At 43.6% G+C, this 109,589-nt stretch overlaps 2 protein-coding genes and 3 long non-coding RNA genes across 7 annotated transcripts; 2 read left to right on the top strand and 3 right to left on the bottom strand.

Moving 5' to 3' along the window:
- Window positions 1-16,709: 16,709 nt before the first annotated feature.
- Window positions 16,710-24,038, bottom strand: LOC147599451 (uncharacterized). The gene is made up of 3 exons (XR_015259529.1): window positions 23,913-24,038; window positions 17,836-23,017; window positions 16,710-16,841 (listed from the first exon to the last, which is right to left on the bottom strand). It is a non-coding gene; the product is annotated as an uncharacterized LOC147599451 (long non-coding RNA).
- Window positions 24,039-24,556: 518 nt separating this feature from the next.
- Window positions 24,557-31,338, bottom strand: LOC147599450 (uncharacterized). The gene is made up of 3 exons (XR_015259530.1): window positions 31,240-31,338; window positions 30,690-30,791; window positions 24,557-24,613 (listed from the first exon to the last, which is right to left on the bottom strand). It is a non-coding gene; the product is annotated as an uncharacterized LOC147599450 (long non-coding RNA).
- Window positions 31,339-41,273: 9,935 nt separating this feature from the next.
- PTPDC1 (protein tyrosine phosphatase domain containing 1) lies at window positions 41,274-65,199 on the bottom strand. Of its 2 annotated transcripts, XM_086755581.1 has the most exons (10): window positions 65,181-65,199; window positions 52,526-52,618; window positions 49,614-49,785; window positions 48,743-48,823; window positions 48,415-48,533; window positions 47,510-47,647; window positions 45,636-46,843; window positions 44,741-44,926; window positions 42,713-42,823; window positions 41,274-41,892 (listed from the first exon to the last, which is right to left on the bottom strand). In XM_086755581.1, the coding sequence occupies exons 2-10, from the start codon at window positions 52,608-52,610 to the stop codon at window positions 41,776-41,778; spliced, it is 2,217 nt and encodes a 738-aa protein (XP_086611707.1). In that variant the 5' UTR covers window positions 52,611-52,618; window positions 65,181-65,199; the 3' UTR covers window positions 41,274-41,775. The 2 variants fall into 2 exon arrangements, with proteins under 2 accessions (XP_086611707.1, XP_010129033.2); XM_010130731.2 differs by lacking the exons at window positions 52,526-52,618; window positions 65,181-65,199 and adding an exon at window positions 50,339-50,709.
- A 7,399-nt stretch (window positions 65,200-72,598) lies between these two features.
- LOC147599449 (uncharacterized) lies at window positions 72,599-80,324 on the top strand. 2 transcript variants are annotated; one of them, XR_015259574.1, is made up of 3 exons: window positions 72,599-72,755; window positions 78,499-78,792; window positions 79,813-80,324. It is a non-coding gene; the product is annotated as an uncharacterized LOC147599449 (long non-coding RNA). The 2 variants fall into 2 exon arrangements; XR_015259573.1 differs by having other exon boundaries at window positions 78,499-79,044.
- Window positions 80,325-83,142: 2,818 nt separating this feature from the next.
- On the top strand, window positions 83,143-85,542 carry BARX1 (BARX homeobox 1). Its single transcript, XM_086755767.1, has 4 exons — window positions 83,143-83,347; window positions 84,440-84,731; window positions 84,901-84,985; window positions 85,254-85,542. Exons 1-4 carry the CDS (start codon window positions 83,143-83,145, stop codon window positions 85,416-85,418), a joined length of 747 nt encoding a protein of 248 aa, XP_086611893.1. The 3' UTR covers window positions 85,419-85,542.
- The last annotated feature ends 24,047 nt before the right edge of the window (window positions 85,543-109,589 follow it).

Genomic DNA, 109,589 nt, shown 5'->3' with positions numbered 1-109,589 from the left:
CGGCGTTTCCCGGCGCTCTCCCATCACCCTTACACCCGGCAGCCGGAGGGTGGCCCCAGGCCCTGTGCGGAGACGGAGATGAAATTCGGGGAGGGGGCGGAGGACGGGGGGAGGGGAGCAGCCCCCGAGCCCCGCGCTGCCGCCGGCCCCCGCAAACTCATTGTCAGGGCGCCACCTGGCGGGCGCGGCGGGAGCAGCCCCGGGCCGTGCTGTCAGCCCCCTCGGGTACCGGGGGGCCGCTCTGGGGTCCCCCCGGAGCCTCCTCTTCTCCAGGCTGAACAGCCCCAGCTCTCCCAGCCTGGCCTCACAGCAGAGCTGCTCCAGCCCTCTCAGCATCTGCGTGGCCTCCTCTGGGCCCTCTCCAACTGGTCCATGTCCTTCTGGTGTTGGGGGCTCCAGAGCTGGACACAGCGCTGCAGGTGGGGTCTCAAAATCCGAGGCTTAGCACACGCCCTCTTTGAGTGGGAGAGAAAAGAAACCCCCACAGAAAAGTGAAGTTCCATTAAGAGACAGGTGGAAAGGTGCATTTGTCTGTCAGCTCCTTAGATCAGCAAGGAACGCGTTGCGTAGATGGTACCAGTGAGTGCGGCCGTGGATGCCATGCTGGGACAGGCACCCTGCACTGGCCCCGCTGGGGAAGCAATGGGAATAGTGTGGTGGAGAGCCGGTACCCGCGCACAACGTGCTTCTATGGCAGGTGCATCTCTATGCTCACCTAGCTCTTGCAAGGGCCAGCAGTTTAGGCAGGGCGGGGTGGTCCTGTGTGAAGCAGCGGTGTAGCACAAGTGTTACAAGTTCTGTAAGGAGCCATGGATGTGCTCAGAGCACTGTCCCCTTGGCACGTCAAGCAGAAGTTTCCTGGGTGTCAAAATTTGCCCTGTCATTGCAGCCAGGCACCAAAACATGGATTTTTGCCCATATGGATTTGTGAACAAAGGTTTTTTTATTTTTTTTTGCTCCCTGTATAGCTCAGTACAACGGCATCCTGATCCACCACTTGGGCTCCTAAGGGCCAGCACAACCCAAAACACCGCGGGCCAGCACCAAGGCTGCTGCTGAGGAGGACTCAGGGACGCACGCTGGAGGTGGGGTCGGTTGCTTTTTTTGTTGCTCTTAGTACAATCAGTCATGTCGGTTCAATAGTCCTTGAGCAGAAACGGGCACAAACAGTCTCAGGAGTCTCATCCTGAAACTGAAGCTGCTTTCCAAAGAGCAAATCTACGCCCGAAGTGAAACCTCTGAACGCTGAAACAACACAGAGGTCATTTTAACTTTGCTTCAGAGCTTCAGTCCATATTCCCCGCTATAGCGATCTGGCACATAAAATGTAGTCCGGGAGATCTTTGGGCTTCATTTTTCCTTCCTTTGTCTTGCTGATGCTGAAGCTAGAGATGATTTGTCTAATTCAGCCCCAGCAAGTCAGCTATTCAACACAGCCCAGGGGTATGGGATAGGTCAAGGCTGGGTACATTGTTGTCTTAGGGTTCAGAAAGAGCGGAAAATGGCAAAGCCTCCTCAGAAAATGAGGATAAATAATTTACTGGACTAATCAATGACTTGCTCTTACTCTGTCTGCTCCTTAAAAAAAGTTGTGACCTGGATATATGTGAGCCTGTGTGCGTGCACGTGTGAAGCATACATGAAATAACATTCCCGTGTGGATCGCAGAACGGTAGTTTGTCTCGTTTGGCAAAGTTCCTTAACCATTTTAATCGCCCTTCGAAACATTGTAGACCATCAGCGGTCCTTCCAACCACATGGTCTTCCCAGTGGACTATAGCGACCAGCCTACACCAACCACCTGCGTACATATCCAGCTGCCTTTCCTACACTATGTACTTCTTATTACTTTCTAATCTCTGCACAATAAAATCAGTATGAGGCATTATGATAAATTATTCTATTTCTTTTAACAGCAATAAGTTATAGACAGATTGGTAAATCAACACAAAACTTGGAAATTGGAAATTAGTGACAGAAAAGTAGGAATCGAGACATTGCCTGTGGCAATAGACATGAACTTGAAACCATGCTCTTAAAAGTGTCAAAAAAAAAAAAAATATTCCAGAGCTCCTGGGCCATAAGACGACATCTAAAAGTGAAAATCCAACTCTGTGGATTCTTCACTGGGAAGAAGGCTGCGGTCTCTTTGCAGGAACTCACTAGTTTGCTACTCCATGAAGCACAGTTGTCGGAAAGCGGCAGGCCCGTTCTGAACACCTTCGGTTGACTCTATGAGAGAGAGTCCCAGGCAGGGTCTCTGTGGCCCTGAAATTCCAGGTACAAGTCTTGAACGTGTATCCCGGGAGAGAAGGGCCACCCCACCGCGCTGCCCCGCCTGCGGGCAAGCAGACGCCGCCTTTCGCCCACGCTGGGAGAGGAGAAACCTTGGGAGGAGGGTTGGTGCGTGGCGGTTTCCGACTCGTAGCCCGCCCTGAGCCGTGGGGCTCACCCATCTCTCCCGAGATGCTCGCTGCTGGGAGGAAACGTACCCTGAAGCAGAGCGAATAGTTTTATTCCAGATACGATCTGTTCACTCTCACCTTTTACTACCCATTTCTTTATTTAGCAGCAGCAACTTTCTTCCGAACAAAGACTGGGCCCAAGCTACACCCTTGAGCCATCCATCACTTGTTGCCACAGTGGTGTTTCCATTGTTAATTGTTTGTCAGGGTTGCTTTTTGGGGTTAGGCAGTGCAGTGATTTAGTACGCGAGCTAATCAGCGCTGAAAATGTATCCTCAAAATAAATTAGATCAGAAAAAAAAAAAAAAAAGAAGTTTGAAAAGTCTGTTGGTCTCCATACAATCCTTCTGGACTTCTGGGCTCCCTCACAAAACCACAGCTGGATCCAGTATTTCCCTCTAAGTTAGAGATGCACGGCTGCGCCCGGTCTCCGCACGGACACGGGTTGGTGACGCGAGGTAAGGAAGTTTGTACAATGCCTGCCGCTCAGTGTGTGGCTCTGGTCAAGGTTAGCGATGGCTCATTTTTCATAAACAGAAAGAAATACAAGAAACATACCCACGGAAAATGAAAAAGAAAGGTTGTCTGTCTTTTCTTTTTTGATTTTTTTTTTGTGCTTTTTTTTTTCTTTTTAAAGATGGCCTCTGATAACATGAATTCGCAAGGGAGAAGGTGGTTAAAAGCCCGTTTTGTAACCAGATCCCAGGCACACAGCCCCTCGATACTCCAGCTCTGGCTCCCTTTTATCAGGCTAATCATAGCCGCGCCGCTTTGTTGTCAAAACATCCCCGCAAAAGTCAGACTGGAGAGTCCTCTCGGTAGCAAAAATGTGAGGTTGATACGCCAATGCTCCTTGTATTAAGAACCTCCTACCTCCTAAAAGGGTGTTTTTAAAAATATATGATAAATAAATAATTAACCTTCGCAAAATTTCCCGGGCTCTGCTTATTAGCCGACCCCCGCAAAGTATCATATCATCAGCGACCACAGTAACGCCTCAGTTTACAGATGCATTCGCAGGACTGCAAAAAGAGCAATAAATATAAAAATAAATAGCCTGCTGCAGAGTTTCCCTCTGCAAGGAGTAAATTATGTAAGGAGCCGCGGCAGGTCAGGGCTCAGGAAGGGCGAGAGCAGCCGTCCCTGCCTGGCCGGGCTGACCACGCCATCAGGCCGAGCCGGGCTTCCAGGATAAGTTTCAGCTGGTTTTGGTGATAAAAAGGTGACATGTGGCTTGCGATCGATCAGCTGGGTGATGCGGACACCATGCCATCGGTGTCTGGCTAGCTCAGGATAGGGTGAGGAAAGAGTTGCTCCGTTTGGGTGATTTCGGCAGCTTCACAGTGCTTGGAGCACGCGACTGTTTCATGCCAAGCCATGTCTGCATGCGAGGGCCCGGGCAGGCATGGCTCCGCCATAGTCCCCAACACCCCTCTTGGCTTCTGGAGCTGGACGCGGCCTGAGGAGCTCCCAAAAACAAGGTGGGTGAGCGCAGGGTTTCTCCGGGTTTGGGTTTGGTCAGGTGTTCTAACCCAAGTACGGGTGAAGGAACACTTTACGCTGAAGCTAAAGCAGCAGGTTGGTGAGGCTGCTCGAAGCCTGGGCCGGTGAGCTTCGGTCCAGCCCTGTTTCTGGAGCAAACAGGCGCTGGGGCTGTGCACCAAAATGTGACCGAGCTTTACCCTGCCAGTGGCTGTGGCCAGTGCCACCCCGCCAGCCTGGCGTCCGGGCCCTGCCCTGCCCGTACCTCCCGGGGAAGGAGCCAAGGACTAGCACACGTGAAGCGAGCTGCTCGCTCTCAATCGCCCTTGACATCCGTAGGATCAGAGAAACGGAGCCCTCTGCGTCCATCGCGCTGAGCCGAGTGCGGGGATCCCGCTGCGAATGCACCCCCTGTCCCGCAGGCCGAGGGTCAGCAGGTGCCTGTTGCCCATCACGTGGAGCCCTCCAGCTCTGCAGCGGCTCCTCTTGGTCTCTTTTTGGCTTTTGTCCCCTGACAGGTGTAAACACAGCTACGTGTGCACAGGGATGATGCTCAGCCAGGCTTTTTTTAAACTCTTTTTAACTTTTTAAAACTTTTTTTAAAGTTTTTTAACTTTTGTTAACTTTTTTAACCTTTTAAAACTTTTTGAACCTTTTAAAATTTTTTAAACTTTTAAAACTTTTTTAAAATTTTAAAAACTTCTTACTTTTTAAAACTGTTTAAACTTTTTAAAAAACTTTTAAACTTTTTTAAACTTTTGTAAAAACTTTTTTTAACCTTTTAAAAACTTTTTTATTTTAACTTTTTTATTTTAACTTTTTCATTTACTTTTTTTACCTTTTTTTTTTTTTTAATACTTTCTTTTCCTGCACAGTTCTTTTGGAGCCTTTTCTGGTTCCACCCCGTAACAAGTTCCTCATTACAATCACGCTGGGGGATATGTTGCATCTGCAAAAACCAGTATTCCTCAGTTATCACAACACTCGCTTAGGCAAATCCTATTTTTGCCTTTTTTTTTTTTTTAAAAAAAGAAGACCTGACATTTCCTTTACACATTTATTAACGGAGACAGAGGTGAAAAGATGAACTGTCAAAGCAGATTATTTGTTGCCAAGGAAAGGTCTGAAACGCCATGGGTCAGATCCAGCAAACACGACGCAGCCTCCCAGGCAGTGTCAGAACCGGCGACCCATGGGTGCCGTTTAACGAGGGTTTTTCCAAAGCTGTCGGATTCTCCCCAAGCCTGCGGAGCGATGGAGAAGCCGCAGCACGTGCGGAAGGGAGAGGGCTGGGTTGCACAACCGGGTATCCGAGGTGCATCTTGGTCAGCCCTGGTGTCTCTTCAGTGACGGAACCTGCCGGGTACCAGCGCTTTGCCCCGGGACGCTGGCAGCTGCTCCCGGCGCCGGGGCAGCGAGCGGGGAGAAGGGTGAAGCCAACGCCAGACCCCGCGCAAGCAATTTGTCGGCCGCGAGCGCGGTGATGTGCTGAGCAGATAGCGCGCATGGCTTGGGTGGAGAACAGCAGCGCTGACAACAAGGGTGGTGTCCGCTCCCCGCGTGTGTGCAGGGCGGAGTCACAAAATCGTGTGTGGGACGGGGTAACAAATAGCATGAGGAAATCATGTGGAGAGCAGGGGAAGCACGCTGGTGTCCGCGGCAGGAAGGAGAGAAAGGGTGGAGAGAGTGGAGGGATGGGGGGGAAGGCACAGAAAGATACAGGGCTGCTTTTTGTTCTGATGGAGATTGACCTTGGACTAACGCATAGTTACAACCCTGACAATCACCAGAAGACATTTTGACACCATTACTCCTATCGATGAGATTAATATCACTATAATTAGAGCTGTAGTTAAAACAATAGAACTCAAAACCTGTCTGTTCCCAAAACAAAGCTTCACTTTTTTTTCCTCTGTTCAAAGTTTTGAGATGCACTTTTGCAAGGCTGATGCCGAGCTGTCGCGAGGCCGTGGTGATATCATGGCGTGAGACAGAGTTATGAGCTAGGCACATCAACTTTATGAAATATTGTCTTTTTTTTTTTCCCTTCTGTTTTAGCCATTGCCTAAACTGTAACCATAAAACGGGTCTTAAAATAGCACTGCAGGTTAAAAAAAAATAATTGAAAAGAGGAAAAGTACTGAACTGCATGTTGTTTTCCAGCCAAGTTTGCTCAAACAGCCTTGCTAACAGGAGAGCTTTGGGGGAATTCTGTGAACCCTAGGAACGGGTATTGAGTTGCAGAAATCAGGGCTCTTATCAATAGTTCCCTATCTCCTTGCAAAGCCAGGAACTTTTCCCTATCTGCCTCAGCAGAGAGGTATTTTATGTCAAGATGTAAGGCAAAATAGGCTTGCATTCAATATTTGGTTTAAAATTATGTAAACAGTATTAACTGATCTGTCAGAAATGCCTTCGTGGAAAACGCTTGACTAAGCTGGTTTGTGGTTTTGGAAAGGTTGCTTCAAGCACATCTGCTTACCACAGGCCCGGTAACATCGTCAGTGCGAGCCACGCAGCCCTCCGGTAACACGTTTCCCAACAGTAATTGAGGAGTAAACACATTAAAGTTATCAGACTTATAATTGTGAGCTGTTGGGGGTCTAATGATGCAGAAGACAACACGATCGAGTCCTAGCATGTGCTTCGTACCATTGAGGAGATGTAAAATGGAGGGGATTCGGTGCCGGGCCATGAGGGCCAGGGGTTGTTGGGGGTCTGGGCCAGGTGTTTGGTGGTGGTGGGTTGTTCTGGCTCTCTGGCTGAAGCTGGAGGAACGGACTCGGCACCGGGAAGCTCCGAGTTCCTCGATGCTGTCTTCACAGCACTGCCCTGCCCTCCTGCCACAGCACCTGCGCGGCCACTCCGATGTCACCAAGACCGGAGCTAGAGGTGGGGTTGTCTCTGTGATGGCTGAGCAAGGACACTCAGCAGCTTAATTATTGGTTCATCTGCCAAATCTGCAGATTTTTCTAAAAAGTTTCACATGTTGGTCCAACATGGTCACAGAGGATGAACAAAATACTTGGTGTCTGTTCTCTGAGTGTGGACAGAGCCTTTAACTCATGGTTGGGGTTAAAATGGCTTTCCAGCTATGTTCTGGCCTCTCTGGTTCAAGTGAGCAGTATGGAGAAGACTCTGATAATTCCATCTGCCACAGGTCGCTGCGCTGTGCAAGCCGAGGCTCCTGAGAGTGACATAGCCCTTGCTGTTCAGCAAGGTGCCTTTCTGCAGTGTCATCTACTCATGGAGAAGAAAAAGGGTCCCATACCCCCACAAAAAAGCATTATTATGTAAGTAGAAGGTGAGGGTGGAAGAGACGAGAGCAAAAAGGAAACCACACTTGTCAGTGTGGCCGCTGAGGCTGTAGGTGTGAGTCCTGAAGGGCCCTGAAAGCAAAATCAAGTGACTTATGCTTGATGCTAAAGAGTAGAGGTCAGAAGAGGGATGGGAAAGGAGATGTGTCCGTCAAAATGCCAGTGACTAACTCTGTGGCAGAGCGTCAGATTGCTGCGAGCAAAGCAAAACTGGTGGTCAAATCAAGATGCCAGACGGCGAGAGTCTGGGAAAGGCTGTGAGTTCTTAGGACCCAGTGCAGCAAAACTTCAAGAGAATTAAACCTCATTTGGAGGAGGGGATTCGTAAACTGGACGTTAGGAAAGAGATTGGAGGCCATGATGGGTTGCGGGGTGACCAACACATGTCATCATGCTGTCATGCTTTAGCCAGGAAGAACCTGCATTAAAAATAGATCTAAATAAGAGATGACCTTACAGATGATCTTCGATTTTTATGACTGACTTTTTATTTGGATAGAAGGGACAGGTCTAGAGTTGAGCAGTAAAACAGGAGGTATCCCTGCAGAGGTGGTCACTGAGTTTGGGTTGGTTTGGTGGGTGTGTGCCTCCTGAAAATGAGCTGGTAGGAGAAAAAAGACCTTTCAAGGCGGGTGAAGAAGAGTACTTAACAAATGTGCTGAATGAGGGACGGGAGGCGGGGGATGAGGAGTGCTGAATCCAGAGGACAAGATCTCAAGAAGAGTGCGGTCAGCAGAGCTAAAGGTAAATGAAGACAGATAAAGAGCAAGCGTCTGACTGAAATCTTGGTAAGAAGAAGATACAAGGGACTGAAACTTCTCTGGTTGAGGTAGGATGTGAGGGGCAGAAACTGTTGGAGTTACCATAAACAAAGCAAAGAGCTACGGGATGGAACAGTGTCTGGAAGGACAAGAGGGAAATCAAGGACCTTTTGGGACGTCTTAAAGAAAGGGGATTCTAAAGGATGTTAGCGAAGGGGAAATTGCAGAATTCAAGGTGAAGTGAGGAGAGTTCAGGATAATTAGAATTAAAAAGAATGAAAGAATCTGAGATGGCACAGAGATGCTGTTGGAAGGGAGGACAGACCAGTGCCCTGCCACAGAGACGAGGAAAACCAGGCAGCTCCGATTCCCTGGGAGAACGGGAGGCAAGAGAAGAAACAGGTTGAAGAGTGAGAAGTTGCATCAGCCAGAGCTGCAGATTCAGCTGGATCTTACAGCTGCTTAGCTGGGAAGGTGACGCTACTGAGAGGCAGAGAGAATGAATTTGCTGCTGGGAGAAAAAAGAAAAAAAGAGTGAAATGAAATCAGTAGGCCAGAGTCTGGGAAGGCAGGGTAGTCTGGGCTGCAATGAAGCTTGAAAGCAAATGAGCAGTTTTCAAATTCAGAAAAGGACAGGGAGGAGAGGTCTGCAAACAGAGGAAGAGAGAAGCTAACTGAATTATCTGGATGAGCCGTGACCAGAGGGGGAATTTCACAGTGAAGTGAGGAAGAGCAGTGCCAGGTGAAAAACACAGCAGGTTAACCATGTCAGAGGGACGGAGAGAGCCAAAACAGAGCTGCAGAGCAACTGAAGGCCCAGGGATGCAGAGGTGCCAATGTAAGAGACTTGGCTTGGGTTGTCACATCAGAACCAGACACCACCATGAGTGGATGTGGGAATCTGGGAGGAGGAGAAAGAGCTTTGGATCAAGCGTGGAGGAGGAGGAGGATGGGGAGAGGCTGGGCAAGAGAAAGGGCTCGGAAGCAGCAGGAACAGGAGGGACCCCCAGCTGTTTGCGCTGTGTTTGATCCCAGTCTGGGAAGCTTGGAGAAAGGAAGATGCTCAGAAGAGGAAGAAAGCACAGGTGAGGTCCTGAGAGCTGGAGGAGGAGCTGTGGGTGCCTGGGGCGAGCACGCAGAGCCCAGAAATGGCCAGGAGGGGAGAGAAATCCAGCGGTGGGACGGAAAAGCAGGTGGAGGTGAGGGGTGGGTGTAGCTGGGCGGGGAGGGGGGCACACCAGAGGACAGGGACTCCATCCAGTTGCCAAGGGAAGGGATGAGGAGCATGGTGGGAAGAGGATAGGCTTGGCATGGAAAATGGGCAGGGGTAAGGAAGATAACAGGGCCAGACGCCGCTACGAACAAAGGGTGAGGTCAGAGCAGCGGCCGGGTGGCAGATGGCCACGTGTGCAAAAACAGAAAACAAGCGGCAGCTCCTGCCGGTGGTTTCGAGGTACGGCGTTTGGCTGCCTGCACTCAGAAGTGATCGATGACAGAATTAAGCTTGTGCTATTTTGGCCCTGTGACTTCAGATGCTGTAATCTCAGCCCCGCTGCATCCTTATCCTTGCGGCGAGGATAACTCCTCGGGCGCAAGGATGCTTTTTGGGGAGACACGTCAGAAAGCTTTTCCCCAAACTGTGCCTGTAAGCCTGCCACTCCTCTCATCAATCATCCGGCTAATATAAAACTGGCAGCGTGCTTCCTGTTAGAGTGTGGTGGATTTTCAAAGGCAAAGTGCACTATTGTTTAATAGCCAATTATTCACTGGCATTGATAAACAGGCTCTGCTTGTGATTACTGCAGCAATTACTCACTCTCCTAATTTAGACACGAGGAAAAATTAATTCAAGCTTCCAGTTGATCATTTGTATCTTTGGCTTTTGTAACGCACATCACGGCGCGCTGAAAACAGCTCCACCATAAAGGAAACTGATCTGTTCGAATTGATAACGCCGTTTACTCCCGGCCTGTCGCTGAGAGGGGCGCGACTGAGCCCAAGCCGAAGGGCTGTGGCTGAACGTGGGGGTTTTTTTTTATATTTTTGGGAACATAAAAAATATGAAAATCATTTTGTTAAACCTTAAATTAAAAACAGAGGGGAGGGATGTTCCTGTGGTCGGAAGGGAACTCCGTGCATAGCTAAACAAGCAAATAAAATAGGGTGTTTAAGTAATTTGACCTCACCTTACCCCCCAGACCACCCTTCACGTGCTGAGGGACCCATCCCCAAACAGCAGACACCCAAGGTGTTCGGAGGCGGCTTGCGGGGCGAAACGGGAGGACGCTGGCTGGCTGGTTCAGAAGGAAGCGGCGGCAGAGGAATATAAAATCCTTAACAGTTTAGTAAGGGGAAGTTTCAGCCATCATATTTACTCTTTCTCATAATTCGGGAGCAGTGAGATGGAAAGGCATCCACATAACATCGGAACAGGGAAATGCTTTTATTTATTTTGTTATTATTATTAAAGTTACTCCACAAATTGCAAAGGGCACGAGAATTTTGCAGTCACTGTACGCTTGGGGCCTCAACATCTTAGTGAAAGCGCAAGGCCCGAGAAGCCCCCTCTCCAGGTTCTGTCTCCCCCTTGGCGCTGCGGTTTCGCTTGCCGTGGCGTGCGCTGCGTTGGCTGCTGGCAGCCGCTCAGCCGGGCTCAGAGAGGAGCAGGAAGAACTTTTCCTTGGCGTGCGCCGGTGTGAGCCTGACGGTGCGTTCCTCGTAAGCGTGGGCTGCGCGGGAGGCAGAGCCGCTTCCATGTCCAGTGAGGAACGCATGCGGGCAGGCGAGGCCTTGCACTCCGCGTGCGGTTCCCTTTGCCTCCGAGGCAGAGCACGAATTACTGTGGTTTTTATCTTCCAAATTCTGGTCTATTTACCCCAAACGGCGCCACTGTGGCAAGCCTTCCCCTTCAGGTGCGGTACAGAGCTTGAGTGACCCCCTTCACTCCAGCTCTCGCCCCGAGAAACTCCCGCCAGGCATCAGCGCCAGGCAGCGTTGGCCGACGTAAGGCCATCGCTGTCGCCAGCCCGGGAGGCGGATGGGGCGAAGCATGGGCTGCAGCAGCTCTGGTATTGAGGGCTGCAGCATGGGCTGCAACAGGCTTGAGGTAGATGACTGCTTCAAAAGCAGAAAGGAAGCAAAATACTGTGTTGTCTCGGGGATCAGCTCTGAGTGATGACACGGCGGCTAGGAGCATTCGGCTAAAGCTGAACAGAAGGTTGGCCCGTCAACAAAAGCTTGAATATTGTTTCAATTGGGAGGCAGTGTTCTGCTTTTTCCTTTGCTTTTTCCTCCCGAAGTCTGATGAGCAGCAGATCATCGTTGCTCGTGGTTTGCCTGGGCAGAGGCCTCTGCCTCCCCCTGCTCCCCGTGCTCTGGCTCTGCAGCGGCCGGAGTTGCTGCCACTGGAGATTTCGGGAGGACGTGTCCCACCTCCCTCACTGCCCATTTTTGGGATGGTTGAACCTCCTCCGAGCCATCTCCAGGGACGAGGAAGAGGTGAAGCACCAGGAGCCGCTGGCCATGAAGCCTGCGCGTCGCGGCAGTGTTTGGTACGGCCATGGGAAGTGCATACCAGAGACGCAGGCGGAGGCCAACGCGCCCTGGGATTTCAGGTGAGAAGCAATCGCAAAGCTCTGACCGTTAGTTTATAACTGGGCTGATCGGAGGAAAGAGAAGAAAACTACCACTTGGAGCTCATCTTATCTGAGGCTATCGTGCAAGCTCAGGAGCTGTGTAATCCAGCTGCCCTGCTTAGCCAAAAGCTAAATAGCTTCCAAAGTTTATTTCCTGTCTTTATAGCAACTGTCTGTCCCTTTATCTATTTTCACCGAAAGCTACTGGTGTGCTAAAAATAATTTTTGGAGCAATTCTTGGGGCAGATTGTATAACAATCGCAGGCTGAAGCCAGAACTGTGGGAAGTGAAGGATGCCTCCTTGGCCAATCTCTTCTTACAAACTCCCATAATTTTTATTTTTGTGTTCTGCGCTAAAGCATTTTCAGTTCCTCGCAGCTGAGAAGAGCTGACGGCTCGCATTGTTGTTACCTTGAAAGGGCAGTTATCACAGTTAATCCACCCTCCAAGGTTTTTCCTCAGGATAATTATTGTTTCGGTGATTCATCTTGCAGACCCTGCCCTTCCTTATTCGCGCAAAATATCCTACCGCCTGCAATATTCCTGGGTCAGGCTCGTGCCACACACGTGATTTCCTCTTGGGCACGCAGACAAGACAAGTTGGATTTAAAGGTCAGGCATTGCCGGGCCGGCCAACCCCGTCCGCCGCTGGCGGGACGTTATCGGACGGGCGAAGGTGCGTGGGGCTGCGGGGGAGTGGGGTTCACTCGCCCCCGCGTGGGGCGGGGGGAACAGCGCCTCGGTTGTTGTGCTGGAAAATTTCACTGCTCCTGTCTTCAGTGGAAAACATTATCACCAGAACATCCTGGCGTGTAATTCTGCCTCATTTATTATCGTCCAGCAGCGGCTGAGTGCTTATGGTGCATTTCTGAGGTACTTAAAGAGGGTTGTGGTTTTTCAAGGAAACATAACTCACGGGGGGGGCAGGGAGGGAGAATCCTGAAAGTTTTTGGCACAAATCAAGTCAAATTTTACTGAACATGAAAAACACAACCTGTGCAGGCTTTAACATGAGTTCTGCGTGGCCCCAGGGTGGCGGGGAAGGGAATATGCCCAACAGGCAGGATTTTCGCTCGAGAGCCCTGGGCTTTGTGTTCCCAGCCGAGCAGGTTGGCAGGGTCTGTTCGTACATCCCACGCTTCCCAGTTTGGGTGCAAACCACCACATTTTGTAGCAGGCAGATGTTACCCAACCACTTGTGGCTGTCTGATCTCAGGTTCCTTCTCAGGATACAGAAGTCGGATGGAACCCAGAGATGCCATCAAAAAGGCAAGTCGGAAGCCCCACGATACTGCTGAGATCCCAGTAAAGTGCATCTCGGAGGTGAGCACCCTAACTGGGGTGAGATCGGTAAGGCAGCCTCAAGTCCAGAACCTCCAGGTAGGGTGTGAAACGCGTTTTAGGAGGCAAACTTTACGCAATGCTGCTTTTGGAGAAGGCCAGCAGAACCTGGTGGCGTTTTGGTGGCAAGCTGCTACAAACAAGTTCTCTCGATTTTTACTTTAGGTGCTCTGGAGAAAATCAAAGTCTTCAGTAAAACCCTTCTAGGGACAGAGGAAATAAGGGAGAAAAAAAATAAGCTTTGAACTTCATTTCTTTGTATAAAAGCCTGGCCCTTTTGCTCCCAGAGAGCTCTTATGGGCTCTGAGGCATCACCCAGGGCTGGGATGGCTGCACTGGTGCTTGTCTCCTTCAGCACGTGCCTGTCTCCTTCAGCCAAATTCACCCAGTGAATTGGGCTGTATTCTATCAAATTCACCCAGTGGATTGGCGGTGTACTTTGCCATCACCGTATCAGTATACTCACGCAGCAGGAGACTTTTCTGGTGAACCTTCTGCATACAGGTAGAGCACGACGCCCATCTCCAAACATGGGTGTACAGCATTGGCTATCAAGAAATGACAAGCAGCACGCCCAGTATTGGCACACACAAAGTGAAAACCGGCACAAGGGCCAGCCCAAAAAAATGGGTAATGCGTTCCTCGGGGAGTCCTGTGGCCACGACCCGCCAGTAAGTGGTGGGAGGTATGGAAAACCCCAAACTGCTGTGTGAGGTGCTGTACCTGGCGACCAGCGGTCGGTTCATGGGATCTTTATGGGACAGAAGTGGTTCCTTGTGACTGATGTTACTATTTTTCAATACCAAATTGATTTTCTGCATGATGGTAGCCTTACTACCCTTCATTGCATGATACATAGTTATGACCCCTTTCATTTAGTGGGTTTTTTTAATTCTCACATTTCCTTGATAAAGTTAACATAAACAGTGACCACAATGACTTGGCTTGAAAATTCTCCAAAAGCCTATGCTTACATTTACAGTTTCTCTGAATGTGTCACACCAATGGTTCCACGAACTGGGGCTTTAGTGGCAGAACAGAGATTCAATCTGTTACTACCTCCTCAACAGCAAAAGACATTAAATACTTTGACTTGGCTTCAGCATGACTAAAATATATATATATATATATATATTTATATATATAAAATAGATATTTATTTATTTATTTATTCATTTATTTATTTTTGGCACAACAGTTCTGAAGTAACACTGCAAAGAGCAGTTCCCTGCGCAAATAAGGCTTTTTTCAATGCCCAAAGTATCAAAATCAGCTTCTTTTGGTTGTACAGTGTTAAAATGAAACCACTCATGCTGCACAGCTACATCTTGTATGGATTTGCTTAGATTTTTTTACTACTGCACAATAAAATACCCAAGTAGTGTCCCTGACAGTAGGCTGGTGCCTGGACAAACACACAAACTACCCAAGCGATAACAAATCCAGTAACTGTTGTGTCCAATAAAGAATCTAAAAATCTGAGGGAAAGGAACTGGAGTGGTATATTCACCCCGGTTTAGGTGTAGGCAGTAGAGAAAACAGAGTTTGGTTTGGTTATTTCTCTCACGGTAGATAACGGTTTTCAAAATGCTTCATTGGGATAAATTAAGTTTTGATTAAGCTCTCAAAGATGCCTACTAAAAGAAACCATATATTAATTTTATCATGTGTTGCATGTTGGATACAACACTTGGAAATATTTGTATGCAACGATCACATGAATTTAGGATGCAAATCCCCATTGGGGTTTCTCTTTAAAGCTTTGACCGTAAGCAGAAATGTGGAAACTCAACGAATCACCTCTGGAAAAATGGCATTTGTGTGTTATATTCTCAGAAGACTAAAAATAGAGCTCTATCTGTTTGTTTTTCTTTACGAAGTGGCTCACTGTAACACTCCCTTACCAACCCTAAAAAAGAATTTACATAAAAGATGGTGACGCAAAACCTTATCTCATTAGCCTATCTCATTAGGTCATCTATGGTGGTAAAGAAAGGGCATCATTTCTGAAGTCTTTTCCCCATCTTCCCTGACCATGAACCAATTTGAGAAAATATTTAGGTGCGTATCTTCACACCAACCTGTTACCTACCTATGAATATTGCAAATCTGTTTCTTGAACCCGTAGTAAAATCTCAATTGTTAATCATCCGTAATGTAACTAAGAGGGAAACTCCACGTGCAGTCATTTAATAACATGTAGTCATTGGCTGGCTAAAGGGCATGGTATTTTTCCGCCTGTACTGAGCTCCACATCTTTAAACACTTTGCTGAACAGAGTTTGCGGAGAATCAGACCTTTCAGTTCTATTTAATGATGTTTTGTTTTCTAACTCTTATTTTATTGTAGGAAAAACAGTTGTCATGGCTTATCTGTCAGACAATGAACACATTTGGTGCTGGAAAGTTGACGTCTGTTACTTGTGCCACATCTACTGATGGCAGAGTGACAGCCTGGAATGGGCGAGAGGTGAGAAAATAGATGAGTTCATGTATTTTTCCCTTCCCTTAAAAATTAAATGTAAGCCTCAAATCTATCTTGCAATATTTACACCCTCTTGTTTTTACAGAATCCTACTCCACTTAGGAAACAACTACTGCAATCTGAGAACGTCAGCTTTCAGCAGAAAGTATTTCACACGCTAAACTCTTTCCCGTTCAGACATAGTGAGCCCTGATGGAAACACCAATGGCATGGGACAGTTGTGTAAAAGCACATAAAGGTACCAGTCACTCAGGTTTTTTCCCTCATGTCTTCATACAATCACAAATCCTGCCTTACAAAGAAATCTCTAGATATTTACTGATCTTTTTTTTTTTTCAGAGCCTGACTTAAACAGGTGCAGAAAAAAAAAAATTGCATCAAGGATGAGCAAATATTTTGCTTCTTGATCTGTCTGAAAGTAAAGACAAAAAGCAACAAAGAAATGTGGCAGCTTGTATTACAATTCACATTTTTCTTCTGTTGTTGAAGGCTCTTGGCAAAGGACAGGTCTAGCAGTCACCTAGTCAAAGAATCTGTACAGAAACCAAGAGCAGCGTTTGGTTATTTTCCATTGCTGATTTTGATGGCGGAAACGCTGTTTGGATTGGAGAGGGATCGGTGATCAACCTGGTACTGCTATCCTCTGAGAATCAACTCTGCACTTTGGACTTCAGTTTCCAAAAATAAGAGTTAAATCAGTTCCTGAACACTGACACTCACACCAGTCACCCTAAAACTAGTAAAGACTATCCAAGAGTAGCTTAGATGTACTACTGTCACAGTTGCGTATAAACACAGTCTTAAAATGCCTGGGATGTCCGTCCGTGAGTCAACAGTGACATTAACTGGCAGACAAGGCAGAAAGCTTCGTGTACAGCTGTGCTAAACAGGGATCCAGGGATGGACCCTGAATTTCACAGGACCATGATGCTGCTCTAAAACCAAAGGAAAATCAGCAGGTGGAGATTAGGGAGGGAATTTTAGTTTCTGTATTTTAAGAGGGGTTAACAGGAAAACTCTTGTGTTGCCTCTACTTGAAATACAACAATCTGCGGTCACTGACTGAGAGTTGAAGGGTAAGCAATACAGCGGTTATTTTTTTCTTTAACAAGGTAATCTTTGGAAGGGACATTTTGGCCACATTTCAGAATTTCTGAAAAACAATGGAGCGCGCTGAGTCACGGTAATCCAGCGGGGACACAGGTCCAACCAGAGTAGAAAAGCGAAACAGAAAACAGGTATTTTATTAAGACTAAAAACTTCATCACACACCTGAGGGAGACCAGCTTGCTGCATTTTCCACATCACCACCTTCATGCAGCTTGGCTGCCCACTCAGAAGACAAGCTTTTCCTAGCTGTGAGTAGATTTTAAATAAAAATATTACTAATAACTACCTAAATCCGTTATTTCCATAGTAATGAATTAGCTGTTCACCTTATTTCAGTCGCTTGTGTAAAAAACGCACTTGGGCTCAAAGTGAAATCCTGCCCTGAGATCAAGGGAAGGATTTCCGTTGACTTCAGCTGAAGCAGGGTTTAAACACGTCTGTTCCTGCCAAAGGACAGCTTTCCAGAGCTGCTTGTTGGCAATTCACCTGTTTGAAGTATCTCCACAACAGAGTTTTACATACTTCATTAAAAATTTTTGTGAGTGAGCTGAAACTTTTTACCAGCATCCTAACAAAAATCGTATTTCCTGCATTTACAACCTTCAGATACTCATATATCCTAGTTACTCCACAGTAATTATTTATTAATTAGTTATTAGTGGAGTACTGCGTCCAGTTCTGGAGCCCCCAAGATCAGAAGGACGTGGACCTGTTGGAACGAGTCCAGAGCAGGCCACAAAGATGCTCAGAGGGCTGGAGCAGCTCTGCTGTGAGGCCAGGCTGAGAGAGCTGGGGCTGTTCAGCCTGGAGAAGAGGAGGCTCCGGGGAGACCTGAGAGCAGCTCCCAGTGCCCAAAGGGGGCTGCAGGAAAGATGGGGAGAAGCTCTTCAGCAGGGCCTGCTGTGACAGGACAAGGGGTCATGGTTTCAAAACAGAGGGAGGTAGATTTAGATTAGATATTAGTAAGAAATTTTTTCCACTGAGGGTGGTGGAGCACTGGCCCAGGTTGCCCAGAGAGGTGGTGGATGCCCCATCCCTGGAACCATTCCAGGCCAGGTTGGCCGGGGCTCTGAGCAACCTGATCTGGTTGGAGATGTCCCTGCTCCTTGCAGGGGGGGTTGGGCTGGGTGGGCTTAAGATCCCTTCCAACCCAAAACCATTCTATTTTCCTGCCTAATGCCCCAACTATTTTAATTACCTTTAGTTTTTTTCTCCATTTCTTTGATTAGGATTGACCTACCTCTTTCCCTCGTTAAAGCACCAGAAGCACCATACGTGAACCAGTGCTAGGCTGTTGTACCAGAACAGCATCTCAAGTTCGGAAGCAGGATGGCATGGAGCAGGGAACAGTAGGAACGCAGTTCCGCCAACCACTGCAACCACCAGAACAGAGAGAGGTTCCTCAGATGTGTTGACTTTCCTTATTTGCGCTGCTGGCTCCCCGGTATTCTCCACAGGAGCTGCGTTTAACTTGAAAGGGTAAGAGAAAAAGGAAATATACTGCAGTTGTTCAGAACACGCATAACTTTCATTACAGCATGTACTAGAAGGCAGTTGGGGCAGAGCATGCCAGCTGATGAAGAAACGATCAGGATGGTATTACATCAGTCGCTAAAAACAGCTTCAGTCTTGCTTTTTTTTTTTGTGAAATAAGTAGCAAGGAAAAGACTTTGACTGTGCTTGTTTTGGCATAAGATATGCTTTAGTTTTATGCAGCAGGTCCTAATAGCATTAGTCATGGCTTAATCGGGCAGCATGTTAGTCATGAATATTATTCTTGACATTGTACAAATTTCTCTTTGTAGGAGTTGCGAAGGTCAACACCTCTTCTTTTTTTTTTCTTTCCCTTATCCTTCCTCATTTCAGGGGGCTACTGCAGGAGGAGCCACTTATACGCTAAAGATTCCAGACGTGAATCAGGTTTCATATGCGACAGCATTTCGGGATACCGGGATTGATTTACTACTCCTTACTACTTCCACCTAGCAATTTACAGGTAGCTGTTGGGAGCACTAAGACCACAGGTATCACCAAAGGTAACGTGTTACAGGGTGTGTAATATATAATGTAATGTATACAGTGAGTATTAAACCGCTTTGCAGAACTGGGACTTGCAAGATTTGATGGCTTTTTGCTGTACTAAGTTTAACTAATCAGCTCAACATTGTCTATATGTAAGAGTTTTAATGTCCAAGGAAATATGTTTTTTCAGTAACATTCTCCCATTTCAGAAAGGACCTTTTCAGTCACCGAAAATACAGTCCTTAGTAGCATTATATGACTTGTAATAGCTTTATTTTGAGGATTGCTTTAATACAACAGGCTGAAATAGAACAGCTTCTTATTTTCTAATGCACATAAGCCCTCTTCACTGTAGTGGTTTTAAGTGTCTGAAAAAAAAAAACTAGCATACAAATCAAATTCCAGTGAGACCTTATATGCAATAAGAACAAATCTGATGTCATGCGTTGCACCAAAATACGGTCATCTGGCGCTTCCAGTAGCTCCTCTCATGACTCATCTTTACAGAACGATGTCATTAAATGTACAACTGAACTGATTAGGTGACATCTGCTTTCTTGACTAATCCAGCCACCTCCCCTGGACTCCCTAAAGCTTAGCAGAGGTCTGAAGGCCACGTCGTGCACAGATGCCTCTAGAATTGAGGGACTTCAGTTATCTTTCAGAGTCTCCATTGAAACCACTAATACCCAGCTGAACTCGTCTGTTTTGACCAGCATATCTGAGATTTTTCCTTCATCTTTTTTTTTTTTTTTCCCCCTCCCTCCCTTTTGAGGTAGGGTAAAACATGTATGTACCCATGGTGGCAGCTGCTCTCTAGGAGCTCTATTGTCTTCTGCATAGTACAAAGTATAGAAAATAACAACAGCAATTCTTCTCTGCGACAACCCTAGCCCTCAACACGAGGCAGCACACGGGAGACAATTTGTAACGCATGAAGTTCATACACTGCAAACATGGCACAAGTGCCCAGAGTCCACTTTGGAAGCGTAAGAATGTTCAGCAGTAGTGTTTTCTCTTACAGAAAAAAAGCTGAGGGGGTCTCAGGTTTCACACTACCAGGAAGATTTCAGAGCACACCTTCCTGCACGGAGGAGCGCAGAAGTAATCCTCCCGGGACGTGGATCTGCACTGAAGCACTGTTCTATTTTTGGAACTCTCCTGGAATGTCTCCAAGACCACCATGACACAATCACTTCAATATGGGTGGTAAACATGTCTCTACTGTTACTCCAAACTTTTCTGCGCTGTTTGCTGCGCATTCTTTAACCAGTTTCTTTATTGGAAGGATTCTTGCCATGTTGTCACCTCATCCATGGATCCCTCTCTGCATACACACGGAAAAAAGCAACCCTGGGCTTTCCTGCGCAGATACCATTTACTGGGTGGAGCCCACAGATAAGTCAAGGTATGAAATAATCTGATGAGCCAAGACTGCTAAACCACAGCCTAATTCCTTTCTGGTTTGAGCCTTATCGCTTAATCGAGCTGCTTCCAATTACAAGGAAATAAATGCCTGTACCTGTTACAGGTAAGACAGAATCAGCAGTGGAAAGATGGGGGTCAAGGGTTAGCATCCTCAGATAAAAAGAGAACTAATTAACAATTTTTAAATTAACTGAGTAGTACTGCCATCTTGTCTGAAGACAAGATCAAGGCCACTCACAGTAACACGAGAGGGACTAGATTTGGCATGGCAGAACCAATGCTGCAGGAGCTCTCTGCAGTATCTGCTTAGCACAATACACCGAAAGCACAGAGACATTAATCCCCAAATTCAGGTACTTTTGCCTAAGCAACACTTAGGACTCAGTGTTTAACACTGTGTTCTGGTTTTAACACTTGAAAAAAAAAAACTTCAGAGACTAAATGAAGAGCTTCATCTACTTCTTGTCTTCTGAAGCATGCTGCTGAAGAAACCCAGCAGCACTGAGAGCCGGTATCGTGTTATACTAACAGAAGGGCAGAAACAGGCACATCCACACTAAAACCTGCATATTATTCCAAACCTAACATAAAACAGCTACTCATTTTCATCTAGGACCCAAGTTCTATTTATTTATCTCACAAAAGGGCTTTACAAATGTGGCAGGTACAATGGGAGTATCATAGCTGGGGTGGCTAGCAGAGCTTATTTCAGTTTTTTATAAGCATACTCCTTGCACTTATAAAATTTTAAGTATATTAAAGCTTTTAATGAGTTCTGTAGTGCTATAATAAAATTTATTGGTATCTGTTTATTTTCCTGAATCTTATCTGTTGATACCCGACCGGCTGCATTTATGCAAAAAACAAGGTGTAGTTAGGACTAGCAGAGCCCACCCTCTTCAAGTCTAGCTTTATACATGTAACAATTTGAAGTCGTGCGCAGAAACCAGCTCTGGAGTAAGCAGAGTTCCTGCTCATTCAACAGCAATGCTGTAAGCAAGGATTCCACACCCCTCCTCATCCCCCTGCCCCATGAAGTCTTGTACCAAAGCTCTTTAACAAAAGTCATAGTTAATGCTAGAATCATTTTTAGCCAACACTGGACTAACTAGTTAACACTAATTCCAGTTAAGACTGTAATTTTTGTAACGCGGTCTTGACTTGTATTTCAATGTGAACACTACTTTCCTGCAAAATTCCTTACTTTGGAGAAAGTAAATTCCATTCACTGTAAGAGTTGCACAAAATGTATTTTATTACCTAAATCAAATGTGTACAATTCAATTCATACAGGATGTTCCATATAAGCATTCTTAAGATGTTTATAGTAACTACGATTCTTTCTCATTGTCAGAAATTTCAGCAGTGGCTGGTGTGGGCCTAACACGTTAATGCTACAGGACGCTCAGCAGTTAAAATAAAGTTTATGTATCCCATAGTATAGGATGTCCAGCTGAAGCCCTACCAGAACTATTGTGTGGCACAGTGTAATTACATTAAAAATTATGGACTGCCTTTTTTAACACACAATTCCATGACAGACAAACCATGCAATCATTCATTTTAACTGACTGAAAACTTCCCTCCTGCAGGACTGCAAATAATCCATGACTGAGAGTTTGTTTTATTAGGAGTGCCTATACCTGCTGAGAAACCACCAGCTTTCAGGTGAGCCGTAAGCTGATCCTTCTGGGGAAGGAAAACTTTAGGGTTTTTTTCCCTTGGAATCCACAAAGCCAAAGGAAGATGTATTACAGCTACCTGTTTAAGTACACAGCATTAGGACTCCAACTGAACATTATGAAGTGCACACCACCTCCATCCTAATTGCAGGAAACTCAGTCTCACCCTTCAAGGAGCTCCCTTCCAAACACAGCCTCTTACTTACGACAACCCAGCGTCACCAAAATGGCAAGTGCACCCTCAAATGCAGCGTTTCACCGTAGGGAATTCCAGCTAGCAGTACTACGCTTGAGTTCAGTACCAAGTTTGCTGATATACCTGTTACCTCAATAAGCTTAGAAACAGCTTGTCACTTCTCTTCACGTACCAAAGCTGCAGAGGTTAGGCTGGAGCCAAAATGGTCCTGGTGTTATAATAAAGCCCTAAGAAAGGCAGCAGGTTGTATAGTTACCTCCTTGTGAGCAAAATCCCTGCCCTAAAACTATGCAACCTACTACCTCTTCCTAGGAGCCCAATGCTTCCTTTCTGCAGTTCTTCTTACTTAGCAGCGGCTCTCTGAAGTCAATTTAGCTTACCAGCTGCTTTGGGTCTTCTGCCCTTTAGGCCTGGGCACACCCTGCAAGTGTACACTGTCACCACCGCTTGGTAAGTGGTTAATCAGTTTTAACGCTCCGGGCTTAAATACTCATGAATGGCTCCATTTTCAATCTTACCTACTATGCTACACTTCAAGTTCCAAAAAGCATTTTTATGCTTTTCTTTGTTACTATAGCAAGACGCTAGCTGGTCACGACAGCGCAGAAGCAGTTAGACTGGGTACACCTAGAACATCAGGGGGAAAAAGAATGCAGCAGGCGTAAAATGTCTTTTTATAAAAACAGTAACCACTTCAGATAAAAATTACCGTTCTGCATCTTGAATGCTCAAACTTCATAGCTTTACACTCCTCCAAAAAAGGCGAGGGGTCAATTTTGGCCAGTCAACACTCTAATTTTATATTACATTGTTTAAGTCTCATGTGCTAGAAGAGCTGGGAGAAAAATAAGCAGATTTTATAATTGTCAGTTTTCCCTCTAAGTTTTACTAAGCAGTTGGAGTTACGGAATTTTAATGCATCACAGAAATTGCGGTCTTAAAACAGTTCAAGTAAAAACGTATAAGTTTGAGCACCCTGTATTTTTACATTCAAAACCAAATCATTTTAGAATAGTTTTTACTCTATGGTGTATTCCACTCTCCATCTAGGAACATACCCATTTTCAATATCCAGCCAGCACTGTGCCACTCACCTTGGAAGAAAAGTCATGTTAGTCAAATACATCATGTGGAGGTCGCACCGTTCACACTGACTGTTAATCCTGCAAATTCTGTCACCGATTAATCTGACACTTTACAATCCTAGATTTATCTGACAGATCTGTTTTTACTCAGTCAGGACATGAATGACTGCAAAGGACCGCAGTTTGTTTTACTCCTCAGGGAAGGCAATAGATTGTATAGTTATCTCCTGAACAGGGTAAAATAACTACCCTACAACTATACAATCTACTACCTCACTCTGACAGAGAAGCATATACTTCAGCAAAGAGCTTAAGCAGCTAACCATAGTTTCATTCTCAAGTCTATTCGATACTTCAGTTAGCAATGTTAAACACTACAAGAACTGGAACATCAATAATTTGTATCTGATTGCCCCACCATACAGATACAGGAGCCAATCTATTCTAAATTTAATTTTTAGAGAAAAATTAATGTAGAATGATAACCTACCTTTTCCAAGAATCAGAAAAATCTAAACACAATTACCCACAGGTGTTACAGAAAGATTTCCTCCTACAATAAGCATTGCAAGTACAGAAGTTCAAGAGAATCTGACTTTGAACTTAAAATTGAAAAGTTTCCGTTGTCGATTTTCTGCTGCTTTAGGAAAGACAGTAGATTGTATAGTTATCTCCCAGTTGCGGGTATGACCCTAAAACTATACAACCTACTACCTCATCCCACAGTGCAGGCATCTTCAGAGTTGATGTAGAAAGAGCGTCGCTTTAGTAAAGACAAGTTAGGCTAGCTGCAGACAGTGTTTGCAGTGTAAAATATCGATCACAGAAAAAGCATTCCCCTTACTCCCACCAGGCATGCAACGCAGTTATTTTAACAATAAGATTCCCTAATTCAAGATTTTACCAATTGCTTGGGTCTTAATATATTTCATCTTCAGACAGGTAGCAAGCTGTAGTAGTCATAGCAATTACAGTCATTAAACTTCTGTTAAGTACTATCAGGATTTCACAGCTGTAACCTCTCATCTGAAATTAGAAGAAAAGTCTATCAGAAACACCATACGCAGACGTAAAACTCTTCCTCTTTAGAACTTAAGAATAATAAAATCTAGGACCATAGCTATGCAGCTGATTTACACGGATCAGTATGAGGCCCAAATATTTGTAATTTGGATGAAATAAATACTATCACATAGAGTGACTTTTTTCAGCTATCCTAACACATAAAAGCTCAAAGAAAATAAAGTACCATCAAAAGCAGTATTTTCTGCTTCTTATCTTAGTCTTAAATTACATCAAGTCACATGCACAAGGATTCTTTTATTATTAAAAAAAAAAAATCATTAAGATTATGGCCTGTACCCTGACATTTAATTGTTAAATTGCCTTAGCAAAAGGCCACTTAAATTAGATATTGTTTTCAGATCAGAAACAAGTGGGTTACTCTAACTGCTCCTGATACAACCATAAAACAAATTTCTACATTAACACAGCTCGACATGATCTTGAAGTAAAAAAGTCTTAAGAGTACTGAAATCAAAATACTTGCCAGGCAGATGTGTGACTTACAGTCCCCTTCTTAGCAAGGACATCTTGAGAACAGAGCTGTAGAGGAAAACTATTTTGTCAACATAACGTATAAGATATTTGAAAATATATAGAGAAATGCAGTTTTTAAAACGTTAAATACATGTTTTACTAGTACTTCATCCCAATTCTAAACTGAGGTTTTCAGACCACTCTTCAGACAAAGCCTTGATACACCAACAGTGCCCTAATGCATGTTAATGTCCTTGCCAAAAAACACAACGCGTGATCCAGTGCATTAATATACAAAGGGATGACGTTATTGCTTGAACAGAGAAAAAAATAAAAATACTTTGCAACCCCCTCCATGCTTTACTCTAGAATCCTTTATATAAATATTGATGACAAATTTTGGTGAATCACTCCTAAAACCTTGCTTGTAATTGGTATAAATCCCATTATTTGCTTTTGCTAACTTACACGCCTACCAGAACATATACTTCAGCGTGCACAGATGGACACAAGCAATTGGTCCTAATGCCCAAACCAGAAATAAATTAGAACAGTAGCACTGGGACAAAGTCAAACCATTATGGAGCACTGGCACACATCCTTTTGAGTTAGCTCAGGCAGAGGACCTGCTGTCAAGCAGATATTTGGTAGGGAAGCTGACAGTCCTTTCAGTTCCCTGTTCCTGCACCTAAACCACTAACAGCTGAGCAAAATCCAGGTAAAGCACCCATTTCTCAATGAGAGAGGCAGCCTGCAGGGGCCTGTCCAGCGAGTCCAGCTGCAGAGAGCACCAACCTGTTATCTTCAGTGTGTTACTTAGTGATTCCATGAAGTTAATGAAGTCCCAGATGTTTCGTTTCAGAAGGAACTTTTAAGGTGGTGATTCTGTGATGTACCGAAAGTGTTTTAAGCGCTTTAAAAAACAGAATAGGTGTTACCACACAAAAAAAAGCTTGTCAAAAACATAAAATGTATAAAATATCTAGGGCAATACTTCTGAAATTTTTTTTTTTTTAAATTAAGCCTGAAGGACACAAGGATTGTAATAAACCTCATAACTGATCTGTTGCATTTCACCACCTTTAGGCAAAAGTTAGTTATAAACCTAAACAACTCGCAATGTAGCAACAGCTTTCATTATTATTTCCATTGACAGTAGGCCTTTTCAATAAAGTTCTGTTATTGGAAATCATAAAGCATTTTCTACTGCCACCACTAGATTTTCCTGTTCAGTACACACAGCTCCTCAGTCCATATTAACCTGACTCCTTTCACCTTTGTGAAACAAGAGCCTTTCATCCACTACCGATCTGGATGAGCTGTTACTTAAGATAAAACATGGTCTTAAAAAAACTGTTATTACTTCCAATTGTTACCCTGTGGTTAGAGATAGTAGTCTGGCTTGAGATCTTAAAGTGCACAGAGGACACTAGAAAAATCTCATTCTGTAACAAATACACTTTATAGAAAATCATCAGGTACCCTGTCTTCTAACTATTGCAGAAAAGCAATTTTATTGATGTTACATCACTCAGGTATTTTTAAAATTCAGTTTAATAATAGAAGGGTATGGAATTAAAAGAATTACAATTCTAGTCAAAAACCTTTTGGAAGAAGTTCAGTTATCTTCCGCCTTTTTTGTCTGTTTTACTGTGTATTCATGCAAAGTCTAGCTAATTAGTCTTCTGCTTTATACTAATCCTGTAGGCTTGCGAGTTTTTAACTTGAGGGCTATTTCTAGTAGTTTTTAAAAACTGTATAAGCTAAGCTGCAATGTCCTTTTACAGCATGAGATCTGCCAGGTCTCCTTGGAGGCCTGCTCTGTGCTGCTTCTCTGATATCACGCATTCAGATTTTCTGGCACAGACAGAAGCAGAGAAGCTTGATGTGCAGCATGCTTGAGAAATGACGCTCCTGGCACAGCCTTTACTGATTTGGTATGTTCTCATCTTCAACTGAATCCACTCCTGCAGAGATCCCTACTACTGAGGTCACCGTGCTGATGGTATCAGGCCTCAGCGCAGCACAGGCGTTTCAGTGTTATCTACCTGCATATTCTCTCCTTCAGCAATAAACAGACTTTAAGCTTTTACGAAATACACAGTAAATTTGCTTTCCTTGTTAAAAGCCCAGTTCAAAGTGCTATTTTTCCAGTCACTGTGTGTTTGTATTTCAAAATCCCCAAAGCAGTGAAAGGGAAGAAAATGACACTGTAATAGTGGAACTGTGTAACTTTCACAAAGCGCCGGCACAGATGAACGCATTCACTGCCAAACTTGACTCCGCAGAGGCTCCAGCCTGCACACAGCTTTCACCACACGATGGAGCTCCAGGTTTACAATACCAGCGCTAACACCAATTCCTCACAGGTTTACCTCATGATTTCAGTAGCACTCCCTGCACTGGAGACACACTTCCCGACTCCCACGGACTCTTTTCAGTAAGTGAATTCCTGCCACAACTGGAGCACCTGCACATCAAGCATCCCAAATGACTACATGCAGACTCACAAACTCAATTTTGTTTTTTTCATGGGTTCTTTTTTAACTGGTGGGGGTTGGAGGGAGGTGAAGGGAGCAGCATGATTGATGCAAACTTAATTACCTTTCATAATGCTTCCTCTCACTTCACTCTACCCCTGCCCTGTCTGTCATCACATGCTACATGTGTACAGCATCACTTCTTTCCAAAAGAGGCTCAGTAAAATTTTTCCTCCTCTGTATTCGGTTTTGGAGTATACCTTGCTTTGTATTAATAAAGTGCTTATCTTGCTAGAGCCTTGCTCCTAATTTGTGTCCAAGAGAAGTGACAGTAGCAGAATCTAAATGGGCTCCAGCACTCTGAAGTATGGCTTTCTTGAGCTACCTGTAAGTTTAAAACCTCTGAAATGATCCTAAACTGCATAGAAAAAAAGTCTCAAAAATCTCCATGTTCTTGTTTAGTAGCACATAGAACATAAGCACGCTTAAGCTATTCTCCAGCCTGTGAAAGAGAAAAAAATATCTCAAATGATAGTTACCATTTTTATTCATTACTCTGCTGAAGGAATAAAATGTACATTTGTGGAAATAACAGAAGTCCTGTTTTCTCTCAGTGTGATCCTAAAAGACAAATGCTTTACTATCCCAGTTATTTTGTCCACTTTGCAGCACAAAATAAACCACCTAAATGTGAAAGTGAGTTGGCAGAAGGAATAGTTCCTACATGAACTGTGCTTTACTGACACCTACTATATGCAGTGTGGAGGTAAACAGATACATTAACTTGAGGTATGTAATGCTGTAGGACATCCTTCTGTGAAAAGAACATTTGGAAGTTGTAAATTTGTAAACAGCTTGTTATCTGAAAAGACTATTTAACTCTAGTGCTTAAATTGAGCTTTACAAATTCAGGGAATAAAATTAAGTGTAACAGAGTGAAGCTGTAAGTTAAATAAAACCTGTGTGAAGATTAAGCCCAAAGAGATTAGAGGGTTTGGGTTTTTTGGTTGATTGGTTTTTTTTGTTTTGTTTTGAATTTGTGCCAAGCAAATTCACCTGTATTGAGAAGAGGCACTGACCAAGAAAGCAAAAACTCTTCCATCAGACTGTAAAGCTTGCCAGCTGATGCCCAGGGATCTTTTTAAAGAGTTCCCTGCTTACAGCCAAACACTTAAAATTTAATACCATTATTTGGACATGCTAGTCCATTTAGCAGCAATACACCGAAACACTGTGAATCACACCAGAATACTTGTTTGAACTGGCAAATTTTACAAAGAGGAGAAAGGCAGTATGAGCAGTTTCAGCGCACAATGCTATCTATACAAATTTATAGATGAGCTTTAACTCTAAGCACAAGCCGTACCAAAGTCCATGCACCTAGACAGGGATACACATCCACTATGGTATTTCTTGGGATTTTTCATACAACAGTGGAAGATTAACACCTTCGACTGTCATCAATAATGTATTTATGTCATGTCTCAATCGGAAATGACAATTTTTTTACAAAATCTGTATCCCATTTACATTTAATCGTTTTAACACAAAGCATTCTGGTTTTAAGTAATTATAACATGAACTATTACTGGTTTGGCACATTTTCAGTCAGTATATTTGATTTCGACTTATTTTTCTAACCATCTAGTTACAGATGGAATATAAATATCCAGAAACCACAGCTTGAAAGACACTAGAAGTCACTACTGCCCACTCCTGCACTGAATGAAGCACATCTCCTGTGGAAAAGTAAGGATGTGAGCACAATTAATAATTTCTAATATGACCAAAGAATCAACGTAATGCAAATCCTAGCATCTTCCTGTACACATGCTGTATTTTACAACGTTAGTATTAAACCGTCTGCACGTGAGAGCTGCATGCGCTACAGTCCTGTACAACGACGGCAAAACCCTCGGTGAAATTAGATAAAGACGTTCTAGTAAGAAAAATGACTACACCAATATGTTACCAGATTCTTACAAATCCTTTTTGAATACACATCTGTATGTGTACTTACAAATATACAAATGTGTATTTATCCACTAGCTTTGTGTCTCCTAGGACATGCTACTAGTAAGCAGACTAACTTTTTCTGCATAAAGTTTGCATGTTAATATAACAATTACACAAATGCAGTAAATAATTAAGTTAGTGCATGAGAACAACATTTTCAAGAATGCTGTGTGACGTTATTAATTGGCAACATAATTAAACATCTATTGCCATTTATAAGTCCTGGGAGCCTTTCACTGTTTTGCAAATGAAGTGGTGTTTCCACTACTGAGAGCAGAGAAAAACACAGAAGGCATTTATCAAAAGGAACGTGAAATAAGGATACAGTTTGTTAGTAGTAGCAGAAAAACAAAGCAAGTCATTTGATGTTTTATTTAAGCTTCCTTTTGCCAAGCTTCTAGACTTATTACGCAAAATAACTTCCTAGCATGACTTACATGAATTGAGGCTACATTTGAGAACAACTTGGTGAAAAGCTTGGTGAAAAAAATTACTATCAACAATTTTGTATTAAAAAAAAAAAAAAAATCACAATACAGGTATTTAATAAGCCCCTCTTCATGAAACTAGCTATTCTGGGGAATAAAAAAATACTATTAAATCTATTATTCCATGTCAACTACACTAGAAAGACTGCAGCAAGTTTGAACAACCACTGCAAATAACCCACTGGGTAAGTTCAGGCTGTTTAACACCTGAGCGTCGCTGTGAACAGAACACATCAAATTTGACAACAGGAGCCACACTAGCAAACACCTGTTTTGGTGCAGCCCCCCGGCAGCTGGGGGTTCTTACTCGCTTGAAGAATTAAGACGACAATGCCCTGTTTCTTAGGTATTGTTCAATTAAGTTAAAAAAAACACTATTGCTTTTGAAGGGACAGGCGTATTTTCTCAAAAATTCTGTCATGGGATAAGTTAGACCCATTGTTACGATTAAGCATTATTCCGTAGGATTTTTATGTACATTTTTAACTGAAGCAATTTTTCCATGCCAGTTAAGACTGGCACTACTGTCAGACAATTGTCTATGCAAAGCAGTACAATTAAAGAGGAGCATAAACAATGAAGAAAAGGCAAATCTATACATAAGGGCTATCATAACCTTGAACATCAGACTGAGTTTCCACTTCTACAAGAAGTCATAAAAATATACTTTGACTGAGCAACATCATTCTCTAAAACTGACTGCGCTGTGCCAGAAGAACATCACCATACGCATGTTATTGCGTATCAAGGACGGATTTCACACCGTACTGACAAGGGTACCAAAATGTAACGCAGGTGTCTCCCACCCCTTACCCTGCGGTTCATTTACAGCACGGTTAGCTGCCAAAGAATGGGTATTTCACACGGTGTTTCCTTCAACTCCTGCTCCCTCGCTTTGAATTTAACTCTTCTCAGGCCGGACTGCCTTCTGCCTGCCCATCCCGTCTCCAGCGCCCTGCTCGCCGCGGCCTGCAGCCCTGCCCGCCCCCCGGCCCGCCCCGCCGCAGCGCGGTGCCCTGCGGTGCCCGGGGTGGGGCAGTGACTCCGAGCGCAGCCCCCCGAGACCCCGGTACCGGGAAGGGGGGAGGTGGCGGGGGGGCCTCCCCCCTGCGGCCAAGGTCTCCCCTTCCCACACACTTGATAGCGGAAGTGACGTACCCAGGCGCTGACGGCATCCGCGGCCTATCCCCGGCGGGCGGCGGAGGCCAACCCACCACTCAGGAGAGCCCGGGGGCGGCACTTCCGGGCCTTCAAGTTAGTCTGGAGGAGAGGGGGGAGAAAAGGGGGGGGGGAAAAAGCCTCAATGAGAAAAATAACGACAATAAACGGAGCCCTCAGCGGCGCCGGGGGCGGCGGGGAAGTCCCACTCGGCAGCGGCGGCCGCGCCCCCGCCTCTCGCCGGGGCAGGCGGCCGCAGCCACCGCCTCCACCCGCGGCCTAGGCCGCTCCCCCCGCCGGGGACAGCTCTTACCCCGCGGGGCGGCAACGCCGAGCGGAGGGGCCGGGCCGCGGTTCTCGCGCGCGCCCGCGGCGGGGCGAGGGCTGGGCCCACCCGTCCCGCCCTCCGCGCCGCCCCGCCCGCGCCCCGACCCCTGCGCCCGGGCCTCGCCGGCCGTTTCCCGCGGGCTGCCCGCAGCTCACCGCCCGCCACGCGGGCGATGGCGGCGCCCCACGGAGACCGGGACCGCGCCCGCCGCCGCCCCGTTACCTGCCGCAGGGTGACCCGGAGCCGCGCCGGGACCCGGATGGAGTCGCGGCCGCTCCTGCCGCCGCTCACCGCGCGGCACCACGGGAAGGCGCGACGCGCCCCGCGCCGCCCTCCCCATTGGCCGACGGGCGCCAAGCCCCGCCTACGGGCGCCGCCGGGCGGAGGGGGCCACCTGTCCATCATCTACCTCTTCTCGCGCCCATTGGTTTCAGAACCGTGCGGCACCGCCCCCACCTGGGACTCTCTCCCCTCAATGGATGGCGCTGAAAAGGGCTCCGCCCCTCTCCGCCATTTATTTCAGGCGTCTTGGGGGGCAGCCCCGAAATGGCGCCCGCGGCGCGGCCGAGAGGGGTGCGGTCCCTCCTGCCCCGGGGCTGCTCTTCCTCCTCCTCCCCCGCCACTCCGCGGCCGTGCCGCTGCCCAGGGACCCGTGGCCTGGTGTCCTCTCCTCAGGAAAGGGTTGCGCGGCCCGGCTCGGGCGGCCCCAGGCCCGTGCGTGTCCGTCCCCCAGCCCGCGGTTGCTCGGGTGTTGGTCCGTAGCCCTCGGGCCGGCGGAGGCTCCGCTTCCCAGGCTGGCAGAGCCCAGCTGCTACACCCCCCGTTCCCATTCGGGCAGTTAACGGATGCCGGGGGCTTTGGATGCCCTTTGGCCCATCGCCATTGCCCTTCCAGATGCTTCCACGCTGTTTCTCATAAGCTGGTTAACCTAGAAATTGGTCAAAAGAATGATAATTAAGGTTAGAAACTAGTGATAGCGCATAAATCTACACAAACCCTGGCCATCCGAACTGTGGCGTGGTGTCAAGTGGTAAATCACAACTGCCAGCCTCAGCAAGAACAAGTCACCCAGCATTACTTGACCAAAATACCTTGTTCTGGTTATATTCCTGATTGATTTTTTTTTTTTTTAACATTTTGGGGATGCACAGGGTCTGTAAGGCACATCAAAGTCTTTCAGAGACGGAAAAGTGATCCTTCAGCTTCCTGGTGCGTATGCAATATTAGAGTCATCAGGACTAGTACAAGCTCAGAGAAGGAAATGCTGTCTTTAAAAACAGATTTGAAACATAGATCTGTTTTCTGTGTCTCAATTTTCACAAGATCAAGAGATACCTTAAAAATGCGTGAATGCACAGCATCTTCCTGTTAGTCTCTCTTCGTAAGCTTTTCTGTTTTCTTCTCACAAACTTTAGAACAAAACTTCAGTGAGTTCGTAAGTGTGTGGTGTCCTGCCATACTTCACAAATAATTATTTTAATCACAAACGCAGGAAGGGAACTTGGAGCCTTGTTTTCAGTGATGAGCAGATTAAGCAGACTGACCCAACAGCTGTCGAGACAAGGCAGACATTTTGCATGTCAAACAGCCTAAATCGACACCTCGGCAGCTAAAAGGTGAACCCAAATGCAGTTTTCATCCCTGTGCAGGTAAAACTCTGTCACATAAATCTGGCCGGCTGCCTAATGGCTTTTACATCCTTACTTTCAGATGTAAGTTGACTTATTTTCTGAGAATAGAGAAGCTAGAGCCCGCGTTAGGGTAAGAACTTTTGTCAGGTGTGGGATACAAGCGAGAAGCGCTTGGGTAGCTCCTGCACTTCCACTGCCGGTCACAAGATGGGGTACGAATACTCAGAAAGACGACTGTCCAATTTAACGCATTCAGCAGTAAAATACTGACCACTGTGTTTTACTTAAGCACTGTAATAATTCTTGCTAGCACACAGACAAAATTTACTAGAAGTAGTAAATAAACGCTATTTTACAGGAGTCCTGTTCAGAAGGGTTGTAACAGGTACATGCAAATTCAAGTACACATTTTTAGGAACTTACAGGTTGTACTGTCTGTAGTGAGGATTACTGGAGGAGCAGAGTGCTGTAATAAGGAAATCGATTCCAGCTCTCAGATAAATGAGGGGGCATAGAAAAGCATTTTTAAAAAATGAAGCATTCTATAGATAACTGTCACAGTTTAGTCTCACTCAGTAGCTAAAATACCACACAGTAGCTCGCTCCCCCTTCACCACCCCCACAGTGGGACAGGGAGGAGACTCAGTAAAGAAAGCGAAACTTGTGGGTTGAGATAAAACAGTTTACGAGAACAACAGAGGAAAAAAAAACAGAGATGGAAAACAAACCACCCCCCCCCCCTGAAAAATAGTTATTCATGTAATTTACAGTACAACACCTCACAGAGGATCCTGATGCCCAGCTCCCTCCAGAGCAGCAGCAACCTGCTCCTCAACACCATCCCCACTTTATCCACCGAGCATGGTGTCCCAGGGGATGGAATTTGGGTAACCTGTCCCAGCTGGTGACCTATCCCAGCTGTGTCCCCAGCCAGGGGTGCCACCAGCTCCAGCCCCTCTAGTGAAAACTCTGTCCTAGCCAGAACCAGGACAATGACACATTTATTTTCAAAGCCAGAAATACATATTGAGTGATGGTGTTCTTTTGGGCCTGCGCTTTGCCAGGGGCACTCTGGTTCGTCGGTGGCTGATGCTCATTATACCCGTAACTGGGTTTTGGCTTACAGGAGAGAACAATTCCACAGTATGTCCAGTCAGGCACCAGACAGTTGTTGATGTGACAACTTTTACTTCGGAAGGTGAATTATTTTACCACCTTTCTGACTAGCTTACGTCTTGTATTTTAATAAGAAATGCCAGCCCATCTGTTTTACTGGAATGCACATAGCTGTGGATTAGCAGGCCATTTTCAGTAGCACTGATTATTTTAAAAGCAGATCAAGGGACACTGAAACTATGTGTCTTGAAACGTAATATCATAGGAAGAGTCTTTGGTTTTGCAAAATAGTGACAAATAGTTCTGCTCACGTTACTCTCTATTTCTTTAGGTCAGATAGGAATTGTAGAGTTTTAATTCTTTTCCTCATCTAAGAGTGAATCACAATGTAGAACATGTTGAAAATGAACACTGTGGACAAATGCAGTTGGTATGAATACAGAAGAAAAGAATTCGGATGTATAAACAACTTGTTACAATAAACCTGTCAAGTACAGTTCTTTGAAAAAGGGATGATGTAGAAAGCCCAGCTTCTGACCCTAACTGGTAGATGCAGGACGCAGGTGGTACGTTGCCACTGGCTGCTGCGGATTTCCTTGGTTTGGTTTCCTGAGCTTCGGTTGCACCAAGTGTAAAAGATCAGAAACGACAGCGATGCTATCCTGAGCATTTGACTTGCTAAGCATTGCTTGACTGCAGCAGCAAGAGATTACAAGCTGTAACTTTAGCCATGTGAAGCTCAGGTTACCTTCTGAACACAACATTAATTACAATTAAACAGCACCTGAACAGCGTCTTGCAGCAGCCCCTTGGCAGGCTGGAAGTGAGAAGCAAGAGATAAGTGCGATAAAATTTGTGATTGATCCCAGTTCTATTCATTCTGCATAACGGTGTAAATGTCAGGACATGGACCAGTTGGAGAGGGCCCAGAGGAGGCCACGCAGATGCTCAGAGGGCTGGAGCAGCTCTGCCGTGAGCACAGGCTGAGAGAGCTGGGGCTGTTCAGCCTGGAGAAGAGGAGGCTCCGGGGAGACCTGAGAGCGGCTCCCAGTGCCCAAAGGGGGCTGCAGGAAAGGTGGGGAGAGACTGTTCAGCAGGGCCTGGTGTGACAGGACAAGGGGTCATGGTTTCAAAATAAAGGGAGGTAGATATTAGATATTAGATATTTGTGTTTCTCCACCATTCCCATGTTAACCCTGGAAGGTAAAAAAAAAAGTTTGAACTTGTGTTGCACTTTCCTTTCACAGAGACTGCTAATAGGAAACCATCATGAAGCCTGTGGGAACTTACTCTTTTTTGCATTTATTTCAATTAAACTGGCTTGAAAGTGGTCAGTTTAGGAACGAGGGGAAGATTGATATAGAGTTGCTGGTGCATGTCCTCTCAAAATCGTCTTGCGAGTAGTTCAGACAGCAAGTTTGGGATCGGTTTTGTGCAAAACAAGTCAAAGATGCAATATCTGCTCTTTTTAGAACGATTTTGCATTTCACCAGTATGCCTGTCATCCCGCGTTCACATGCAGTACCAAGGAGCTGCGGGGAAATAACAGCTTTTGGCCCCAGTCTCATCTGTTACCCTTGTTAGCAACGTCTGCATTTGCACGAGGAGGCTCGGTCCTGAGTGTGGGCACGTGGGGCTGATCCTATAAGGTGTCAGCATCAGGGCTTTGATCATTACCACCCCCAGGCCTGATCTGAAATGATATTTTAAAAGGAAGGCCTTCTAGATGTAGAATAATCCTCCAGAATCCTATGGACCTTTTGTCAGATAGTACCAGGAGTACTATTTGACACGTCCTGTGTTTGTTAGCCTTCCAAAAAGAGATTCTGGTACTACCAAAAGAGCCAAAGGAAAACCAAGCTGATAACTTTTTAATTTTTCCAAAGTTAAAATGTGCAGAGATATAGCAGACATTACCCTAAAAAGCAGAAATGTTTTTGCATGAATTAATGAAATAATGTATGGAAAAAAGTGCTAGGTAAGCTCTGTAGCTGTCAAAAACTTAACAGACACACTCATATGAATATATTGTTGACTGTTCTGGAAAAATGATCAGGCAGATTACCAAACACAGGAAGTGTTGTAGCCTAGCCTTTATAATTTTAAAATACCCAATTAATGTCTCAGGTGTATCCTTCAGAATGGCAGGTTCATTTTTTTGATGCGTTCCTATTTTAATCTCTCTTGTTTTGACTGAGAGAATTACCCTTTACAGGCACTCATGGAAGTGTATGAAGCTTGAAGCAGGGATCTTAGCTTGCTTTCTAAAATTCTGCATTTGCTTAGAATGGAATATTAATCAGACTGAAAACAAACATCTCAAGACTGGTCTTATAGAGACATCAGATCTCCAGTCCCCTCTCTGGGGAGCAACTTGTCATTGGGCAAACATGGGAAACACCACTTGCTAGCTTATTCAGTTGCAAATGTCCTGCCAAATTTTTAGTAACCTGCTACCCCACCATATGCCAAAACTCCAAAATAAATTGACTGCACAATCGGAGATGTTCCAAGAACGTGTAGACGTGGCACTTCAGACATGGTTTAGTAGGCATGGTGGTGTTAGGTTGATGGTTGGACTTAATGATCTTGGAGGTCTTTTCCAACCTTAAAGATTGTTTGATTCTATGATTATGATTTGATCATCATCTGTGGAAAACAGATAGGCAGAGTAGAGCAGAGAGTACCACTGCACCTCGTGCACCCTGTCACTGAAACGAAAGGCGTTCCTAGTTTTAACTTCTACCCTTATTTCTTTAGCAAGACTGTGCCATGCTTCGTGAGAGCTGCTGTCTCTCATTGTCTACTGCCTCCCTTCTGCTCTGTGTAGCACTGCAGGAGAGGAAGAAGTCAGAACAGCAATAAATCTTCATTTGTTCTTTCTAGGTGGGCTTTTACTGATTGACCAGTGGCCCTTGAGCACAAGAACAAAGCAAATATTGCACCATAAAGTCATTGGCCATCAGAGAATTAAGATCCTGTTCTCTTCTCAGAATGCTTTGTGAGGTAACTAGATGTGTGTCAAGTAGTTACTCATCGAAATATGGAGAATAAGAGAGGAGAATTCTTTACAAGCAGAATCAGCTATGCACAGATGACATGGTGACAGACCCGGGCCTAGAATAAATAGGTTTTGATCCAAGGGGCACAGGAAAATCTCAGCGCGTTGTTCCTGCACTATTCTGTGTGGGTGTAGAGAGAAAAATTCAAGCATTTGCCTCAAAGTAGCACTCTGTTCTCAAGAGACAAGTGGAACCAAATAAAAGAAGTGGCAAGATGAATTTATCTGTTAGTTGAAGATTTTTTTTTTTTCACTCAGGAGTCAAAATGAAGGAAAGATCCCTCTGTGTTTTGCACAGCAGCAGATTACTGTTTAGACCCAGATTTAGTGCAAACGTTTCTAAATCAGAATACTTCTGGAAATTTACATCTTGGACAAAGGAAAGGACTGCTGCCTCTGCATGGAAAATTCACGGGTAAAAATAAAAGTTTTTATTGTGTGTCCGTCTTGCTTTAGCACGTCACACTTCACACCAACCTGCAGCGAAACGGCTGCTAGCGTCTGGGCGAGCCCGCCTCTGGCAGACGCCCCCGCAATGCCCGAGGGTTCCCGCCCTTTGCAAAAGGCGGGAAAGTTCCCGCCCAGCCCACGCGACGGCTGCCGGGGTCTCCAGCCAATGATCACGGCCCGGCGACCGCCTTGGCCAATGGGGGCCGGCTTGGCCGTACTTGACCACGCGGCCAGCTCCGCCATGAGAGTAGAAATGGTGCCCGGTGGGGGAGGTCTCGGTGCTGGTCTGCCTGGGAGTGACGGGAGTGTGGGTGGCGTTGGGAGATGGCAGAGAGCCTCCTTGGGGCTGAGTGTCCTTGCCTGGTCGGTGAGTGGTTGTGTGTGTGAGTCATCCTTCATAGGTTTAGATTTGGTATACTGCCTGTGGTATAGGAACATATATAAATTGTGTCTTTAGATGCTGTTAAAAACTGGCTTTTTGGGAGGCATTCCTGCTCGTCTTACCCTTTTGTGATGTGAATTGGTGCAGCTAGCAGGATGTCAGGGGAGGAAGCATGCTGGTGGCATGACTGTGCCCCTTCTCTGCCTGGAGCTTGCCTGGGTGAAGAAGTGGTGTGACCCACCATGGCAGTGGAAAGGGTGAGTGGGACAATGCTGCAGCCACACTTGGGGTGGTGAGGGAAAAGGAACTGTGTGTGCCATTCTTGGCACCTGCCTGGCCCAGGCATGAGATGGTCACAAAGATTCTGAAATACTAGAAGGGAAGCTAAAAAAAAAACAGCTAGAGAAAGGTTGTTTAAGAAGTGAATTCAGGAGAGAAAAGGAATGTAAGCCTTTTGTAGAACACAAAACCAAACTTCTGCTAGCACAATGGGATAAACCCCCCAGGGGCTGGCCAGATCCATGATGGGTGTGGATACTGAGGTATGGGATGGGGGCATTTGGGGATGGCCAAGAAAGATGCTTGTGAGGAGGGAGAGGAACTGGAAGAAAGAGATGTATGGTCCCTTATTGAGGCAGAGGGACATGGGGTCCCCTTGGCAGCAACCTCAGCCCATCCATTCATGTGGGTCCTAAACTGAGCAAACTCCATGCCAGGGTTTTGCGTGCAGCAGGCCCTGTGCAGATGGAAACTGTGTGACCTCCTTAGTAGGTGAGAGTTGGACACTGTTAAGCATCCACGAGAGGAGTGGATTTAGGGGCTGGGGGAATTCTTAAGGAGGGATTGGCAGGTGACCCATGGCTGACTACCTGGATGGCACACTGGGCAGGGAGTTCAGCCCCCAAAGAGAGGCAGCTAGCACACTGTTTTTCAGGTTAACTTCCGTTTTCCCTCTGCAGGGCTGAAGAAGGGGGGGGGGGGGGGGCAGGAACAAAACCTCCTCAGCAGGCCAGGACTTGACTAAAGCCCATGGAGAAGCTAATACCAACAGTCAGCCAGCCTGCTGTCAGGACAGCACAATGAGATAGCTATAACCAGGCAAGTCCTTCATTGTGATTTAATGTGTGGTTGTGGAGGGAGCAGGCACTCTCAGGTGCTAAAGATATTGTAATTTCAGCTCCACTCCACCTTAAAACACTCAGATTAATTACTTCTTTCTCTGCCTTCTTCTTTCAGGGGCAGAAGCCATTTGACTTATGCTAACACAGATGTCGTGTTTAGATGACTTGCTCCTTGTATTCAGTGCTCCCAGCACCCTAAATCATAGATGGGAAGGGACCTTTAAAGCCCATCCAGTCCAACCGCCCTGCCAGGAGCAGGGACATCTCCAACCAGATCAGGTTGCTCAGAGCCCCGGCCAACCTGGCCTGGAATGTTTCCAGGGATGGGGCATCCACCGCCTCTCTGGGCACCCTGGGCCAGTGCTCCACCACCCTCAGTGTAAAAAATGTCTTCCTTCTAGTCTGAATCTACCTTCTTTTAGTTTAGAACCATTACCCCTTTTCCTATTGCAACGGGCCCTACTAAAGATTGTCCTCATCTTTCTTGTAAGCCCCCTTTAAGTACTGGAAGGCTGCAAGAAAGTCTCCCTGGAGACTTCTCCAGGCTGAACAGCCCCAACTCTCAGCCTTTCCTCACAGGAGAAGTGCCCCAGCCCTCTGATAATTTTTATGGCTCTCCTTTGAACCTGTTCTAGCAGGTTCATGTCTCTCCTGTGCTGAGGACTCCAGAGCTGGATGCAGTGCTCTAGGTCTGGTCTCAGCAGAGTAGAGGGCCTGAATCACTTCCCATGGCCTGCTGTGAGACACAAATCTCTGTCTCTCCAGTTTAGAATAATAGAATCTTTAAGGTTGTAAAAGATGTCTTAAGATCAAGTCCAACTATCAGCCTAACACCACCATGTCCACTAAACCATGTCCTGAAGTACTATGTCTACATGGTTTTTGAACACTTCCAGAGATGATGATGCTACCACTTCTCTGGGCAGCCTGTTCCAGTGCTCTTTCAGTAAAGAAATTTTTCCTAGTATCCAATCTAAACCTGCCCTGATGCAACTTGAGGCCATTTCCTCTTGTCCTATCACAAGTTATTTGGGAGAAGACCAACACCCTTTCAGGTAGTTGTAGAGAGCAATGAGGTCTCCCCTGAGCCTCATCTTCTCCAGACTGAACAATCCCAGATCTCTCAGCTGCTCCTCATAAGACGTTTTCTCCAGACCCTTCACCAGCTTCACTGCCCTTCCCTGGATGCTCTCCAGCAACTCAACGTCCTCATTGTACTGAGGGGCCCAAAACTGCATGCAGTATTTGAGGTGCAGCCTCACCAGTGCTGAGTACAGGGGCACAATCACTTTCCTGCTCCTACTGGCCACCCTGTTCCTGATACAAGCCAGGATGCTGTTGGCCACCTAGGCGCACTGGTGGCTTATGTTCAGCCAGCTGTCTACCAGCACCCCCAGGTCCCTTTCTGTTGGGCAGCTTTCAGTCACTCTTCCCCAAGCCTGCAGCACTGCATAGGATTGTTGAGAATGGAGCGCAGGACCCAGCCTTGTTAAACCTCAGAGTTTGCCTTGGCCCATCAGTCCAGCCTCTCCAGATCCCTCTGCAGAGCCTTCCTACCATCGAGCAGATTGCCACTCCCGCTCAGTTTGGTGTCATCTGCAGATTTACTGAGGGAGCACTCAATCCCCTCATCCAGATCATTGACAGAAATATTAAAAAAAGACTGGCCCCAAAATTTAGCCCTGGAGAACACCGCTTGTGACTGGCTGCCAATTGGATTTAACTCCACTCACCACAACTGTCTGAGCTTAGCCATCCAGCCAGTTTTTAACCTACTGCAGAGTACACCTGTCCAAGCCATGAGCTGACAGCTTCTCTAGGAGAATGCTGATTCTTGAATCTGCAACTCAAGAGAGAGGGATATTGTTGGGGACAGTGTCAAAGGCCGTGACAGAAGTCATAGAATCATAGAATGGTTAGGGTTGGAAGGGACCTTCAAAGTCCAGATAGTGATGTCTGTAGCTCTTCCCTTGTCCACGGATGTAGTCACTCCATCAGAGAAAGCTGTTCATTAGTACAGATGAGGCAGTTTGGGGAGGGGTACAACAGTAAGCACGTGGCTTTTTAGACTAAAGGGAGGCTGAGCCTGTTGTTAGTTCTGAGGCCTTGGCTTAGATCGCAGTTATTATTGCTGACACAGTGTCAAAGTGTTGGGGGAGAGGGTTTTAACGGTTCTGCCCAAGATGCGTGGACGATGGTTTTTCCCTCCAGTGCTTTAGCGAGGGCTTCCTCTGTGTGTGTGAGCTCTCCCAGTAAGAAAGCCCTGAGGGGCCGTATGTTGGTCCATCTGCTCCTCAAGGGCTGGTTGCCAGTCCAGGAAGGAGTGTTTGGAGAGCTGCCGGGAGCCAGCCAAGAGGTCCCCAGGCGCCTCTGCTGCTCGCAGAATTGGTGCTGTAGATCGCAGGGGCACATCTTTTTAGAAACATATTAGTGGCAATTATTTAAGAGACCTAAGGGAAAAAGTTATCTGCTGTCAGTAGTAGACCTCAAGATCCATTCATTATTGCTCTTAGTCTTTATTTTAAAATTTCTAAAAGGAAAAGAAGTTTACCAAGTTCAGTCAATATTTATTTTCTGCAAAGTGAAATCAATTAACATTTATGTAAACATACTTAAATATTAACCCACTCCATTAAACCTTTGTGTACCATGGCACTGAACTTATGGCAGTCATATAACTTGAAAATAGTGTTGCTTGCTAATGACAGAGGATTCTAAATCAATAAATACATTTGAAAACAAGAGAACAGTTCACAATATAAAAGCATGGTACCTGAAACCAAATGCTAGAGTACAGTCACACAGGAGCTGTTCTTTAGAACTGTGGAGATAAAACAACTGTCACTAAAACTCCCTCTAAAAAAATAAAATGCTTTGTTAATAACTACTGTTACCTAAAGTTAGGTAAATCATGCCAGATAGCACAAAATACAGTAGCTGGAAAATGCAAAATAATTTGCTAGGCCCATCTAATTCTTCAGCATAGCTGTGCAGAAATCAAGAGGGATTCTCTGTTCCTTCCTTAATCCTTTTTCTTTTCTCTTCCAGTGTTTGTTTAAATACTTTTTTCAGGGTATTGTAAACATATGGTCCATTTTCAGAATCGAAGCTTGTCTAATAAAAGGGAGAAATTTAAGTTCAGTTGTTAAATAGATGTCATACAGCAAAATGCAAAGTAGATGACCAACATTTAAAAAAAATAGTTTTAAGATTTATCAAAGAAAGTACATGTTTCATGATGGAGTACTTAATGCTACCCATTTTCAATTTTATGCTGATCAGGTATTAAAATGAACGAGGAGAAGGAGAAATGTCCTGATTGTTTATCAAATGATGTATCTGTAGATCTACAAGAGATCAGGAAGCAGTATGATGAACATTCCATTCAAATAACGTCACCTGCTGAATCTGAGAAGAAAGTAGCTCTGAGCTGAGCAATAGTAAGCTTAACCTGTCACTTTTATTAAATGATTCCAAAAGCAGAAGTTATTTATACATATCCTATATTAAGAGCCCAAAACATAACTGAATTGCAATGTAATTTCAAAAAGTGATTTAATCTGATGGAAAGACTCCAAGTAGTACAGAATCTTCCAAAGCCTCTGGTAAGCTACTCTTAGTGACTAATTATTCTCACCACTTAAAAAATATCTTTTCCTTAATTTGAAGAAGTCCATGAACTGGCAGTGATCCAGAAACAGAAAAATAAGACTAAAAGATTAAAGCTGTAGTGACAGAATTTACTTATGTTGAGAATATTTCCTATGCTTTATGTAGGCTGATTATTATAAAATGGAAACACTGAAATAGTTGAGCACAAGTACATGAAGTGCTAAGGAATTACTGTAACTTTTCCCACAGAGGCCTGCTCTGTTGATTCACCCTTCATGACTTAAACAAATAAATATGATGTCATGCACAAATGGTTACTTGCCTTAGTGAAAGCTTTAATAGCACGAGCAAGTAAGGCCTCCTCCACATCAGCTGGTAGCATTTGCAAGTTCACCACACAATGTAAAATACAAAGGATAGTCTGACACTGTTCCTGATGGGTAAAAGGAACAGCAGCTCGTTAGAAGAAATATTTTCAAGAAAAACATGTAGCTTTCAGGTTTTGTTAATTGCTGTTTAAATATCAGATTGTGCCTTCCTGTATTGAAACCTTTAGGTGTAGGAGTTGGGGAGGCAATTTTGACAAGCCTGAAGAGCCTCTACATAATTATTTCACTCATGATGGGAGAAACTCTTCTTGTATTGTGCCACAAATGGCTCTGGAAATTTCTAGGAGGTCAGAGATGCATCTGGAGACTTACTTTTTCCAAAGTTCCCTACACGAACAGTAGCATTCATGTGAACTGGCATAGAAAAAGTGAGATTTGATCTTTTCAGCCCCAAATGTCATGCATGTTTAGGGCTCCTTCCCCAGCTAACATAGGATGATCTACATCTCTCTCCTACCAAGTCTTCTTTACCATTAAAAGAAGCTTGCAGGAAGACACCTGAGCAGTGCTGGCAAAGATGCGTACAGGGAGCAACGGTATCTTTGTAGCTTCTGGTTCCCATCTCTTTTCCAAGGGAGACAATCTCCACACTGGCAAGTCACTTAACAGTGAAAATTATATTAAAACTTGAGGGATTTCTGGGAAGAACAGCTAAATATGCTCCAGTACATATAGCAGACTGACTGGCTGGAGAGCAGGAAAGAACCTGGATGTCCCAGTGTATACAAAGTTGAACATGAGCTGGCAAAGGCAGCCTAAGAACATCCTGGGCTGCATTAGGTAAAGTTGCCAGCAGGTTAATGGAGGTGACATCTGGAATGCTGGGTCCAGCTCTGCACTCCTTGGTACAAGAAGGTCACTGACATACTAAAATTAGTCCAGCAAGGGGCCACTGAGGTGATTAAGGGAATGGAGCATCTGTCATACAGGCAACCTGCTCTACTTAACTGTTTTGAGCAGGGCGGTTGGACTAGGAAGATATCCAGAGGTCCCTGCCAACTCAACTGCTCTGTGATTCTGAAATAATATAGGGTAATATAAGGTAAGATAATCTTTTTAAATTTAAACCCCTGTAATTATTATTCCTTTCCCATTCATTTATAACAGGTGTCAAGCAGTTATTGTTTTATGTAATACAGATAGAAAATTAAAACTCTGATAGAATGGAAGAATACTTCGGGAAGAAAGGTGACAGTTTTAGATGAACTCAGGAATTCTGAATGTCATGTCATGAAGATGGTGACTGCACAGAAAGTTCTGACCACCTAGTGATTAGAAGCTGTATTCTTGGATATTGGGAGGCTGTTAAAAGGGGCCCTATTTTCCTCATAAATACTTCAGAAACAAAGAATTCTCAAAGAATTAGGAAATTAATTTCCTTTTTAGGAAAGCACAAGTAAACAGGTTGGATCAGAAGTACCTGTCTTTCACTGGCATTTCACAATACAGATGGCCACAGTTCTGACTTAAGTAAAGGAATTTGGTCTGGCTTGTGATTCCTTGAATTGGCAAATGCTTCCTACTCCTTGCCCCAGCTCTTCCAAAGTGGATGGATTTGCACAGCAAATGATGTTTGCATAGCAAATGTGACAACCATTAAGCACAGCTGCCAGATGTGACATTAACAAAAGCCATACATCGCGTCACAGAGAAAAAGCTGCTCATCTTTGCCTCTGGATCTCAAATGCAGAATTTGCAGGGAAATGGGCTGAAGTTGAGCTTCTACTGAATAGTGTTCAAAGATAGTGTTTGGTATTTTTCTTGTCATATTCATCATCATAGTACTGATTACAACTCATACTATAGTCCTCACTTTGATTTTTTTTTTTTTTTTAAAGAGTTTGAGGTTGCCTTTTATAAGGACAATTCCCTTGCCTAAAGGCGATAAATGAATAGTTTAACACATCTTAACAAAATATACTTGGCAGTTAAAGAATGAATTGACGTATATGATTATCTACCTTTCTCAGTAAGTAAAGTACGTCCTGTGAGTCTGTGCAATTTTTTGCCAGCATGTCAATGTCATCTTTGGATAAAACAGGTTCTTTCAGCTGCTCTATCCAGGACCACATCAAGCTACAGAGGATAAAAGGATCTCTTTCGGTACAGATTTTATCCCAAGCTCCATCTCGAGAATTCAGTTCTTTCTTAAAAACAAAACAAAGCAAAACAAAAATGAAATTGCATCATCTATTAATTTTGCTAACATTCTCTTTGATTGTAGCAGTACTTGGCTACTTACTTTCTGACAAAAAAAAATTACTTGAGTTACAAAAAAATTTCTAATTTTTTCTGAAGCATCAATGTTAATCAGCAGTAATATAACTGATTCTTTAAAACATAAACAGTGCAGATGAGAACCTCCCAGTTATCTACTAGAATAGATAAAACAGCTTTGGATTCAAACTTCAAAGCAAGTGTTGGCTAGGAGGATTTAGTTTTGAGGAAAAGCAGTGAAGTTTCTACTAAATTTTTACACACAGAATCCTGTGATTAGTTCTGGGAAAGCACTGATTAAAAACACAGCTGTACCTTAAAATCTGTAGTACTTCCATGCTACCAGCAGCCAAGTTACAACCACAGATAATTGCATCAATTTTCATTAGTTAGTAAAATGAATGAACACAACCAGAAAGTGTTCTAACTTCCCGCTAAAGACCAAAATTTTTAGGTGCATTTTGCTTCCTTTTGGAAAAACTGGCCCTTAACTAACAAATACAATCATTTACTGAACCAGAGTATAAACCTGTGTCCCAGTGTGCCACTTCAAAGCACACGGTGGCATATTTGCCATTCTAGGCATTAACCTAGGTGAAACATGCAAACCTCCTCACACTGAATCAAGTTAAAAATTACCTGCCACATTTCTACTTTCTGCTTCACTTCATCCTCTCCCAGAAATTCATTTATGTCTGCAAGTGCTTTTGCTGCCAAAACTCTTCGGGCTTCCAGACTTAATTCTGACTGCAGAACGATGTGTGGAATTGCTTCTGACACATCTTTGCTACCTTCGCTGTCGTATCCAATGGAAAAGTTCACTTTAGAAGAAGACGAAGAATCGGAGTCCTCAGAGACGTAGACTCTTCTGCTGCACATATTAGTCTTGCGGTCTTTTCTAGGACCAATCTCATTGGTAAAATTATGCCTTGGCATTCCAGGTTCCCTGGTATTGTGGATAGATGCTAGACCTGAAGAAAAGGTTCTGCTGCGTTGTACTTCTTTGGTAGAGTTCCTTCTGTGATAAAGTGAGGATCCATCTTTTCGTCCATCCAAATAAAATTTACCTTGACTCCAGAACATGCATGTATTCCGCACTAATGCTTCTTTGTTTAAATCCCACTGTGGCTTTTGTTCGCCTGTGGCAGAACATTCGTCACCACTGGTCTGCTTAAGTTTGTTGCACAGTAATATCTGAGGAGGTACTGTCCATACAGTTTCTCCTTGTTCTAAGAGAAACTCAGTTCTCCTTAAATCTGACTCACTATAGCTTAGACGCCTTTTTAGATGAGTGAGGGGCTGAAGGCATTCGACATTCCTTCTTTTCCAGAGAGGATCACATTCATGTCCCAGGGAGAAAAGAGAACCCTGGGTCTCTAAAGTGGACGAGTGTGTGTGGGAGGAGTCCGATGCGTCACTGTCTTGCCTTGCGAGTTCTCTATCTAGCTGTGTGGACATGAACTGAGAAACAGTCTTTTCAATTTCAGCGGAGAGATCTGGTATGTCTAACAGTTCTGCCTCTATCACTTGTCTGTTTTCAGCCAAGTCTAGTAACAATTTGCAAACTAGATGAATGAGTTTTGGCACGTGTTTGAGATGCCTGCTCTCATAACCATGCAGCAGATGTCTCTGACGGGTCAGGTACTGGGACAGTGTCACTGTGTGCACCTTGGGCTCGCAGCATGCAAATACATTTCTCAGAGGAACCAAAAACTGAGTGAATTCTCTGATGCATAACAACTGCCCTCTGGTTTGAATAGAATTAGGCCTTTTTGCTCTGACAAAAAGAATTGCTTGATCAGCACTCATTCTTGTTGCAAAAACTAAGTAGCAAGCTATTAGAACACCTGAAAAATATAAAGACAAGTATTAGGTGAAGAACTGTCAGACTACAGCAAATATTCAGTAGAACCACAGGATAAAAATTAATATAGGTAAAGATATAGGCTTTATGCTTTCTATTACATGAGGCTGTTATCTAATTATAGTCGCATTTGTGGCACAAAGATAGCAAACCGATTCTCGCGACGCTTTCAGTGAGAGCTAGTTTCTCACTACATCATTCACAAACACAGGAGCAATGGTGGCTTCCACAGGAAGGACATAGGCAAAAAAGGTCTTGAAAGGGACAGAAGTAAATGAAATTGTAGCTGCTCCACCAAATCTACCTGATCTAACAATGACCGGCAGGTTTGTAAACATGTAATAAATACCGGAAAATAAAAAAGTACTAGATTAATTTTTCCCATCAAAAAGAAGCTGTCCCATTTGAATCTAACAGGGAATTATTATACAGGTTCAAAAATCTTCTAACCTTACAGGTTACTTTTTTAATATACTAAAACTGATCTGCCATTCGGATAATTTTCACAGATCTGTTTATCATTTTTAACCATTTTATAGATGTACATCTTGCAATTATATAGAATCTAAATAAATTATTAATAATTTAGAACCAGAGGCTGATTTACATTTTTAGAAAAACAATTCTGTTCTTGCAGTAGAGCACATACCTGTCCGACCAAGTCCTGCGTGACAATGAACAGCTACCCTCCCTTCCTGCAACGCAAAAGCCATGACTTTTACCATGTCAAGGATAGTAGTGAGAGATGCCACTCCATAATCCTTCCATCCAAAATTATAAAAATAAACTGAAATACAAAGACAGAGTTATTTTCTGCCATACCGCATGTGAAATTTTCAGTACTGTAGGCAGAGATGACTAATAATAAATGATAGTACTAAAATTGCATAATGGATCTTAGAATCTGACTACATATTGTTTGCAAGAGACTATTTTCTGATTTCAGAGCATGCTTGCTATTGAAATTTGATAGATACATGAAGCTAGCAAAGACTTGTCAAACTAAAGTTCAGATAGAATGTAAGAGGTGTAACAAAACTGAGTGATTCATACAAAAATTACTGAGCTATATATAGGTAGAGGGTAATTTTTCCTTTTTAGAAATAAAAGCACTTCTTCAGTCAAAAGCTGTTTCTTACAGAACGGCACTTTTTCTCATCTCACCATAATACAAAAATACAGAAATACTGTCAATACAAATGTCCTCAAATGAAATAACCTTTTATATTCTAGACAAGAAAGCATGAATTGTACCAGAATTTGAAACATCCTTAATGTTTTATATATTTGGGAACTCAGAAGAAAAAGAAAAATATAAACAGCTGTTGTCCTTTCTTTATTCTAAACACCTAAATACAAACCCTCCATCTCACTCTACATACATAACGATCTTGGATAATGTGTTATTCACTCCTGCTTATATTTGCCGAGTTTCATGTTTACATCCCATTTTGTGCAACATTTCTTCTATAGCTGCTGTTAACATTCAAGTGAAAATATCCTTAAGTGCCAAAATCAATAATTAATAAGGAACAGCAGCAGGAGTGAACTTACTTCCAGCCTCCATGAAAGCTTCAGGGAGGTAGGTGAAGCCACTTTCTTGTTCAAGTGGATTCCCACAGCTCGCGTGCTCCCCAGGACGCTGAAGGTTAATTATGGTTTTTATGCCACATCTTAAGGAAGGAATAGATGAGTCAAAGTATTATACGCAGCCAAACCTCATTATCCCATATTTTTTGAAACACACATTTATTCTTAATGGAGAATAAATCTTTACCTGTATATTGTTAAAATGAAAGGATCTTTATCAAGAATCCAAATCTATGTTGGAAAAGAAAATGGATCAGGAATTACGTTAGTAATACCTACAAGAAATAGTTACCTTTCAAACTGTTCAATAATGTTGTACTTTTCAATTAATTCTGTTGAGGGTCGAGCCATAGCCAGTATGTTATCTGTTATCCTAAGAAATTAGAAAAGTAGATAATAATGTTACTAATAATTTCCTGGGTATGAATCTCCCAAAATAAGAACACTACGTTATTTTCAGGAAAGACAGAAATACTTTGCTGATTAACTAGAACGATTTTTTAAAAAATTACACTATCACGTAGTGTTAGTGATAAATCCTGTTAAGCTGATACAGATAGGACATATCAAAAGACCATTACTGGAGCTGTTCAAATGCCAGGCCAATTAAACACTTAAAAATGCCTTTGAGTAGAAACCTCGACTCAGATCTCTGGCCCTTTAAGGTATGTATGCTTCTGAATAGCATTTGCTGTTACAAAAAAAAAATCAGTAAGAATGTCAAATCACATTTCATGTGAATATTACTGCATGTGAATATGCTCTTGAATACTTACCCTACATTATTTCATCTTCAGTAAATGTTTTTACTTTTAAATTCTATTATGAACACATTTTAATCAATTTGTATTGTAAACCTGAGCAAGAACTGTCTATAACCCAGCACAGTTTTTTAATAATTCATGACAGGTAGGTATTTATTCTTTTGGATCTGAACCAAACTTCCTGTATGTAAACAGAAATCTTTCATCATCTTTACCGCGCTATGTACAGTGGCCATTACGGTTTACTGTTAAACTGTAATTCTGAGTCAAGCCATCATGTTTTATACTTGACTTAGCAGTAGCTGATTTTTAAAAACATCATTATTTCCTTTGAGTTCTTTCTTTTAAGAAATACAATCGATGCAGTTACATTTAGTGAGAGTAAATGCTGCGTATTACCAAGAAGAGTAGAGCCCTTTAATGGCTTGCTCCTGGTCACTCCATCGAGCTGGATTTTCATACTTGCAAGCACGTCCACCGCACGCCATTGAGCACTGCATGTGACCAGGAATGACATGGCGAAGGCGCTCCCCTACTTTAGTATATTTTGCTGTCGGACGCCTCGAACTTCCTAGAATATAGGCAAAAATAGATTAAGTAAGGAAGCTAGAAATTCATCTCCACCTTAAAAGTTCAGCCTTAAACTGATGAAGTTACAAACAGCATAAATATACGGAACATATATTTAAGACTCATTTTTAAACACAGGTTTAAAGTAAGGATTCTGAGGGGAAAAAATTCTTGAATTACAGCAGAAGTTGTTTTTTCTCACAGTAACTTTGGTTCTTCTAATGAGGTTAGAGGTGTGTGACATTCTTTGCAACAGAAAAAAATGTCATGGTCCTCTTCCACCTGTAATCGAAAATACTTAGCTGTATACTTGGTATGTGTGTGAGTGTGTGCTTCTGTTTTAGCTGTTCTCTATAACTGAGCTGTTAAGAGTGAAAAGCACATATTAGTCCTTGAATAAGGCATCAGTGAACGTAATATAAAACACAGGAAAAAAATTTAAACATAGTGTATTATGCATATGTATAAAATATAGTTAACAGAACAAAAGTATATTAATTTAATACGAAGAAAATACCCAGAACTGCCAAGAGTCTTAATGAAAAGTACTTTACTTTTTTTGTCAGGAAAAGTTGCATCCAGCTCCTCAGGACTCAGAGACGATAGTGCCACCATAACGCGGTGAGTCGATGACGAGAGTATCTCTACAACTGAGCTCCGGCGCCTCTGGATTATGCGAAGAAGGGGATCGGAGGAAGAATGCCTCCGACCCTGGAAAAAGTGGCTAAAAATACTCACTGCTGAACGCCTTCGAGGTGAACCCTGCATGACTGACAAGCCCCAGCTACCGTCTAGGAAGGCTGCTGAGGACGCACCGCTAGGAAATCCAAGTTGCTCAGCGCTGAAGTTGCAGAGAGCTGTGCATCCTTCTGTATGCTCCAGCAGCTCGTCAGCATGGGCTGAGCTGTCTCCATAGTAACTAACAATGAAGGCACTGCTGCCAGCTATCCTTGGGGCTGCTCGATTCTATAGGAATTGAGTCTGTTTGGGACAAACTGTTCCGCTGCTTGATGAAAATAGTTGCATTTCAAGTAGGTAATTTTGAAAACTGACTGGGAACAACCAAAACATTTTCCGTAAACAATGTGAGTATTTAGTTAGTTGTAAATAACATGCATTCAGAACTAAGACACAAAATGCTAGATTCAGAAGAACAATCAAAATGTAGCTGCAGGCTCTGCTTCCTGAGAAATCTGCAAGTAAGTACATTAAACTCCTCCAGCTCTTGGTTTAACATTCCACAGCCACCTCTCCTCCTCCACTTAGTTGCTCCAAAATGCATCATTAGCTTTGTAATGATTGGGATTAGTGTGTTCCTACTGAAATGGTTCAGTACATGATGAATTGTAGACGGTTCGCTCTGGACCATTCATATCTTCTAACAAAACACAATTTGTTATTCAAAACAAAAGGCTTATTTTTTTTTTCAGGGCACAGCTTTTTTATTAAGCAAAGCTGTTAGCCCTGTTAGACTGAGATAAAGCAGATTATGGGGAAGAGGTGTATCAGTTGAGTGCTTTAGGCTTTTGAAGGTAGATATTAGGTGGCAAATTGCCTCCCACTTTGCTTCCAGTGTGCTAAGAAGGAGAATGAGCTGGCTAGAAAGACTGCAACACTCTCAAAAGCACAACGTTCTCCTACAACTATGTAGAGAACAGACTATAGCAATACTAAAAAAACTTTGTCATACAATTGTCTGTGAATTAGACTGCAAGTTAAAGAGTACAGAAATCAGGAAAACCCACCATAACTTTGTTCAATAAGCAAATTAATCCCATTGCATTTTCCTAAAGACACATACTGTCTTCAGTCTGTGTTTCTTTTGGTACTACAAAACCAGTAACTCTTACAGAGGAACCTGCGTAAGAGAAAGTTTTATCTTCTGATAAAACATCATGGAGCAAAAATCTACCGTTTCTTCTAGGTACTGAACAGGAATTGAGTGACAATTTTGAATACTGCACCCCAGCTCTTTAAGGAGAGACAGTAAGGCTTGCTGTAGATACCCGGCCTGAAACATCAGTACTGATGTAACATGAGAAAGGAAAAACGTTAAAGCTGACTCTGTTAGCCATTGTCTCAAAACTCTGACTACTCTAATTCAACAATGAAGATGATATCAAGAGGTGGAGAAATATTTAAATGTGCTTTCATTTTGAGAGTTGAGTGGAAGAGAAAGGAAGGAGGTGAAAAAGGCTATTTCAAGTGCTACCTATATTCAGCAAACACGAAGAGTGTTTTCTGACTAATTATCTTGCTTTCTTATATTTAATTCTTTTTCTCTTTGCCTTCCTAGAAACTTTTCTGCTAGTGGTGCCAGAAATAAACAAAATAAAATGCTGCACATCATTATTTTCCTCCTGAATCTAGCAGGATTTGCAAGTACTCACCCAAAACAGTAAAAAAGAATCATATCCCATAAGAGTTTAAATACCTTATTAGAAAGGGGTGTTTTGTTGAAGGCATGTTTGTATTTTCAGAGAGCTAGGCAGTTTCTGAACACAAGAATCACATTTTCTTCAACTAAGAGACCTGGCAATGTGAAAGTTACAGAAAAGCTCAACATACTAACACATTGTGGTGATGATAAAGTAATGCAGATTGGTTTTGTTATAGACATTTTATGTTTATAATTGGCGATAAGATTTCTAGATTTTTTAATTTTCTATGGAAAATATTTTTTTCAGAATTTCTCTAAGCACTTTTTATGAATGGTGTATCAGAGAAAAAAAAAATATTACCTGAACTCATATTTGCAAGATACACACTGCTCTCTAGCAACGAAGAAAACGGTAGTTCATTTTGCAGCAAAACTCCTGCAGCCATTGCAGTACCTGTTGAAAGAGTAATGTGTTCACTGAAAATCTACAACAGATGTTCAAAAATGCAAAATAAAGCTGAGTAGCTGGTGACAAGAGTTAACGAAGGCTTACTATTTGGGCAGTTAGACATGGACTGTACTTTGTTTTTGGTGTGCAGTCATCTTAAAATTCAACAGCTTCACTGTCTGTCTTAGCAATTAAAAGTTTAGTCAATTGTGTATTTCTAGCTCTAGAGTTTGGCTGATTACGTATTTTGTAACTGTTTTATATGGACAGGAATCACTCAACTAAAAGCATTTAATATAATGCCATCTTGATTTTCTCAAAGTCTTAAAAGAAAACATATAACTAGAGATCTCAAACTGAAATCTTGCAAGGGGCAGTTTCCTCAAAGCTAATGATATCACAATGGCAGCATGATTTCTAGATCTCACCATTAATAATTTTAGTTGTTACTTGCCAAAAAGACAGTCATATGTTACACGCTTTCTCGGCTCTCTTCCCTCTGCTCCTTTAGTCTGTTGGCAACTTGAAGTCACATAAATGAAGATTCTCTAACAAGAAAACTGAACATGAGTCTGTCTAAGCAGAAAACTTTCCATACTTTAATGTAATTTTTAATACAATGTAAGTCCTGCTCTGAAGACCTTCTATCTGACAAAAAGAAAGCTAAAGGAAATCTGCAAATGCAGATATATTAATCAGTCACTGTGATGTTTAAATAAACCATTTACATGGATCTTGAGTGGGAATTCTTACCCAGTATAAGATTACCATTCTGTTTCTCTTATCTCTGTAGGAAAATAGTTGCAAGTGTAAAAAAAAAACATTTGTTTTATACCAAACTAAGTACGTCTCAGCTGTATGTGTAACTGTAGAAACTTGATTAAATCAACAAACCTCAGGTCCCAAATTCTGCAAAACGAGTATTAGGATTCATCATCATAAATAATGTTTTAAAAGACAGATTTGCTAAAAAAAAAAAAAAAGAAAAAAGTATTATGGGGGATTAGATGGTATAACAGTCCTGTGCTGTGTTGAAGTGTGGTGTTAATGGCTTGGTGTTCATTGTCCACCTTGTATCTATAATTCTGCATAATTGGCTTTAAAGTAAATATTTAAATAGATTCAAATAGAATTTCATTTATTCAGATATTACATTAACTACCATGTACTTGAATAAATGGACGTTATTCTTCCAAGAATGCTAGTGGACACTGTTACACATCAAAGTCACCTACTGCAGCTCTGTCCTTTTCAAGATGCTTAAAGGTGGGAACAGAATACACATACCCATTAATAACCCTTTAATGCTGCTGTATCAGTTGCCTCAAAAAGCTGAGAGTTACAATTGCCTGTGAAAGCCAAAAGGCCTTTTGAAACTTCAGTGATGCTCAGAAATGGGCATCTATTCTATGGGAATATATTTATAAAATATTAATTAAGATTAATCTTAATAAAGATTAAAGAATATCTGGAGCATTTTCTGCTCAGCTACTTGACCATTGGACTCTGCACTTTTAGAAGTCAATCCCTTAGTAAATAGACAGGAATACTTGCATATAATTGCATTCTGTTGGAGAAGCTCCAAAACCTCTATTTTTTTTTCCAGTGGACTTTGAAATCAGTAAGGCATGGCTTTCATGATCAGAGGAAACTTTGCAGCTAAAGAAATAACTTTATTTTATCCCCATAATTTCTTTTTAGAGTTAACAGAGTTGAATTAATTGTTGGTTTCTATAAATCTTAATAGCTTGTGCAGCTAACATATAAACATTCGAGAAATACGCTTCTCATCGTATGGGCAGCAGAATCACCACCAGTATGACTATTTAGTTTTCCTATTTCCTTGTACTCAAGTGTTAGAAAAATTGAGATTAAATATCAGATATTTCTATAATCCAAAACTATTTTCCTTTTTTTTTAAATCAGAATTCATGGTGACAAGAACTCTTAACTGAAAAGGGAAGAGATGGAGATTAATGCAGAAGACAATATACCTACAATATTACAAGATACTACCAAGATTGTTCTAAACATCAGAGGTAAACAATGTGTTTATTTGCTGTGTAAGAAATTAGACCTCCCTGAACTTTCTTTTAAAAGATACACCAAATCCATATTTCCTGTTCTGTATAACCAGGCAGTTCCAACTGACTTAAATATTTTGTCTGTGTGCCTTTTGGTTTGCTAAACTTACTTCCAGGCAGGTGTTTTAAATTGACCAGTGTGATAAGTGTGAGTAATTCCCTTATATTTATTTCTAAAAAAAAAAAAGTTAAGTAAGATTGTGACAAATCACTTTAGAGAGCTATGTTGCACTCCCTCAATCAGATGTAAAATGTTGCAATTTGGGACAGGAAGTCCTGTTTCAGTGTTGGTGTTACTAGGGCAGGGTAATACCTTTGTGCACAGATAAAAAGAATGTTAAAAGTAAAAATAGTGCTGGGGTAAAAGAAATAGCTCTCTTCTGATTCTTCTGTGTACCAGATATTCTTCATTTTTAAAATGTCCTCTTCAGCATTTTATTCATTACATGACCACTTGGTAGATGCTGGAAGAAAAACCAAGCCTGGTACGTTATTCCAGGTCATGTTCCTTATTGGCTGTCTGAGGGAACTGAGTCGCGTGCCTTGTGGCAGTCATGATACCACCTTAATCAGATCCGCTCCATTATCCCTGACATGCATTTCTATTGCCATGACAGCAAATAAGCTGCTCTTTTAATCCCTGTTTCCCAGTTCAAGAAATGGAACGGTGTCTCAGGTGATGTTCCATCTCTTTATGTTTTATCACAGGAAACAATACCAGTAAGTGTGCACAAACAACACAGCTAATGAAACCAAAACATAGTGAAAATAATGCCAGTGTTGTTGGCTGACGGCAGTAAATAGCAGTACCACATTGCCCAAGGAAAGAAGGGTCTCTTGAAATCATGATACACTGTCAGATGACAAACACCAAGGGGGATATTTCAGGAGGTCCCCTCCGGGTGTGGATTTTTTACTTGTTTTGATGTTTGTATGTATTTTTGAGGTGGGGTTTTTCCCACTTTTGAGCAGACCAATTCCTAACAAAGGGATGTAACATTTTTTGTTTCCTCTTGGTTGCACCGTTGATTCACTTGTTGCATTTGGTAACATGACAGATGTCCAGTCCTACTCACTGCTTCATGCATGCAGAGAGGTGACTTTTTTGTAGAGGAATACTGTCGGCATGCTGCACTCTCATAGGAAAGATCACTCCGTGCTTCCACTTTTAGGGAGTGAAGCAGCCTCTTGTCCACATCCATTTCCTCTGGAATACAAGCACTTCTCTTTATAAAGTTACAGGTTGAGTAGTAAAGTGCCACACAGCAAGTAGGACAACTGGGAGACCAGGGATCCACAACGCAGCAGGTTCCACAATTAACTGGTGGGCAGACTTACAAAGGAAGATCGTAATGGAGGCATACCTTACTGGTTAACTCTTGTAACAAGAATGATTCCTTTTTAGTATTATAGTACCTGGAAATCAGTGGCTTCCAGTCACTGGACTGAATTTTCACTCCAGAATGAAATGAGAGAAAGGAACAATGTCTAATGTTTCAGCAGCCAGAAAACAATTATATAGCCAGAAAGTGATGAGACAAGAAGATGCTGGTCTCACTCTCCTTAGCAATTAAGATGGTTATTTAATAGATGCAATTACTATCTTTTACTTCAGAACACATTTTCAAAACAGAGAGAAGAGCTTGCATTCCAGACTGGAATAATTCCAGTTGGGGCAGTTCAGCTGCCAGCACGAACAGTAAAGCCATTGTGAAGCTCCCCACCGCATGATTTCTGTAGAACTATTTACTAATAGTGAGGTTCCATTTCTCCATATTCGTGTGGATTTGGTAACTGAGAATACAACAGCAGACCACACATTTCAAAAGATTACGTTCATGTATTAACATGAAAAAATCTTGGATAAGCTTTCCATTTTAAAATGTCAATGCATAAGAAAAGCTATTTTAAACTTCAAATATATTCATATATTCACAATATAGGCAAATGCTGATGCTTATGCCAGTCACATAAAACTCTGAGGTTAGTTTTACTATCTTCTTGTTTTCTCTCCCTGTTGCAGTCACCTGCAAGTAACTAGCCAGTAGCCAAACTTTTAAAGGAAGATACTTAACTACAGAAGCAGGTAGGGGCCATGTTACCTTAGTACCCAAGCACTCCGGTAACACCTCTAAAATTTACTCCATGGCCTGATTCTCCAGGTACTTATCTTCCTGAGAAGCTTTGCTTTTGTCAGCAGTCCCACAGAAGTCAACAGGGTATTTGTAGAAATATAAGATCATACAGGATAAAGTTTCTTTGCCAAAATGTGAAGTTCTGCAAACTGCACTAATTAAGGTGCAGAGAGGTAACTTAGGTAACAAAGACACAATAGTGTAAGGGGGACTATTTATATTTAAATTAACTGGTTAAGAGATATTAAATTATAACTTGGTCTCTAAATTCAGGTTTTAAACCTGATGTTTTAAGATCATGAGAGTTTTTAATAGAATAATTAAATTTGCTGAGACATTGTTACTTATACAGGAAGCACTAGTAAATGAAATAATGATTTAAATTACAACAGACTAACTAATTTTAACATTGCCAGAAATAACAAAGCATTTAGTTCTAAAGTTTTGCAAAAATTGTAGGTAACTGCTTTTTGTTAAATTTGATTATTATGAACAATGAAACAAAATGCAAAGGTTGTTGTTCTAATGTATATATCAGTAAAAAAGCTCACCAGTAGTAGATATTTCACAAATACTTAAGCTACAGTTAAAAGGCTTGAAGGCAGTTTTAGCATTGAGTGCACATATTTCAGTAGGCACACACCTCAATTCCCTAGGCTTACTTGAAATTTAAAACATTCACTACCTATGAGCAAAAAAGAAAACAAACACATAGATATAGTACAGAGAGAAGATAAGGGAATAATTTAAACAAATTTTCATATAGTTTAGTTATACGTAATTTACACAGCAGAGCAATACTACAGCTGTAAAACTCCAGTGATTTCACAACCAGAACTGATTTGTTATTTCGATATGTGTTATTTCCCTTTGGGAAAAAAATATTCCTCATCTGTTTTAGTAAAAGGTGAATGTAATTTAAGCATTAAGTTTGATATTTACAAAGGACTATGAGCGTTTTCACATACAAAAGAGACAAAAGAGTATAATTCATTAGAAGATTATGTAGGTGTTGGTCTGGTGATTCAGTATTTGCTATTCATAGATTTTTTTGACATAAATAGCACGAAACTGCAAGCTAAACTGATGGACAGGTCTACCAATTGCCTTCATTAATGTTATTTGAGCCACATCAGCTTTCTGTGGTAGTGTTAACGCAATAGTTAACAGAAATTATTTTAAACTACCTTGAACACGCTGGCAGCCAGTTATTACTATTGAGAATGATAAAGGAGATGGTGTAAAATGAATATATTAAGTGTTCTACAAACAAAACTGGTGACTCAGATACTCTTGATCATGAATATCATGTTTACTAAGAAACTATCAGATTTGTAAGACTGACTACATACAGAAGAATGAAATATTGTCAGTAATGCATTTTAACAGCATTCAGAAGCGGAAAAGTTTAAAAATGAACTCTGCAAGTTAGAACTTATAAGTCTCATATAGTCAAAACCATAGTAAATCTACATGAGTTTTAATAGAGTTCCAAGAATTTCAGTTTAACACCTTACCTGTTACCCTGCAAAAAGAGTAAGTGATTGTTGATCCCTTCATTGTTGCAGTATCCACCACAAGAAATACGTTGTAGGGAATTCACATTTTACAGAAGAGAAGCTGAATGGTGTTGCCACGGTATTTCCTGTAGTTAATTGGATTCGGGATGGTAATCTGGGAGGAGCCAGTAACTATCTTTTCTTAACTTAAGACTGTATGAGGAGTGCCTTACGGACTATGCAGATAATCATCCTATAAACTGCTTTCTGTGTCTGCCTAGATTTTGAAGGGATTGAGGCAAACAGGCCACGCCAATCTGATGTTTTAATAACCGAATCTTCTGTCTCTTTTTTCTGTTCACCTCATTTTCCTGTTATCAGCCACAAGTGTGTGTGTATATATATGTGTGTTTACATGCATCAGACAACTAAGCACACAGCTGCAGAGATAATTTTGTGAAGTTATATTAATCACAGTTAAACCGATACATTAATTTTGAAATTCCTGGAAAAGAAAATCTGAGATAAATGTTTAATTGTAACCTGTGGTTACACTCTAGACAAAACATTTTTTTCTCACCCAATATAGGATAGAATATAACTGAACTCTTTACATTGAGTATAAATTAACCGCATTAAAAGTAATATCTCAAAACTGTAACAAAAATAAGTTCACCTGAATGTCAAGGATGTAATCTACCAAAACCCAAAGTAAAGACTGTGTTGATTTAACTAAATACTAGATAAATAAAGTAATAAAGCCAGCTAAATAAAATAGGATACAATATCTTATTCTATCTTACTAAATCACTCTCAACCACTAAATATTAGCTGACAAAAACAAGGCTTTCATCTATTTCCATCACTTCCCTTCTTATTAATAAAACCCTAGCATTAATTAAGTGCTACTCACTGCAGATTATTAAAAATGCCTCCCAGTTATTTAGAAACAAAATATTTGTGCAAGCTTCTGTGGATAGATATGTGTATTATTTAAACAAGCAAGCAGAGGAGGCCACAGGAGACAACTCAAGGCTTATGCCAACAACCTTATTAATTCCAAAACCACCATGTCAGCTAAACACCTGCCTTATTTTTGGCCAGCAGAGATGGAGCATGTAACAGGACTGAATTATTTTGTTAATTTTCCAAAATATTTTTGTAGTCAGGTTTTTGCTGTATACTGCTAATAAAAATCAGAAGGATGAAGAATCCAACTACTTTTCTATAGAAAAATCATTTACTCAGAACAGACAAAAATGAAAAAAGTAGTCCTTAAAACTACACATCTAGTTTCTTACTGATCTTGCAAGGACAAAAAAAAAAATCACATGCATGGTAAAACTGCATCCACTCATTTTAGTAAACAGCAAACATTGATTTTATATACATGTATTGACGTTGGTGCAAAAAAAAAAACCCCGTAATTAAAAATGGGGCATCAAAAGATCTGTACCCAATTTTGGAAAACACGCTAAGGTACCTTAGGTACTTAAAAACCTGAACAGATTGTGCAGCCTAAAATACTACGTTGCACATCTTTCTTTAGTATGTTGGTTGAAGTTTCCATTCCAAAGGTGCCAAGCGCCCGTGGGTTTCCAGCCTGCAAGTGGAACAGGAGGGCTCAAAACTTCCGAAACGCTGGTTTTGTGGATCTCTGTGTAACAAGTACCAGTGAACAGCCCCACTGCCTCCAGCAGCCCACTTACGTGCCAGGCTGTCAACACACAGAATTACACATTCAGGTAGGTATTTGTGAGAGCGAAGCCCAGGCTGTAACCAAAACATGTCACTCCTTTAGGGGCCAAGCAGAATGTGGTGTTGACTTCCTGGGAATTAAAGACCTTGAGTAGGAACCTGTATGAGCATCATGGAAAATGTAGGGCAGAAAGAACTGGAGGTCAGCCAGTCCAATATCCTGCCTAAGGCAGGGCTGATTCCCAGGTTAGATCAAGCACTGGCAGATTCCCTCTCTGAAGACCCCTCCTCAAATAACACTCCCCGATAGCAGCATCGCTTCTTGCTTTCATCACGCACTGTTCGTAGCTGTTATAGTGGCTCTAGAAATTACAGTCTCGGAATTATGAGTAAAGGGACACGTACATTTTACAAGTATCGGCACACAAAATGTGTTAAACAAATGGAGCATCTGGTAAAATGTTTTGTAGGAGGAAATGAAGGAAGTTAACATTTTTTTTTTAGTTGACTAAAGAACAAAGAGCAGCTTCAGATAATTAAGAAATATTAATTAAAAGAAATTCTTAATATACTCTTCTTGGGAAAGTTCTAAGTGCTCGCATTTGAGAAGCTGTCACTGACATACTCAGCGATGATTTTCATATGGATAATATAATAACACCATTTACCTATTTGATTCCAGAGCGGGGTTAATTCTTGGATGGTTTGGATTCTCAGTGCAGCAGCCCACAGCTTTGCTGTATCAATTTGCAGGTGTTAGAGGTTTGCTGGGTTGCCCCTTTTATCTGTTCCTACATTTGTGCTCTTCAGTATTAATGGCAGTTTATTCAGCAGAAGAACTGTTTTTTTCTAGTCATCTGCAAAGTTTAGCTAGTTCCAGGAGTCGATGCCAAACATGTTTGCTCCAACAGGCTATGTCATAATATTTTTGTCAAGATAAGGCTTTGTGCTGAGGATGACTTTTTGGGGGAGTGAACCATTAGGCTGAAATAATTTGCCGTTTCCAAGGAAAGAATATACAGAGTAGGTGGGATGCTAGTGACTAAACTAATAATCTTTCTCTCTCTAGGCTTGGAATTTTTCTATTTAAACAAAATGAAGAATCTCAAATCCGCTGGAAAATTCTGTTGAACTATGATTGCCATTTAAAGATACTAACAAACTTTTTTAGGTAAGTAGAACAGGATGACTAGGCTTCTGGCATCTTATTTCTCTTGCACTGTGTGGGCTGCCTCATGGCTACTTAACAGCCGACTTAGCAAATCCACCTGTCCCGTGACCTTAGGTACTAATTGATCTGATTAGGCAGGCAGAAAACTGAATTGTCTCATAAGGAGCTGAATGCAATTACAGTGTTCGACTGCTGCTTAGACTGCACGGTTTTCATGGGTACCTATGGAATCAAAACAGTGAATTATCCTAAAACTAGAAATGTACTAAAACCTAATTTAACTTAATTTAGTGCAAACTACGTATTTAGATTCCTACTTGGCTTTGGACATTTCCAACTTGACCTTTTGCTTTTTACTCTTCTCATAGTTTGGATAATAAAAATCAATTAATGTTGCTTTATTTTCAGCTTGTATTGAAACACTGCAGGGAGTGCTTTAGTTCATTGTAATTTTAAATGTTACTAAAGACTTTCTGTAAGTTTTGCTTTTAGCTTTATATATGTGTATATATATATTTCTGTCCCTTAAACGTAATGCAGTACCGCTGCAAATCAATCACAAAAGCAGGGTCAAAGCTGATCTCTGGTAGACCTCGGCTACACCAGCAGTGTTACAGTTGTGAGATAAAAACATGTTTAGATGCTTAATGAGTTCCCAGAGCAGCAGCCCACCTGTGATCCCTGTCGTCTTTCATCATCTGTGCTTCCTGACAGTCATGCTTTTTCAGGTAGTTCCACTGTTAGTTAAAATTGCCAATAATGGATGAAATGGAAATGTAGTGAAATGTTAGGTAGGGGCAGCACAGTAATACGAAGATTTCAATTCAAAAGACAGTTCTAAAACTGAAGAATTGTATCGAGTATCACTTACAGGTCATTCAATGGACTTGCAATGCAAAAGGTGGCTACTAGGAAAATAGCCTAGAACCTCTTTTTAGACACAGGCTTTGAAAAGAAAAAAAAAATCACAATTTAAACGAGATATAGATATAAAAAGGAAAGGAGAAGTGTCATAGAGCTACAGTAACCCCATCTAGCTCTGCTTTGTGAGATAGCTCATTTTGGAAATACACTGACGCAGAAGTATCCATGTGGCTGCAAAGCCCTTGTCCAGTAACAGTCTACTTGGTGTTAGGAGCTCCGTCTTTGAAATAGCTGGCAAATGTTGAGTTGTTAGAACAGAGAAATAAGGAAGAAATCCTTCTTTCCTAAATTCTATAACTTCTGAAGAGCTACCATATATTAAGCCAATTTGTGATGACCTTTGCAAAAGCACTGCTTAATGTACGCATGATTTCTAAGAAGCGTTGGACCTGCTACGGGTATGCAGAGCAGTCGTCAAGTTTAGGCACGATAAAACTCAGCTGTTCAAAAATGCCAGACTAGGTAAAGACAAAATGTTAAGAAAATGAAGTAGATCTAAGGTAGTCAGTCCTTTTAGGCATTTTACCGTGCGCTTTTTGCTAAGGCACAAAACGGTCAAGTTCTGTAACACAGGAAACTGTTTGAGTGAAGAACCAAAGAGGTCAAAGGAATATAATATAAGTGGCTGGAGATCAAGAGTTGCAAGTGGCTGTAACTCCCTCACATTTCTGTGATGGGATTAAGTCCAGGAAATACCCCAGAGTGGAGAGAAAACTGAGGAAGTGGCTGTATTTTTACATATTTTCCTAATTTAAAACATTTAACAAGCTACTCAAAATCAGGAGTAAAAATGCTGACAAATTTTTGTGGGTTTTCTTTTTTTTTTTAAATAACCACAGAATACAAGGTAGGAAGTAATTTGTTTTTCGTTGAGTATTTGCTTAAGCAATTCTAGAGTTTCACAAAGAAACAGAAAATCTATGCCTAGGAAATATGTCTGAAAAAGAGCGGGTAATCTCTGTGTCACTGCGGGCCGGCAGGCACAGTGCCTCACGTGGTGGGCTGCAGTTTGGAGGCGTTTGGCATTCCCGCAGGGCTTTGCCGCGGGCAGCACCCTTCCACTGTGACAGGAAAGGACTGAGTTCATTTTGAAATGTACTTGTTTTAACAAGTTACAGATACTAATTACCCTGTAGAGGTGAACTGGCTGAATGCTTTGATGTCAGCAACAGCCATCCCGCTCTGAGTAGCCATTAGCCGAGCAGCTTCTGCAGCACAGCAGAAAAATACCCAACCTGGGACTCGGTTTTGAGTCGCCTGGTGAAGTAAACGAGAAAATTGCCTAGTTGAACTAAGCCTCTTTAAACATGTCTTTAATTATGAATTATATACTAACAGGAAGAAAAATTAAAGAAAGCCAGCAAACTGTATTCTCCATTCAAAAAAAAAAGTGGGAATATCTTGCCAGAAAGTGAGAATATATTTGCCAGCTAGTACTAAAACATACAAGCAATCTTGTACCTTATCCGAGCCCTTGCAATCCATTTTTCATGTTATTTGTAGCACATTCTTTCCCAGCAACCAGCTTAATCCATGTCAGATTCCACAGTTTCTACCAATGACTCCTCTCATTTGTAATTTTACTACTCTTATTAAAAAATACTCATAATGGTATTATTGGACTTAAGGTAAGTAAAATATTTACTCAAACATGTGGAAGAAACACTATTCAGATCAGTTTACGCTGCCATCCAAGCAATCACATAATGAGAGGGGATTACATTGCTAATTATATCTCAGAGGTGATATTCTCAACAGCATCTGGCCCTGCAGAACTGTCTCCGTAACGTATTTCATCTTTCTTGTCTTAACACATGTGGCTCCATGTATGTCTTACATAAACTACTGATGAAAACAAGAGATGGAAAAAATGCTTTCAAGCAATACGTAACTGCAAATACTGAAGTTTATTTTGTACATATTATTTTGGGATTAATTACTCCGCAGATGTGAAGTAACTTTTACTGAGGTGCAGGCCTCCTGAAAACATGGCTCTTTCTAAGAACAGAAAGGCAAGGGAGCTGCGCAAAGGTGAAATACTTAAAGTCTAGATTGCTAATGTATCAGGTAATCTTTTCTCTTTTTGTTAATCTACTGAAGAGTATAGTTACAGTCTATTGGCAAAAGCAGCAATAACTACATCTAAAAATTATTCTCCTGTGTTTAGATTTAAGAGTACCGTACGCACGTCTGCCTTTTCAACTCCAGAGGAGACCGACCGACCTAGCTGCATTTCTTGAGGGTGATGGAGCAAGCGATGATCAGAGAGGTAGGGTATAACTGCTACAAAACATGAAGACACTGCTGCAGAACGGGAAGTCTCTCTCCATCGCTCGTATCACCTACAGAAGCCGTGCTCCCCTGCTCTCATTCAGGGTCCACTCGTTCCCTGACAGATTTACACCTTGGCGAAGGTTAAATCCCGCAGGATTATTTTGCAGACGCTGGCAGGAAGGGCTGGATTACCCTACAGTTCTACCTGCAGGAGTTACAGGTCCATGCTCTGAAAACTGGGCAAGTGACCCTGGCAGCTCCCATCCCTGGGAAGCCCGTAGAGCTTCAGGGGGCAGAGCAGGGGCGTCTGGGTGTTAATTTCTGCACGGAGGGCCCCTACTTGGGACGTCACCGAGGCAATGAACATGGAGCTGCCGGAGAACTAAAAGCCGCTCGCTAAGGAAGTGCGGTTTAAGGCCTTTTTTTTGTCCGTGCCGAGCACATTGCAGTCGCTCACCTCAGCCGGGGGACCTGACGGGGTGAGAAGAGGCAGCCCCTCTGCGGCCGGGGCCCCCACCCGCCCGGGCGAGGCCTGTGGCCGGGGGAGCGTCCGAGCAGCCGGGCCTCCCCCGCGCACACCGGAATCCTCGGGTGGGGTGTGAAATGGCCGCCGCCCCACGGAAGGGCCCAGGCCGCCGCCGGGCGTGCCGCGCTGCCATGGCGACGGGGGCGGGCCCCGGGGGAACGGCGATAGCGGGGCGCCCCCGCCCTAAAATGGACCGGAGGAGAAGGGCGTGAGCGGGGCAGTGCTCTCCGCCGCTGCGGGGAGGGGGCCGGACCCACCTGGCTCCCGCCGCCTCAGGCCGCCGCTCCGCCGCCCGGCTGGGGGAAAGGCGGTGCTGGGGGCGGGCGCATGCGCCGCTGGGGCGGGGGGGAGGCGGCGCTGCGGCGGGGGCTTCTCCCGCCGACCCCGCTCCGCTCCGCTTCCCCTTTGCAGGTTTCTTTTTGCGGTTCGCCGAGCAGCCGCGTCCTGAGCGCGGCTCCGGAGGCGCGGTGGGAGGAAGGCGGCGTGGCACAAGGCCGGGCGGGGCGAGCACAGGCCTCCTATAGCCGAGGGAGAACTTGCCGCCTCATGCAAGCTGCAGCGTGACCCCCGTGTTGTCAAAAATGACTCGTTACTCGTTTTCTTCCAGACCAGAGATGGGTCAGGGGTCAGCGTGCCCCTCAGCTGCCTCCACCCGGCCCGGGCTGGGCAGAAGCCAGGCCTCAGGCCTCCTGCAGCTGCCACTCGCTGAGAAGTATGCAAAACAATAGCGAATAAATGTGCTGACAGGGTTTCATATTTTTTGCATCATTGTGAGCCATTGACTCTTCTTAGTGGCTAAAGTTTGGGATTTTAATGGAAAATTTTCAGGAGACGGTGTCTTTCAGACCAACTGTGCCTACGGCTGGTGGGCGGTGTCACGCTGGCACCCCGAAAGGCCTGTGCCTTGGCTAACGGCTCTGCTGGTTGTGTTCTCCCTTACTCATTAAGGGTTGAAGTGAAGAGATGCCAAACAGACATCTGTTCGGGTTTTGAGAGGTTTAGTTAAAGGGTTTTTTAGCATTTTTAACAGGCATAAAAGGTACTTGGGTCTTGGACAAAGAGTGGAATAGGTTTGTAATGGTTTACTTTAATACTAGAGTTGAATACACAGTTCCTGATTAAAGGAGTAACGAGAGCTAGGCGCGCTAGGCTGAAACATCTGTCTGCTGGGTAATAAGGATGTTTTTGGACTAAGTGTCCTTGAACACTTAGTGTCCTTTACTTGTGGAGTAAAGTTGTGGTTTTCAAGATACTTGCAGATTTTTGACTGTGTTATGTGTGTGTTGTTAGCCACATTAGTAAGTTAGCTCATAGAATTAGTGTCTCTAGTACATCATATAAATTACGTGAGCACTAGCTGTATTTTTAACAAGTTTTTTAAAGGTAAAAACAGATCTGGGAACTTAGTGGAAATGCTGAAGAGATCTCTGTTGCTCCTTTTCTTTCTGCTAAGCCCAAGCATAAGAGAGGCAGGGCTCACTTCTTAAAACGTGTCAGTCCTGTTAGTACTGAAGTGTCTTAAACATGTCTTGGTTTTTGACAACATTAGCATACCGCATTTCCTACAATCACTGATTTCTAAACAAGTGAAAAAAGAGCTGTGTAACTCTTTGTCTCCCTCTAAAAGAGTTGAACGCGGTTTCCCTTCCCGTGTCTACTCATCAGAAACTGTTGGTGAAGTTTACAAGTTCCATTTTTCAAATTAACTGCAGGACACGCATTTAGTGTTCAATCATGCTGAGTGTGATTTGGGCCATCAATTATAATTCTCATGTGTTTCAGGTTTTGCTGGCTCAGGGCTGGAATGCCGAGCATGGCTGTGAGCACGGCTGTGAGCGTGCCGTGTGATATCTGTTCCCAAAATTTGTGTTTATCATTACATAATTACAGAATAAACAAACTTCCTGCATGCTTCAGAAAGAATTTATAAAGTTCATAAAATTCATAGGGGAAAGCGTAAATTTTGCTTTGTTTTGTTGTAAAGAGACAACCACAGAGGCACACCGTACTTTTTGAAAATAAATGCTGACTTTGCTGTTTTCTGTCTGAAATAAGGAAAAAGATGAGTTTTTCACCACACCGTGTCATTGATCCTGTTTGTGGGAGTTTGCTTACTCAGACCAACTCAATAAGGAGTGAAATGGGGAAAAAGGCAGCTTTTTTTCTTTTCCAGGAAGAAGTGTGAATTCAAGTTCTGTGATAATCCTAGGAATATAATGAGATTCTCTAATACTGCAGGGGCGAGTTCAAACCTGGGACAAATGGGATGACTCCAGTGAAGCTGAACCTGCCTGCCCCGGGTCTCGGTTTTGTTGTTTAGGTCTTCGAAATCTTGCTGGATTGGAATTTATTTTAGATGAGCACATGCCACCTTGTGGCAAATTAACATGATGCATTTGTTCTTTTTCCAGCTCTGTAAAACACTTTTTTTCTTTATTAAGATTCTACCCTCTTTTTATATTCCTTGGATTGCTGTGGGGGCAAGGTGAGTTTCATCTCCAAAGTTCTTGCGCTTTACCTCGGTGGTTCCTGCGTGGCTTGGAAATCCTACCTATTCAACGTGGTGGTGGTACTTTGCACTGCGAAGTGCCTAAAACGTAAAAAAATAAAACATGCTTTTCAGCAAGGTGTTCTGAGCGCTTTCTGACTCAAAACTAGCATCTAGCTGAAGAATAACTGTATGGGGTTAATCCATATAGTAAGGCAATGTAAAAAACATGGAATCTTTACCTTTAACCTTCATTTCTGCATCCGAATTGTTCATGGCCCTCACCTCCCTTGCACAAGCGCTGGATTTAAACGCTTTGTTCCTCTTTTTCTTTCCTAACATGCCACTTGCTGACTGTGAGAGCAGTGTTCTTTTCCAGCATAAACACAGCCTTTACAAAGATGATGTAGGTTTTCACTACAAGCCTTTCATTTCCACTGTTTATGCAGGCACGTCACGCGTTGTATAGTATCTGTCTTGTTCGTGATGAACATCAGTGCGATGGGAAGGGAACAAAAGACTCTGAGGGATAATCTGCAGATGTAATGAAACAATGCCAATAGCAAGAGAAAATTGGCTGCTTCTGGGGTTAGAAAAGTCCTCGGTGGAATGTGGTGATGGCATTGTTGGGAGCTTGGAGAGTGGATCCTAAGTACAAGCAAGTTTGTGTGTAGATTCACTTGGAGCCAGTGGATCTTCTAGATAGCGAGTATTTACTGGAATCATTCACCTTTTCAGCTTTCCACCTCTTCCTGGGAAAGACGAGTGATCCCTACCACCACAGGTGTTCCAAGACGTTTTGCCTGGACAGTGTGTTGGTGACACCTCCCACTCATCCCTCCTGTCCTCTGGCGTACAACAGCGTGAGGACGGAAACCCCTCGCTGCCATCCGGGGTTAATTTCAGAGCAGGACAAGTGCAGCAGATACAATTCTGCATCCTGTTGTGCCGATTCCTTGTCCTTTCATTTGGTTTTGTGTGGGTTTGGTTCCTATTTCTTCTAAAAAGATGTGAGTGTTTCTCTGTCACGTTACTAGTCTTCTCTTTGTTCTATAGAGGTTTGTTATTCTCACTGGTTTTTTGGTTGTTTTTTTTTTCAGTTGGCTTTTTTTTTAATGAGACTTCATATTGAATTTCCTTCTACTCATCTTTTTTGGGGTTTGTGTGCTTTACATTTGTTAGCTTCAAGACCTTAAAACTGTGCTTCGGCCTTTATAGTTGTGGTAGCCTGATAAGCCAAGTGAAAAGTTCTTCAAAGTAAGTTTGGTTTTTTTTTCACAAAAGGGTAGTTATTTCTGTAGTTTTTACCTTACCCACACTTTTCATTAAAGGATTTTTTTTTTAATAATGTGTACCCCAGCAGTAGCTAATAATCACCCCCTGTTTTACAACAGCACAGGTAAACTAATGGAGAAAGCTCTGGGTGGCTTGGGCTTGGGATGGCTATACTTTGAAATAATGATTAAGAAATTTGATAGCCAAAGTCTGCAGCTTTGGCTATGGTGAATTCTTTCCCGGGGCAGGGTAGGGAATGGAGGGACTTTGAGACTCTCTTCTCCCCTCTGCGTGTGGTATGTGTTCTCCTTCCAGAAAGAAGTTAAAGAAATAACGTTGCAGTAGGTGAAGGTGTAACCTGCATTTGTTTCAGTAATCTGCTTTCAGCATTTATCTGCGTGTAACCATTTTGCTTTCTAAAGTAGGTATTTTTCATTTTCTAAAGCCTGTAATGGTTGAAGTTACATGCAGCTGCGAATTAATGTGAGCCACAGTGGAGGAAAACAAATTTTAATAGGATAACATAGCAGCTGTAAGTTTGGAGAGGTAAGTTAAACCATACACTCTTACCAGTCTGCCTTGAGCATTAGTAGAAACATCTTAAGTGAGATGTAGTTCATTCTGCTGTTAATTCTAGTGGTATTTTTTTAAACAACTAAAGCTCATCAATCTGTAGCTTTTTTTCTTTTTTTTTTTTTTTTTTTTTCACATCATAAGTCTTCAGTTGAAGAGAATTTTCAGTGACTCCTTCGTTAGGCTGGATTGGTGTTTCTGACCTACAGGTGATAAATGCCACATCCCCTCTAATGCTCAGTGAAAATACAGAATCATAGCTGTACAAAATGCGATCAGTTTTTTAAAATCAACAGCTGCTAAGGCCCACTGTGCATTAAAGCGAGTCCTTTGCTGCCAGAATGGCTATTATCTATATCTCAGATTAGAAACAATTATTAAGTAAATAATAGTTCCCTTTCCATCAAATGAGAACATGTTGGCGGAATGGAATGGCTGCTTCATGAGGGTGGTGCTGAAAGAGGAGGGCTTGAAGCAGTGAGCTTGGGCTTGGGGACTTTTTGGGGTTTTTTTTTTTTTTGGTTGGGAAAGAAGGAACAAGGACAAAGAAGTATAGATTACTTTTTAACAAAACATCTGCAGTAACCAAGGAGCAGAGTCAGGCAATGAGTCAGTGTGAATCTTTTGGTTGCCAAAACAGAACAACTTGACGCAAAATTGCTGTAGGAAGAAGACAAAAAAACTGTAGATCAGGACGACTGAGCTGCAGAAGTGCAGTCTTGTGGTTTCTGACCGTTAAAGCACCAAACAAAAGCAAAAGAGACCTCAGGATGAGTTAGACTTTGACAAAAAGAATTGCAGATATTCATAGGAACTTACTGGTCTGCTTGCGGTTGGGTGTCCAGAGGGAAGGGGCCAGCTCTTGGTAGGTGTGGAAACATTGCTAGAGAGCTGTATCACAAATTGTCTAAGAAGCAGGGTTGTTCCAGCTACAGCTGCCCAGTAGTTTGCATGGTGTTTAGTTAGGATTTTCTTTAGGCCCCATCCAAGTCCCTGAAAAAACCCATCCCTAGAAGAGGAAACGGAATGTTTGTGGAGGGGGTGGTGAGCCAGATTCTTCATCCTTCTTACATTGTTCGCGCGCAGGAACAGGAGTAAAATGTGACATGCTCTAGCTCAGTACCGTCAGTACTGTCATCAGATCTTAAAGCTTGTCTTGCATTCAGCTACGCTGGTTTCCAGAAGGCTGCTCTACAAATAACAGTCAAATGTACATACCATAATTCTGCCTGTCTTGACATGATGGTGGGACAACATGGAGGGATTTTGTGAACAATGTGCCACTCAGAAAGTGAACCCTGAAAAACTTTAGTCTTGTAGCCTCTGCAGGGTGCTGCAAGAATTTTTATGGACTGTTAGAGAGAAGAGACTAGGATCATGCGTCAGATTAACAGAGCGTCAGGTCATGCATGCGTGCAGAGCGTTCAGAAAGGTGTATCTGAAATACATCTTCACCATTTGAAGGCAAAGTGAAGTGCATTTTTCAGAAATCAGTATACGCTGCGGAAGTGGACCATTCAGATTTTAAAACAAGTTTGTTTTGGCTGTGGTCTTGTCTACCATCCATGAACATTTGCGCCAGTAAAAACAGATTTGGAAGCTGTCTGTCCAGAGTTTAAATTGACAAGCATGTGCGTTCCCGCTGGAAGGGCACGGGCTTTTGTTTCTTTTGGGATGTGAGCAATGCCATGTGATGGACCTGCTTTGTCACAACTAGCTGTTTAGCCAGCAGCTTTTCTAATTCCACAGAGTGGAGATATTTTGTCTTGAATAAAAAAAAAGAGTGCTTTAAAACTGGAGTTGAGCTCAAGGAAAGTGCATTTGATTCAAGAATATTATGGAAGCAATAAAAAGAGGGTTAAAAAATCAGCAGTTCTATGGAGATTATTTGCTCAGCTCTGCTATTAATATTGTTTTGTGTGCCAGACTATGATCAAAAACATTTGGCAGGCAAGGCTCAGTCAGGAAAGTGAGCCAGTAAAGTTGAGCTGTCATCTAAGTACATACAGAAAAACTGTTCTCTTGGCATGAAAAACAGACTGTTTACAGAAATAATAAACATGCCCTCTAAAATTATGTTCCTTCTCTCTAAAATCATGGAAGGTCACAAGACTTTGACCCTACAGAAGGAGCGTAACACTTCATGAGACTTCTGTCAAAGCGCATGATAAAAAATAAATATGCTGTAATAAAGAAGTGTCAGTCTGATGGCTCAAATGTGCCTTCCTAACGTAGCCTGTCTCCTTTCTTTAAGATGTGGTATGCGTGCTGCCACGCAAAGGAAGCCCATCTGGAGGGGATATCAAATCAATCCATTTTCTTGACGTATCAGTTGATGTAATTAGCTTTTGTTTCATCTCCCAAGTCAACCTTGTAAACAATAAAACATGTCAAAGTAAAATAGAATTTATTGAAAAGCGTAATTTGCAGAAGTCCTTGTGGTGATTCAGCTGCTGGATAGAGCCCCAGATGCTGAGTATCCATGAGGAATGAGAGACTCATCTGGCCAAGAACTGTTTTTTTTTTTTTCCTGAGCCCTGACGATAGCTGAGTGAGCTGCAAGCAGGGGAGAAGGTAGTGGCTGGCTACCTCAGCAGCTGCCTACAGCTGGAGGAGGAGCATGCGCACCGCCGTTGCCAACATGCCTGCAGGGCGGTAGTCTCACCTGCTGTTAGCTCTTCAGGATTTCCAGGTTTAATCTATTTGAGTTCCTCCTTCCTCCCCCATCAAGCTGTTTGCTGTGTAAACTCCAGGCATGGGAGTGAGAAATATCACTCATTCTCGAGAGCCCAAGTAAACCAACAGAGCTTTCCAGGATCAATTGAACATCTTCCGTGGAGACCCTCAGCTGTTCCTGGCACTCTTTGTTGAAAAGTGGTGACTGACAGCAAGGTTCTGGTTATACTGGCCATGAACTAAAATAGCTGCAGGTGTTACCCTCCAAAACTCTGGGGCAGTCTAGCATCAGGTAGTATTTACATATGAGAACTGAGATGAGGGAACCACGAGGCCTTTTCACTTGGTAACTACTACTCTTCATCGAAGTACTGCCTGCAAGTAAGTCTGTTTCTAAACCTAATTGTGCCGTGGCATCTCTGACCGGGACCTGCTTATCGCAAAAGGCTCTGGCCACTGAGGGACAGAGGTAGCACAGGATTCACAAGAGGCAGCATCTGAGTTGTAGGAGGATGGTTTATTTGAGTGACAGGCTGCACAACGTGAGAGTCTCCGTTGACTGCACAGGGAACCAAGGAAAACCAGTGTTAGTGGGTTAATCCTTGTTAATAAACCACTTCTTCCCTCCCCTGATTACTTGCACTCTTTCCTTATATTCTTCCCAGCTGCCTTTGCTAGTGTTCGCTCACACGCTGCCCACTGCTTACACGGACACAGCCAAGGGACTTTGAAGTCACGGCTCGGGCACAGTAGCAGTGGCTGTACTCACCTGCGACAGCGTGGTGTTCCGCGTGGACCGCAAACCTGGGAGAGGAGCGGGGTAAGCGTTACGATGCCTAGGGCTGCCTGAGCTCTGTGCTGTCACAAGTACATTGCTATCCAGTTGAGCTAGGTTATTAACAATTTAAAAATCAAGCTGCAGCTCCATTTTTGAGGGCAGTGCAGACTTGTAGTCAGCGCTGCTGGGCTACCTGTCGATTTTATGGGCTGACATTACTCTGTGTCATGCCACCATTAGCCCTTCCTCGGGCATCCCTGTAGTTCAGAAGAAGCAGAAGTGTTTCCCCACTGCCTTCCTCAGTTTGCCGTGGTCTTCCTCCCATGTACAGCACAAAATCAGACATACAATCCCTGTTTTGGAACTCCATCAGTATGGCTTGTACATGGGCAGAACATAAAAGGTATTTAAAATTCTAAAGCTTGAGCTCTCAGCTTGCTTAGGGTGAGCGTGCGAGCACTGGGCTTTGGATCCGTCACCCCTCTGCCCCACGAAATAGTTTAATCCACAAAAAAAAAAAAAAAATCTTCATTTGCTGGTAGTTTAGATTCTGTTTAGTTATAACTCACAACCCCAAAACATAAGAATTAAGTTTAATAGTTCATAAATTATACAACATACAGCGCATACTGTTGTAATCTGTACTGTACATAATCTATATGAAGTATTAACACTGATGTCTAAACAAAATACAAAGTCACTATAGGCAACCTTAAACCTCAGCTGTACGGTTTTTCTGAACTCTTGGCTATAGACATGATTTTTCACCCCTCTACCCTCATATGGTATTAATTCAATTGTTTTATATGTTATACATGCGTAAGAACTAGAAGGGATTTCCTTAAACAACAAACGTTGAGGATAAAAAGGTTGGTGTTTATAAAAATGTCAAACTCAAAGGCTCTTCCATAACTTGTTAGGGGATTGCTATCATTTACGACTCAAAAGCCAGTCATTCAAGAAGTCCTCCAGAGAGAAGAGCTAATCCTGAGTTTCCACTGGAGAGTTACCGCTCTGATCCCTGAGCAGCGCATCAGCAGCAAGCACGCTGAAAGAAGACCTGAGAAATTTGGACGTAACCAAAAAGATCCGGAAAGGGCTGTAGGATGATTCAGTTCTACGGCGCATAGCTCTTGATCGTTCTGGTGTTTGCTTTGTGCTTAGAAGCTCAGCATGAAGCGGCTCCGAGTGCGGCGCAGCTGACATTCAAGCCGTGGTCTGTTGCTGCGAAGTGTTGAAAAGTGATTTTTTTCTGTCGCAGCTGCTGCCTGCTGCTCTTCCGTAGGCAGGCTGGCAGGGTCGCAAATGAGAAATCACTCAAAGACGGAGGGCTGGCTTAGGTCTCTGCCGTTCGTCTGCAGCTCTAAGTGTGTGCTGGAAGGTACCGCTCTGTCACGGGGTGGGGTGGGAGAGCTTTCACATTCATTGGGTGCAATCCCAGGGTGACTGACCAGCTTCCTCCCTTCTAATCAGGTAAAGCATAGCTGGAGTGTATGGCATGGATTTAGGAGAAAGAAGGTTCATGTAGGAGCTTTGAAGTAATTAAAGACTTGGGAAACTGCTATCTCAGTTAAAAAAGGGATCTCCCTGGGAATGCCTGCTGTACGGAGATCTCAAAGAGCCTTCTGAGGCAGAAGATTTCGGTAGGGGTTAGGAGGACCAGAATTATTTGTCGTGGTTGATGGGAGGGATTGGAAAGGGAGTGCTGTAGTAATGCTGTCTGGACCTTCACCGAGGTGAGGGGATTTCGTAGGTAAGAAAGCAGGGTCTGGCGTGGGTGTGAGGAGACGCTCCCATGTACTGCTCCACCTCCTGTTTTCTACACAAGTGAAACATCAGCTCTCAGCCCCGGAGCACAGCAAGGTCGGTGGCGCCAAGCAGGTTGGCTGCGGAGCAGAGCTGTGCGGGTCCATACGCGCTGTTTTGCCAAGGCTGTCGATCACCTGCAAGAGCCGATGTCTGCACAGCTGGATGTGTGGATGTGTTGGTACTGCTGGTTATATACAAAAACTTTTCAGGAACAATGATTCTTATTATTTACTGTCATTGATAAAACCGCAGCTTTTGTGTGCTCGTGTTGCCGCTCATTTAAATGTGTGAAGTGGAACTTGCCCTTTTGGAACAAAAATCTTGTGATCTTAACGACTTAATTAAAAAAAAAAAATAGAAAAAGCCTTTTGCTAGACTTTATTTGTGATGTGAAGGGAATAAGCCTGACCTGCAGCTGATTTCTCTGAGTAAGCTAAGGGCCTCCTTCCCTTATTAAAACTATAGGAAAGATTTGCATCCCACTCCAGGCCTGCCCGGAGCCGCCGAGCCCCTTCCCCCGCAGGCGGCCGGGCGGCATCCGGTAGCGGGCGGCGGCAGGGGGCACTCGAGGCCCGGGCTGCGGCCGGGCTTGCGGCCTGGTTCCCTGTGCCCCGTCCCTTCCCATCCCGCCGCTCTGGGAAGCGTCTCCCCGGCTTTAAATCCGCCCTGGGGAGGCCAGAGGAGTTTTTGGGGAAAGCAGGAGAAGCTGGGCAGGGCCGGGGGAGTTGGCTCTGAGCCGGGAGAAGCTGGGGAAAACCGGTGGGGAACAGCTATTGAGGCGGGGGATGCGAAGCCCTGTTAAATCCATCCGTCTGCAGTTCAGGCCGATAACTATCAGTGGGTTGTTGGAATTGTCAAAAAATTTGTAAGTGTCATAATATATGTACAGAAAGCAAAATTGTTTAAACTTCTGAAGTGGTCGTCGTGGCCGTATATGGGTTTGAAATTTAATCCTGAACGTAGTAAAATAGAAATTTGGCATATCAAATGTAATCGTTGCAGTGTAGGCAGTGTAAAAATCACTTCTCGTTTCGCCTGAAGTGGATAGCACGACTGTGCTGTGAGCACGGTTTTCCCACACGGACGGAATTCAGAATGCCTGCGGCAGCGTCAGGGGCCATAAATCCTCCTGAGAATCCCAGTCTCTGGTGCCAGGAGAATAAAAGACCTAAAGCGCGATCCAAGTTGTGCCCGAGAGAGGCCTGTAGGGTCAGACTGGAAATCAGAAACCGCTGCACTTTCTTTGACGTTGTGAGAATATTGTTCTTTCTTAAGGCTAATTTTAGAAAGCCCTGTAATTCTGGTTAATCGTCTCTTAAAAGGGAGAGGAAACCTGTTCCTGCAATGCTCCCGGTTCACTATAACTTTCAGATTGGTAGTAAAGCCTGCATATGGCCCAGGTTGTACCCTGAGAGTAATTAATTTCTTCATACAGCTAGTTCCTTTTATATGAATGATGAAGGAATTAATTTCCCAAAACCTCACCCCTTCAAGGGAAGTTTTCTGTGTAGGGATTGACCTCTGTTAACGTTGTTTCTTCTGAAGTATTTTCTTAAAATATGACCTCCCTAATTGCCTATTTCATTCTAAATTCGACCGATCCATGAACAGTAGTAAGAAAAAAACATGCTTGTTCCAACTGAAGGGGGATACAGGAGAAGGAGGTTGACAACTGTACAAAAATTTACCCTTTCCCTCTTCCATCCCAACCAAAGCGAGTCTATGGGGCGGATTTTCCGTAGGTATAAGTACCACAGCGTCGAGGGTTCGTTAGTGTCCAAAGACAGTTAGCAGTGTGAGCCGGAGCAGGTCGCTGCAGGGTGCGGGATCCGAGCTGGAGCGGGCAGAGCTGGGGGGTGAGCCACGTAATCCCTCTGAAGTGAACAGAGAGAAAATGAGACTTGATTTTACTTGCAGTCCTCTGTCACTTGCGCTGGTTTCGGAGTAGGATGCACTAAGCAAAGCCCTGGCCTGAGGAGTTACACGGAGGATGCGCAGGATCTCCACACAGGTTGGCCTTACAGCGTCAGGGGGGATTTTGGCTGGGACGCTTGTGCTCCTGGAAGCTAGGGAGCTGCCTGCAGTAGGAAACGGTGAGTCCATGTACACGCACCTGCCAGCCGGCGCCACCGGCTTCCTGCCATCTCTCCTGAAAATCAGGTTCCCTTACACCCAGATCCCACTCCCATTGAACTGGGGACACAGCTGCTGCCGATGTCAGCTGGTTCAGGGCTAAACCTTGTTTTTGGTCTGGTTAAATGTAGCACATCGGCACGAGGCACCCAGGTTTTGTCATGGGCCAGGGCTGCCCACTCAGATGAAGACGACGAGAGAGCCCCTGCCCGGTTGACTGCATCCCTCCTGCTTCTGGCCTGCGCGCTACACCTCTGGTAGGTATTTTAACCTTGCATACTGATTTATGAGCGGGACTCCTACAACAAGTTACGGTTTTAAGGATCCATTGAATCTCAGCCAAGCTGTGGAGATTAAAATAGATAAGGACTCTTCGAAATGTGAACAGCCTACGGAAATCCTAATCCGTGTGGCACAATTTTATTCCGAAAAAAAATTATTCTAGCCTGAGGTGGTAAATCATACTCAGTTTCTGAGTGTCTGGTGGCTGGGAACACGCGTATCTTTAATTGCCTTCCGCTGTTAACGCTCCTCGCAGCAGGTAACGCTTGCCTGAGTTGCCCCGGTCCACGGGAGCTGATGTTTCCACGATGGCAGGTTTCAGCCACCCTGGATCAGTTGGCCTGTCAGGTGGAACATCTGCAGCAGTCTGCATTGCAAAGGGAAACTTCTGAAAATAGGAGCTGTTTAGGAGATTTCAGACACTTGGTTGTTCATTTTTAGAACATTTTTCTTAGGTATCTCTGAGGGGTGTGATTTTCTTTTTGGTGAGCCCAGGCTGCAGACCCTTCTCCTGCGCCTGGGCCATTTGTTTCTACGGGGATGAGAAGAGATTCTGTTCCCAGTCCCTGTTGTAGGGACACTTTAATGGTTTTGTCCCTGTATTTTAAAGCAAGGTAACGCGTTCAAAGCAAAAGTGTGTTTAAGAAATAAGCCAAGAGAAAGGAACCCTTTATCACTTAATAGTTTTATATTGTTCAGCATTTAACGAAAGCTGTTTTATGTAGTGAGCTCTCTGACTTAGGGGGTTTTGACTAGCTGTAGTGGTGCTTGTGAGAGACTGGGAAATCAGCTTTTATATGATTTTAATATATATAAAACATCTTGTTATTTTTAAAATGAAATGTTTCAATTAGCCATTATTGTGTTAAATGACTTAAACATCTCCCCGCTGATCTATAAACCCAAACCATCCAGGTCTGACGTAGGACTTGAGAGCTAGGAACCCAGACTGACTGGAGGCTCACCATAAAACTGAAGAATGCAGGGACTTTATTCTGTTTCTTCACTTCACTTTTAAAAACTGAAGGCCCCAGCTCTGCACAGATGTAGCCATTAACTTAATTTTATGAACTATAAACAGGCCTACTCCCGTCGGTCGACGGTGCACACGGTGAATAACCTAAGCAGGCACTGAAGTGTTTACGGCACAGGGGCTAATGTGATGTCTTTAAGGGCATCCTTCGTTTTCCAACGGATGCAGGGGTTGCTTGAATTTCAGCTCATACAAGAGTGATAAGGACGATTTGTCGTTTTCCGCCTGAAACCCGTTTAGTGTCTAGAGATGGGTAGTACAGCCGGAGGTGCTGCTTCAGATTGAGTGTAATCATGTCCTGATTCAGTAAATAATTATATTCTACTCATAGTATAATCATTTTATACTGTAATGATTTTATAATATATAATAATTCTATCATAATTCTGTCATAATTCTATAATAATTATTATAATTTCCTGAATTCAGCAAATAATTCATTAGTTCATCTGTTAATGCACCTATGTTTCACTTACCCTTTCATATCTCTCCTAACTGTCATTTCCAAACCACGTTTGTTCCCTGCAGCTTCCCGGGCGCAGCTCCGCGTCCGTCACTCTGGTTACAGCCGTGCCGCGTGAGATCCGTTTTGATGTGAAACCCTGGACTGGGCGATTCACGCCGATGGCTGCCTGGAGTCCGCGGCCTGCGCGCGCTGTCGCACCGCTGTCTGATAGCAGCTCTGGGTGGAGAAAGATGGTTATACGCGCTGTCAGCCAGGGAAGAGGTAATTGCACTCGTCCGTTCACTGGGACACCGTTTTTAGGGGCTGCAGGCGCCGCGCTTTCGGCAGCACTGGTGATGGAGCCTCTGAACTGAGAGGTCAGAATAAGCGGAAATCAGCTCGCAGAGGAGAGGCTGTTGCAAGAAATACTGCCCAGCCTGAAATCTCATCACATTTGTGGCTAGTGGTTTGTACTTCCAAGTGTTGCATCCCTTGTCTGTGAACTAGGGAAAAATTAAAACTAATAAAGAAATACAATTTAAAAATTCTATATGTAAAAAAAAAAAAGAGAGAGAGGCTTACCATCTTTCACATCTGCGTGTCTTGCTCGGTGACGGTGGAACGGACAGGTAGGTGGCGGCGCGTGGCAGAGGGGGAGTGTGACCTTCGGATATCTGGCCGCAGCACTGGCGGTGGGGAGGGAGCTTGGCATATGGGGGGCTCCTGATTTTGAGGCTGTTCTGTCAGCTGGAAATTAAACGCAGTTCAGACAATAGCAGTTTTGGGGGTGGTCTCCTTCAATGAGGGCTGCCTGCTTTGTGGGAGCTGCTGGGGTGGGTGCAGCAGGCGGAGTGAGGGACCAGCATCCTGCAGCATCCTCCAAATGTGACTTCCGAAATGGGTTAACGAGCCAAACTGTCTGCTGAGGCCAGGTGTTCACAGAAAATCATTTGGAGAGGGGTGCGTGTTTCAGTGCCCGTGAAGCTTTGCTCAGCCGTGAAGCAGAATGCATTGCTCAGGACTGAGCTATGCCCTCGGCCCCATTAGCCCCTGATGTCACCTTTTCCACTCTTTTTTGTACCACTTTCTGGATTTCCTGGCTGTTAAGTGCCAAGAGAAGCCAGCGGGTCGGGGATTGCTGTGCCTAATTCCAACTGGCTGTTTTTTTCCAACAGCACCTTTTAAAAATATCTAATAAAGAGCTTTGCTTTTAAAATGCCCCAAGAGCTTTGATTAAAAAAAAAAAAAAAAAAAACCCACTTATTAATTAACCCAAAGCGTGGGCTTTGTTTGCTGTCTTTTTTATGTAAATATATTTTCCCAATTTGGGATGTTTTCCTGAGGCATCCAGGAGGCAAAGTGTTTTAATTTAATTTTTTTTTTTTTTTGCCTTACAGTTGTTCGAGTCGGGAGAACGCTACGAGAACTTCACCGAGGGGCCGGCAACGTGCAAAATTCAGCAAAACTCCTCTTCCCATCCAAATGGTGATTAATCAGTGAAGCGAAAGGGCTCCTACCCCGGGGAAGAATTTTAAATCACTGGGTGAACTTGTTTCCTTCTTCCTAGCAAGATTTGTGCTAGCTGAGCTGTCATCCTTTCCTTTTCCTGGGTTGCCCGGCCAAAATAGAGCCATCTCTCAGGATATCTGAAGTGTAAAAGTGAGCAAAGGAAGCCTTTAAAAACGCGTTCCACTTCTATAGAAAAATGAAGATTAGGAGAGTCTCTGATGGATGTATTGATAGTTTCTGAAACTAGTTATGTACATTGATATAAAATTATTTTAAAATAAGCATATTGAGAAATAGCCTATGTTTCTGGTAGCTGTATAAAGTCTGTCCCTAGTGCAAGCAAAAAAAAAAAAACAAAGCAAAACCCACTCATTAAACGAGGAGCATTTTTGCAGAGAAAGGTGATTCCCTTCTTGCAGCTGGGGAAAAAAAAAAAAAGAAGATGTATTAAACTTGGGGCTTAAATTTCTTCGTCCAGTTCGTCCCTAAAGCCCCACGGATTTTGCAGAACTTCCACTCTGAAACGATGCTGTTTGGAAAAGAGCGGTTGCGTGAGCTGCTCAGGGCTGTGTCTGCTGGACAGATTGCTGAAAATGAGGGTGCGGGTTTGGGTGCTTTGTAAAAGCATGGGAAATTAGACAATTTCAGGCACTGTACGAGTGAAAAAATATTTTTTTAAAAATATTGCCTGATGTACTTTTAGCTGTAGGATTTGCTTTGCAACGATTTTGAATTATTGACTGGGAGGGCAGCCGGCTGGTGCAGTTCATCCTCCCTTTCTTGCGGCGCGGCACCAAAATCTTACCATAGCAGCGTTTTCCACAAACGTTAATTTATCTTTTTTTTTTTTTTTTTTAATGAAACTGGGGGCTGCAGGCCTGGTTTCTGATCTGTGGTGATGCTCAGGCTGGCTGGCTGTAGAAAACACAAGGTGTAGAAAACCTTAAATTATCCAAGGTGATCCCGTACACTGGGAAACGATGTCCAGCACCGAACCGAACCTGCTCAGAGGTGGGGAGAAATAGTTACAGTTATTCGTGCGCTTTGCTTTATTTTAAAGAGAAAAAAAAAAAAAAAAGAAAGAAAAAATCAAGGTGTGTGCTTCGAGGGAGGGAGTTGGAAATTTATTTTACGCGCACTGTTTGTTTATGAGCGTGCTAGTCACTTGTTTACACAACCCAATGCGGATTTGTGTCTGCTCGCCTGGATGCATCCCAAATTCTTCTGATTTTACTCCTGATTATCCCCCTTCTTATTTATTAAAATGGCTCCAAAGGCCTCTTTTGCTTCAACCGTTAGAAATCAGCACTTCGGCGTGAAATTCCCTCGCGATCTCGACGGAGAAGGCGGTCAAAAGATGGGAGGGTTGTTATTCGTTTTTTTGGGGGGGGGTTCAGGTGGGTTGGGGCTCCCCGGAGCTCTGGGCAGGTGTGTGCAGGAGGGACGCTGCTGCCCTGGAGAAGAACAGAGCAAAAATTAAATCCAGAAACACCGACGGCCTCGGGGGGCTGGGACACGTTCCCGTCCCCCCCATCCCCGTGGGAAGGAGGCACCCACGGATGACCCCCGAGGCGGTCCCGTCCTGCCTGGCTGCTGGGAGCCGCAGGATCCCGCCGGCGGCTCCGCGTTCCCCGCAGACGCGAAAATCCCCTTTTTTCCTTTTTTTTTTTTTTCCCCTTTTTTTTTCTTCTTTTCCCCTCAAAACCCATAAAGACGGAGCCTCCGCTCCCGTCGGTGCCCACATTTTCCGCCGGGGGTTGTGAGCTCTCGCACACCAACCTCGCACCGAGTTCGTCAGCCACGCGTGGGGACCGCTCGTGAATTACCGGCCGCCTCGCACGACGCGGGCTAAAAGGGAATTCAACGAATCCCGTTAAAAAAAAAAAAAAAGCCGAGGGAAAGGGTCGGCCTCGCGCTGCCTTTTGTTTCGTTTCCCGACCCCGCTCTTCTCGGTTCTCCACCGAGAACCGGGGGTCCCGGTCCCCCGAGCTGGGGGTCTCGGGCCGGGCCCCCTCGACGGGCAGCGCGGCCCCCGCCTCCACCGCGGCCTCGAGGGCTCCGAGGCGCCGGTGGAACCGGGGGACGGGAGGGTCCACGGCCGCGGGGACCGCGGGGCTGGTTCCCCACGAGGGGAGCCGGGGATGGGAGCGGGCGGACCGGGCAGGTGGCGGGGGTGGCTCCGTGTCCCTGTGTCCGTCAGCTGCCCCGCCAGCCCCGGGGGTGGGGATGAGGATGGCATGGGGAATGGGGAATGGGGAATGCGATGGGATGGGATGGGATAGGACGGGGAATGGGGACGGGGAAGAGGATGGGGATAGAGGTGGGGATGGGAATGGGGAAGAGGATGGGGATAGAGGTGGGGATAGAGGTGGGGATGGGAACGGGATGGGGACAGAGATAGGATGGGGACGAGGATGGGGATGGGAATGGGGATGCAAACGGGGATGAGGATGGGGATAGGGATGGAGATGGGGACTGGAATGGGGACAGGGATGGGGATAGGGATGGGAATAGGAATGGGGATAGAGATAGAGATAGGATGGGGACGGACATAAGGATAGAGATGGGGATAGGGGCGGGAAATGGGATGGGGATGGAGATGGGAATGAGGATGGGGATGGGGGCTGGGATGGGGACGAGGACGGGGACGAGGACGGAGATGGAGCCGGGGCCGGGCTGCCCTCCGAAGTGGCCGGCGCTTGTCCGGCTGCCCGCTCTGCGGGGCTGGTTGGCTGTACACGGCGGGGGATCGAATGCTCTGCCGTAGCCTCTGCCTGCCAGGTACTCGCCCGCCCCGGCCCCTTCCTTCCTCCGCAGCCCCTCCCGCGCCCTCCCCGCCCCCCCCAGCCCCCCCGGCGCTGCCAGCCCCGCTATAATAGGCGGCTGCCCGCCGTCCCGGGGCGGAGAATCGCTCCCCGGTGCCGCGCCCCGGGCTCCGCATGCGACGTTAACGGCTGCGACCGGTCGCGCTGCTCGGGGCGGTCCCGGGACACCGGCTCTGGGGGGGCGGCGGCGGGCCCGGCCCGTCGGGGCAGGGTAAAAACCGAGGAAGGGGGGGGGGGGGGGAAAGAGCGGCGGGGCGATGGGCAGAGCCCCCGCGGGGCTCCCCGCTGCCCGGCTGCCGGCCGGGGGGCTGCGCTAGAGCCGGGGGTCCCCCCCCCACCCCGGGGTGGAGAGTTTTTGGAGGGGCGGGGGGGGGGAAGGATTTGGCGACGAGGATGCAGCAACCGTTGGAGCTGGGAGCCGGGCCCTACTTCCCGGCCGAAGCCTTCCCCGACCACCGCTCGCACCGCTACCGCAGCTTCATGATCGAGGAGATCCTCACCGAGCCCCCCGCCGCCAAGGGGGCCGCGCCGGCCGGCGAGCTCCTCAAGTTCGGGGTGCAGGCGCTGCTGGCCGCCCGCCCCTACCACAGCCACCTCGGTACGTCCTGCGGACGGGGGACCCCGGGGGTACACCCCGCCTCGGTACATCCTCCCGGGGGTTGGGGTGGGGGGGGTCCGAGCCCCGAGCGGCAGCGGGCCGGAGGCTGCGGGAGCGCGGCGGCCTTGCCCGCTGAGGCACCCTCGCAGAAAACCTCGGGAATTTGCCCTAAAAAAAATTTTAAAACTTAAAAAATAAATAGCTGCCGAGCTTTGCCGACCGTGAGCATCCCATCGCCGTGCCGCGGGAGGCTTCCCGGCCTGGAGCCCGGCGAATATTTTGGGCCTAAAAACGAAAAAAAAAAAACGGCTCTCGCACAGGGCGGCCGTGGAATTTCACGGGGAGAGCGTTGTTGTCGGTCGGGGTGGTTTTCTTCGGGAGTGTGCTTTTTAGATTTTTTTTTTTTGTTTGGGGTTTTTTTTCCCCCGTGTTTTTGGATGTGACGTGAGTTGCCGGAGCCTGGGCAGCGGGGTGTGTGTCTGCCGGAGGCCGCACGGCGCTCTGCGGGCACGGACTTAGCTGGAAACCCGACAGAGATATTATATTTTATGTATTATATTTTATATCTGATATAAAATAGGCAATAGAAAATAGAAAAAAATAAGATACATTAAATTTATATATTTTGTATTTTATATCTCATATTGATACATATCTTTATTTAAACCAGGGCCCGCCGTGCTCCATCCAGTCTGATATAGTATCTAGGAAAAATGCGGTGTTTTAACGACTATTTTTTTTTTTAAAAGGCCAATATTTAATACACTTTAAACGCTGGCATTTCACCTATTTTAACCGCCGGTATTTCACGCGTGATCGCGAAAGCTTTCGTTTCCCAAGCCGCCGTTTGTCAGCGGAAACGTCGCTCTTTATCCGTGCAAACGGAGGGAGCAGCGGGATCCCAATTTTTTTTTGTTGTTGTTTTCCTTCTAAAAGAGAAAAATAAAAGAGGGAAGCGCCAAACCCCGCAGCAAGATGTCTTGGAATATCGGGGAATTAGTTTTATTTTCAAGATAGGCAGAACTGTTTGGGATGGCGGGGTGTCCCTCCTTACCCCCTTTCCCCCGCTGACGGTCCCCTCTCGTCCCGCAGCGATGCTGAAGGCGGAACCGGCCGCCGTGTTTAAATTCCCGCTGGCTCCCCTGGGCTGCTCGGGGCTGGGCTCGGCGCTGCTGGCCGCCGGTTCGGGGCTGCAGGGCGGCTCCCCCTCGGCCCATCTCCCGCTGGAGCTGCAGCTGCGGAGCAAACTGGAAGCGGGCCCCCCCGAGCCGGGGGGGGGCAAAGCCAAGAAAGGCCGGCGCAGCCGTACCGTCTTCACCGAGCTGCAGCTCATGGGGCTGGAGAAACGCTTCGAAAAGCAGAAATACCTCTCCACGCCGGATAGGTAAGGGATGCCGGACCCGACGGGCCAGAGTGGGACGGCAGCTCATTTCTCTCCCCTCAAAAAAAAAAAAAAAAAAAAAAAAAAAAATTAAATTAAAATAAAAAAAGGAAAGCTGCCAGCCGAGACAAAAGCCGCCGGGGCTCACCACCTCTCTTTCTCTCGCCCGCAGAATAGACCTGGCCGAATCGCTGGGGCTCAGCCAGCTCCAAGTGAAGACCTGGTACCAGAACAGGCGCATGAAATGGAAGAAAATAGTAAGTGCTCCCAATCCCGACCCTCCTGCCAGCCCGGCTCCGAGCCCCTCGGGGTACCGAGCGCTGTCCCGCGGGCTCGTCCTCCTGGGTGCTGACACCCGGTCTTTAAGGCCAGCATGGCCGGGGCCCCCGTCGGATCCCCCCCCCCTCCTTTGTAGCGGGCGCGGTGCTTTGCTCGTGCGGAGAAGGGTGGAGATGAGGTTGGGGAGTCTTCTCGGCCCGGGCTGAGGGCAGCCCGGTTTCAGCGGGGTACCCCCCCTCCCGGCAGGTGTTGCAGGGGGGCGGTTTGGAGTCCCCCACCAAGCCCAAGGGCCGGCCCAAGAAGAACTCCATCCCCAGCAGCGAGCAGCTCTCAGAGCAGGAGCGAGCCCGGGAAACCGAGAAGCCCCCCGAGAGCCGGGCTTCGCCGGCCGGGGGCGGCCAGGAGGAATGAGGGGGGCCCGGCCCCCCCGGCTCTCCCCGCTCTCCCGTGAACCGGGGGTCTCGGCCGGTCGCCTCCCCGTCGTGTGTGTGTGTGTGTATCCTCTTCCCTCCCCCGCCTCTCCGCGACACCGGACCCCCCGTCACATCTCCTCGCTGTCTAAAACCCTGTGGTGCCCCCAGTTATTCGAAAACTGCATTTTATGATCAGTTTTATTAATGCGAAGATATTTACTTTATTACAATAAAGTATTTTATGAACTATAACTCCGACTAACGTCATGCTTTTGAATTAATTTTTAATTCCCCCCCACTCCGCGGAGGCAGGTGAGAGGTTCAGCCCCCAGCTCGCAGGCAGAGCAAAGCGCGGTGCCTGCGCGGATCCTCCCGCCGACGGCGCGGCCGGACCCGCAGCCTTTGCTTGGGCCAATTCGGATGCTTTCGCCTTAAGATGTTAATTGCCGTTAATTAGATTCCGCACCGCGTGTCCTAAACGCTGATTAAAAAAAAAAAATTATTTTATGTATTTTTTGTTTTTAAATCGCGGCGGGGCAGAGCGCAGCAGCAGGTTTGATAGCGGAGGGCGATGAGCGGCCCCAAGAGAATAATTTCCACCCCGCGGCACCGCCGAACCGGTAACCTCCGGCGCCGGGGAGGGGAAGGCCTGGCCCGGCTTTTTTTTTCTTACTCTCCCCCCTCCCCCCCCCCTTTGTATTTTCTCTTTTCCTTACTATCTTCCCTTTTTCTTACTTTTTTTCCCCCCCTTACTTTGTTTCCTTACTCTTTTCCTTACTTTTTTTTCCTTACTCCTTTCTCTGACTTTTTTTTCTTACTCTTTTATTTTTCCTTACTTTGTTTCCTTACTCTGTTCCATACTTTTTCCCCCTTGCTTTTTCTTTTTCCTTATTTTTTCCCTTTCTTCTTACTCTTTTTTTCTCTCACTTTTTCCCTTTTCTTTGCTTCTTTTTTTTTATTTCCTCCTTTTCCTCCTTTTTTCCCTTTTCTTTTCTCCTTTTTTTTTTTTTTTTTCCTTTCTTCCTCCTCCCCGCTTTTATTTTTTTCTCCCCTCTCCCCAAGTCCCGGCTGTATATTTTTTTTTTTCCATCGAAATATCACATTATGGTGCATCTTGACCATCCGTGCCACTCCCGCCGGTCCTGCTGAGCAGCCGAAGCACCGCGGGAAGCGAGGGGTCGGGTGCGGGACCGGCGGGCGACCGCTTGGACGTCCCTGGGCCCGGGCTGCGCCCCTGTTGTGGGGCGAGCTTTCCGATGAGAGAGGTTAATTAACGGCTGCGGAGTTTGTCGGTACCCCTCGCTCCCGGCAAGCCCTGGGCAGGCTCGGAGGCGAATTTGCGCGGAATTTTGTTTCGGACAGGGGTGCTCCCCGTTTCTCTCGTTTCGTCCCAACTCCGAGGGGTCGGGACCAGCTTCCCGCATCCCAGCGTAAATCAGAGCCCGGGATGCGCCCGTTCCCGAATAAACGGGACGAAATCCCCTCTTCTTACACGAAAACGGGTTTAATAAACGATTCGTTTGAAATATTTTCCGGGCGGCGCAGGGTGGGCGTTTTTTTTTATTTTTGTCGCTTTATTTCATCTTCTCGGCTCTTTCTTCTGCTCAGGTCGCAGGCGAAAGCAGCAGCCGGTTTTAATTAAGAGGTAGATGGGCCCATTAACCTAAATTAACAAGGCTGTGTCCATCACTGAAGATGTGGAAACAGCGAGGCTCCGGTTGCTGCTGTTGGGTTTGGGACGCAATCGTAATATTTTTATTTTCACGTTTGAGCAAGTGGCGGACGAGTGCTTATTTTTGCAGACTGCAAAGGCACGAAACAAGGAAAATTATTTTATTGTGTTTTTGTCTCCCAGACGGCGGGAAAGGAAAGCAGGAGGGGGTTGGGGGAATGTTTTCCACCGAGCCGCGCAGGCCGCGCACCCCCCCGGGGGGGGGAGGGGGTGCGCGGCAGCTTCCCCGCAAGATCCAAAGGAAAAATCGTTCCACGCGTGGCAGAGCTCCGCCGGGCGAGGTGGGAGCCCTTCCTGCGCGGGCGCCCCTGAGTCCACGTTCCGCGTGGACCTGGCCGCCCCTCGGGGCGTCCCTCCAGCGGAATAAATCCGGGTGGGAGACGGTCCCCCCTCAATCCCGGGAGAAGTCTGTCAGAAGTACCAACAACACACCTGATGAGTGTGGTTTGTTTTTTTTTTTCTTTCTAAAATTCTTTTTTTTTCCTTTTATTTTTTTTTCCCCAGTGTACGTTATTTTCTCTTTTAACGAATTTCTGTCTTTCTGTTAAAAATTTATTTTTCCATGCTGCAGGGCTGGCTGCTGCGGCGTCGGATCTCAGTGACTGCGGCTCCTAGCCGGTGGCCCAGCTTCGTGTCACCTTCTGTTGCAAAAAGGCAAAAAAAAAGGCAAAAAAGCAAAGGCAAGTGAGTGCCAGCCCTTCCAAAGGCAGGTTGACGATATCCGAGTGCGTGCACGAACAGGGTTTTGGGGCGCGCCTCGACCTCAGATGCCTTCGCTGGGCTGTGGGTGATGGCGAGGAAAACACAACAGGCCCCACAGACACTGGGTTTGGTCCCACCGGATAATTTTTTTTTGTCAGTTCAGCGTAATTTTTTCATTTTTTCGTTAACACTTACAGCTACGAGAAAGCGGTATGGATGCCATCAGGCTGCGAGGGGCAATGCCACCCTTGCATTTTAGCCCAGGCGCTCCGAGTCCCACAGCGGTCCTGGGAAAGATCTGGACGATTTTGGTCAGCGCTGTGATTTCTCCTCGGAGCCCTCTTCGGAATCGCCTCTCTCTGCAGCACCCTGACGCAGGGCTGCCAGAAAAGGTGCCCCCTGCCCCAGGGGTCGTTTACCAGTGCGATATAATTCTGGGGCCAGTGAATTATAGACATAGTTAACATACCTGATGCTTATTCCCTTTTCTGTAGATAAATACGCTCTGTTGGATAATGCATTTATTCTGGCAAAAATGCATCCGCGCTGGGGAACTCAACTGTTTTCCTTGCACTGGTACAGGTAAAATGGCAAATGTTTTCTCTGTCAACAAAGTAGAAGGGTGAAGATTGAAGGCTGGAAAAGCAGCGCCGCAAGTGGACTCTTCCCATGTTTGAATGCTAATTGGGTCGCAGTTAATCGACAAACGTTACGATGGTTCCCTCAACAAAAATCCATTGAGGTGAGTTTCCAGTTCAAACATCCTAAATTTCCTTTTTATGAAGTATCTTGGGGAAACCTGAGGAAGGTTCTGCTTTTTCATCAATGTCAGTTTAAAAATAGCTCCACGGAGCCAAAGGATTTTAAAATGAATGACATGGGGGTTTATAGTGAGGTAAAAGCATGGGAGTGCTTGCTCCAGTGGGAACGGGTTGGACACGGTGCTGGCGTTGCTAGGCCACGGGGGCTGCGACCTTGACCTGATTCTGTGTTCCACACCCATGAGGCAAGGGGAGATCCACTGTACCCTTCTGAAAGGAAAAATTGGTCCTAGAGCATGGCCTCGTGGGTGCTTCCCACCAAAAAAAAAAAGCAAAAATACAGTCTTAGTGCTGCCTTTTCCCCTTGGGCAGCCTAATAAAATACAGCACCCGGCACTGTGTGTGCGTGCTGTGCTGACGCGGGTTAGGTGTTCTTGGACTCAGGGAGAAAAAAGTTAACATCTCTCTGGGACTTTTTATCACCATTTTGGATAAAAAAATATGATGAAGGGATCAATATGAGCTATTGAGTTCAGCCAAATTATCTAAAAATCATTAACCAGCATGCGAAGTACTTTTATTAGACGTTTGTCTTAACATAAAATGTCGGACTGAGGTTGTTAGAAATTTGATTGCTTCAGCTGACTTGTATGGTAGATAAAATCTAAATGCTTTATTCCGTGGAATCTGGCCCAGTAACGCGTAAATGAAGTTCAGGGCACGTTCCTCTTAAACCCGCTAGCACGGCTCTTGATGCTATCGTCTCTACTTGGCTCAACTATTCCATGGAATCTGCAGGAAAGGCTCGGGGATGTGGGTGGAGTTACCTCTAATGAAACTGGTGATGACCATTCTGTCACCAGGCAGCGTTTTTTCGTAGCGTACTTTAAAAATACGTGCTTTTATCCCAGCAGCTCTGTGTTGATGGAAAAAGTCACAGTCGTGGTCTTGTGTGGGTTCATCAGTTTACAAGCTGAGTCCATTAAAACATGATTATGTATAAAATGGGTTCTTCCTCTGCAAGATCCTCAAATCCATTGTTTATATTGCACCTAGATTAACAAACCGCAAAATAAGCTTGCAGCATTTCTAAAATGTATTTTTTTTTTTAGGATGGGAATGTGGCAACTTTCCAAAATGGAAATGGCGTATCAGGCAAATGAATTAAAGAAGATTGATTTGTGTCTGAAGTTTGACTGTTAGCTGGAATGAGAAGATTTTGGGGTTTTTTTAACACTTTTTTTTTTTTTTTTTTTTCCCCCCAGATAAGTCATTTAAAGTGTGTTAGGCAGCATGCATTCAGTCTCTGAATACATATTGAAGTTAGTGGACTATATTTAAAGGCTGGGTACTATTCGAGGAGGAAACCCTTCAGTTAAAGAGATTGCCTGCCAAGTTCAGGTCCAGATAAAGCGTGATGTCCTTTTTCATTCATACTTAGAAGTTACTCAGGCATGACTGAAAAATTATGCAAAACCCATTAATTTACAACAACAGTTTCCAGCCCGGTATTTCGTAACCGCTAGCCTGAAAACTTCCTTGTGCAGGATCCCTTGACCGCAGCGACATTCCAGGAGGATAAAGAAAATAAAGGGTAAATGGAGGCCGGAAGAGAATAGGCAGATGTGCAGTAGTGATTCACACACCGAAAACTGTGAGTCCTAGAAGCGCTGATGTTTTTCTGAAGATGCATTATTGCAATAAGTAGGGGAAGAGACCCCCAAATGCTACATCGGGCTGTTTTACATCAATTACAGTCCAATGCCTCTCCAACTCCCAAACTTGCCCTTTGTCTGGTATGAATGTTCTGGCAGGGAGGTGTTCTGGGCCAAAATCTACGTATGGCAGTAGATATCTGCAAAAGGCAAGTGTGGCAAGGAAGGTGCTCCCAAAACACAATTTTTCTTCACTATGGTCAGGTCTGTGAGGGAGAAGCTGGCTCTTCAATTTGAGCTATCTGGCTTTTTCCTTCTCTGCTGCTTGACTGACTACAAGGGTTTCCACCCGATTAAGGCTGCTAGGCATGCTTTCTGAGGTATTTACTAAAGATTGAACACAAATATTTAAGAATTTAACATAAATCCCCAATAATTTCAAATTACGTTCTCTTTTAATTACATAATTTACGGAAATATGGAAGTGCGTAACATCTCGTCTAAATTAAAATAGCTTTTAATAGATGTTTGAAAAAAATAATAATTTCTGCCTCTTGTCCTCTTCTCCTTTCTGTAAAAGTGAGAGTTGAGTTGCTGAATATTCCCATTTCTTAAGCGGAAATTCTCATAGGGCCTGCTCAGTCAACACAAAATGCTGGGTTTTTTTTTTTGCGAGCCCTTGCTGATGTTCAGAGCCTCCTCTTGTTCAAGCTCTTTGAGGCTCCTTGGTGCCCCAGGTGAGGTTTAAAGGGCACTGTAATGTTTTTCTGAATTCTGTGGCGTGCCATGAAATTTCCGTGTTAACGAACGTGGAAATAGTTCATATTTGGATTTTGTACCGTTAATTGTTGAAGGCACAGAGTAGCGTTTGTTTCCTGGTCGGACAGCGTTTCTCACAGGGTAAGGGTTAGTGTACAGACCACGCATGTAATTACCCAACGTACCACACTAAGCTGAGCGGTTATTTGAAATTAAAATTCATTATTCACTAGTATTTGCACTAGTAAAGTATGAGTGCTCAAATATTTGCAGAAAGCAGATGTGAAGCAGCTGTAAATATGGCTGAATTTGCTTCTGAATTTTAATGAATATTTGCAGACTTTTGGCTAAGATGTTAACGTATATGTGTATGGGACAGAGGGCCCGTAAATGCCAGTGCTTTACACTTACCGGTGTGTAAATTGCAGCTAAGCCCGCCGGATTTAACTTTTATATCCTTACTTTAAAGGGAAAAATACAGCCTAGTTTGAAAAGAATCGAAAATGAAGCCCTTAAAAAAATAACGTGGAACATCAGAATCTTTAGAGGAACACATAAATTAGTGGTCTGTAACCTTCCCTGGCTTGTGGGTGAAAAGCAAGTAGCGTGTAGTTTAACTCTGTCATTTCCAGCGAGCAGGATCAGTACCCAAAGGCCGAAGGAGAAGCGTTTTGCCCAGGATCCGCCGCTCGCGGACGAGCTCTGCAAGTCGAGGTCTCTCCCCACGGTTCCAAAGAACTCTTTCTCTGGGTGGAAGCTAAGGAGTTTGTAACGGTTTTCACAAAATGTCATTTCAGACAAATTTTGTATTTTCAGTGTGAAAATGGAAGACTCAGGAAGGAGTATTGGGTTCAAAAGGGTGTAGTTGGTTAAGATTTGGAAAGCTCGGTAAGGCAAGCGCTGTTGGGCGATGTGCTCCAGAGAGAGTGTGTGGCATCCGTCAGCCACCTCGATACAGATAATTTCCTGTTAGTTTTGCTGCTCGCTTACCCCCATTGGAACAGGAAATATCTGGATGGCAAAATCTTCATAGGTTTCTACGAGGATTATATGTTCCTATATTTCAAATGCTTAAAATTCAATAAAAGAGATGCTGTTGTAATTCCTGCCTGGATTTCCAGAATTGCCTTCTGCTTTTGCCATGCCTACAGTGCAAACGTAGCCCAAGGGATCCAGGAGGTTAATGGACCCACTGAGAGTGCGTCGTACGAGTAGGCTTGCGTACATCCAGCTAGCTTTTGGCTGTCCAGAAGTGCTGGACGTATGGCCAAAGAAGCTGTACATGAAGTGTCAGAGTGATGGTCCACCGCCAAAAGCTGTAGCGTTGGCACATGTGTTTTGTGGCATTCGTGCGGTCAGACTCACAAATGCCTCTTCTCAAAAAGCATGATGTTCTCTGTTTTCCAGGCCTTTAAACACATAAAAGGCATTTGCTCCTTTCCTTGCCTTGCACAATTACACAAGCAAAGTTTTATATACACCTAGTTTTGAAATTACTGTGCTTTCCTTCTACCCCTTGATCCTTATTCTTCCTGCAGAGCCCTTTTTACTATGTTGTATAATATATTTTTTGAGTTTTGAAATGATGCTTAGTTATTATTTCAGAAAAGAATGCTTTTCAGAATGAAAAGCAGATAGTCACGAAGGTAAGGAACAGATCTTTGTCGTTTGCTGTGGGCCACTTGTAGCCTCCAGTCTATAAAACTGTGTAACCTACTGGGTCGTGCTCAATACGGATGCACGTGGAAAAGCTGCTCAGAAACATCTACAAGGGGACAAAAAAAAAAAAAGCTTCTGTGTTGTCTTGTCTCCTGGCTAAAGCAGTCCTAGCATGTTCTTAGGGTGCATTTATATTGTGTTATTATTTAGGAGTTCCAGTCATAGACCAGCATCCACATTTCTGGGTGTTGCGAGGTCAGATGGGTACACCCATCCTGTTGTGCTCGCTTGCTTGTGTTGCAATCCTTATTTTTTTTATGAAGGGATTTATAAAAGCAACTGACAGCCTGACAGAACTGTTTGTAATCATATTGTGATGTGATCTGTTGGTTGGATATGGAAAAAAACAGCTAGGAAGAAAAGGCATTTTCTTGCCACTAAAGTTTTTGATTCTGTACGGTCCCTCATGGTGTCTTCTAGATGGGACAAAATCCAGAGGAGATGTTATCCCTCTATGAATTTGGAATAGTTATGTTTGGTTGGATAAGAAAATACTACCTTTATAATGAGAGAGCCCATAATTGGTGGTACCCAAAACTGGGTCAAAGACTGTAGCACATATTTGTGTTTTCTGCCCTAATAAAATGAAAAAAACCCACTGTGTTTTCTTAGGCTTGCGTATACGCACTCTACAAGAATTCTCTTCTTTGACCTTACGTTTACATATCTCACATTTTCATGGTGCGTTTCCCCAGATGATATTTTTATTAGTGTATTCATGGTAAATGTGTCCTTGAGTGTCCACAAATTCTGTCCAATATACATCCTGTTACTGCATTCAATGCAGATGAAAGTGTCGAGGCAAAGCTAAACTTACAGGGTCAAAGATTTTATAAACAGCGTTGCTGTACCTGGGAGACACAACTTTTCTTCTCAGGAAAGAGCTGTAGGTTTAATCCTGGATCCACATGTACTGGTTTTATAAGGAAACAAGAGAGTTGGAAATAATAATTTGTCTAGAATGGCATGAATACAGGTTTCATCCTGTTCATTTCTAATAAGGATTATTTCTTTCCCTACACTGCTGGAGTTCTTGATCTGGGTCTGGTGCAATCTCACTCATTATAGAATTATAGAATGGTTAGAGTTGGAAGGGACCTTCAAAGCCCATCTAGTCCAACCCCCCTGCAAGGAGCAGGGACATCTCCAACCAGATCAGGCTGCTCAGAGCTTCATCCAGCCTGGCCTGGAATGTTTCCAGGGATGGGGCATCAACCACCTCTCTGGGCAACCTGGGCCAGTGTTCTACAACCCTCATTATAAAAAATTTTTTCCTAATATCCGATCTAAATCTACCTCCCTCTATTTTGAAACCATTACCCCTCATCCTATCACAACAGGCCCTGCTGAACAGTCTCTCCTATCAGCCCCCTTTAGGCACTGGGAGGCCACTCTCAGGTCTCCCCAGAGCCTCCTCTTCTCCAGGCTGAACAGCCCCAACTCTCTCAGCCTGTCCTCACAGGAAAGGTGCTCCAGAGCTCTGATCATCTGCGTGGCCTCCTCTGGACCTTCTCCAGCTGGTCCATGTCCTTCTTGTGTTGGGGGCTCCAGAACTGGACACAGTACTCCAGGTGGGGTCTCACCAGGGCAAAGTAGAGGGGGATCTCTCTAGTTTCTGTTGCACTTCAACCCTTAAGGGTTGACGTGTGACAAAGAGCCACTTTAATGATTAGAAGATGAGTAATGGGATAACTCCAGGGAATTTACACTGCAGTACTGGTTCAGTTTTAACTGTTCCCTATTTTTGATATTGATCGATAGTACACCTAGAAAAAGGTATAAAAGAAATAAGCAAATAGCAATGCTCCTCTATCTTGCAGTTGTACTTTACAGTCATTGTTGCTCAAGGATTTCCCAAGGCACAAGTGGATATTAGCCTCTAGTGGCCATATCTGACATTTATTTGTCATTTTCAGCCAAGCTGTCCTTGGTATGTGCCAGATTGTCTGCAACAAGTTCTGTTATCCGTGCAATATGTGAAGAACTGCTTCCCGTTGTTTGCTCTTTTAACTTCCCACCTGATAATTTCTTTTAATATAGTTAGGTGGTATGTTTTCACAAAGATAACGGCCTCTTTTCTTTTCCTCTATGCAAATCTTTGGGTTTTGGAGCTCTTTCATAACTTCCCTCGGCCTCTTTCTGCCTTCCCTGCTCTTCAGTCATACCTGTTGGGCTGTACCAAGGTCCATCAAGCTCTTTGGTCTAAGATGTGGTGGGTTTAAGGTCTAACCGAAGAGCATCAGTGACTATGTAGGTGTGTACAGTGCTGTTTAAAGCAAGAACTGCTGGTGTGCATGGACCGTTCTCCTTGTGTTGCTCCTTATATTTTATCAAGATTTTTTCCCAAGTTCTGACTGTAAATCCATGTCCATCCATGGTGTCTTAAATCCCCTAAATCACCATTTTTGGAGGGAAATCTAGTCCTTGTGCTAGAATAATCCCTGCTTGTGTAATCAGGTTGCCCTCTAATGGTTAGCTTTGACTTGGAGAGCTCTCAGGCTTGCTGATGACTGGAGGAATTTTTACTTTGGTTCCTGTGGAAGAGGCCTAAATGTTTTACTCTGCAAGGCTGTGGTTCGCTTGCTGGCTGGGCGATGGAGCTAGGCTTTACAGAGGGAAAGGTGGAAGCCTCCGCAGAGGTTGTGGTCGCAGCCCTGTTTGTTTATAAAGCTGTTTTGGATTTCTTTTAATTAACTGTACATTTTAAGAGCTGGAATTCATTGATGTCAAGATTTGTTATTCAAAAGTTTGTGTTGACTGTTTAAAAAATTGGACTGAAAACAGCTAGAATGGGAACATTTTCCTACGTGTCTTATGTTTCGTCCTGGCCCCGTAGATTCGCAATAAATTCAGAGATGTTCTTGAAAGTCAAATGGCACAAAAAAACCCCACCAAAACCAACCAAAAGGGAGAAAAGAGAGAAAAAACCAGTTTCTTGCATAGGCAAATATGAAAAACACTCCCTTCAAAAGCTGGAAAAATGATTTTTTTTTTTTTTATTTTAAACTCAGATAATACGATGCATTAAAAAACTGGTGAGGAAGATGGGAAATTTTAGCAAAGCAGAATATTTTTTGTATTTACTGCATAGTCCAGCAGTGTTTTGAGTGGAAATAGTCTGGGATCTGGCAGTATACTGTGCTCTCCACAAATATTTTCTGGCTGCATTCAGGTAATATGTTGGGGTTGATTTTTCTTAGAAGAGGTAATGAAGGATCAGAGCTTAAGGAAGATGACTGTGGTAGAGTAGGAGATAGGTTTCTCATGTTGAGGGGTAAACTGCAGGTAATACAGCTGAATGGTTGAAAAATAACTAAAAAAAACCCAAACCCCAAACCCTACCTAAAAGAAAATAAAGAAGAAAATCCTGAAATAATAGCAGCAAAACCTTAACCAAATTTTTGAGCTTACAAAATGAAGGTTGACGTCACACATGTTTATGAAACTCAAGTACTTTTCTGTAATAAAAACAACCCTTTAACACCCATGACATTGAATTTTTTTTATCAGGTAGTGTACTAGCATCCTTGAAGTTAGTTTCAGTTTTATAATGGAATTTAATGAGGCTAAGAGTTTACCTACCAGATCTTAATATACAAATCTTAGCCCTTATCCAAAATAAATGTAGTTTCTTTTTGAAGTATGAAGACAAATAAAATTATTTGGAATAAGAAGTGAAGAAATAATCTATAAGGGCAGTTTTACTTTTTCTTACTTGTATATTATGCATGCTTTTCCTATAAGTTTCCCTACACCCTCCATGTACACTCACGAACACAGACACAAAACGCAGCAGCAGATGTAATGTAAGAGCGGCAACCGAGTACACTGAAAACTAATTTAATTACTAAATTCTTTTTAAGAGTATTTATTAGAAATTAAAATCAAGGTAGAAACAGTGGAGTTGCCTCAGCAATCTGAGGGACAAACTAAAGGTGTTTTATCTAGCCGCACGTGGATATTTATTTGTACTTGATAGGAACACGTTTCTGCCTGTTTATGTGCGGTGTGAGACATTTTCAGAATCACGTCTATAACTCTCTGCATATTTATACATTACTTGAGATGCCATCTTCTTCTGGTAAGACTCTACTTGCCAGATATGAAGCTGCTTGGAGCCTATTTCTGTAACAGATGAGGCACCGAGCCTGTTCAAACAAGCATACCTCCTGTCCTTGGTAAGCCACAGTACCTCAGCAGATGCTTGGAAGAGCCAAAGCTAGCTTCCTTCATGTTAGAAAGAGGAAAGACATCTGGTTTTCTATTACTCTTCACGTGTCTCGCTTTATTAATGCTTAATACAGGAGTGGCCAAAAATCAAAGTTTATTTGCTTAATGCAGATGCTAAACCCAGAATAGTTCCAGCGTTGCACCTGAAGATTTCAATCTGGGGTCACATCTGGGTGGAAAACAACCACTTTTTAACCATCTGGAAGAGAATTGTACAGCAGCTACAGTGTGGGCTGAAGTGGATGCCACGTGTCCTATAATTGCAGGGAGAAATTTTGATAGTACAAACCGACCTGGAGGCTGAACTCTGTGACAGGGCCAACCAATGCCACCATAGAAGGTGGTAGAAGGGTCAGCTTGTCCTGCAGTCCATTTGCAATCTATACATGAAGAGCTTACCTGCAGAGGGTTTCCACCCATGTGCCTCGGAGCACAGACTGGCGTTAAACATTGGAAAGGTTTCCCATGGGAAGGTTGGGTTTGGGATGTTGGCCGACAAGGCTGAGGCTGCTAAACTGTGAAGCAATGGCAGAAGGTGTGTTGAGGAGCCGTGCTGTTGCGTTGAGATTGTGTTTGCATCCTGCAGTGAATTTTTGCACAACAATATACTCTCTATATGTGGTATATATCCTAATATATACTATGTATGGTATATGTACTAATATATAATATAGTATATATACTATATATGCTTCGGATACCCTGTGTGCCTGGGACCAGGCGCAAAGGCCACAGAGTTTAATGAAAATTTTGACAATCTGGAGCACCAACAGCCTTCGCTTGTTTGCAAGTGTCTGGCCTTGTCTAGAGAAATAATACTGTTGCCGCTAAACCGGTAAGCTCAACCAAAATTATGGATGTGAGTGTTTGGAGGTTAAAGGAAGCGGAAGGAAGGAGCGAAGACAGCAGCGCAGTGCCTGTTTTTATTTAATGGCCTGCGTAAATTTTGAATTTGCTGTAAATCTCACATTCAGATTGAAATTTTGCAGTGCAGGGACATCCCAACGTGATGCTGGATATTAGTGTATTAGAAAAGAAGGAAAGAGAATTGGGAAAAAAATTGAAAAGTTAAGAAAATGGCTCCCCAAGAGTTTAAAGTGGGATCGTGGTTTGTGTTGGATCCTTGTCCTGTAAGCTTAAAGCACTGTGGTCCACCTGAAGGATCAAAAGTGTCCTCAAGCCCTTAAATAGATGACTCGGAAATACTTGAAATGTGCTTCATTTTATGGTAAGTTTAATGTTTCTAATCTCGGTGCAATTTACAATTACAATAAATACCACGAAAAATTAATGTGGCCACTTCAAATACAAAGGAACGACAAAGTGTAATCTGAGAAAATTTTATCAACATGCAATTTCCTTAACGAAAACATCAATGTATCATTTCAGCATACTGAGAAATATTTATCTTTTGGGACAGCAAAATCATTTGCAGAACGTTTTAACTGCTAAATAAATATTTTACTGGCAACTTCTGAGGCATCATAAATGCAGTCAATATAAACAAAGCAATGTGGAAACCAGCTCCAGCCTCAGTTCAAATGACGGTTGGCTAGTTCGAGGCAACACGGGACTCTGGGATGCATTTGGCTGAGCCTCAGCGTTTGGAAAGATCCGATTTCTTCCTGCTATTATAAGCAAGTTTGCTTAGTTTATTTGGAAGTTCTGGCAGTGGGACCCACAGTGAGCTTTTAGCGCTAGTGATGCAACTCATTAGAATTTAACTGAAAACTGTATTTTGATAGTTCAATTTTCTTTTTTTTAATTGAGTCCAGCACTTATGAAAAATATTAGATTTGCAGCCTTGGAGGCAGAGCTTGTCTGCTTGGCTATGGAAAGAGAACATCAAGGCCATGGTGGCTTGAACTTCCTTGTGGGCCCTGGCCAACATGCTCCACCTCTGACCACGTCGTTCTGATGTCCGTATTATCTTCTCTGACCACCCAACTGACATGGCACTTCTAGGGTGGTTTTGGAAAGTTGCATCTAGAAATAGAGCAGAGACTTGTTCCACAGTGAAGTTGAAGAATTAGTTATTCCTCATCGGGACTGTCGCTGCTGTCCTTGTTCCCAAGGATAACATCAAATTGGAGAGTTAGCTTTCTTTTTTTATATCATTATTCCTTAGCACTTGCCATCCTTAAAGTGGTGTTTTTTACCTAAGCTGGATGATAATGGTCTATTTTCCAGTGCAGCCACTCATTTTGATTTGTATGCCATTATTTGTGTCTAATATGGAATAGTGTCATACTTTGTGGAATATTTATTGGAAAGGGTTTCAAATATTCCAAAGGCTCCACACATGTATATGTTTGTATAAATGTAATTTCTTAAGGGATTTCTGTTGACAGCCACCAGCTTGGGTGCTTTATTGGTTTCTTGTCTATTTTGATGGAGTTTTCCACCTGCTCATTCACATGTCTCCGTGAAGCAAGTTTTCAGGTGGTAATAATTGGATGTTCTTCTTCTGAGCTTAGGAAGAAGTTATGGCTAAGATTGTTGTCTTTATTAATTTAGCTTCTCAGATTTGTTTTATCTGTTTGCAAAGGATTTGCAGCTAATAACTTAATAAGATGTTTTAGAGAATGTGAATAAATAAATACCAATTAAGCAGTCAGATGTACCCTCAAGCCATCTAGACAGAAGAAATCTATTACTGTCATTTGACTTCTGACAATGCTTCAAGAGTTTTGTTATCTTAAAGATTCTTAACACATTCATCCCCTACTTCTGGGGCTATGTTTTAGTGTATGAAGCAGGAAAAGTAGCAAAAAGAACTGGATTTTCAAGGGCGAGGTAGTTGTTTCACAGCAAAGCTTGGCCTTTGTTGCACGTCAACAACAAGTTTCTTCTTTCAAAATTTAAAAAGTATCAGTAGAAAATCAGAGAGGAGACAGCATGAGGATTTAGTGAAGAGGTGCTTCCAGTCCACCAGCATCACTCTTGTGTGGGTTACAAGTGACTGGTTGAAAATTGTTGCAAAATGGGTGTTCTCTGCCTAAGTGTCCTAATTCACACATCTAATGAAAGTCCATGTGGTTCTAGCTGGAACCTTGTTATCATCCCCCTTGGAAGGGCGGAGGGTGGAAGCTGCTCTATGAGCTGCACCTGGGAACTGAAGGCTTGATTAAGGCACATCAGCTGAGAGGCACCAAGAGAGCTGTGCTGCTGCTGTTGCCTGTAGCTCATCAGTAAGTAGAGGACTTTAGACTCTTCTATGTCTTCATCTCTTCTGCAGTTTGTCGTGGTCTTTGGTGCATGAATTACTCCTCCATCCAAGACATGAAGACATGGGACTTCCCTAGATTATCCATCTGTTTGCTCTGCATTACATTTCAGAGCTCACTAATTAATCTTGGGGTGGTGTGGTGGTTTTTTCTTTTTTTTTTTTTTTTTTTAGTGAAGCTGTAGCCTTTCCTACTAAGTAGAGGAAAATGAAGAGGACTAACAAACCCCTCTTGCCCTTCAAGAATGAGTGCAGACCTCAGCCCCCCGAAGACAAGGACTTTGTGCCGGCCAGCTGACAAATGGAAAATGAAACACCTGTCCCTCTGCTGCCTTTGGGCTGAATTTGGGAATACAAGGCCATGGAGAGAGCTGATAGTCATCAGGTAGAGAAGTGAAGACTGCTGCAGACAGTAATTGAACCAAATTGCAAAGATACAAAAGGATACCCAAATAAAGGCTCTTCCTCTTTCTCATGCTTGTTGACTGGAACATCATGGAGTCAGAGGGAACTGGCTGGTGATCTCTGGGAGCGGGTTGTGCACGGTGGTGGTGAAGCCCATCTGGTTGAACTGGTCTCGAGTGTTCGGTGGGCTGGGCCTGGGGGTTGCGCCTGTTTTGCCTCTGTGACTCCATTTTATGTCTCTGTTTGTGTATGTTATAATAGTGGATAAAGCATTTGCCTGCCATCTGAGCAAATACTTAGAGTTTTGAGAGCTACGAGTGAGTTGGGGTAACTGTACCTCGTGTATGGGACATAACTCAACCTAATACACGAGGCGTGAAACGTCTACCGCAGCCTCTTGTGATTTAAATTTTTTTCAGCAGTACACTTAAAGGATAAAAGAATTCCCTCTTCTTCAGCAGCACACTTGCTTTATGGAGTGAGCAGTTTCTCCCAGTGTTTGGAGCACGATTAAAAACATCAGACGAATGCTGTGTCACACAGGGAACGATGAATGTACATTTATTTCACTTACAACGAAATTGTAAGTAGCAGTCTTTCACATGTGACTGGGAAATACATTCTTGTGTTTGTAATTGGGTATAAAAACAGAGGGAAGAGTTTATTCAGTCCAAAAATCCATTTAAATAGAATGTGTTGCTAGGGTTTCTTGGTAGTAACTGCAATTTAATCCTTGCTTAAAAGGATTTTGTTTTGATTAATTGAACACACAGGAAGAAGCTGACAATACCGTTCCTCGCAGAAGAAACAGCTATTTCTAGGCATTTGCTTAAATTTTAGGTTGCTTTGTTCCTGTTAAATCTCAGTCTTTACTTTGGCAAAAATCCCATTTTAAAAGCACGCTCTGGGCCTTTGGCAGGGCGAAGGATTATGCATGTGCTTAAGGGCTTGGCTGAGTAAGTTTTGAGAGTGATTTTTACAGAACTGGGGACATCGGTGGCTGGTAGAAGACACTTGGGCTTTTTTCTCTTTACAGGATTTAGGATGAGATTTGGCACTAGCTCTGCCTTATTAAAGAACCATTGGGTAATACGTGTGACATAGGATTAATTAATTAAAAAATAGGAGATGCTGATAAACATACCTAACTGAATGCCCTGCTTATTGATTCAGATAACATGAGAGTTAATGTTTATTGTATTTCTGGGAAAGTTACCTTTATTTTCTTTAAGAAATTTTATTTGCATGTTCTAACAGCTTGAGTTTCAACTGTTCTTTTGGTTTCACACCATCTTTATTCAGTAGGACTAGAAGATAGGTACAGAAAATGAGATATACATGTGCACACAGGTTAGCTGATGTATTATTCTTACCTAGACATCCAACTGCAGCTTCTGGGAATTAGATTGACAGAACTCCACATATTTTTCTCTTGAAACAGACTATTTGCAAAATTGGAGAGAATGGTGAATAATCTACGTAATTTGAAAATGATGGGTCTTTATACTACCTAAATCTGGGGAATTTAAATAGGATTTTTTTTTTTTTTGGCATAAATATTGTGTTGATCTTCTGATATTGCTAGGTAATTTTCTTTTTCTTTTTCTTTTTTCTTTTCTTTTTTTTTGCCTTTTTCCTTCAGTCTTTCATCATGCATATGTTGATACCCGTTAGTTGCAGCTCCCCACAAATAAAAGTAGTGTTTGTCTTATTTTTTTTTTTCTGAACAGGATTCTTAGTTTTTACGTAGCAGGAAAAGAGCAGTGTTGACCTCAGTTAAGGAGGTGTGCTTACATCCCAACACAGTTTAGCTGAGTTTCAGTTAAATTTGAGGTTAATTGGCAGTGTAGCGTGAAGTGTAATGTGGAATTGTGGGACATAGTTTTAAACAAGGTCTGGTCCAGCTGCCGGAGTGGAATAATTTAACAAGTCAAAGGATTAAACACTAAATGGTGCAGAACTCTGCAGCGGTGGATTGGTTGCTTCTAGTAGTCAAGGAGCCTTGATGTCTTCCATAGTGATGGGTTAGGAAGATTGTTAGAGATGGTTGTGTAAACGGTGCTTCGGGGTGTCTGGACTGACAGACACCAAAATGTTGGACTGACTCTGAAACGTTTTTGTTATCAAGATAAAATTTTCTGAAGTGAACCAAAGGAATGGCGGAGCTGAAGATAAAAGCCACGGAGCTGGATGGGCTGAGCAGAGCACAGGGAGCTATGTCAGGGACCTGGGGATAGCAAGGTCTCCATGGTTTGCAAACTGGAACAAAAAGGATGTGGAATTTGGATGCATCCCTCCTTTCAAGCTCCTTGTTTATGCAGAAGAATTAGGTCTTTATCTTCTTAATAATGTTTTATGTTGCTGTTAATATTTTAAGAGCTACCACTCTGAAAACAGAGAATTAACGAAGTGTACGTGTGAGGCACTTGTTTTTGAGGTTGTTACTAAGTCTGTAGGGAGGACTGGCTTTGAGATATGGCAACAAGCAACTTGTCAAAAGTTTTAGTTTCTTACAAAGTGCCTATTTGCTGCAAGGCAAATTGCTGATTTTTGATTTTTCAATCCGTTTGGATCAAAAGGACTTTTTAAAATTTTCCTGTTGTGATCAACAGGAAAAAAAATCCTATAGGTCATGAGGAAACAGGACCTACAGGAAACCAGACCTCATTGAGTTGTTGACCAACTCAAGGACTTTCTGGTGTGTGTGCATGGTAGAATTAAGAAGGAAGGGAGGTTTTTCTTTTCTTTTCTTTTTTTTTTTTTTTTTTCTCTCCTGTTCCCTCAGACCTCCAATATATCTCTCCGTTTCTAGTCAGTTATGTTCAAGAAAACATCTTTATGTGTCAGGTATTGAATTTCTGGACAGCATGATGGTACCCAATTGTATTTCCTACTGGTGGTAAAACTGTCAATCCCAGCTCAAAATCAGGAGTCAAGCCCCCAGGACTCATGAAACTGTTTTGAAAAGAATCACAAAGCTTAATGAAACTGTAGTTGTTTTGCTTGTGATTAAGTTGCTTGAGCTGTGTTTTTTAAAGATTCTCTCAACTCTTACTATTCACTCTGTACCGCTGAGGGTTAGAAACTGAAAGTCTCAACTCCATTTTACACATAACTAAGAAAAAACCTTCAACCTAATTACTTTGAGACTCAAGGTAAAAGATAACAGGCAATATTGTCGCAGTCTTTGGAAATAAGAGAGCTTGCTAGTTCATCTATGGTCACATTAGAAATTATTGTATGAAAAGAAATGATTAATCTAGTTTGCAAGCCTTCCCATAGTTGTATAGGGTGACAGGGGGAAAAAAAAAACCAAACTTAATTTTACTTTTAATATATATCTATTATTATGCCGGTGCCATACTTAATTTTTGACTTTCCGCTCCCTGCCAGTTTCAGACACAGCCTATAATTTTATTTCTGCCAAGATGGAGCATTGGGGAATTACTTGTATCCAGGTTCATGAATCCTTCTTTTCTGAGATCTACTTAATAAAGATAGTAATATAGAACTGGTGGGGAGTATTACAACGTTTTCTCTGATTAACAGGTGTAAAATGCTCTGGGACTTGTAGGTAGGAAGCACTTTAAAGGTTTATGGTAGGTTTTTAAGTGGTGCTTGCTATTGGTGTTGCAGGTGGTGTCAAAAGTAAAGCTTCCCTGAGTATTTCTGAAATTCTTACCATAAATTGCCCAATAAGTTCCTCTTAAAAGCATGGTAGAAATTTAATGTTGTTCCCACCTCAATAAGTTTGCAGAACAGAGCGGGATTAGTTCACAGTACAGTCTGCTGCACAAATAATCTATGTTTTTTAATTAAAAAAATAACATTACCTGCACTTGTATCATGCTACTACAGAGTACTAAAGTGGGAGGGGAAGTAGCTTACGGGTCAGTTTGTGCAAGTATTAATTCGAAGTGTCTTTTCTGTCTTGACAGATTGGTTAACACATAAGCATTTTCTGGTTAATATATTCCAACCCTTACACTTTAAACATTGTATTTATCAGCCCTTTATTAAATATACAAAACAAGACCGCACTCTCCAGGGTCTGTCACAGCCCATTTTGTTGTCACAGCATATTTTGCTATACGCTGAGGAATGAAAGTCCAAGCCGCAAAGTCGGCTCATTTCAGCCTCAACAGCTCTTTAAAAACCTCGCAGCTTGAAATAATACATTATTAAGATATTCAGACTTGTCAAAATTAATAATTAATATCAACTTTACATTCCCCACACATACACAGAGTCTTTCATTCGCTCATAGTCGCTTGGCCGCAATACCAACTGAGTTGTAACCATCTCCCATGGCGGAAGTACAGCCCGGGGGCTGCCCCCGGCCTCCCTTGCTGGAGGCTCTTACCCAACGTTAGTCCTCAGTTGAAGTTACTGGAGTTTGTATTCAGTCTGGTGGTCTGTTAATAATAATAGTAAGAATGCAAAATTTAAGAGAGAAGGGTGGTGGTGGTGGGGGGAACCCTCTATGTGTTTATTTTCAAGATCCTGGAAGAACTTGTCTCCTGGGACAAGGGAGTAGCTTAACAGGTGATTATGAGTGTTACTCAGGCTTGTTTTAAGGATAAATAGGACTAATCTAATCAAAGGGCCACGCAGATGATCAGAGGGCTGGAACACCTCTCCTATGAGGACAGGCTGAGATGGTTGGGGCTGTTCAGCCTGGAGAAGAGGAGGCTCTGGGGAGACCTTAGAGCAGCCTTCCAGTACCTCAAGGGGCCTACAGGAAAGATGGGGAGAGACTGCTCAGCAGGTCCTGTTGTGATAGGATGAGGGGTAATGGTTTCAAAATAGAGGGAGGTAGATTCAGATTAGATATAAGGAAAAATTTTTTTACACTGCTGGTGGTGGCATACTGGCCCAGGTTGCCCAGAGAGGTGGTGGATGCCCCATCCCTGGAACCATTCCAGGCCAGGTTGGCCGGGGCTCTGAGCAACCTGATCTGGTTGGAGATGTCCCTGCTCCTTGCAGGGGGGTTGGACTGAATTACCTTTAAATGTCCCTTCCAACCCAAACACTTCTGTGATTCCACGAGTCTAAATATCAGGTGAACTACGAAGATTTGTCGTTTGAAGCAGGGATGACAGAGAACATGTCCTACATACAAAACAGCTGCATTTCTGCAGACAATGCTCAGAGAGAGCAGAACATAAAATATCCATTTCACTCAATTTTTTTTTTTTCTTCAGCACAGGGATGTCAGAATCCTCAGCAGGAATAAATACAAAAATTTCAGTGAAAATTACCAAAGACAGCAGCAGAATTGATTTAGATTATACACACACTCCCCCCAAAACCAAAGCAAAAAACCCCAACAAAAATCAAGGGGAGTTAAGTTTTTATATCAATAATAATAATTTAACACCAAACTGGTAGGATTAATAGTTGATGAAATATTCCCAGTGTTTTTTTGTGTAGCATTACTTAGTGTGCAAGACTACTCTCTGCCTGGTTCTTACAGTCATGAGGAGGTATAATTTTTGCTGTGGGACATGGCTTTCTTGAAATTTGGAAAGTGTCTGAAATAGAAATTTCTTTGCTCAAAGGAGTCTGTGTTACCTAGAATTTAATTTGGTTAATGGGTACGTCAGCGTGTCCCATTGCTGGTGCACTGCTTTTCCTACGGAGCTTTGCGACTCTGAATTTAGCTAAATTGAGCTCACCAGAGAGAAACCCGGGTGCCTCAAAACGATTTCTGTAAAAGGCCAGAGTTTCAGATCAGCTTCTTATTTTCTGGAAGCCTTTGCCAGCCAAGCCAATACTGCAAAGCATTGGAAGTCTGCCCAGGTCTGTTGAGGTTGTGTGAAGATCTTGTTTCTGATGGTCCTTCTTGTATAGCTAGGAGCAAAAACCTGACGTGACGAAGCACCTGACACCGAATGGGAGTCCGGTGAAATGCTCAGACTTTTGGTCAATTGGGGCCTCATGTTTAGGAGAATATTAGTTAATTTGGGGATTTCACATTGTGGAGGAAAAAAGATTTGACAGTTCCTGGTTTGTCATCTTTTTTTTGTCCCAAAACTGGACAAAGATTGGCAAGTCTGACTACAGCTCCCTGTTTTGAGTTTCCTCAAAGGCAGAACTCCATGGGTGCCAACCTGAGGGAATTTCTAGTTCATTTCTATATGCTGCTGTGTGCGTCTTTGGCTGGCTTACCGAAAACTGAGCCAACAGGATGGATATAAAATAAGTAAATAAGAAAGCGAGTAGATCCAGTAATAAGGTTCCTTTCCAGCATCCTGCTTTCGTATGGAAGTAGTCTGTGTTGGAGATTTTAGCAGCTGTTGCCATCTTTATTCCTAATTCTACATTATGCAGCCTCATTCCTGATGTTTCTTCCAATTTGTGTCTTTAGAAGTTCTTCAGATTAAAAATCAGCTGGCCACAGAAGTCCATTGATAATTTTACTATAGAATTACTCTGCATAATATCTACTTTGCATATATACACACACACTATATTTTATATATATCTACACTATACATTGTTAGCTATGGTATTCATGTCAGTATCAGAAAAGCCAGCTGATAAATTTGACATTAAAAATATGCACTATCTGGAAGAAAAAAAAATGGAATGTGAAAGGTATTTCCTAATTTACTGTGGTTTGGTTGTTTTTGTTTTTTTTTTTTTTTTTTTTTCCCCTATTGCTCCAGAGCCTGCAAGGTCAGTGTTGGATGTAAGAACAGCTGTATGTGTTCCAGGTGAACTCTTGTTTAGCTGGTGATGAAATAGAAACCCGGAAGCCTATATTGTTAAATACATATTAATTCCCCAAGTTAATCTGTCCTGCATTTACTACTTAAAAGAGATATTTAAGAAAAGATGCATAATTCGTTGGTTTTGCAAATTTATTTAAATCAAGTGTTTTTTGAAGATTTTTTTTTTTTCTCCATGAAAGCTACAATTGGTTAGAAGGAAATATGCTGCATTAGTCAGGATATCTCTGCTGCTTGATTGCATGCCAGAGAGCCACAATGATGAGATAACTTAACTTAAAAAACAAGGATTAAAATATTTTTTTTGATGTTAAAATACAGTGCAGCTGTGGTTATTTAATATCGTGGGAAATGAGAATTATAGGAGATTATTTCTGAAAATGAGCACTCTTTTGATCGATGTGTTAATAGATGTATAGAAGTGACACTGTGTGCTTCTCTCTCAAAAAGGCCTATTTGATATCGTAGATACTCATGTCCTAATTTTAGGAGTGAGTTAATAAAGGTGGAGTTGGAAAAATCCTAAAGGAAGATCAAATTTAAACGCAAACATCTTTGCTGCTTTTTAAAAGAGAATTGGGGGAAAAGGGATATAGAAAATTACAGGCTTTGGTAAAATTGTGTCTCAGAGCAATGTTTGCTTTCCAAAGCCTTACAGAATGTGCCAGTATATTTTAAAAAGACATATCCCAAAACACTAGAAGATAATCAAGTCTCTATTGAGGAAGAAGTTACTTCTTTGCCAAATAATGGAAGTGTCGTAGGAAAATAAATTGGCCTTAACGGAATCGCTATGCTGCACGTTGGTAGAAACAATAAACAGTAGGAAGGAAGATGTGATTTCTGATGCTCTATTGAAACATTAAGATATTTCATAAAAAGGAGAAAAATCTGAAATGCAACTTCTATTGATTTAAGTTTTGATTGTTACTTACTGGGGAAAAAAAAAGAAATCCATGATCTGTATGTTTAAGAAACAGTTCTCTGAAGTTGTTCAGTTTCATAAAAGATCTGACTTTCTTTCTACATGACACCAAGCATTGATTCAGTGTAAACTTTCTTTGGTTTAATTTAATTTTTTTTTTTTTTTTTTGGTGGGTCAACCTCGTATCAGCGGTGTTTACACCAGGTGAGGTGTCATCTGCCCGTGGAGCTTTACATCTTAGTGATATCACGTGTCATCTGCCGTCCCAGGGCTTGCTTACCACTTAAGTTGGAATAAATCTCTTGCACCCCAACAAATTCAGCAGAAATGTGATGATGCCCTTGTTAAATGAGGAGGGTGATTACCACTCGTGTGATTAGTATTGTTTAAAGATGTTACATGATTCTAGCAGTTAGGAATGGCCCACCAGTTGTTTCTAAAACAATGTGGCACCATGTTGTTGCTTTGGACGTTGGAGATTGGAGTAGGGCCAGCAAGGGACAAGTAAAACCATTATTCTTGCACTCATGTGGGCTCTTATACAAATAAGCCCAGGCTTTGTTTTCATATTCTATTTAATCAATCCAAATTAATTAAATTACACTTATTAAAAATGAGTGGTAATTCTCTTTTACTTGCTCTGGCATTTATTTATTTTTTCCTATTAAGAAACAAGTTTCTAATGAAATATGATGCAAGTAAAAGCAGTAACTTGGTATATCAACAGAGAGAAATGTTTTCCTAATAAAGTTAGGAAGTTAACTTCAGGAAGCTGATTTGAATCATGAAAGTGTCAATGGGTGCAAAGATCATGTATTTGTAACTAGTTTATTGCTAACCATTAAAAACAAAGGATTGTTAAAAAGGGAAGAGTGTTTTACTATAGAGTAAAATGACGGACCAAAGAACTGTTTTCCCCTAAATAATTTTATTGGTAAATGAATATTCTTCCCAAGTCATATAGATTTTAAGATTTAACATCCATTCCAAGTTTTATCTGTGTCAACTGAAAAGCATAACGGCTCTTTGACAAGATAACTGATGGGTTGCCTCAGACCCTGTTTAATGTTCAGTACCAACGGGGAGCTGTTTGGCAAGCTAGATTCCCATCTGCATGGCATACTGTTTCTTCTGTATTTGAACATCTTGTATGAGCAAGGTTAGTGGGCTGTAATTTTTGTCTGGGGAGTTCTTATAAAATTAAGTATACATGTGAATATAAACATGAATGACTTAGGCATGGCACTGCTATTAAGTTTTTATACAAACAACTGCACTTTTATTCAGCATATTCTGTAAAACTTAAAGTAACTCCTGGAAT

Source organism: Chlamydotis macqueenii, chromosome 10 (genome assembly GCF_036417535.1).
Source record: "Chlamydotis macqueenii isolate bChlMac1 chromosome 10, bChlMac1.mat, whole genome shotgun sequence".
Lineage (NCBI taxonomy): Eukaryota > Metazoa > Chordata > Aves > Otidiformes > Otididae > Chlamydotis > Chlamydotis macqueenii.
Note: the sequence above shows the minus strand (reverse complement) of the source record. Positions and strands in the feature narration are given on the sequence as shown.

Bases quoted from the DNA above. Each gene is read 5' to 3' on its own strand.
- PTPDC1 (XM_010130731.2), bottom strand. From the start codon at position 50,552: ATGCAGGGTTCACCTCGAAGGCGTTCAGCAGTGAGTATTTTTAGCCAC. The intron at 48,534-48,742 runs GTAACTATTTCT...TCCTTCCTTAAG, and splicing joins ATTATTGAACAGTTTGAAAG to ATGTGGCATAAAAACCATAA. The intron at 42,824-44,740 runs GTAGATAATCAT...TTTACCCATCAG, and splicing joins TACTTTACTTACTGAGAAAG to GAACAGTGTCAGACTATCCT.
- BARX1 (XM_086755767.1), top strand. From the start codon at position 83,143: ATGCAGCAACCGTTGGAGCTGGGAGCCGGGCCCTACTTCCCGGCCGAA. The intron at 83,348-84,439 runs GTACGTCCTGCG...CTCGTCCCGCAG, and splicing joins CCCCTACCACAGCCACCTCG to CGATGCTGAAGGCGGAACCG. The intron at 84,732-84,900 runs GTAAGGGATGCC...TCTCGCCCGCAG, and splicing joins TACCTCTCCACGCCGGATAG to AATAGACCTGGCCGAATCGC.